The following is a 144,179-nucleotide window of genomic DNA, read 5'->3' on the forward strand; positions in this document are numbered from 1 at the left end:
CATGACCATGGTGACAGGCGCGACCACGGTCACGGGCGCGACCATGACCACGGACGAGACCACGGGCATCATCATCATCATGAGCCCAGTGACACTAGCACTAAACCAGTGATCCAAGGAAACTTGGAGTTTGCTTGCAGCCTGTATAATCAGCTGGTGGCTCAGCCTGACAACCAGGGCAAGAACGTGTTCTTCTCCCCGCTGAGTGTGTCCCTGGCCCTGGCCGCTCTGTCTGTGGGGGCCAAGGGTCAAACCCACCAGCAGCTTTTCACTGTTCTGGGCTTCAACAGTAGCCTACTGATCCAAGAACAGGTGGACCAGGCCTTCCAGACCATCCTCACACAGCTCAACCAGAAAATAGGTGTGAACCTGATGGTAGGAAGTGCACTTTTCGTGCAAAACAACTTTACACCACACCCCGAGTTCCTTGAGGACTTGAAGCGCTTCTACCTTTCTGAGGGTGTCACAGTGGACTTCACCAACATTGCTAAGGCCATCGATACAATCAATACATACGTGGGGGACAAGACTAAAGGCAAGATAGATAAGTTAGTCAAAGATCTGGACCCAACCACTGTCATGTACCTCCTCAGCTACATTTACTTCAAAGGTAAGAGGATATTGCAAACTTTTAGACAAAAAACAATAATACAAACATGAAATAGGGTCCTTGAAATTAAGTAGAGTTCACTTCTTTGATTGATACAGATCTTGTGGAATCAATTCCTTTTTTGTCTCTGGATATTGTTGGTGTTATTGATACCATTGTACCTTTTGGCTGTATCTCTTGCTGGGTCTCCCCCTCAGAAAACCACTTTTGGTCTGGTAACTTTTACTCATCACATGACACACTGAAATGTTTTACGATTTTCTAATTCTCAAGGAAAATGGGAGATTCCATTTAACCCTGCAGACACAAAGGAGGACACATTTCATGTGGATGAAAACACCACTGTTCCGGTCCAGATGATGAGCATGATGAAGAGGTTCTCCGTCTACTACGACCAGGAGATCTCCACCAGTATCCTGCATCTCCGCTACAACGACTCAGTGTCCATGATGTTGGTGCTACCGGAGAAGGGACTCGCTAGTCTGGACGAGGTCATATGCCTCAACCACATCACCAAGTGGCACAGGTGGAAGAAAGCCAGGTATGACCTGTCTTTATCATTAAGCACCACTCTCATAGAACTAATAAACGTTGGGTGGGTAAAATAACTACGTATCACAATCATTGCAAGTAAAACCTTCTTCCTGTCCATGTTTGTCTTTAGGGAATATCATGTATATGTTCCCAAGTTGTCCATCACCACAACATACTCCCTCAAGGACATTCTGAGTGGAATCGGAATGCCGGACATATTCAGTGATCGAGCTGACTTCAGTGGAATATCAGAGGAACTGAAGGTGGCTGTCTCAGAGGTGGGGAACTCATTCACTCTCAGTGATTCATAAAGACATAAATATACAGGGAAACAACAGCAATGCACTAACCTCTCAAGCACAACCATGTAATGACAGCCTTAATGTTGTGGTCATTTTCAATTGGTAGTTTTATCCCTGCTTTTTCAAGGAACCCCTGAAAGCTCTATCTGGCTCCTCAGGGTGTCCTGGGAGAATCACTGCCCTAGAACATATTATATGTGAACCATGTGAGGCCTATGTACTGTACATCAGACTGCATTGTGTGGTTGTTTTCAGGTGGTGCAACAAGCCTCCTTGGACGTGGATGAGGCTGGAGCGACCACAGCAGCTGCCACAGGTGTGGTCCTTATGCCCCTCTCCTCCCGACACACCCATGTCTTGAAGTTCGACCATCCATTCATGGTATTTGTCATGGACCGGGAGACCAAGAATATTCTCTTCATGGGCAAGATCATCAACCCAGCCAACAAATAAAACTGGTGCTATGTAAAACCTGTGCTGCAGAAAACATGTGGTCTATTATCGCAAATTGAAATCTAAGTGCTGCTGTTAGGAAACCAGTAAGCAAACCCATCCAAACTCTTCTGCGTCACTCTAGCCTGGGAACCCAAAGCTAACAAGTGTATAAATCCTCTGTATTCACTTTGCTGGATATTTGTACTACTATTAAATACATATCACCATTTGCTGCCAGTCTTCTTATCTTTTGGTTTTATGCCTAATAAAGCACGTTACAGAATTTGGACACATACATGTTCTTGCAACGTTCCCATGAAACTGATAGAGGACAATATGGTTGAAATGACTAATTATGTATACATTCCAATCAGAAACTGACTAGTCCAAATGCTATAATGTACGGTACATGTGAGTTATCCCTCTTGCTCCCTTTCCCAATTGTATATAATGTAGTCAGGAGTTAGTAACAATAATAGGTCTGTTCCTTAGTTCATTCAGTTGTACAAATCTCCAGGTGGTGGGAACGGGCCATCTCCAAATGGTCGGGAATGTTGATTTATGCTGACTGGCCTTGACTTCGTGCTGATAACGCGGAGGCTTGAAAGTTAGAGGGGCCCTCTGTTTGTGAAACGGAACGTTTGGAAAACGCTGACGTCATTTTCAGTTTATAACCTGTGGAAATGTGTGTAAGCATTCAGTACTCTCTGGAATTAAACACTCTTTACCTGGCTTTTAAGACTGGTCTCGATCTACTTCATGCATAATTAATGAACTTACACCTCATTAATGAATAGAAACGAGTGTGAAATTGGTTTTGGCAATTAAAGCATAGAGTAATTTAGAATTTCTCTATCAGAAACGTGTCTAGAACATTAATATAATATATTTGGAGAACATGGTAACCATGTTCTGTGCATGTTTGGTGGGACGTTCATGGAATATTCTCCTTACCCACAGAAAACTGGACACATTCATTTTCTTGAAATGTTCCCATGAAATGTGTCTAGACCATTAATATCTTAAGTTCTGAGAACATGGTAACTGTGTTCTGGGTAAGTTCTAGCTGACATTAAGGGAATGGTCTCTTGGAAAAATTCCTTGCACGTCACAGGAACATTGCTATGAAAATGTTAGTTAATGACCTAACTAGACTCGTAAGGGAACGTTCTCTAAAGTTCTGAGGAACGTTTGTTGGGATTAAGGATTGGCGTCCCATCAACGGGACTGTTGTAAATCATTCAGCATGTTATGTCAAGATCCCAGATTTTAACAACAAATGTCGGTAGAAGTGTCTTATATCGGCTGAAATCTTAAATTCTTGTTAATATAACTGCACTGTCCAATTTACAGTAGCTGTTACTGCAAAAAAAATGCCATACTATTGTTTGAGGAGAGCTCCTAACACCAAAACCGTTTTTGACGGCGATACGTTTGATAAATTCACCTCTGAAGTTGAAATGTGTACTTACATTCTGAAATCTTGCTCTGATTTATCATCCAAAGGGTCCCAGAGATAACAAGAAGTGTCGTTTTGTTAGCTAAAATCCCTTTTCATGTCTTAAAAAAGTACATATAACATGCACAATCGATTTTGTATTTGCAGTTGTTCAATTTGCAAAGAAATTAAACTGTGAAAATCTCACCCTAAACGTTGTTTTAATGAGTCAAATCACATTCGTATCTATTCCTCAGAGATCCTAGAAGGTAACAAGACTTCACTATTTCATTAGGGGTGTACAGTCGTGGCCAAAAGTTTAGAGAATGACACAAATATTAATTTTCACAAAGTCTGCTGCCTCAGTTTGCATGACGGTAATTTGCATATACTCCAGAATGTTATGAAGAGTGATCAGATGAATTGCAATTAATTGCAAAGTCCCTCTTTGCCATGCAAATTAACTGAATCCCCAAAAAACATTTCCACTACATTTCAGCCCTGCCACAAAAGGACAAACTGACATCATGTCAGTGATTCTCTCGCTAACACAGGTGTACTCACACCTTGACGAGGACAAGGCTGGAGATCACACTGTCATGCTGATTGATTTTGAATAACAGACTGGAAGCTTCAAAAGGAGGGTGGTGCTTGGAATCATTGTTCTTCCTCTATCAACCATGGTTACCTGCAAGGAAACACGTGCCGTTATCATTGCTTTGTACAAAAAAGGGCTTCACAAGCAAGGATATTGCTGCCAGTAAGATTGCACCTAATCAACCATTTATCGGATCATCAATAACTTCATGTGTGGTTCAATTGTTGTGAAGAAGGTTTCAGAGCTGGTCATGGGTGCACCTCAGCCACGCTCAAGGTCCTAAACGATATCATAACTGCCATCGATAAGAGACATTACTGTGCAGCCGTATTCATCAACCTGGCCAAGGCTTTCGACTCTGTCAATCACCACATTCTTATCGGCAGACTCAACAGCCTTGGTTTCTCAAATGACTGCCTCGCCTGGTTCACCAACTACTTCTCTGATAGAGTTCAGTGTGTCAAATCGGAGGGCCTGTTGTCCGGACCTCTGGCAGACTCTATGGGCGTGCCACAGGGTTCAATTCTCGGGCCGACTCTCTTCCCTGTATACATCAATGATGTCGCTCTTGCTGCTGGTGATTCTCTGATCCACCTCTACGCAGACGACACCATTCTGTATACTTCTGGCCCTTCTTTGGACACTGTGTTAACTAACCTCCAGATGAGCTTCAATGCCATACAACTCTCCTTCAGTGGCCTCCAACTGCTCTTAAATGCAAGTAAAACCAAATGCATGCTCTTCAACCGATAGCTGCCCGCACCTGCTCGCCTATCCAGCATCACTACTCTGGACGGTTCTGACTTAGAATATGTGGACAACTACAAATACCTAGGTGTCTGGTTAGACTGTAAACTCTCCTTTCAGACTCACATTAAACATCTCCAATCCAAAATTAAATTTAGAATCGGCTTCCTATTTCGCAACAAAGTATCCTTCACTCATGCTGCTAAACATGCCCTCGTAAAACTGACCATCGTGGCCTCCCGGGTGGCGCAGTGGTCAAGTGCGCTGTACTGCAGCGCCAGCTGTGCCACCAGTGCAGCGCACAGCTGTGCCACTCTGGGTTCGCGCCCAGGCTCTGTCGTATCCGGCCGCGACCGGGAGGTCCGACGCACAATTGGCATAGCGTCGTCCGGGTTAGGGAGGGTTTGGCCGGTAGGGATATCCTTGTTTCATCGCGCACTGTGTTTTGGTTGGGTTGTGTATCGGAGGACGCATGACTTTCAACCTTCGTCTCTCCTGAGCCCGTATGGGAGTTGTAGCGACAAGACAAGATAGTAGCTACTAACAATTGGATACCACGAAATTGGGGAGAAAAAGGGGGTAAAATTCACACAAAAAAAACAACCAAAAACAACTGACCATCCTACCGATCCTCGACTTCAGCGATGTCATCTACAAAATAGCCTCCAACACTCTACTCAACAAATTGGATGCAGTCTATCACAGTGCCATCAGTTTTGTCACCAAAGCCCCATATACTACTAACCACTGCAACCTTTACGTTCTCGCTGGCTGGCCCTCGCTTCCTATTCGTCGCCAAACCCACTGGCTCCAGGTCATCTACAAGTCTTTGCTAGGTAAAGCCCCCCCTTATGTCAGCTCACTGGTCACCATAGCAGCACCCACACGTAGCACGCGCTCCAGCAGGTATATCTCACTGGTCACCTCAAAGCCAATTCCTCCTTTGGCCGCCTTTCCTTCCAGTTCTCTGCTGCCAATGACTGGAACGAACTGCAAAAATCACTGAAGCTAGAGACTCATATCCCCCTCACTAGCTTTAAGCACCAGCTGTCAGAGCAGCTCACAGATCACTGCACCTGTACATAGCCCATCTGTAAACAGCCCATCCAACTATGTCATTCCCATACTGTATTTATTTATTTATCTTGCTCCTTTGCACCCCAGTATCTCTACTTGCATTCATCTTCTGCACACCTATCACTTCAGCATTTAATTGGTATGTTGTAATTACTTCGCCACCATAGCCTATTTATTACTTTACCTTCTGTATTATTGACTGTATGTTTGTTTATTCCATGTGTAACTCTGTGTTGTTGTATGTGTCGAACTGCTTTGCTTTATCTTGGCCAGGTCGCAGTTGTAAATGAGAACTTGTTCTCAACTAGCCTACCTGGTTAAATAAAGGTGGAATAAAAGTAATAATAATACTAATATCCTTGCTTCAGGGCCTGAGCTACAGGCAGTTAGATTTGGGTATGTCATTTAGGCGAAAATTGAAAACAAGGGGGCTATCCCTAAGAAGTTTTAACCAATATACTTTAACTTGCTTGCCAGCCAGATTAAATGTTGATTACTTTTCCTGGCTCACTCCATTGTTCTATTGGATGGGCCTGAGTAGGCTACTACATTCGGACATGGCGGAAGGAAGCAGGAGCAGGCTACTAATGGAGAGCAAGAAGAAGCATTTTTTTTTTATAGAGAAAGGATTAAATGTACAACAGAAGAGTAGACAATACTCGAAAGGCAACACTTTTGGAAAGGGATTGATGCGTTTAGATACTACTGGTACGGACTGCTTCAAAACAGCAGTACTAACGTTATATGTATGGCTGTTAGCGCGCGAGTTAATCCATAACAAAGTCCTTTGACCCAGACTGTGTCTGGCTAGTTTAATTAATGGAGTAATGTCACAGACTACGTTACTGTATTTGATAACGTTTTGTATGAAGTTTTTAGAAAAGAGATGACTAGCTAATGATGATGCATTGCTAGCTAAAATCGATTCCTGTATTTATATTGGGGTCTGTTTTGGCTAATGTTCCTATAGGTACCAAACCGAGGTGAAATGTGTTTTATATTGAATATTCGGTAGATATGTTATAGGTATATTCTAGGCATACTTTCAAGATGCTAAATATTCGTCTCTCCTGCGGTCTGTGTGTCGGGAAACGGGCTCAATGGATTTAGCTTCTTGTGGGGATTTTATGTTGGTTCGCAACAAACGTTAAGGTGCATTACCTCCACCAACTGTACAGGAGCCAGAGACAGGGAAGGTGTAAATTCTAGAAAAATAAATACATAATTAAATACTACATCCCCTGAAGATTTTAGCAGCAGTTAATTTAAGCTTGGCTTTTCAACACCATTACTCCTTAAATCTAATAACAATATCTCCCTTTCCTTCCCATATTACTGGCACTGAAAGAGAACGTGTTCCACTCAATGAGATATATGGTGCATTTAGAAAGTATTCAGACCCCTTAATATTTTCCACATTTTGTTACATTACAGCCTTATTCTAAAATGGATTAAATACATTGTGAAAACAGGTTTTTTAGAAATTCTTGCAAATGTATTAAAAAATAAAAAAATATATTCAGACCCTTTGCTATGAGAGTCGAAATTGAGCTCAGGTGCATCCTTTTTCCATTGATCATCCTTGAGATGTTTTTACAACTGGATTGGAGTCCACATTTGGTGAATGCAATTGTTTGGACATGATTTGGAAAGGCACACACCTGTCTATATAAAGTCCCACAGTTGACAGTGCATGTCAGAGCAAAAACCAAGCCTTGAGGTTGAAGGAATTGTCCGTAGAGCTCCGAGACAGGATTGTGTTGAGGCACAGGTCTGGGGAAGGGTACCAAAAAATGTCTGCAGCATTGAAGGTCCCCAAGAACACTGTGGCCTCCATCATTCTTAAATGGAAGAAGTTTGGAACCACCAAGACTCTTCCTAGAGCTGGCTGCCCGGCCAAAGTGTGCAATCGGGGAAGAAGGGCCTTGGTCAAGGAGGTGACCAAGAACGTGGTGATCGCTCTGAACCTTCCATAAGGACAACCATCTCTGCAGCACTCCACCAATTAGGTCTTTATATTACAGTTGCCTGACGGAAGCCACTCCTCAGTAAAAGGCACATGACAGCCTGCTTGGAGTTTGCCAAAAGGCACCTAAAAGAATCTTGAGCATGAGAAAAAAGATTCTCTGGTCTGATGAAACCAAGATTGAACTTTTAGTCCTGAATGCCAAGCATCATGTCCTGAGTAAACCTGGCACCATCCCTACGGTGAAGCATGGTGGTGGCAGCATCATGCCGAAGGAATGTTTTTCAGCGGCAGGGCCTGGGCGACTAGTCAGGATTGAGGGAAAGCAACGGAGCAAAGTACAGAGATCCTTGATGAAAACCTGCTCCAGAGCACTCAGGACCTCAGACTGGGGCTAAGGTTCACCTTCCAACAGGACAGCGACCCTAAGCACACAGCCAAGACAATGCAGGAGTTGCTTCGGGACAAGTCTCTGAGTGGCCCAGTCAGGGCCCGGACTTGAACCCGATCAAATATCTCTGAAAATAGCTGTGCGGCGACGTTCCCCATTAAACCTGACAGAGCTTGAGAGGATCTGCAGAGAAGAATGGGAGAAATTCTCCAAATACACGTGTGCCAAGCTTTTAGTGTCATACCCAAGAAGACTCAAGGCTGTAATCACTGCCAAAGGTGGTTCAACAAAGTACTGAGTCAATTTGAAAACATTTCTAACCTGTTTTTGCTTTGTTATTGTGGGGCTTTGTGTGTAGATTGGTGGTGGGGGGGACAATTTAATCCATTTTAGAATAACACGGAACCCAAACTGGTTGTGCGCATGTGCTATTGTGCATACATTTATTTTGTCCCCCTACACCAAACGCGATCATGACACGCAGATTAAAATATCAAAACAAACTCTGAACCAATTACATTAATTTGGGGACAGGTCGGAGAGCATTCAACATTTATGGCAATTTAGCTAGTTAGCTTGCGGTGTGGTCAGCCTGTAATAACAATGTGGAAAAAGTCCAGGGGTTTGAATACTTTCCAAATGCACTGTATAGATAGATAAATGCGCACGCACACACAAACAGTTAATTTTTGTCCATCCACCCGATTTTGAATATAGAATTTTCATAGTCGTGGCATGCTTTGTGTAAGAGCTAATGCAAATTGAAAGCAAAAAAATCTATTTTAAACAAAAAAAGAGGTGGATTTGTCTATCCTCCCCCGATTCAGAATATATAATTTTCATAGACATGGAATGCTTTGTTTAAGAGCTATTGAAGATTTGAAATACTATATATTATTACACAAAAAATAAAAAGGTGTGTTTAATTTTTTTTTAAATATATATTTTTCTCTCCATCTGCTCCTGATTCAGAATATACCATATTCATAGTCATGGCATGCTTGGTTCAATAGCTATTGGCGAAAGAACCAAATTTCCCATATAAAACCATTTTTACCTCCTATAGCTGACCACCACCTCTGTTTATCTATTAGCTAGCAGCTAACTAGCACAGAAGCAAAGGAAGTGGAGCTAGCTAGCTCTAGAAAATAACAAAGATAAAAGAGGTTACTAAAACAATATGGGCTAAATTCCTGGCTAACAGAAAGACAAACATTTACATTTCAATACGGTTGCTCATGTTATTTACAAACAAGGTTATGCCTAACCTATACAACCACGTTCACCAAGTAGAAGATGCTTAGAAAAGAAAGTGTTTTGTGGATCTTTGTGTCAAGTCATTTTAAGAAGTCTGCATATTAATTGAGTGTTTTCATAATTCAAAAAGGCTATGAAAAGGCTAGGTTTCTATTTCCCTTATGCTTTTCTGGACTCCCTTTATCCCCATCTCCTGTTCCTCCTGTCCACTTAATCTCAGGATGCATGTTCAGGAACGGGTGAATCGAGTCAGTTCCGGAGTCTTCAGGAGCATCATCAGCTGCCGCTGCCCAGGGTCCTGCCCAACCTGGCCCGTATCCTGCGCAGTGTGGACCACAACCAGGAGGCGCTGCATGCGATCATGCTCGACTGTGTCCACATGTTTGAGAACATGCAGTATGGCGAAGAGCTAAGCTGAAGGGTCAGAAAGGTCACACATGCTTTCTCCTACACCTCAGTTACATTAGACACTAGGCTGCTAACTTTGGTTACATTAGACACTAGGCTACTTCTAGCAATCAAACTACTGAAAGGCAATCATTTTCAATGAAAGGAGGAAATAAGGAGTCATTCAACGATTTAATCACTGGTGACTAGAAGGCAGACAAAGTTGAGAAAATTACAACTATGCAAATTATCAGTGCGACTCAATCGGAGGAGGGAGGGTCTGACTTACTAGCTTTGACCACTGCTGGATAGGCAAAGAACAAGTTAGCTGTTTTGCATGCTGTTCAAAAGATATCAAAGATTCCTTACTACAAGGTAACTTCTGGTGTAACCACCCTGTTAGTCATCCTCTTCCTCGCGGTTGGAGAAGTAGTAGGCTGCATCTAGATGTGCAGTGCAATAAAAACATAGTAGTACAAGTATACTGAAAAATGCAACAATTCCAGTTCATATAAGGAAATCAGTCAATTGAAATAAATTAATTAGGCCCTAATCTATGCATCTGTTGGTCACAGATACCTTAAACAAAATGGGCCTCAGGACCATGTCTGTGCATTCAAAGTGCCATCGATAAAATGCAATTGTGTTCATTCAATGGGGCACTCTGTTCACAACGTTGACATCAGCAAACCGCTTGCCCACACGACGCCATACACCCTATTTGAGGTTGTGAGGCCGGTTAGACGTACTTCCAAATTCTCTAAACGGCTTATGGTAGAGAAATAAGCATTCAATTCTCTGGAAACAGCTCTGGTGGACATTCCTGCAGTCAGCATGCCAATTGCACGGTCCCTCAACTACTTGAGACATCTGTTGCATTGTGTTGTGACAAAACTGCACGTTTTAGAGAGGCCTTTTATTGTCCCCGGCACAAGGTGCAAGTGATCATGCTGTTTTATCAGCTTCTGGATATGTATTATCTTGGCAAAGGAGAAATGCTCACTATCAGGGATGTAAACAAGTTGAGAGAAATAAGCTCTTTCTTGGATCTTTTATTTCAGCTCATGAAACATGGGACCAACACTTTACATGTTGCGTTTTATATTTTTATTCAGTGTAGTTGGAGGTGCTGCAGGTGTTTTTCTATTCTAGTATACCGCACAGCACAAAATTCACAAATTATTGTATTAGTGGAAATTATATTTAGTATAGATCTTAGATTAATTTTCTGCCATGATCCTTTCATCATTGGATGCATTGGAGGAGTTAAAGTGAATCTGTCTTTCTGCCCAAGATGACCTGAGGAAGGTGCGTACGTCCTCCATGTTCGACATAGACAAGCTCAAATCCACCATTAAGCAGTTTGTGCGTGACTGGAGTGAGGTGGGCCAGACTGAGAGACTCCTGCTACCTGCCCTTCATCAAAGAGATCCAGAGACTCTTTCCAAGCAATAAGTGGTGAGCGCACAGTCTTGAAATCTAACTCAGTTGTGCGATTTTGTATTCTGAATTATGTGTATTCTGTCAGTGATGGCATGGTTGTTTCTGTAGTGATGTGTCTAAGGTGAGTGTGCTGGTTCCGGGGGCAGGGCTTGGTCACTTGGCATGGGAAATCGCTCATCTGGGCTACGCCTGCCAAGGGCTACGCCTGCCAAATATAATAACGCATGGAGCTTCTTCATGCTCTTCTCCTCCAACTTTGTCCTCAACAGGTAACACACACCCTCATCCCTCATTTAAGCCTAGCATATAATGCAATAATTCAGTCCTTACATATGTTGCACCATGTGTCATTTAATGATTGAGTTGGGCCAAATCAATTGCCTAGCATATAAAATTAGCCCGATGCAATCCTCTTTGGAAAAAAAGATTTGTTGGTGATAATTTTCTCACACTACTGTTGTTCAGCTTATCTAACTTTCCTCTGTTCTGTCCTTCCTCCTTGAGGTGTGAAAAGGTCAACTCCATGACCCTGTACCTGTGGATCCACCAGTTCAGCAACAACAAGAGGTCATCTGGCGTCAACCCCCAGAGCCTGCCTCCAAACTCTGACTTCTCCATGGTGGCCGGGAACTTCCAGGAGGTCTTCACAGAGCCTAGTGAGTGGTGAGCCCCACACAGGCTGTCTGAAAGATCAACAAGAGCATTAAGTGATCAGGGCCTTTATACACAAAGCATCTCAGAGTTGGAGTGCTGATTTAGGATCAGGTCCCCCGTTTTATTCAGAATCTAAAAGGCTAAACTGAACCTAGATCAGGACTCCTGCTCTTAGACACAGGCCCTGTGAATATGGGCCCTGGCCCTTGTGTCTCTCAGGTTATGTCAATTGTCCACGTATTGGGAGTAGTCAGTGGTGAAAGTGAGCACTCTACACTAGACACATAAATTATTTGTATAACCTGTGTTGGTTTGTATTAACAATGATAGAATGTGGTGAAACGAGTATCATTGTCGTCTTCGCTCTCAGACACTGGGACTGTGTGGCTACCTGCTTCTTCATCAACATGGCGCACAATGTCATCGACTATGTGGAGACCATCTGGAACTTTCTCAAATCTGGAGGCGTATGGATCAATCTTGGTGAGTGACGATTGGTTCAACAGACCACCTTACTGACCAGTGAAAGAGGTTCCCTTTTATTCTACGCATTTTTGGTGCAGTTGCCGTTTTAACTTACTGGTAGTGAGTCGTAGACTGTGTGTATACTTTTACCAAAGCTGAAATTCCTCCCTTTCCTCTAGGCCCGCTGCTGTACCACTTTGATAACATGGCCAACGAGCTCAGCTACGAGGACGTCAGGGTGGCCATTTTAAAATATGGATTCCATTTGGAGGTAAAGCAACAACAAAAAATGTATAACACATGTGTACAGATCGGAGGAATACAATGAACTACGACGTTGTTTTGACAATCCTCCGTGGGCCTAAAACACCTGGGTGTTTCTCAAAATGCATACTACCGTGCTCCGAGCACAGGAGGGTTGGAGTATGAGTCCAAATCAAAGTATACGAAATGGAGAACGGAGAGCAGGGGCCTGTTGCACAAAAGTAGAATTAAGACATCCGGGATAAATGACTCAGCTGAGCTCAATGAAGCCAAAACATGTGCGTCCAGGCTTAATTGGTTGCACAAAGACCAAGCTAGGATGAGCAGACACGGATTCATTAAACCAGGTGAAACCAATCCTGGATAGGTGCGCGCTCACGGCTCACTCAAATAGACCCCGCCACAGATCACAGATTAACTGATTTACCATGGCAACTAGAGCCGCGTACTTTTCCCCGTCGGAAGCACAAATCCTCATGGAGGCATACGAGGAGGTAAAAGATATAATTAAGAAGAAAGGCAACACCGCCACAGTGATAAAGCAAAGAGAAAAAGCGTGGCAAAGTATTGCAGACCGCCTGAATGCGTAAGTAGTGCACAATTACACACTCACCGCTCCGCTGAAACATCACAATTACAATTCAAATATTTAATTCACATCTCCAAAAATGCAGTTGTACTGTAATTATGAAACGGTTAAATTTTTAATTGAAATGCACTGCAGATATGAGTGAAATTGTGTAAAGTAACTCCATCACACTGTATAAAGCTATGATAAATTTTTTGATATTTTTACTGAAAACAAGACAAAAATACCAAGTAATTTTTGCAGTGTGACTCCATTAAATGTGTGTGTGTGTGTGTGTGTGTGTAGATTAAACATGAACGGGCCAAAACGGACATGGCAGCAGGTCAAAATCAAATACAAGAACATTCTGCAGAATGGTATGGTCCCTGACTAATATTTAACAAAGCACAAGCATATATTGTACCCAGAAGGTGCCTGCTCACACATTGTCTGTACTGTTTTAGCAGTGAAAAGAATACCCACAGACAAGGCACGGGTGGTGGGTCACCAAAGGCTGACCTTACCCCAGCAGAGGACATGGCCTTGGAGCTAAATAAAGGCAGGCCCGTCTTAGAGGGGATCCCTGGGGGAAAGAGACGAGCATAGGTTCCTCCCAAGATGCCACCCGCTTCATTCAAGGTATGTCCTTCCATCTCTACATGGGATACAACCACATTCATATTGAATCAATTTGGACTGTCTGACTTTGGTTTACCTATTGCCTTGCAGTGCCTGGCAGCACTGTGTTCCTGTTAGAGCCACCAGCACAAGCACCAGACGATGCTGATCCAGTGAGTACTCCATCAAAGGCATACTGTAGGCCTGGCATGTCTTGTCTACTAGCTTCAATATGAATCCGATTAAATGTGATAGGGTGAAGGCCCCAGTGCAGCAGCAACAGCACATGATGGAGACGATGATGAGGAGGAGACCATCTCTCTGGATTCCAGAAGGCATGAGGTATCATGTTAAGACTGTGAAAGTACTATTTACTCTACAATGGTGAGGAGTCCTCATCAAAATCAAAAAATCTAATTTCTTTTACAGGTGCTATACAGTGGGAAAACCAGCCTGGCAACATAGTGCGTATTAATAAAAGGACACCACATCCTGCCAAATTCCAGCTGCGCTAATTGTATTGTGTTCACAGAGCTCACAAGCTATCAGAAAGTTGTATGGCAACCACCTCCGGCGCCAAATAGAACTGGCAGACATAGACATTCAGTACAAGAAGAAAAAGATGGAAAATCTTGCACTGGAGTCCGAAATAAAAAAGAGGACAATTAGGAAACTGGACCTTGAAATAAAAAAACTTGAGAGGGAGGTGAGATATGCCTTCAATGTACACTGTATGCTAACTGTAACACAAATGTATTAATCATTATTTTTCTTTCCTCCCCCAGCTCCAAGAAGATGACACAGCTCAAAATAAAAATTAGGTATATTCTCGTAAAGTCAAGTGAGCCATGACATATGAGCTCTTATTGTGAGCACACAGGACGGTGGCATCTTTCTAAGGTTTTTTTATTTTCCCAGCAATCAGTACAACCAAGTCATCGTTATAAGGCATCGCCCTCTTTTGCCCACCCCCCCAGCACCAGGTGTGGCCACTAGCCTATATGAAGGCCCAAAATTGTGTGTTCCTTTCTGCTCTGACAATGGCATGCCCATTCGTGCGAGATGTGGTGGATGAAGAAGCACTTGTGCTGAGGAGCGCCTTCAGGCGAGAAAGGGTCTTCAGGGACCGGTTGGACCCACTGGCCTTCCCTGATGACCATCTATATGAAAGATACAGGTTTTCTGCAGATGGCATCAGGTATCTATGCAGACTACTGGGTCCCAGGATTAAGCACCGCACTGCACGGAGCCATGCACTGAGTGTGGCGCAAATGGTTTGTGGCCTTGCGCTTTTTTGCTAGTGGAGCCTTCCTGTACTCAGTGGGGGATGCAGAACAGCTGAACAAGGCCACAATTTGCCGCACAATAAGGAGTGTGTGTCTGGCTATCAAAGCATTAGCAGATGTCTTCATCTCCTTCCCTGGCCACAGAAGACTCTGTGACATCAAAGAGGAGTTCTATAGGATTGCAGGTAAGAGGATCTACAAATTACAGGACAACTGTTAACACATAGTAGGATACTCATTACTTTGTGTGACAGGTTTCCCCAATGTCATTGGTGCAGTGGACTGCACACACATAAGGATAAAAGCCCCCTCAGGTGCCCATGAGGCCGATTTTGTGAATAGGAAATCCTTTCACAGCATTAATGTTCAGGTGAACATAACTTTTTGATATTGTCCATTGACGAACACTCTGCATTGCCAGTGATGTGCATTGATTGGTGTAATATTCCTCATCTTATGATTTCAGATGGTCTGCAATGCTGACTGTGTGATCAGCAATGTTGTGGCAAAATGGCCTGGCTCAGTCCATGACTCCAGAATCTTTCGGGCCTCTGAAATCTATCAGTGCCTATCACAAGGTAAGCCACACAACCCCTATTTATAACCATCATGGCTGTGTCAAGAATATCACTGTGTTTATGAGGTAGTAATGATGAGATTTTGTGTTGACAGGTGAATTCTCTGGTGTGTTGCTGGGAGACAGGGGTATGGCTGCCAGCCTTTTCTCCTGACACCTTTCACAGACCCCCAGGAAGCACAGCAGGCCTACAACCATGCCCATGCCAGGACCAGGGCCAGAGTTGAAATGACCTTTGGCCTCCTGAAGGCACGCTTTCACTGCCTTCACAAATTAAGGGTCAGCCCTGTTAGGGCATGTGATATTACTGTGGCTTGTGCTGTCCTCCACAATGTGGCCTGCCTGAGGAAGGAGAGGGCCCCCAGAGTGCCACCAGCCATGGACTGGGACAATCCGGCAATCTTCCCTGATGACGACAGTGGTCGGCTGCTGAGGGACCAATATGTGTTGAATTATTTTAGTTAGTATGTGTGCTTTCAATTTTGGTTAAATATGTCCTGCGGTGGCAGAGGAATTTGGGTTTTTTGGGTTCGTTTTTGACGAATTTGGCCTCTTATGATGTTTGTGCGGTATACTGTGTGTAATACAAGGCTGCAGGGAGGCTACTGCATCCATTCATTTGTCTGTTCAGTTGATGTGTATGGATTTGTCCTGCATTTATTTTAGTGTGCAGACATGCAGGGTGTGTTATATACAGACCTTTGAATGTGTATGTATCATTTTGTATAATATGCTTGGATTCTGTGCTTTCTATCTTGTAGAGTCACTGTGACTTCAGTTTCGAAAGGAGCTGATGGTTTACCTGCTTTGTTTTGTCCTTATTCAATAAAGGAACATAATGTTACACATTGTGTTTTTATATTCATATGGAATGTGTATTTGTTTATATGACAGAGTACTAGGGCCACACTGAAGAAAAAGGATAAAGTCATAAATTTATGAGGCTGGTTCTTTCTGCAGAAAAGCTACATATTGTTTTGATACTTATGACAATGTGATACTTAATATTCTGGCACATCAGCATGTCTTTGTTTATGAAACCATACTGAAGTACAATTTCACGAAATGCCCCACATCTGTCATTTTAACAACTGTCCTCCTTTAAAACAACTGGTTACAATATTATGACTTGTGTTTTTTTCCCCTCTGTGGCCCTAATATTCTATCATTTTATATATAGCCTTATAGTCTATGGGAAACTGTAAATTATCTAATGATAGCAACATCATCTAAAAATCATTTTTTATCCAAAATCATTGAAATTAATGATCACAAACGTTTAAATAATAACAGTGGGTCTAGTTATATGTGATAACAATGTATAGTGAGCAGTGAAATAACTATTGGTTTCCATTTGTGGTGACTGCTGACTGACATTAGGGATGAGATTAAATAGATCCTGGAATTTAGCCTGGTCTGGAGCAGGCTAGCTCCACAGAATAAATCTCCATGGTAATTTATACCATAACATATCCTCCTGCCCCCTATCCATCTTTAGTGCAACCGGATTACGGATCAATTGAGCCAGGATCACCAAGATATCCTGGCTTAATCCCTTATCCTAGTTTTGTGCAACAGGCCCCTGGACGACGCTGGGCCAATTGTGCGCCACCCAATGGGTATCCCGGTCGTGGCCAGCTGGGACAGAGCCTAGATTCGAACTCAGAATCTCTAGCGGTACAGCCACTGGGATGCAGTGCCTTAGACCACTACCCACTCGGGAGGCCCTGGTTAGCTACATTATTACAATTCACATATAGCTAGCTGATAGTTATGAAGTAAACCGGTTGCATTATGTATATCTTGTTTCGTCTCTATTGCCATTGTCCTGTCTGGAAGGCAGTTCAGTGAATGGGTAAGTCAATAGGGATAACTAGCTAGCCACAAAGAATTGGTAGCTACCCACGAAAAATGTACATCTATCTTGCATAACATTCAGTTTTAGGTCATTTTTGCCTGTTTATCTAGCTGGCTAGCTAGATTATTATGATTAACATATCTAGCTGGCTAGCTAGATTATTATGATTAACATATCCAGCTGGCTAGCTAGATTATTATGATTAACATATCCAGCTGGCTAGCTAGATTATTATGATTAACATATCTAGCTGGCTAGCTAGATTATTATGATTAACATATCCAGCTGGCTAGCTAGATTATTATGATTAACATATCTAGCTGGTTTGCTAGATTATTATGATTAACATATCCAGCTTGCTAGCTAGATTATTATGATTAACATATCTAGCTGGCTAGCTAGATTATTATGATTAACATATCCAGCTGGCTAGCTAGATTATTATGATTAACATATCTAGCTGGCTAGCTAGATTATTATGATTAACATATCCAGCTGGCTAGCTAGATTATTATGATTAACATATCCAGCTGGCTAGCTAGATTATTATGATTAACATATCTAGCTGGCTAGCTAGATTATTATGATTAACATATCCAGCTGGCTAGCTAGATTATTATGATTAACATATCCAGCTGGCTAGCTAGATTATTATGATTAACATATCTAGCTGGCTAGCTAGATTATTATGATTAACATATCCAGCTGATAATTCTGAAATAAAACGTTTGCTTTGTGTATATCTTGTTTTGTCTATTGTTGGCATTGTCCTGGCTGGAAGATGGTTCAGTGAATGGGGAGGTGAGGTAATACAGTCGGGGCGATTGCTTCTCAAATGTAATGTTTTATGAATCCTCCACACTCCTCACAAGAACGTACTCAAGAGGACGTCTTCGGAGAATGCACTCGGAGCATGACAGTGTGAAGCACGGTAGTATGCATATTGAGAAACACTCTTGTCTTTCACTGCAGGTGGAGAGAGTCTGTCCCCACCACCTACACTAAGAATGATCAGTCCATGCTGAAGTACCTGTATGACAGACTGGAAGCGTTGCCACGGCGAGAGAGCTGTGGCAGTCTGACGTGACATTACAGCGCAACAACCGATTGGCTGCGGTCGAGAGCATTTTTTTTTTTAAGTATTTTTTTTTTTAAGAGTAAGAAGACAAACACAAGACAATGGAAAGGTTTGCTTTAAATGTGCTTATTTTCTATATCTCATTGCCGGAACTCCCCGATCACCTTACGTCCAAGCCTTTGAGATTGAGACGGACACCTATAATGGACTGATATGACTAAATAATTCAGCCCTTGGACTGTTTGTCTTCAGTTAGATGTAAGGTCATGTCTCCATGCTGACCTGATGTGGTTGCATGCGTGTTAGACCCGCCTCTACAGCTTCCCAATGTATTTATTTTGTAAAATACAGTGACCAACTCTGGCTATTTATAGTATTTTCTCACTGGGAAAAGTCCGTTGCTGGAGTTGGTAATACTGAGGGTCGGACAAAGTTGTTTTAAACTAATTATATGATTTGAATTTCAGCATTACAAACTGGATCTAGCTACTGCCTCACGTAATAATAAAGGAAAACACAATTTTAAGAAAAAAATGGAATTTACATTTTAGTCTAATTTTGAATGGTATTGTTCATGACGCAATTCAAATTTATTTGACCAAGGAGATCTATTTAGAATGAATCTCCTATATTGCCTCTGTTTGCAGTTACAGACAGAAATAATTTGAAGCATTATGACCAACTATGATCAATGTAATTATTCTACAACAATTCCCCTTTGTCAATTACTGTCTGCAGACTATACAGCCAGGTAGATCGAGAAGTTACAGAAGATAAACATCAGTGGTGAATCCTTTATCATATCAATAAAATATGTACACAGCACATGAAAAGGAGATTCCATAGTCGTATATAATTAACGGGAGATCCAGTCAGTGCACACATTGAATTATTCACTGACAATGATTGTCCCAATGGCCATGTATATGAAGGACTGTCCTAATCAATTGAATGCCCTATTTGGCCATCTCAATAATGCTTTCTCAAGCAACAGGGCCTCTATCAGGTGGTGTGAAAGGAAGGCCCGGAAAATCACCCACTTCATTTGCTTACACACACACTCATACTGACTACACATACAATCATCATATATGCTGCTGCTACTCTGTTTATCATATATCCTGATGCCTACTCACCTTGTCCCTATATATACACCTACCACTCCAGTATCCCTGCACATTGTAAATATGCTATTGGCACTGACCCTGGAACTGATCCTTTGTGTAGCTTATTTACTTTCATGTTCATATTATTTATATTTATTGTGTGTTTTGGTTCTATTTGACTTTTTAAAATAAATATATTCCTACTGATATTTATTAATGCATTGTTGGGAAAGCTCAAGCAAAAAATACATTTCACTGTACTTGTGCACGTGACAAACTTGAAACGGTAGGTGGCGCTATATTTTCTAGCTGGATTCCTTGGGACGTCCTTACCCAATTGAAATGTAAAATGTTTAGGGTAGGGGTATTCAACTGTTACCCTACGAGGTCCGAGTGAAGACAGCTGGTTTTCTGTTCTACCTGATAACTAAATTTCACCCACCTGGCATCCAATGTTTAAACCAGTCCCTGATTCGAGGGGAACAATGAGGGAGAAAAATACAGTGGAACTGGCTCCGAGGTCCAGAGTTGCGTTTGATGGGAGTAGGACACATACTAAAAATAAGGTTTAAGGTATGAACGTCCCAATGATACCAGATAGCACTAACCCTGTTGGTGCGGAGAAGAGCCTTGATAGTGGTGGGCGGGAACAGGATACATCCTCTCATTGGTTTCCACAAGATAAAACAGCCACAAAGTCAAAATTGGCTGTATCGTAACATTTCATGAAAACAAACGTGCGTTTGTGTTAATATACAGTTAGCAGTGTGGTTAAGGTTAGTTTTAAAATCAGATTTTAAATTGTAGATATAGGCGGGGTTTATGACTGTGTTAACAAGTGACAACCACTCTCATTGGCCAGACCGCGTGTGTGTAATTTACACAGTAAGTGGTGCGCGGCTCAGTCAAAACATTGTTACCTGTTGTTAATGCTTGAAAGATTCCACGCTTGTACTCATGACGAAAAGGCGAGCTGAATACGTTTTGTTCCACGACACGCCTGTTAAAAGATCATGTTTTCGTCCATTTGACAAATTTGATACGCAGTTAGAAAGCATGGCTGCAGCCGGGTGCGTGAGTCCGCCATCTCTGCTCGCTTTGTTGGGGAGACGCTGCAAAAAGAGACCGTATTATTTCGAAGATCAGGAGGAACATCAAGAAACACTTAAACCGCGCAAGCTGTCAAATAGTGAACATCGGGTCAGTGCACCACCGAGTGTGCTGGTAAATAATTCTGGAAGTATCCGAGAGAGTGCATCTGCAGACTCTGGTTGCTCAACGGTGACCTCTAAGAAACGTGCACGAGATAACACTGTCACAAGATACGATGCTCCAAGGATTGTAAGTATATATATGTTACTGCTGCCTAGAAAGTGTATACTGGAACAAACTGCACAAGGTTGAAATTGTTGTAATCAACATCCATTGAGCGCAATACTTGAGGTGTCCACAAGATGTTGCACGTTGTATTTTTTCAGTACCCATTCTTCCTTTCAAACCATGTCACTAAGTTCTTAAGTCACCACTACAACAGTTTCTTGTTTATTTTCTGTTAATTATTAAACGCTCTCCCTCTTCCTTTCACCTCTAGGTCACACACAAAGATGATGATGGCAATGACCTATGCACTTTCAACTCATTCCAGTACTGGAGGGTCCCTCTACCCGAGCTGGACATTTCACTCCTTCAGAATGGAAACCTCTCTGGATCAAATGGAGAACCCCCTGCCAAAGAATTATCCTGTGAAGCCATGGAGTCATAAATTTGAATTCATGAAGGTCTGCCCACCATGGAACTCTTATGAGAGGTGGCCACCAGTGGAGGCTGGTGGGAGAAGCTATAGGAGGACTGTCTTTGTCCCATGGCTTGAATAGAATTAATGGAACGGAGTCAAACGTGCTTTACATGCGTCTGATACCATTCCATTTATTATATTCCAGCCATTACAAGGAGCCTGTCCTATAGCTCCTCCAACCAGACACACTGCCCATCAGAGCCATAGCTTTAGATCTATACTGTGTAGACCATGGGGTTCTCAAAGTGGGGTACGTGGACACCTGGCCAGATCTCAAAATATATACTGAATATGACATTTTAACCTTAAATGTTATAAAATTAATATTACAAAAAACATATTAAATTGCTTTTGGCCAAAGGATCTGTGGAATAAGTTTAAAGTGTGTAATACAGTGTGATGTTATTAATCTACAATTGGTGTTCTTAACCCTGGGCAACATGGGCCTGGGAGGCTCACAGGGATATTGGTATCCACAGTACTCTACAAATAATCAATTTGTCAACTCCATACTATTCCCCCAAATTTTTGTTTTCACATGAATGCACTGTAATTTAAGATTTAAAGCCGCAATGTTACCTCTGGCTCATCGCAAAATTGCAGCATATTATCTTTAAAGCTGCAACAACAAAACAGCTCTGCCCCATGACACAATTTGTAGATTTGCAGGAAATTAGCTTTAAAACTGCAACATTTTCGCTCTTTCACCTGGCCTGAGACACTAACTCTGAAATCTGGCTACATGGTTATTGTACCTGCTTTGAACACAAGGATAAAGCTGTATGTACAGTGCATTCGGAAGGTATTCAGACCCCTTGGTTTTTTCCAAATTTTGTTATGTTACAGCCTTATTCTAAAATGGATTAAATAACCCACCCCCCCCTTTTCAATCGTCACACAATACCCATAATAACAAAGCAAAAACTTTTTTTTAGTAAATTTATGAAAAATAAACTGAAATCACGTTTACATAAGTATTTAGACCCTTTACTCAGTACTTTCTTGAAGCACCTTTGCCCGTGGCTAGAGCCTTGAGTATGCCACTACAAGCATGGCACCCCTGTATTTGGGGAGTTTTATCCCATTCTTCTCTGCAGATCCTCTTAAGCTCTGTCAGGGTGGATGGGGAGTGTCACAGCAGCTATTTCAAGTCCGGGTTCAAGTCCGGGCTCTAGCTGGGCCACTCAAGAACATTCAGAGACCTGTCCCGAGGCCATTCCTGCGTTGTCTTGGTTGTGCACTTAGGGTCATTGTCCTGTTGGAAGGTGAACCTTCACCCCAGTCAGGTCCTGAGCACTCTGGAGCAGGTTTTCATCAAGGATCTTTGTACTTTGCTCTGTTAATCTTTCCCTCGATCCTGACTAGTCTCCCTGTCAATGAAAAATATCCCCACAGCATGATGCTGCCACCACCATGCTTCACTGTAGAGATGATGCCAAGTTTCCTCCAGATGTGAGGCTTGGCATTCAGGACAAAGAGTTCAATATTGGTTTCATCAGAGCAGAGATTCTTGTTTCTCATGGTTTGAGAGTCCTTTAGGTGCCTTTTTGAATACACCAAGCGGGCTGTTGTGCCTTTTACTGAAGAGTGGCTTCTGTTGGGCCACTCTACCATAAAGGCCTGATTGGTGGAGTGCTGCTGACTGATATGGTTGTCCTTCTGGAAGGTTCTCCGATCTCGACAGAGGAGCTCTGTCCGAGTGACCATCGGGTCATTTTTTTGGTACTGTCCCCAGATCTGTGCCTCGACATAATCCTGTCTAAGAGCTCTACGGACAATTCATTTGACCTCATGGCTTGGTTTTTGCTCTGACGTGCACTGTCAACTGTGGGACCAACAGGTGTGCCTTTCCAAATCATGTCCAATCAATTGAATTTACCACAGGTAGACTCCAGTCAAGTTGTAGAAACATCTCAAGGATTATCAATGAAATAGGATGCACCCGAGCTTAATTTCGAGTCTCATAGCAAAGCGTCTGAATACTTATGTAAATAAGGTTTTTCTGTTAGACTTTTAATACATTTGCAAGAATTTCTTAACCTGTTTTCGCTTTGTCATTATGAGGTATTGTGTTAATTTTAGAATAAGGCTGTAACGTAACAAAATGGGAAAAGTAAAGGGGTCTGAATACTTTCCGAATGCACTATACATACCAGGGCTACAGTGTCATTACCATGGAAATACAACTATATCTATATGGCTTACAGCATGAAACCAGAGTAAAATTATTTCCACCAGTTGGGACCGGCAGGGGCGAACTGGCTATTTGGCATTTGAGTCAAATGCCAGATGGGCTGGTCCATTTTTGATCCACTGGGCCTGTCTAACTAGTTACTTTTTTTTGTTTGCAAAATTATCATTACTTGGCTTATAATGGGGGCCTCAAGGAAAAAATGGGCTGGTGGGGGGGCCTTGGATAATAGGCAGATGTGTCAGAAATGCCAGTCCGCCCCTGGGGACCGGTATTTGTAAGAGCTTTTATACACTGAACACTAATTGTTTTATTACTTTTAGGAGATAAATCATTGACATAGCGTCATTAAACGGCATTCAGTGCTCCTTTTTTATCTTCATGTAGCCTACAGTATATTGTATTGGGATGAAATGTGTGTTGTATGCAGCTAGTTGTTGGTACATTAACTCACCCTGGCTACTTTGATGGTTTTTCAAAGTGAATGGACTATTTTATTTGAACTAAACCTAAACTATGCTTTTCCTCTAGCTGGGCTTGCTGTTGGTCATAGCTAGCTGTTGGATTCTTACTTTAAATTGCATTCCAAATAGATGGATTTATTGATGAAAGAATTGATGTATTAATCAATGAATGTCTATGTTAAGGCAAACATGCGGAAGTCGTTACTCTGTTTACAAGTCTGCTCTTCAGTCTGTAAACTGCCGCTCAACATGTTGTATACAGTACCAGTACATTCTTTGTGAGGTATTTTTTCACTTTGTCATTGCAGAGTATTTTGTGTAGAGGTGAGGGGGATTTTTCTTCTTTTTATCCATTTTGAATTTAGGATGCAACACAATTTGTTTTTGTTAAGTCAAGTGGTATGCATCCTTTCTGAAGGCACTGTAGGTAACACAAGGCAAGTTTGAGGTCTGTGTTGGTCTATACAGTTATCGCTTTGTACAATAAAACTATTATTATGTATACTGTTTATTGTTGAAATGACCAATGGGTGGGTGCTGCACTCCCTTAAAGAATGGAGTGCAGCAGACCACAACTCATTCCATGGGTGTTGGGTGAAGTGTGATCGATGGCACACATGTTTACTACACTCTGACAGCCATGTTCTTTGACCAAACAGGGTTGCCCTGGGCTTTTCTAGAGGTCATAACATTGTCCCAAAGTGCACTTTCACACCCCCCCATTAGGGATTTAAAAGCATTTGATTGGTGGTTATGATGAGCACTAGCCGTATGCAGCACCACCAACTCTTAGTGAAGTGGTAAATGGAGAACAGGAGTTCCAAATCTTAGCCTTTTTTCAATTGCGAAATCTACCGCGAAGAGTTTTGAAATCTGCCACATCCCCTTTGAATCAGCCATTATTTTTTTTATGTAGAATAGCATGCCCACATTTAGAAACGATACGCAACTTATCCTTTTATATATAAAATATGTAGCATAACTAGCTACATTTCTTTTGACCACTACACACATGTATTTTGGGGATCTTCCTCTGTAATTGTAACTTTCCCGATGACATGCTAGTGGGACAGGAGAGTCATTTCATACAAGCACATATGTTTTCTCTACTCCACTAACTTTGACCTTTTCCAAAAGGAGGCGATGAGAGGACGCAAGGAATAGAGCAAACCAATTGAGATTCTCCCAGTGTGTTTATGGTGGAGGAAAGCATGAGATCTTCAAAGCCTTTGTGAAGGAATGACTGACCCTTGGACCAAGGCCTGGTTAAAGCCTGTCTCTAACAATGATCAGCCAATGAGAGAGCAGGGGAGCTGAATGACCCATGAGTTTAATTACTGTATCGGATACCTGTGTCAAGTATACGTATGGACCTATGTTATGATCATTTGTGTGCCTATATGAATGCAGCTTCTACAATGGTAAGTTTGGATAAGTTGTCTTTATATTATCTATATGGCTTCTCATACTGAAGGCAGTTCATTAGCAAGTTTCTATGAGTATTAGTGGTATGAAATTGCAAAATTGTAGCCTAACTGAAATGACTGATTGCAAGATATTAAACTTTTTTTAGTCATTTGAAAAAAGTCTTCAAATGATTCGAAATCTGTCTCACTTCATTATATAATAATACAAGTGCTTCTTATATAAACTTAAAATAAAGTCAAATCGGCGTGAACTAAGGCTAAGTGAATTTATAGTGGGCATCTCATATCTATTGTGACACAGTTGTGATTCAAATCTGTTCTATTTTTGCCGTTGTCACCATGTGTTTCTAGAAAACAATGTTCTCGCTTCCTTGCTATTCTTGTCAATGTGGTGTCCAAACGTTGCATTTGTTTGTACAGTGCACAGATCCCGAGACGAATTTGGTATTTGTTTCATTAATCCACTGTTTATACAGTCCTAAAATGTGTTGTATGTCAGCAATCAAGTTTTCAAGATAGTCCCAGAAGATAGATTTTGAGTGCATTTTTTTTTTAATTGAAAAACCTGAAATCAAAGTTTACATATGAGAACATTTGTCACTAACCCAAAAATGTGGGGTGTGCAAAACAAAAGCCTAAAGCTTGTTTGGTGTGTAAATTACGAGCTTGTTGAGATGACCAGGATGAATTTATATAATTTTGGGTGGCGGCAGGTAGCCTAGTGGTTAGAGTGTTGGGCCAGTAACCGAAATGTTGCTAGATCGAATCCCCGAGCTGACAAGGTAAAAATCTGTCGTTCTGCCCCTGAACAAGCCAGTTAACCCACTGTTCCTAGGCCGTCATTGTAAACTGACTTGCCTAGTTTAAATGAAGGTAAATCTCTCTCTTTCACACACACACACACACACACACCAGTGGCGGTCCACTGACCATTTAAGATGAGGCAGGACGTTACATTTTTTTTAATGAGCATGGCCTTATTTCTATTACAGAATATTGGATGACTGTCATCATTCACCCAGCTCAAAGTAACATCAATAGGTTTAGGCTGCTACATGATACTCTAATTTTCTCTATACCCATCATGAGGTTGCTACAACCTAGCCTATGAATGAAAGCTTACAACGTAGGTGCACGGCTCAATATACTTTTTTTTGTAATCAAGGTGAGACAGAGTGACACATTCAATACAGCCTTCACACCTGCCTGCATCTAGGCATCTAGCTGATCTAGGGTGTAATCAGTCCAATCATTGTAAAACGAGAGTTTCTACGGGACGAATTCAGGTATGTTTAACTGAATTTATTCGGTGGAATGAATACACCCCTGATCAGACACATACTAACAGCATGATCACTTTGCTAGTTGTATAATTCCTTCTCGCATCTATGCGCTCTCCTTTCACATTTGTCCGTCGCTTGTGCACAACACATCAGCTTTCCAAGCCAAACCTTCATATCATATCTGCTAATCTCTACACACAGCATACGTTGTTGTCACCATATTAGCTAACGTCATAGTCAACATAGCTAATAGAAAGGGTTAGTAAACCCGCTACAATCATGCAATACAGTGCACAGTCAGAAAGCAGTTTAGCAGTTAACCTGGCGGGCTCCGGTGGCAATAAATTAATAAAACCAAAAGCTTACCTTGGAATAGTTCCAGTGTTGGATAGCCAGCTAGCTAACATAGGATCCCTCTCTGAGCCAGGTGTTTGAGTAGGCTAAACTATCTAGATGTATTCGCTAAATAAGTGAAAGTGAAAAAAATACAAGGACATATAGCTCTCTCATTTGCTTCTCCTTCATTTTTAAATAAATGTGTTTGAAAACTATTCAATTGTCTTTCTCTATGAGTCAACTATTCACCACATGTTATGCACTGCAGTGCCAGCTAGGTATAGCTTATGCTTTCAGTACTATATTCACTCTCTGATCCTTTGATTGGGTGGACATGTCAGTTCATGCTGCAAGAGCTGTGATAGATTGGAGAATGTCCTCTGGAAGTTGTCAGAATTACTGTGTAAATCTATGGGGGTGAGAACCATGAGCCTCCTAGGTTTAGCATTGAAGTCAATGTACACAGAGGAGGACGGAAAATACTCATGCACACAATACGCAACAACACTCAAGGTCTGAATCATGTTAGATAATCACAGGAAAGGGATGTGTGTATGTTTCTATTTTGAGCTGGGCCAATGTTGAGCAAGAGCCTTTCAGGAAATACATGACTGAGGCTCTGACGAATGTGTAGTAACATGACGAAGGCTCACTGTGATGTTGAGTGGTGGAGAGAGCAGGACTACAGTCCAATGACATTGGTCTCGGTTTTCTCTCAGTCTCCAGAAATGAACAGACTGTTATGTTCGATTTGTTTTTATCGGATACAGCATTAGGTAGCTTCTGTTAGCCTGATAGCACAGCATTGATGTCTCTCACAAGTTCTTCTCAAAACGTTAGTTAGACATTTTAATAGTATCACGGCTGTCATGGTTTTTCTCCCTCAGAAAGCATTGTGTTCATTTGTTGTGTGTTGTGTTCCAGTCACGGAGATCTTGGATTGAAGATGCCTTCTGCAAGAGAGCATGTGGTAAATTCATCCCAGCATGTCGAGACCTACACAGGTGAGCTGGAATTGGTATTTGCTGAGCAGTGTCAAAATCTCATGATAATGGACAGTAGTGCTGGAATTATGATATTTACAGTGTTAGGCAGAAATGCAAACTTTTGGTAATGCTAACTTTTCTAGTAAAAGCGGTTATGTTGCTGATGTATCATTTCCTGTTTGTTCCAGATGTTTTCCAATGTGTCAAGTATGCCAAAACCTAATAAGGTATGACTTTGCTGTGTGTGTGTGTGTGCTTTTAGAGTGAGATTGTCCATTTTAGTGTAGAAGTACACTTACAGAAAGTAATTCCATATACACTGAGTACGACAGACTGACCAGGTGAAGGCTATGATCCCTTATTGATGTCACTTGTTAATTATTGTAGATCAAGGGGAGGACAGGTTAACAAAATAATTTAAAGCTTTGAGACAATTGAGACATGGATTTTTGTATGTGTGCCATTCAGAGGGTGAATTATTTTTAATTGAACTGGGTATGGTAGTAGGTGCCAAGCGTACCGGTTTGTGTCAAGAACTGAAACGCTGTTGGGTTTTTCACGCTCAACAGTTTCTCGTGTGTATCAACAATGGTCCACCACCAAAAGGACATCCAGCTAACTTGACACAACTGTGGGAAGCATTGGAGACCACACGGGCCAGCATCCTTGTGGAATACTTTCGACACCTTGTACAGTCCATGCCCCGAAAAATTGAGGAAGGGTGCAACTCAATCTTAGGAAGGTGTTCTTAATGTTTGGTATACTCAGTGTATACTATGACGACATTTATAGGAACTACAATGCATTTTTGTGCCAATGTTTAACAACCAGAAAGGTTTGAGTTTTGCCTCTCTACCCCTAACCCCCAGATGCTGCTGTGGACGTCTGGTAGGGGAGCACACCTTGCTGGAGACTGGCCCTTCCATGTTCAGCTGGCCTGGGCCTGGGACAGGGCAGCAAGAGGAGTGGTCAGTGGAGTGCCACACACAAACCAGTGCCACTGATGCCTACGGAACCATTGACTTCCAGGACAGTGCTGGACGTAACTGCCATGCCAAGGTCTGTAGCTATTGCTGCATTCATGTGCTAGTCGGAACTCAGAAATATCCAACTGGGAAACAAGGGGTGCAATGATGCTACCTGAGTTTCCCACTTGTATTTACCATTTAGAAGCTTGTTAGGAACGGTTTTGGACGTCTGAAACTCAGAGTAACAAAAACGTGGTGTTTGTGTGTCAAACTGTGTGAATGGGCAATATGCCAACTTCAGTGTAATGCCAAATAGGATGCCAACTAGGACAAGCTGTTATCTCATATTAATGTGTTTGACCTGACCATGCTTTATGTGTTGACCGTTCAGTATGTTCGTGTTGCGGTCGATTCCAAGGCTGAGGCTCTGCTGCAGCTGATGCGGAGTGAATGGCAGATGGAACGGCCTAAACTACTGCTGACGGTTCATGGGGGGACAGAGAACTTCCCCCTCCCTCTCAAGGTTAGACAGGCCTTCAGCAAAGGCCTGATCACAGCAGCCCAGAGCACTGGAGCCTGGATACTCACAGACGGCATCAACACAGGTATGTGTGTGAAATAATGCTGATGAATTTGCAATTGGCTTTTAATTAAGACAGTAAGCAAGTGTGGATGTCAGCATATGTGTTTGATTTTGGGCTCATTTTACATGTATTATACTGTGTGTGTGGTGTGTATTACATGTACTTGTTTATATGTGTTGTAGATCAGTTTATATGTGTTTGTATGTATATACAGGGGCTTTGGAAAGTATTCAGCACCGATACTGATTATTGGAGGACCAAAAAAAGCCGATACCGATTAATCGGCCGGGGGGAAAAAAAAAAAAAAAAATGTATTTGTAATAATGACAATGTTTTCGCTTTGGGGCGGCAGGGTAGCCTAGTGGTTAGAGCGTTGGACTAGTAACCGGAAGGTTGCAAGTTCAAACCCCCGAGCTGACAAGGTACAAATCTGTCGTTCTGCCCCTGAACAGGCAGTTAACCCACTGTTCCTAGGCCGTCATTGAAAATAAGAATTTGTTCTTAACTGACTTGCCTAGTTAAATAAAGGTAAAATAAACAACAATACTGAAGGAACACTTATTTTAACTTAATATAATACATCAATAAAATAAATTTAGCCTCAAATAAAATGAAACATGTTAAGTTAATATTGCCTGCTAACCTGGATTTCTTTTAGCAAAATATGCAGATTTAAAAATATCTACTTCTGTGTATTGATTTTAAGAAAGGCATTAATGTTTATGGTTAGGTACAGTTGTGCAACGATTGTGCTTTTTTCGCAAATGCGCTTTTGTTAAATCATTCCCCGTTTGGCGAAGAAAGTCCAAACAGAGTTCCCAATGAGCCAGGTTAGCAGGCAATATTAACTAAATATGCAGGTTTAAAAATATATACTTGTGTATTGATTTTAAGAAAAGCATTGATGTTTATGGTTAGGTACACATTGGAGCAACGACAGTCCTTTTTCGCGAATACGCACCGCATCGATTATATGCAACGCAGGACACGCTAGGTAAACTAGTAATATCATCAACCATGTTTAGTTAACTAGTGATTATGATTGATTGATTGTTTTTTATAAAATAAGTTTAATGCTAGCTAGCAACTTACCTTGGCTTCTTACTGCATTCGCGTAACAGGCAGTCTCCTCGTGGAGTGCAATGTAATCAGGTGGTTAGAGCGTTGGACTTGTTAACTGTAAGGTTGCAAGATTGAATCCCCGAGCTGACAAGGTAAAAATCTGTCGTTCTGCCCCTGAACAAGGCAGTTAACCCACCGTTCCGAGGCCGTCATTGAAAATAAGAACATGTTCTTAACTGACTTGCCAAGTTAAATAAAAGATAAATAAATAAATAAAGGATTTTCGATTGTTATGAAAACTTGAAATCGGCCCTAATTAATCGGCCATTCCGATTAATCGGTCGACCTCTAATTCAGACGCCTTGCCTTGTTCCACATTTTGTAATGTTACAGCCTTATTCTAAAATGGATTAAATAAAAAAAACAATACACACAATACCCCATAATGACAAAGCGAAAACATTTCTGTGAAAATAAAAAAATATATAAATATATATATTCACGTAAGTGTTCAGATGCTTTGCTATGAGACTCGAAATTGAGGTCAGGTGCATCCTGTTTCCATTGATCATCCTTGAGATGTTTTCAACTGGATTGGAGTCCACCTGTGGTAAATTCAATTGATTGGACGTGATTGGAAAGGCTCACATCTGTCCATATAAGGTCCCACATTTGACAGTGCATGTCAGAGCAAAAATCAAGCCTTGAGGTCGAAGGAATTGTCCGTAGAATTCCGAGACAGGATTGTGTCGAGGCACAGGTCTGGGGAAGGGTACCAAAACATTTCTGCAGCATTGAAGGTCCCCAAGAACACAGTGGCCTCCATCATTCTTAAATGGAAGAAGTTTGGAACCACCAAGACTCTTTCTAGACCTGGCCGCCTGGCCAAACTGAGCAATCGGGGGAGAAGGGCCTTGGTCAAAGAGGTGACCAAGAACCCAATGGTCACTCTGACAGAGCTCTTCTGTGGAGATGGGAGAAACTTCCATAAGGACAACCTTCTCTGCAGCACTCCACCAATCAGGCCTTTATGGTAGAGTGGCCAGAAAGAAGCCACTCCTCAGTAAAAGGCATATGACAGTTCGCTTGGAGTTTGCCAAAAGGCACCTAAAGACTCTCAGACCATGAGAAACAAGATTCTCTGGTCTGATGAAACCAAGATTGAACTCTTGGCCGTGAAGCATGATGGTGGCAGCATCATGCTGTGGGGATCTTTCAGCGGCAGGGACTGGGAGACTAGTCAAGATTGAGGCAAAGATGAACGGAGAAAAGTACAGAGAGATCCTAGATGAAAACCTGCTCTAGAGCGCTCAGGTCCTCAGACCAAGCGTCAAAGGTTCACCTTCCAACAGGACCATGACCCTAAGCACACAGCCAAGACATCAGATGGGGGCCTTCGGGATAAGTCTCTGAATGACCTTGAGTGGCCCAGCCAGAGCCCGGACTTGAATCTGATCAAACATCTCTGGAGAGACCTGAAAATAACTGAGCAGTAACGCTTCCCATCCAACCTGACAGAGCTTAAGAGGATCTGCAGAGAATAATGGGAGGAACTCCCCAAATACATGTGTTTCAAGCTTGTAGCGTCATACCCAAGAATAATCAATGCCGCAATCACTGCCAAAGGTGCTTCAACAAAGTACTGAGTAAAGGGTCTGAATACTTATGTAAATGTGATATTTAAGTTTTTTTTTTTAATATAAATTAGCAAAAAAAATCTGAAAACCTTCTTTTGCTTAGTGATTATGGGGTATTTTATGTAGATTGATGAGGGAAAAAAATTATTTAATCAATTTTAGAATAAGGCTGTAACGTAACAAAATGTGGAAAAAGTCAAGGGTTCTGAATACTTTCCAAAGGCACTGTTAGTGGACTGAGAATCTGCCCCTCCTAGGTGTGTCCCGGTACGTAGGGGAGGCTGTGAAAACATATGGCACCCATGACCTCAGGAAGAGGAACGCTGTAGGGGTCACGCCCTGGGGTGTAATTGACAATCACAGTGACCTTATAGGGAGAGATGTGAGTGTTGTTCTCTGTAAAGATATCATTGCTTTTAAGGAAAGTTTCTAATTAAATCACGCTGTCACATTATAATAAGGTTTGCAGGATTTTTTGCACAGAACTGTACTAATTTGCGCCATGAAAATGTCACCTTTTATCTTTCTTGAGCTGTCATGTGCTCTCACTTTCCCGCTTGGCCTATCTCATATCCTCTTCTGCTTTCTCTCTGGCCTGCTCTCTGACCTGTGTTCTGATACCTGACCCAGGTGCTCAGGCCCTACCAGCCTCTGGGAAACCCCTTGAGTAAGAGGGTTTGTCTGAACGGCCTGCACTCCCACTTCCTGTTAGTGGACGATGGAACTCTGGGAAAACATGGCTGCCAGCTGGGACTGAGGAGGAAGCTGGAGAGGCACATTCAACTGCAGAAGATCCACCCTCGTGAGTGTGTGTGTGTGTGACTGTGTGTGTGTGTGAAAGAGAGAGTGTGTGTATGTGAATGGGTGTGAGAAAGAGAGAGAGAGATTGCATCGCAGTGTGTGTGTGAGAGAGAGTATTGTAATACACGTGTGTAACAATATGTCTGTGTGTGATGTTTCCCTTTCTGGTAGGGTTTAACCAGGGTGTGCCAGTGGTGTGTGTGGTGGTGGAGGGCGGCCCTGACATTGTGTCCATGGTGCTGGAGTACGTGAGCAGTGTGCCCCCGTGCCTGTGTTTGTCTTCGAGGGATCAGGTCGGGCAGCTGACCTGCTGGCATTCTTACACAAACAGACTGCCATTGACAGGTGTGGAGTGCCGCTGTAGTCATCCATATAATGGCTTTTACGCCTTTAAGACTTTGGTGTTCATTTCTGGTAGAGCAGGGATGGGCAACTTTTACGGAGGTGGGGGCCACAAAAAAACGTAACTCATCAAGAGGGGCCGCAGTGGCTTCTGGGTCTTTGTACCCACATCCATACCCCCCCCCCCCCTCCCCCGAGCAAAACATTTTAGCGGCCCCCCTCGTGATAGCGAGTGTATGTACACTTGAAGTCAGGAGTTTACATACACTTTGGTTGGAGTCATTAAAACTCGATTTTCAACCACTCCACAAATTCTTTTGTGAACAAAATATAGTTTTGGCAAGTTGGTTAGGACATCTACTTTGTGCATGACACAAGTAATTTTTCCAACAATTGTTTACACACAGATTATTTCACTTATAATTCACTGTATCACAATTTCAGTGGGTCAGACGTTTACGTACACTAAGTTGACTGTGCCTTTAAACAGCTTGGAAATTTCCAGAAAATTATGTCATGGCTTTAGAAGCTTCTGATTGGCTAATTGACATAATTTGAGTCAATTGGAGGTGTACCTGTACCTGTGTACCTGTGGATGTATTTCAAAACATGCTTGACATTGTGGGAAAATAAAAAAAAATCAGCCAAGACCTCAGAAATAAAATTCTAGACCTCCACAAGTCTGGTTCATCCTTGGGAGCAATTTCCAAACGCCTGTAGGTACCACATTTATCTGTACAAACAATAGTACGCAAGTATAAACACCATGGGACCACGCAGCCGTCATACCGCTAACTTACTTTGGTGAGAAAAGTGCAAATCAATCCCAGAACAACAGCAAAGGACCTTGTGAAGATGCTGGAGGAAACAGGTACTAAAGTATCTACAGTGGGGCAAAAAAGTATTTAGTCAGCCACCAATTGTGCAAGTTCTCCCACTTATAAATATGAGAGAGGCCTGTAATTTTCATCATGGGTACACTTCAACTATGACAGACAAAATGAAAAATTATATGATTTTTAATGAATTTATTTGCAAATTATGGTGGAAAATAAGTATTTGGTCACCTACAAACAAGCAAGATATCTGACTCTCACAGACCTGTAACTTCTTCTTCAAGAGGCTCATCTGTCCTCCACTCGTTACCTGTATTAATGGCACCTGTTTGAACTTGTTATCAGTGTAAAAAACACCTGTCCACAACCTCAAACAGTCACACTCCAAACTCCACTATGGCCAAGACCAAAGATCTGTCAAAGGACACCAGAAACAAAATTGTAGACCTGCACCAGGCTGGGAAGACTGAATCTGCAATAGGTAAGCAGCTTGGTTTGAAGAAATCAACTGTGGGAGCAATGATTAGGAAATGGAAGACATACAAGACCACTGATAATCTCCCTCAATCTGGGGCTCCACGCAAGATCTCACCCCGTGGGGTCAAAATGATCACAAGAACGGTGAGCAAAAATCCCAGAACCACACGGGGGGACCTAGTGAATGACCTGCAGAGAGCTGGGACCAAAGTAACAAAGCCTACCATCAGTAACACACTACGCCGCCAGGGACTCAAATCCTGCAGTGCCTGACGTGTCCTCCTGCTTAAGCCAGTACATGTCCAGGCCCGTCTGAAGTTTGCTAGAGAGCATTTGGATGATCCAGAAGAAGATTGGGAGAATGTAATATGGTCAGATGAAACCAAAATATAACTTTTTGGTAAAAACTCAACTCGTCGTGTTTGGAGGACAAAGAATGCTGAGTTGCATCCAAAGAACACCATACCTACTGTGAAGCATGAGGGTGGAAACATCATGCTTTGGGGCTGTTTTTCTGCAAAGGGACCAGGACGACTGATCCGTGTAAAGGACAGAATGAATGGGGCCATGTATCGTGAGATTTTGAGTGAAAACCTCCTTCCATCAGCAAGGGCATTGAAGATGAAACGTGGCTGGGTCTTTCAGCATGACAATGATCCCAAACACACCGCCCGGGCAACGAAGGAGTGGTTTCGTAAGAAGCATTTCAAGGTCCTGGAGTTGCTTAGCCAGTCTCCAGATCTCAACCCCATAGAAAATCTTTGGAGGGAGTTGAAAGTCTGTGTTGCCCAGCAACAGCCCCAAAACATCACTGCTCTAGAGGAGATCTGCATGGAGGAATGGGCGAAAATACCAGCAACAGTGTGTGAAAACCGTGTGAAGACTTACAGAAAACGTTTGACCTCTGTCATTCCCAACAATGGGTATATAACAAAGTATTGAGATAAACTTTTGTAGGTGACCAAATACTTATTTTCCACCACAATTTGCAAATAAATTCATAAAAAATCCTACAATGTGATTTTCTGGATTTTTTAAAATCATTTTGTCTGTCATAGTTGAAGTGTATCTATGATGAAAATTACAGGCCTCTCTCATCTTTTTAATTGGGAGAACATGCACAATTGGTGGCTGACTAAATACTTTTTTGCCCCACTGTATATCCACAGTAAAACAAGTTCTATATCGGCATAACCTAAAAGGCCGCTCAGCAAGGAAGAAGCCACTGCTCCAAAACCGACATAAAAAAGCCAGACTACGGTTTGCAACTGCATATGGGGACTAAGATCGTACTTTTTGGAGAAATGTCCTCTGGTCTGATGAAACAAAATATAACTGTTTGGCCATAATGATCATCATTATGTTTGGTGGAAAAAGAGGGAGGCTTGCAAGCCGAAGAACACCATCCCATCTGTGAAGCACGTGGGTGGCAGCATCATGTTGTGGGGGTGCTTTGCTGCAGGAGGGACTGGTGCACTTCACAAAATAGCTGGCATCATGCGGGAGGAAAATTATGTGGATATATTGAAGCAACATCTCAAGACATCAGCCAGGAAGTTAAAGCATGGTCGCAAATGGGTCTTCCAAATGGACAATGACCCTAAGCATACTTCCAATGTTGTGGCAAAATGGCTTAAGGACAACAAAGTCAAGTTATTGGAGTGGCCATCACAAAGACCTGACCTCTATCCTATAGATATTTGTGGGCAGAACTGCAAAAGCGTGTGCGAGCAAGAAGGCCTACAAACCTGACTCAGTTACACCAGCTCAGTCAGAAGGAATGAGCCAAAATTCACCCAACTTATTGTGGGAAGCTTGTGGAAGGCTACCTGATACGTTGGTACCCAAGTTAAACAATGTAAAGGCAATGCTACCAAATACTAATTGAGTGTATGTGAACTTCTAACCGGGAATGTGATGAAAGAAATTAAATATGAAATAAATCATTCTCTCTACTATTAATCTGACATTTCACATTCTTAAAATAAAGTGGTGATCCTAACTGACCTAAGACAGGGCAGTTTTACTAGGTTTAAATGTCAGGAATTGTGAAAAACTGAGTTTAAATGTCTTTGGCTAACGTGTATGTACACTCCCGACTTCAACTGTATATATTTTTTGTTTTAAAGTTAATTTCCTGCAATTCTGCACATTTTGCCATGGGGCGTAGAGAAAATGTTGCTGTTTTAAATCAAGTTTGCTGAGCCCTCACCCAGTGGGAGGCTCAGAGTTTTCCCTGGTCAGAAAAATGGGCTGAGGTATACTGTTGGTGTCCAGAGGCATAACACAGGCCGTATTTTGGGGCCAAAACATGCCAATTGAGAAATGAGAGTGGAGGCAGGTGTATGAGGCAGCTTGCTAACCAGAGCTCAGATCTTAGCATGTGGTTGAGCCAAAAGGACCCAGGTGGTTGTTAGCCCATGTCTTACTTTACTGGTGTACCAGTATATGTTGACTGTGTTGGTACTGTTTACAGGCAGCTGGACACAGACATCCAGGAGGACTTCCTGCTGAGGATAGGGGGCATGTTTGGTCTGGAGAGAGCAGACGCCAGCCAGCTCTACAACCTTCTGATGGAGTGTATGGACTACAGACAGTCTGTGAGTAACGTGACTGTGGACCGGGTTCCCGGGCATTGACTAAAATGTACTCTCAATTGAGATTCTCATTTGAGAATGATTTTTAATCCAGGACTAGGCTTTAACCTGGGAAAACCATCCCATCCTCGCCCATTTCTATCTTTATAAAACACAGATCACAATCTTTGACTCGGAATCTGAGGATCAACAGGAGGCAGACTGTGCCATTTTGACGGCCACACTGAAAGGTACCGCTCCTCCTGGCCTTTATGCCTGTGTCAGTCACTGGAATGACCCAGTCCTGTCTGTTCTATGTGTTCTCTGGGCTGAATCCTAACTTGAAATCAGAGTTTTCACACAAATGACCTATAGATCTATGCATGATCTACAAAAGTTATGCAGGGCTGATGTCTGGTTAAGATTGGACCCACAGATGCTGTGATGATTGACAGGCACCAAGGCGTCTCCTGGGGAACAGCTCAGTACAGCTCTGGCATGGGACCGAGCAGACATAGCTAAAAAACACATCCTTGTGTATGGCCAGCACTGGCAGGTAAAAACCCCAAACAACTCACACCCTACCGTTGTACTTACCTTTAAAAAAAATGCCCTTTCTTGCTAGCACTGACTTTGCTGATAGCTACTTTATTGAGGAAAATGTTACTAGGACATGTTTATTTAACTTGAGATGTGGTTGGCATTGCTAGCCACCGTCAGATGAATGCATTAACTGTAAGTCTCTCTGGAGCGTCTGCTAAATGACTCAAACGTGAATGTAAGACATGAATGTAAGACAGACCCAGGGGGCAGGCAGAGCAAGGCTTGCTTAAGCCTGCTACACACTACAAAAACGTAGCGATTGAGCGTCGTATACGGTAGGTTCCAAAAGTACGTAGAACTACATAGAACTCTCAGCAAACTACGCTCCGTTTGTGTAGTCCTTGTTTAAAAAATAAATTAAAAAACAATATATTTTTTGGTGGGGGGAGTAAACTGAAATTGCTGTGCATTTTTTAAAATATGTTTGTGTTTGATGGTATGGCAGTCAGGCTTTATGGTGGGCTTGTGGTGGTTGTCTGTCTAGGTAGGCTCGTTGGAGCAGGCCATGCTGGATGCTCTGGTTATGGACCGGGTCGGCTTTGTCAAACTGCTGATCGACAACGGTATGACCATGAACCGCTTCCTGACCGTGTCACGCCTGGAAGAACTATATAACACGGTAATGACTTGATCACTTTCTCTCTCTTGTTCTTTTTAGCTCTGTATTTATTTATGAGTTACATAAATACACGAAACAATTCTGTTTTCCTATTGTAACGACCCTGGGTTTATAAGCGCGGAAATTGACTCTGCCGCACGAGCATGCTTTTGCGGCACCGTCGATAGCGCGCCGGACCTCGGACTAGAAGGTCGAGGGTTCGAGACCTGCTCCCTGCCTGTTTCATTACACTATTGACAGTACAATGGCCATTAGCTAACTCATATACCAAAATTACCATAGCAGTGGCAATTGTGGTAATTGCAATCACAGTAATACAGTGTAAGTACAGTGTTGGTTGTTTGGTTTTCCCACAGTTTGAAGATGTTTTGTAGATCACAGAGCTCTTTGAAACGAGTCCAGCTGTGGATGGTTGTTCGAGTTATAAACGATATTCAATAATTAATAACTTTGTAAATTATTTAACACCATATATTATCATATACAATTGTGGAAGTTTGTTTTCTAAAAGTTGAAAGGATAACTTTTCATCTGGTCTACCACTTCATTCCATAGGAACAAATGTTGTATTGTAATCCAGATAACTAGCCACTGAAGTCTGGTTTGTGTTTGATGGTTTCTGATTGTGGATAATGAAGACATGACATGCCATTATTTTTTATAGCAGCAGGGACCAACAGACAATTTTCTCCATATTCTCGTGGAAGATGTGAAACAGGTGATTATTGTGAAACTACATTTTGTGTGTGGTTATGTCTACACTATTTTGCGTGTGGAAATATTGAGTTTCAATTACTCAGGTGTGTGTGTGTTTTTGTGTAGACCCATATACCTAAAGGATACAGAGTCTCCCTCATAGATGTGGGGCAGGTAATCGAGTATCTGATAGGAGGAGCCTATCGGAGCACATACACACGGAAACACTTCAGGGCCCACTATAACCTCCTATATGCCCATTGCAAGGTAAGAGACCATGGTCACGTTTCAGGATGACTATTTTGCAGTTGCCTGCTAAATCTCACTGCGCCTGGGTAGGTGTTTAACATATTGTAGGCCTATCAGCTGACCGCATCATATGATATAGCAATATGAAGCTTGACTACATAGTCAATGACATGGCACGCAGCCATTGGATGATACCTGGACCACGACTGCAAAGTTGTCTGAAACGCAGCCCATGTGAGATTTCTGTATACAGTCAGAGCAAGATATCACCTTTGGGCCCTCAAGCATTTCTGTCAAACTGTTACCATTAATATAGCACTTTTTCTCTTTTGAGTTGTAGTCTTGTTTTTGTTTAGACATTTTACCTTGTTAAATACGCCTTTGTGTACTCTGCACTGATTTAAGTGACCATCATTTCCAGGAGACTGGACGGGATAGTTCAGGACCCCTTAACAAAAAGAGGAGGGCAGACTGCACCCTTCACCCGCACCAAAGCCCAAACAGTAGTCCATCAAGGCCACCCTTCTTCCGCACTGCTCAGCCCTATAAACGCAAGGTCTGTGAAAGATATGGGACCAGCCAAAACAAATCTGTGACAGAACTAACATGTCTTACAAATGAGAGGTTTTTTAAAGACACTTGTCTCCACTTACACACTGAAACACAAACACACAGGCTTTTGATAGCTAGTACTGTATATTCTGTGGCTACAAATACCCCCTGTACATTAGTGTTCTAATTGGCTGGCTGCTTCTCCTCTCTCTCCTCTATCTCTACAGGAAAGATCCATGGTGCTCAGGGACCTGAAGGTGGCCCAGCAGCAGAGCTCCGAGCTGGGTGACTCTCCACTGTTTGTTTACAACTTCAATGACCTGTTTGTGTGGGCTGTGCTGCAGAGGCGGCAGCAGATGGCGCTGTTCCTGTGGCAGCACGGGGAGGAGGCCATGGCCCGGGCTACAGTGGCCTGTAAACTGTACCGTGCCATGGCCTACGAGTTTCGGCAGAGCAACATGGATGAGACCACGGGGGAGCAGCTCAAAACCTACTCTATGTCAGTGTTTCCTCGTAAACATCAAACGTGTTGTGTAGTAGTAGTGTCGAGAGTTTGGGACTATAATCTTCTATCTACAAAAAGATTCTGAGATAATTGGCTTTAATGTTCTGAAGACTCATTGATTTGAATGGTGGAAGGGATTTTTTAATCTTGTATATTTTTGATCTTAACAACATGAATTGGAGTATTTAGATTACTGTATAGGTAGAGAACATTGAACAGAACAAGGCTATGTCAATATATAAATAAATATATATATATATATATATATATATTTAATGCAGATCGAACCTTATAGTCCCAAACTCTCTGTGTGCCTCTGGGATTTTGTGTATGTTGTTTCAGCAGAGTGAACTTTTGTGGTTGTGTGTGTATATTACTATGTTTTTGAGTGTATGTTTTCCGGTGGGTGTTTCTCAATGTTGGTGTGTTGTGGTATGGATGGCTGTAGGGACTTTGGTCAGCTGGCGGTGGACGTGCTGGATCGTGCCTTCAGACAGAACGAGCGCATGGCCATGAAACTGCTGACTTCGGAGATGGAGGCCTGGAGCCACTTCACCTGTCTGCAGATGGCTGTGTCCTCCCGGCTCCGCCCCTTCGTCTCCCACTCCTGCACCCAGATGCTGCTCACCGACCTGTGGACCGGCCGCCTCAACATGAGGAAGAACTCCTGGTTTAAGGTCAGGCTCTCAAAGTCCTTTTGCCTCAGGGGGAAAATTGTCTTCACAGAGATCCGGAGAGCAACCCTGTATTGCCTTTCCGTCTAAATCTGTGTGCCACACTTACTAAGACAACTTACTTCTAAGACAACTTACCAAGACAACGTACTAAGACAACTTACTTCTAAGACAACTTACTTCTAAGACAACTTACTTCTAAGACAACTTACTAAGACAACTTACTTCTAAGACAACTTACTTCTAAGACAATTTACCAAGACAACTTACTTCTAAGACAACTTACCAAGACAACTTACTAAGACAACTTACCAAGACAACTTACTAAGACAACTTACCAAGACAACGTACAAAGGCAACTTACTAAGACGACTTACTTCCAAGACAATTTCTTTCTAAGACAACTTACTTCTAAGGCGACTTACTTCTAAGATAACTTACTTCTAAGACAACTTACCAAGACAATTTACTAAGACAACTTACTAAGACAACTTACCAAGGTGACTTATTTCTAAGATAACTTACTAAGACAACTTACTTCTAAGACAACTTACTTCTAAGACAACTTACCTCTAAGACAACTTACTTCTAAGACGACTTACTAAGGTGACTTACTTCTAAGATAACTTACTAAGGCGACTTACTTCTAAGACAACTTACCTCTAAGACAACTTACTTCTAAGACTACTTACTTCTAAGATGACTTACTAAGACGACTTACCAAGACGACTTACCAAGACAACGTACTAAGGCAACTTACTAAGACGACTTACTTCCAAGACAATTTCTTTCTAAGACAACTTACTTCTAAGGCGACTTACTTCTAAGATAACTTACTTCTAAGACAACTTACTTCTAAGACAACTTACTTCTAAGACAACTTACCTCTAAGACAACTTACTTCTAAGACGACTTACTAAGGCGACTTACTTCTAAGATAACTTACTAAGGCGACTTACTTCTAAGACAACTTACCTCTAAGACAACTTACTTCTAAGACTACTTACTTCTAAGATGACTTACTAAGACGACTTACCAAGACGACTTACCAAGACGACTTACCAAGACGACTTACCAAGACGACTTACCAAGACGGCTTACCAAGACGACTTACTAAGACGACTTACTAAGACGACTTACTAAGGCGACTTACTAAGGCATCTTACTACTAAGACAACTTACCAAGGCGACTTACTAAGGTGACTTACTAAGACGACTTACTAAGGCGAATTATTAAGGTGACTTACTAAGACAACTTACTAAGGCTACTTACTAAGACGACTTACTAAGGCTACTTACTACTCAGACAACTTACTAAGGCGACTTACTAAGACAACTTACTTCCAAGACAACTTACTAAGACAACTTACTAAGACAACCGCGGATCGCATTAAAACATGGGCTGTATCAGTTTGAGTGTTTAAAGATTCTGAAAAGCAGAGCCAGTGCACCTGAGTGTTTTTCCATGCTAAGATTGATTGACAGCATGAATAACCAGTAGTTGATGTGAATTTTTAGTCTATAAATGTCAGCCGATGTTATGCTGTTCCAGCAGTTACCCCTCAGATTAGACTTGTGTTTATGTGTCTGAATCTTATTTCCTGGGTGTGTGTTAGATCATCCTGAGCATCCTCATGCCCCCTGCCATCCTGCTATTGGAGTTTAAGAGCCAGGCAGAGATGTCCCATGTCCCCCAGTCCCAGGAGGCTTTGCAGTTTGGTTGGGACACAGGAAGACCAGAGGCAGCCCAGGAGGGGGGGCATACGGTAGTTAAGGTTCCAAAATGTACACCATACACCAGTCTCCCAGAATGTCAGTCCTTTCTGTTCCTGTCTGTCATGGTCGTTCTAATCTCAGTTTGATGCTAATGTTGATACCAGGGTCGTATTTATTAGGAACCAAATAGTAGAAAATGGACTGAAACATGGAGGGACTTTGCTCATTATTGATTTCCGTTGCAAAGCTTTTTCTGTTGGGTGCTCTAATGAACATGACCCTGATGTCTTGGCTCTCTGAAGGATGGCCACGATGCGGAGAAGGGATCAGCGTGGTGGGAGAGTTGCTCAGCCCCCGAAGCTGACACAATCACACCTGTTACCACCCAGTGTTTCTTCTGGACCACGAGGCTGTACGATTTCTACACCGCCCCTGTCGTCAAGTTCTGGTTCCACACGGTGAGCTAGCAGCATGCACTCATAATACTCTTCTAAGCCTCAGGACATGCATATTATATAAAGAGGGACCTTCTTTGTTGAAAATATTTCTCAGTCTGAAACGATTGACTGGGATTAGACTAGATCCCTTCTTAATTGTTCTCACTCTTGTCCATGTGTCTGATGCTGTTTCACTGTGTGTGGTCTAGATGTCCTACCTGGCCTTTCTCATGCTGTTCTCCTACACTGTTTTGGTAAAGATGGAGGACCGGCCCAGCACTCAGGAGTGGCTGGTCATTGCGTATATTATATCCACTGCTGTGGAGAAAACAAGAGAGGTGAGTGTTGTTATGAATGTAGTTTAATTGTTAGCACACAGTTAGGCAACACACTCCCAGGATACACTTCCACGCTCCATTCGCAGGTGGCAGCACCAACAGGGTCAAGGGCAGGTGCTATGCTAAGCCTTATTAACCCCACGGGTGGAAGAATCCAGAGATGATTAGTGTGCAAGCTTGCAGAGCCGGTGGCCATGTGGCTTTTGGTTTTGGGTTGAGTCCTTCATTTTGGACATGTCCTTTTTTATAATGTGTGTATACAGTGCCTTGCGAAAGTATTCGGCGCCCTTGAACTTTGCGACCTTTTGCCACATTTCAGGCTTCAAACATAAAGATATAAAACTGTATTTTTTGGTGAACAATCAACGACAAGTGGGACACAATCATGATGTGGAACGACATTTATTGGATATTTCAAACTTTTTTAACAAATCAAAAACTGAAAAATTGGGCGTGCAAAATTATTCAGCCCCCTTAAGTTAATTCAGAGACCAAACCTTCAATAATGGGTCGGCCGAAGGCATAATGATAATGAAGTGCCCGAAGTCCATGTTCTTTTTATTGGTTGTGTGTTGCATTGGCACAGAAACCTGTTGGTGAAAAATGTGTTGTGTATATTTTCAAAAATTATAAATATGGAATCAATATTTACATTTAACATTACATTTAAGTCATTTAGCAGACGCTCTTATCCAGAGCGACTTACAAATTGGTGCATTCACCTTATGACATCCAGTGGAGCAGCCACTTTACAATAGTGCATCTAAATCTTTTAAGGGGGGGTGAGAAGGATTACTTTATCCTATCCTAGGTATTCCTTAAAGAGGTGGGGTTTCAGGTGTCTCCGGAAGGTGGTGATTGACTCCGCTGTCCTGGCGTCGTGAGGGAGTTTGTTCCACCATTGGGGGGCCAGAGCAGCGAACAGTTTTGACTGGGCTGAGCGGGAACTGTACTTCCTCAGTGGTAGGGAGGCGAGCAGGCCAGAGGTGGATGAACGCAGTGCCCTTGTTTGGGTGTAGGGCCTGATCAGAGCCTGGAGGTACTGAGGTGCCGTTCCCCTCACATCTCCGTAGGCAAGCACCATGGTCTTGTAGCGGATGCGAGCTTCAACTGGAAGCCAGTGGAGAGAGCGGAGGAGCGGGGTGACGTGAGAGAACTTGGGAAGGTTGAACACCAGACGGGCTGCGGCGTTCTGGATGAGTTGTAGGGGTTTAATGGCACAGGCAGGGAGCCCAGCCAACAGCGAGTTGCAGTAATCCAGACGGGAGATGACAAGTGCCTGGATTAGGACCTGCGCCGCTTCCTGTGTGAGGCAGGGTCGTACTCTGAGGATGTTGTAGAGCATGAACCTACAGGAACGGGCCACCGCCTTGACGTTAGTTGAGAACGACAGGGTGTTGTCCAGGATCACGCCAAGGTTCTTAGCGCTCTGGGAGGAGGACACAGTGGAGTTGTCAACCGTGATGGCGAGATCATGGAACGGGCAGTCCTTCCCGGGAGGAAGAGCAGCTCCGTCTTGCCGAGGTTCAGCTTGAGGTGGTGATCCGTCATCCACACTGATATGTCTGCCAGACATGCAGAGATGCGTTTCGCCACCTGGTCATCAGAAGGGGGAAAGGAGAAGATTAATTGTGTGTCGTCTGCATAGCAATGATAGGAGAGACCATGTGAGGTTATGACAGAGCCAAGTGACTTGGTGTATAGCGAGAATAGGAGAGGGCCTAGAACAGAGCCCTGGGGGACACCAGTGGTGAGCGCACGTGGTGAGGAGACGGATTCTCGCCACGCCACCTGGTAGGAGCGACCTGTCAGGTAGGACGCAATCCAAGCGTGGGCCGCGCCGGAGATGCCCAACTCGGAGAGGGTGGAGAGGAGGATCTGATGGTTCATAGTATCGAAGGCAGACGATAGGTCTAGAAGGATGAGAGCAGAGGAGAGAGAGTTAGCTTTAGCAGTGCGGAGCGCCTCCGTGATACAGAGAAGAGCAGTCTCAGTTGAATGACTAGTCTTGAAACCTGACTGATTTGGATCAAGAAGGTCATTCTGAGAGAGATAGCGGGAGAGCTGGCCAAGGACGGCACGTTCAAGGGTTTTGGAGAGAAAAGAAAGAAGGGATACTGGTCTGTAGTTGTTGACATCGGAGGGATCGAGTGTAGGTTTTTTCAGAAGGGGTGCAACTCTCGCTCTCTTGAAGACGGAAGGGACGTAGCCAGCGGTCAGGGATGAGTTGATGAGCGAGGTGAGGTAAGGAGAAGGTCTCCGGAAATGGTCTGGAGAAGAGAGGAGGGGATAGGGTCAAGCGGGCAGGTTGTTGGGCGGCCGGCCGTCACAAGACGCGAGATTTCATCTGGAGAGAGAGGGGAGAAAGAGGTCAGAGCACAGGGTAGGGCAGTGTGAGCAGAACCAGCGGTGTCGTTTGACTTAGCAAACGAGGATCGGATGTCGTCGACCTTCTTTTCAAAATGGTTGACGAAGTCATCTGCAGAGAGGGAGGAGGGTTGGAGGGGAGGGGATTCAGGAGGGAGGAGAAGGTGGCAAAGAGCTTCCTAGGGTTAGAGGCAGATGCTTGGAATTTAGAGTGGTAGAAAGTGGCTTTAGCAGCAGCGACAGAAGAGGAAAATGTAGAGAGGAGGGAGTGAAAGGATGCCAGGTCCGCAGGGGAGGCGAGTTTTTCCTCCATTTCCGCTCGGCTGCCCGGAGCCCTGTTCTGTGAGCTCGCAATGAGTCGTCGAGCCACGGAGCGGGAGGGGAGGACCGAGCCGGCCTGGAGGATAGGGGACATAGAGAGTCAAAGGATGCAGAAAGGGAGGAGAGGTGGGTTGAGGAGGCAGAATCAGGAGATAGGTTGGAGAAGGTTTGAGCAGAGGGAAGAGATGATAGGATGGAAGAGGAGAGAGTAGCGGGGGAGAGAGAGCGAAGGTTGGGACGGCGCGATACCATCCAGTAGGGGCAGTGTGGGAAGTGTTGGATGAGAGCGAGAGGGAAAAGGATACAAGGTAGTGGTCGGAGACTTGGAGGGGAGTTGCAATGAGGTTAGTGGAAGAACAGCATCTAGTAAAGATGAGGTCGAGCGTATTGCCTGCCTTGTGAGTAGGGGGGAAGGTGAGAGGGAGAGGTCAAAAGAGGAGAGGAGTGGAAAGAAGGAGGCAGAGAGGAATGAGTCAAAGGTAGACGTGGGGAGGTTAAAGTCGCCCAGAACTGTGAGAGGTGAGCCGTCCTCAGGAAAGGAGCTTATCAAGGCATCAAGCTCATTGATGAACTCTCCGAGGGAACCTGGAGGGCGATAAATGATAAGGATGTTAAGCTTGAAAGGGCTGGTAACTGTGACAGCATGGAATTCAAAGGAGGCGATAGACAGATGGGTAAGGGGAGAAAGAGAGAATGACCACTTGGGAGAGATGAGGATCCCGGTGCCACCACCCCGCTGACCAGAAGCTCGGGGTGTGCGAGAACACGTGGGCGGACGAAGAGAGAGCAGTAGGAGTAGCAGTGTTATCTGTGGTGATCCATGTTTCCGTCAGTGCCAAGAAGTCGAGGGACTGGAGGGAGGCATAGGCTGAGATGAACTCTGCCTTGTTGGCCGCAGATCGGCAGTTCCAGAGGCTACCGGAGACCTGGAACTCCACGTGGGTCGTGCGCGCTGGGACAACCAGATTAGGGTGGCCGCGGCCACGCGGTGTGGAGCGTTTGTATGGTCTGTGCAGAGAGGAGAGAACAGGGATAGACAGACACATAGTTGACAGGCTACAGAAGAGGCTACGCTAATGCAAAGGAGATTGGAATGACAAGTGGACTACACGTCTCGAATGTTCAGAAAGTTAAGCTTACGTAGCAAGAATCTTATTGACTAAAATGATTAAAAATGATACAGTACTGCTGAAGTAGGCTAGGTGGCAGTGGCTGCGTTGTTGACTTTGTAGGCTAGCTGGCAGTGGCTGCGTTGTTGATTACGTTGCGTTAAAAGAACGACAATAGCTGGCTAGGTAACCTAGAAAATCGCTCTAGACTACACAATTATCTTTGATACAGAGACGGCTATGTAGCTAGCTATGTAGCTAGCTACGATCAAACAAATCAAACCGTTGTACTGTAATGAAATGAAATGAAAATGTGATACTACCTGTGGAGCGAGGCGGAATGCGACCGGGTTGTTGAGTTCTAATCGGTAGACGTTGGCTAGCTGTTAGCTAGCTAGCAGTGTCTCCTACGTTAAGGACGACAAATAGCTGGCTGCGTTGTTGATTCAGGGGCTAGCTGGCTAGCTAGCTAGCAGTGTTGATTACGTTACGTTGCGTTAAAAGAACGACAATAGCTGGCTAGGTAACCTAGAAAATCGCTCTAGACTACACAATTATCTACACAATTATCTTTGATACAGAGACGGCTATGTAGCTAGCTATGTAGACGGTGGGCGTTAGCTAGCTGGCTAGCTGCTGGGCAGATACGTTAGGACGACGAAATACGATAATTACGCAATTATCTTTGATACAAAGACGGCTATGTAGCTAGCTAAGAAGAAATTGCTAAGATTAGACAAATCAAACCGTTGTACTATATGTTGAAATCCGATTCCCCTAGCTGATCATTGTCTGCAACCACCTCTGATCATGAAGTAATATAACAGGCATGGAGAGTGAGCTCGTCTGTGGTGGTCGGTGAACCAGCAACCTTCTGGCCTGTAGCCTTGCGTGGTGTCAGTTATTGTTATTTGTGGTCTTAAACATTATTTTGAGTTAACTCTATGAGAGGGATGTTGTTCAGGGTCATGTGAAAGTATTTTTAAAATTGGGGAGGTAGGTGCATTTTCTTTTCTGACACCTTGAGTTGGACCAGCTCCCCCAGATAGCAGTAGGAGATCACAATTTCTCTTTGCCGCTATTTTTAATTTTTAAATTTTTTTCCAGGTTAGCAGGCAATATTAACTTAACATGTTTCATTTTATTTGAGGCTAAATTTATTTTATTGATGTATTATATTAAGTTAAAATAAGTGTTCCTTCAGTATTGTTGTTTATTTTACCTTTATTTAACTAGACAAGTCAGTTAAGAACAAATTCTTATTTTCAATGACGGCCTAGAAACAGTGGGTTAACTGCCTGTTCAGGGGCAGAACGACAGATTTGTACCTTGTCAGCTCGGGGATTTGAACTTGCAACCTTTCAGTTACTAGTCCAACGCTCTAACCACTAGGCTACCCTGCTGCCCCAATGACCATCATTTGTACCCTTTCCATGCATACTAAATGTTTGCACTTTGTGAATTGACCTACAACGCATATTTGATGAAAATCACCATAGCGCATGATTTATGGATTTTATGGAGGGGTGCTGGGATCGAGTTTTCCAAAAAGACAAGGACTGTGGCTTTCAAACGATATTTCACTTTCTATTGGGGGTGGTACAGGGTCCACAACAACCACTCAGAGTTGAACAGGATGACAGGAGCTTCACAAAAAAATCTCCATATCGTCTTGCTCACTGCTCTTCTAGAAAAATAACAACCATTCTGCACGTCACTACCCATAAATATACTGTACGTTCACTGAATAACAGTGGTCATTATCTCACCATCTTACCATAAAGTAATCATATTATACTTCAACTTACCATCAAGCATGTGATAATCACAATAATAACCAATCACACTGCCAGTCATTATTCATACCATAGAGATCATATACAATTACTTAGTTAATTAATGTTCTAATTCCTAATTCTATGATTTATACAGTATGTTTTATGGCATTACATGATGCTAGAGGTTGCCATGGGAGACACCCTGTAGGCAACTCACAAACATGTCCACAGTAGCCTAATTTTACTGAAATACTTTGATCATCATAGCTGTCTCTGACACGACATACAGCTATACTACATGGAGATCGACATAATATTGTTACTGTCTTGTGCAAAATAGCCAGCAATCAGGCTATCATCTGTTAATACAGTAATAGGCTAGTAACAAACACTAACAACAGTGCTTTCTTCACCAATGGCACTGAATGAAACTAAATGTATGTATACTGGCTGTATATGTATATTTTAAATGGTTAACTCATTTAAATAATAGTGAGGTGTGGGTTGTGACTACTTATTAGGTGTTCATGTCAGTGCCGAGGAAACCCAGTCAAAAGCTGAAGGTGTGGTTTGGAGAGTACTGGAATGTGACTGACTTCCTGGCCATCGTCCTCTTCCTGGTGGGGCTGGGGCTACGCTGGGACAGCGGGTCCTACCGGACGGCAGGGCGGATCACCTACTGCCTGGACATCATCTTCTGGTATGTTCGGGTGCTGGACCTGCTGGCCGTCAACCAGCATGCCGGGGCCTACCTCACCATGATCACCAAGATGGTGAGTAAAGCCATGTGCCTTTCCTTCCTTGGGCTAACACCTAGAGTGAGTATGACATGGCATGCTATGGGCCCTGGTCAAAAGTGATGCACATTTTGATAAGTTGATTCAGGTTTGTTAGTGCTGGGTTGGAGCAAAAATGTGCACCATTGTGTGCCCCCTAGTGCTGGGATAGAACACTGACTGACCATACAGCACATATCTTAAGTTATACAAACAAAATGGAGTCATATTTTTATTTTCTGTGTTCTCTACCCATCTGCTCAGACTAGTAACATGTTCTACATTGTGGTGATGATGGCGATTGTGCTGCTGAGTTTCGGCGTGTCCAGGAAGGCCATCTTGTCTCCAGACGAAGCTCTGTCATGGAGCCTGCTCAGAGATGTAGTCAACCAGCCGTACTGGATGATGTTTGGAGAAGTGTACGCAGGCGAAATAGACAGTGAGTAACCAGTGACCAGTCACAGTAGTGGCTCAATTGGTTGGCACTCCTTGCAACACCAGAGCTGTGTAGGTAGACTCCTGCATGGGCAACAGTCTATGGGAATAGGGTGTTATTTGAGACATCTCTTGTGTGTTTGTGGCAGCCTGTGCAGGTGACACGCCGTGTGTCCCCGGTGCCTTCCTCACCCCCTTCCTCCAGGCCGTCTACCTCTTCTTCCAGTACATCATCATGGTCAACATCCTCATTGCCTTCTTCAAGTAGGAATTCTCTATCAATCTGCATGATTGTGTCTTTATGTTTTATGCTTAATGTACAAATGGGTTTTGCAGCTTCTCTGAGTGCTGTACTGTTTCTTATGGATCCTTTTTGACAGCAATGTCTACTTTGACATGAAGTCCATATCCAATAAGCTGTGGAAGTACAACCGCTACCGTTATATCATGACCTATCAGGAGAAGCCGTGGCTGCCCCCGCCCCTCATCATCCTGAGTCACATGACCCTGTGTGTGACTGCCATTTACCAGAAACACAGAGGCTTGTCCGAGCAGGAGACGGACTCCTGTGGGCTTAGTGAGTGTGGGCGTGGGTGTGGATGCGTTTATTTCTTGATGAAACACCATTAAAAGTATGATTTAGCTTTAGCCTACTACACTGTGTTTCTATGACAGTATTGATTCACAGCATTTCAATGTGGTGGAAAAATGCTACAGTAGATTGTGTGTTGGAAAAATGTAATCTCTTTCTCCTTCTGTCAGAGCTTTACCTGGGCCAAGAGGAGCTGAAGAGGCTGCATGAGTTTGAGGAGAGGTGTTTGGTGTCGTATTTCCACGAGAAAAACCAAGATGTTCTCTGCAGCCAGATAAACAGGGTACGAGCCACTGCAGAAAGGTGAGACTGGGACTTAGAAAGAGTGTCACAATAGCCATTGAGACTTTTTCTTTGTGATTCACCTGAATATCTGTCTATGTCCTTTACCTGACAGGGCTGAGGAGATGGGTGTGGTTATGCGCGAGGTGTCGGACAGGGTCCACTTCATCCAGGATACCCTGCAGGTGTTGGACAGCCAGCTGGGTCAGCTGCAGGACCTGTCCGCCCTGGCCGTGGACACTCTCACCCTCCTATCGGCCTCCGATAGCCTGCAGCAGGAGGAGGCCCGCCTAGGCCACTGCCGGCCAATAACCCCCTCCCGTCACCATGTCCCCCACAGCTGGACCCTCCCCCACGGAGGTGGAGGCAGTGTTGACATCATGCCCTGCCACACCCCTAGGGCCTACCGCAGCACACCACCCTCCCTGCTGTGGGGCCACACCCCCTCCCGCAGCCAACGCCCGTCACTGGAGTGGCACAGTGAGGCCTGGGGGGGCGGCGACCATGGAGGGCAGGGGGCTGGTGAGTCGTGTGTGCCTTCCCGCTGTGGCTCTCCTCCGTACCCTTCGGCCTTGGCTATAGACAGTTCTCTGGAACGCCCCCACAGCAAACCCAGGGTCTGCTGTGACCCTGAGATGTCCATGGAAAAGGAAGGGGAGGAGTTTGGGAAGTCCTTTGATGTGAATATGTCCAGGGCCTCTAGTCATGCCTTCCTGTTGTCGGACACCCAGGATGAGAGAGGCTGTGGGGCCAGGGGTTTGGTGAACCCCGCCTTCTGTAAGGACGACGACCCTGGGGCAGTTCACTCCAGACGGGGCCAGTGGGGCAGGAAGCGTCCTCACCGGTGGGCGGGTCTGTCCAGGGACCGGCCCTACAGTCACAGCCGCTCTCTCTCCTCTAGCATGGAGAACATGGCTCTCTCTGGTGTCCCCCTGAGCCATCTACAAGCCTCCTTCCCCACCCTCGATTGCCTGTCGGAGGGGGGAAGATTCACAGCTGACATACCCCTTGGCTGCAGTAAAAGCAGAGGTACTCTACCACCGTCTTATGCCATGTTCTCTAAAAATGTTTTGGCCCTGAGCAAATTTCATGTCTGCTGAGCACTGAAAATGTTGTGCAACTTCCGCGTGCGTTTACTGTGAACACTGATGCTGTACCCGCTTTAAGTTACACTTTCAGACTACAGTGACTATTTGATCATAATGTAGGCCTACCAGAGTGGCCTACCATCAAAAACAATAGAGAAAATGCATCCCATAACATTTAAACATGGAAATAGCTGTTCTATCGTTCAGCCAACAGTTGCAGCAAATGTGTGCTCAGTGTAGGCCGACATTGCATTAGACATTAGAAAAAAAACATGCAGGGCTTGACATTAACCTGTTTATCCACTTGTCCTTCAGACAAGGTGGTGACTGAAAATGTTGTGTTGTTTGATGCAAGAAACCACTTTACAAAAAAATATATTTACAGTTGTAGTAGGAAGTTTACATACAACTTAGCCAAATATATTTAAACTCAGTTTTTCACAATTCCTGACATTTAATCCTGGTAAAAACTTCCTGTCTTAGGTCAGTTAGGATCACCACTTTATTTTAAGAATGTGAAATGTCAGAATAATACTAGAGAATGATTTATTTCAGCTTTTATTTCCTTCATCACATTCCCAGTGGGTCAGATGTTTACATACACTCAATTAGTATTTGGCAGCATTGCTTTTAAATTCTTTAACTTGGGTCAAACGTTTCGGGTAGCCTTCTACAAGCTTCCCACAATAAGTTGGGTGAATTTTGGCCCATTCCTCCTGACAGAGCTGGTGTAACTGAGTCAGGTTTGTAGGCCTCCTTTCTCACACACACTTTTTCAGTTCTGCCCACAAATCTTCTATAGGATTGAGGTCAGGGCTTTGTGATGGCCTCTCCAATACATTGACTTTGTTGTCCTTAAGCTATTTTGCCACAACTTTAGAAGTATGCTTGGGGTCATTGTCCATTTGGAAGACCCATTTGCGACCAAGCTTTAACTGATGTCTTGAGATATTGCTTCAATATATCCACATAATTTTCCTGCCTCATGATGCCATCTATTTTGTGAAGTACACCCGTCCCTCCTGCAGCAAAGCACCCCCACAACATGATGTTACCACTCCCGTGCTTCACGGTTGGGATGGTGTTCTTCAGCTTGCAAGACTCCCCCTTTTTCCTCCAATCATAACAATGGTAATTAAAGCCAAACAGTTCTATTTTTGTTTCATCAGACCAGAGGACATTTCTCCAAAAAGTATGATCTTTGTCCCCATGTGCAGTTGCAAACCGTAGTCTGGCTTTTGTATGGCGGTTCTGGAGCAGTGGCTTCTTCTTTGCTGAGCGGTCTTTCAGGTTATGTTGATAAAGGACTTGTTTTACTGTGGATATAGATACTTTTGTACCTGCTTCATCCAGCATTTTCACAAGGTCCTTTTGCTGTTGTTCTGGGATTGATTTTCACTTTTCGCACCAAAGTGCATTCATCTCTAGGAGACAGAACGCATCTCCTTCCTGAGCGGTATGACGGCTGCGTGTTTATACTTGATACTTGATTTTTTATTTTCCTATGATGTCAAGCAAAGAGGCACTGAGTTTGAAGGTAGGCCTTGAAATACATCCACAGGTACACCGCCAATTTACTCAAACGATGTCAATTGGCCTGTCAGAAGCTCCTAAAGCCATGATACAATTTTCTGGAATTTTTCAAGCTGTTTAAATGCACAGTCAACTTAGTGTATGTGAACTTCTGACCCACTGGAATTGTGATACAGTGAAATACTGGCATAATCTATCTGAAAACAATTGCTGGCAAAATGACTTGTGTCATGCACGAAGTAGATGTCCTAACCGACTTGCCAAAACTATAGTTTGTTAACAAGACATTTGTGGATTGGTTGAAAAACAAGTTTTAATGACTCGAACCTAAGTGTATGTAAACTTCCGACTTCAACTGTATCTATATTAATTATTATTCCCATACCATTATTACAGAGAATCAGACAAATTATGCTACCCTCTGCCTATTAGCTACTTAGCTTATTCAAGCCTGTCTCAAAATATAACACTGCTCCTTTAAGACAAAACAACTCCTTACCTGACTCGCTTTTCAAAGATGTCTCGAACTGAACACGTTTTGTGCTCTTGTAGGAAGAAATCACTCCCTTATTGCTGACTACAATTGATCTATAACAGGAATAATAACTCACTAATGAGCAAAGGATATGAACAAATGTGCACACATGGCTACATGCAGCTCTCGCTTTGATCTAAAAAAAATTGCATCTATTCACGACCGCTCATGCTGTAAATACAGTCCAGTTCAAAGTGGATTACATAAATCCATGTATGGCAATGGTCTAGTTGCATATAATTGCATATAGGCCTACTTCAGCTCTGATTAGTTATGCCACACTGTGTGGAGTGTAGAGTATGGTCTGAGTCGTGCTGAGTCATGCCTGTCAATACAATAGAATCTTACACTGATGCGTTTTACCTATGACAAAATCTCTTGCATAGTTAGTTTTGCATACTAAGTCTTGCATATTAAGTTTTGTATTTTGCATTGAAAGTGGCTAATATTGCTTTGATTAGGTCACAATTCCCACAGTAAAGGGAAACGTTAGTAGCGTTAATAAATGGGAAAAGGAGGCAACGTTGACATCATTCCCTGCCACACCCCCAAGGCCTACCGCAGCATCCCACCCTCCTTGCTGTGGGGCCACACCTCCTCCTGTAGCCAACCCCGTCACTGGAGTGGGAAAACGTTGATAGTGTAAAGTAAGGGGGAAAACTCTAAAAAGTTTAATGGAGTTCAATCTTGTGCTTCTATGCGTGGGCTGAGATGAATTCTGCACGTCAATCCCGGGGGCACAGTTTAGAGGGAACATTGCTCTTATGCTTGGTTAGCATTAGCAACAACATACATACAAGGCTCAGTTATATTTTTTTCGTCCTCACATTTGTATTATATATCATATATCCATGTACGAGTACAAATACCAATAAGGTAAAACATTCCATGACACTAATCAGTTTCCCAATGTATCTCAAGGGATTCTACCTGTCCTGGTTGTGTTTTGCAGAGTGGTCCAACTGGTTTGATCTGGCAGTGACCTCAGGGAGCAGAGAGAGGTGTCAGGGCAGGAAGACAGTCAAGATCCTGGAGGAGAGTTCTTCAGACGCTGTAAGACAGACAGTAGACACACAGATAGACCGACACTAGACAGACAGACCCCTGAACACTGTTCAAACGGTATCTGCCATTTACTACGAGGTCCTGCATGGTGCCACAGTCTAACAGAGCTGTAGCTATTTACAACAGTACACGTAAAGCTGTGTATAGTCTGTGTATATCGATTGATTTGAGATTACCCTTCATTGACCACTCTGCTCTCAGGGGAAAGAGGTGGACTCATACCTCTCCGACGTGTGCAGAAAGAGGAGGCGCAGGGGAGGAGAGCCTGTGTGCTGGTCTGCCTCTGCCAGCCCCAACCCACTCAGTATGTACGCATAGAGACAGAAAGAGGGCAGACCTCCTATCTTTGCCATTGATCAATTCTGTTCACCATCTCACCTTCTCGTGTCGATATTGTTTCAGATTCTGAACCCATGGATTCATTGCAGAAAGTAGCTTTTTCACATCAGGTAAGATTTTATATTGTGTTGTATGTATAAGTAGTTATGTTTTGTCAATATAAAGATGTTAAGTAAAAATAAGAGGAAAAGGTACCAGAACCATATATAAAGATGTGTGGAGATTTATACTGTATATAGAGATCTCTCTAGAAATAGTCCGTGGGCCAGCGAAAAAATGTGTCCACTCTGGGGTGGCAAAGGTTTAAGAGTCTTATCTTTGTCTCCCCATTCCTATGAACACATTGACATGATACCCACTCCAAAAGATTAGCTTTGTACAGTTGTCCAAAGGTTTAAGAGTCTTGTCTTTGTCTCCCCATTCCTATGAACACATTGACATGATGCCCACTACAAAAGAGTAGCTTTGTACAGTTGTCCAAAGGTTTAAGTCTTGTTTTTGTCTCCCCATTCCTATGAACACATTGATATGATGCCCACTCCAAAAGAGTAGCTTTGTACAGTTGTCCAAAGGTTTAAGAGTCTTGTCTTTGTCTCCCCATTCCTATGAACACATTGACATGATGCCCACTACAAAAGAGTAGCTTTGTACAGTTGTCCAAAGGTTTAAGAGTCTTGTCTTTGTCTCCCCATTCCTATGAACACATTGACACGATGCCCACTACAAAAGAGTAGCTTTGTACAGATGTCCAAAGGTTTAAGAGTCTTGTCTTTGTCTCCCCATTCCTATGAACACATTGATATGATGCCCACTCCAAAAGAGTAGCTTTGTACAGTTGAAAGTTTACATACACTTAGGTTAAAACTCGTTTTTCAACCACTCTACAAATTCCTTGTTAAACAAGCTATAGTTTTGGCAAGTCGGTTAGGACATCTACTTTGTGCATGACACAAGTAATTTTTCCAACAATCGTTTAAAGACAGATTATTTCACTGTATCACAATTCCAGTGGGTCAGAAGTTTACATACACTAAGTTGACTGTGCCTTTAAAAGCTTGGAAAATTCCCGAAAATTATGTCATGGCTTTAGAAGCTTCTTATAGGCTAATTGACATCATTTGAGTCCATTGGAGGTGTACCTGTGAATGTATTTCAAGGCCTACCTTCAAACTCAAAAGTATCTATATCAACAGTAAAACAAGTCCTATATCGACATAACCTGAAAGGCTGCTCAGTAAGGAAGAAGCCACTGCTTCAAAACCGCCATAAAAAAGCCAGACTACGGTTTGCAACTGCACATGGGGACAAAGATCTTACTTTTTGGAGAAATGTCCTCTGGTCTGATGAAACAAAAATAGAACTGTTTGGCCATAATTACCATTGTTATGTTTGGAGGAAAAAGGGGGAGTCTTGCAAGCTGAAGAATACCATCCCAACCGTGAAGCATGGGGGTGGCAGCATCATGTTGCGGGGGTGCTTTGCTGCAGGAGGGACTGGTGCACTTCACAAAATAGATGGCATCATTTGTGAGGAAAATTATGTGGATATATTGAAGCAACATCTCAAGACATTATTCAGGAAGTTAAAGCTTGGTCGCAAATGGGTCTTCCAAATGGACTATGACCCCAAGCATACTTCCAAAGTTGTTTCAAAATGGTTTAAGGACAACAAAGTCAATGTATTGGAGTGGCCATCACACATCCATGACTCTCTGAGGTCATTAAAGATCCCATGGAATTTATCGTAAGAGTAGGGGTGTTAACCCCGGTGTCCTGGCTAAATTCCCGATCTGGCCCTCAAACCATCACGGTCACCTAATAATCCCGTTTTGGTCCTCCCATCCTTCTCGCTTCTCCTCCTCAGAAGAGGAGGACGAGGTTCGTAACACTTAAGTTACAGATGCAACACGATATACAATCTCTTGATTCTGATGGGTAAGGTTTTCATTTTTAAAACTCAGAAAACAAATGTTAGTATTGGATTATTTAAAAAATAACAGTCAAACACTATTATACACTAGTAGGATTGATTGCAAAAGAAAGCGGGAGATTTTACTGCTAAGTGGGACAAAATAACACTTCAAGGGATGGGCCTGATTTCATAGACTACGGAAAGGTGCTCCGAATCTCCAGTCATATAACAATTCAAATAGTATTATTTTTGTAGTTCTATTTTCAAATCTTCTTGTTTATGTTCTTTTATAGTTTAGTTATAGTTTATAGTTTATAGATTCCAACCACCCAAGTCAGACTGTTCTCTCTGCTTTCACACGACAAGCGGTACCGGTTTATCAAGTCTGACACCAACAGGCTCTTGAACAGCTTCTATACCCAAGCAATAAGACTGATAAATAGCTAACAAAATAGCTTCACAGGCTGTATGAGTTATCCTTGTATCCTTATTGACCTTATATTTTTAGTTTTGCACTGTCTCTATGCACACTCACTGGGCCCTACACACTCACTGGGCCCTACACACTCACTGGGCCCTACACACTCGCTGGGCCCTACACACTCGCTGGGCCCTACACACTCACAGGGCCCTACACACTCGCTGGGCCCTACACACTCACAGGGCCCTACACACTCGCTGGGCCCTACACACTCGCTGGGCCCTACACACTCGCTGGGCCCTACACACTCACACACTCACTCCATCATCTGCTCACTCACACATAATATGCACATACATTTATACTGACTCCACACATACACACGCACACTCACTCACATACAAGCTGCTGCTACTCTGTTTATCTTCTGTTCTGTTGCCTAGTCCCCTTTCCCCTATACATATCTACCTCCATCGCTCCAGCATCCCTGTCACCTTACCTCTATACATATCTACCTCCATCACACTAGTATCCCTACACATGCAAATATGGTGTTGGAACTGACCCTGTATATAATATGCTTTCTTCTCTAAATTGCTGTTTTTCATATTTTTTCTCATGTTTTTTTCTAATATTACATTGCTATTAATTATTGCATTGTTGGGTTTTGAGTTTGCAAGAAAGGCATTTCACTGTACTTGTGCATATGACATTAAAACTTCAACTTGAAACAGACTGACCAGGTGAATCCAGATGAAAGCAATGATCCCCTATTGATGTCACTTGTTAAATCCACTTCAATCAGTGTCGATTTTTAAGCCTTGAGACAATTGAGAAATGGATTGTGTGCCGTTCAGAGGGTGAATTGGCAAGACAAAAGATTGAAGTGCCTTTGAACAGGGTATGGTAGTAGGTGCCAGGTGCACCGATGTGATTGTGTCAAGAACTGCAACGCTGCTGGATTTTTCACGCTCAACAGTTCCCTGTGTGTCTCGAGAATGGTCCACCGCCCAAAGGACATCCAGCCGACTTGACACAACTATGGGAAGCATTGGAGTCAACATGGGCCAGCATCCCTGTGGAACGCTTTCGACACCTTGTAGAGACCATGTCCTGACAAATTCAGAGGGTAAATGGGGGTACAACTCAATATTAGGAAGGTGGTCCTAATGTTTTGTACTCTGTGTACATGCCTAAAATAAAGACGGCTTGGGGAGGAATCCAAACAGCCATAACGATAACCGATGAGAATTCTCTTGGGATGTAGTGGAGTCGGCATTTAATCGACAGTTATTCCAGATCGAGTGAACAAAATTTCGAAAGAGTATCTACATTACGACAGTTGAGAGTTGTTGATCATGAAGCATAGCCCACCTTCTTTGTTCTACAAACACTATTCTGGTATATTTAGCTAAATACATACAGTATATCTGACGTACTTGGACCATCAGTTTGTGTTGTCCTCGTTAAAACACACATTTTAAGCCATTATTGGTCTTATTACACCAAATATTTATTCAGTTATGGCCATGCAAAATCAATGCAGTTCCTCCTCATTGAAATTAATGGTGGCCATCTTAAAAATAGGCCACTTCCTGCTGGGACTAATTCTAGACAAAATATATGATGACTTTGTATACCATAGGTATAAAACTTTTCCAATGTTTTTTTTTTTGTTGTTCTTTGTGAAATTTGGTGGAGTTATCATCGGGTACCATGTGATAATAGAGTTATGTATGACCTTTGCCCCCCAAAGGTGGGCCTATAGGGATGTCATTACCATTCCTATTGTTCCATATTAATGTGTTGTACTATGAAGTTAATAACATATGAAATTGCCTTAGTTTCAGAAGATTCTTCCCAGATAATACAAAATTACATTTCATACCCTCAATCCTGTTGGCCCAACTAACCAGATAGGGGTCATAGCATTTAATGTAGCTACCTCCAAACTGTGGGTATATCAAAATGAAAATCATCATTAGAATTTGCCACCCCAAAGTGGACAAATATGTGAAATTTGGCCTGCTGACCCATGGAGTAATAATAGGTTAAAGAGTGTTTAAAGATGCTCAGCTAAGACTATGGATATGTTCCAGGCCGACTACATTGCTGTTGCCTGCCAAAACTCAGTCTGGATAGATGTTTACCATATCAGCTCACCACATCGTATGACATATCAATCTGATGCTCCACTGTGTAGTCGATGACATGGCAAACAACCATTTATTGATGCAATGCAATAACTGTTATGTAATTCCTGCTCTTGTCCAGCAGGACTCCAGTCAGTCCGTGTGGACCAGCTGGGCCTGCTCTGTCAGCTGCAGGTCCTCGTAAGTCTGCATGGGACGGTACCTGGAGATCACATTTACCCTTTTTACATGTGCTGAACCGAACCAAACTCTGCTGGCTCGGATGTTTCCTTTTCATATGATCCTTTTCAGCATGGTTCCAGCTACTAGGGTGGATGCGTACAGTAACTATGCCATCTCCATGCAACTCAGTTTGTCCTGGCCGGGTTCTGCTTAGTAGTGTAAAAAGCCCAAATGGAGTCAGACCTGAGTTGAAATAATTTTATTGAACTTTAAAATACTTTGAGCGTTTGATTCAGCCTACCTGGAGTGCCGGATTGGCGGAATTAACATTTTTTGGGACCATCCCTTTGGTTCCATTGCGCCAGGCAAGCTCAATCAACCGCTGCTAGTGATTGGCTAGCAGCTAGTATTTGAAAGAAAACATGGTTACACTTTATTTTGATATAGTTGCATATAGATGATCTACAGATGGTCATGCTATCAACAAACTATCCGTGGATAAGCAACTGCTTGATAAGGTTACAGTTAGGGCTAATGTTAGGTTTAGAATAAAGGTTTGGGTTAGGGCTAAGGTTAGGTTTAGAATAAAGGTTTGGGTTAGGGCTAATGTTAGGTTTAGAATAAAGGTTTGGGTTAGGGCTAATGTTAGGTTTAGAATAAAGGTTTGGGTTAGGGCTAATGTTAGGTTTAGAATAAAGGTTTGGGTTAGGGCTAATGTTAGGTTTAGAATAAAGGTTTGGGTTAGGGCTAAGGTTAGGTTTAGAATAAAGGTTTGGGTTAGGGCTAAGGTTAGGTTTAGAATAAAGGTTTGGGTTAGGGCTAAGGTTAGGTTTAGAATAAAGGTTTGGGTTAGGGCTAAGGTTAGGTTTAGAATAAAGGTTTGGGTTAGGGCTAAGGTTAGGTTTAGAATAAAGGTTTGGGTTAGGGCTAAGGTTAGGGTAAGGGTTAAGTTTAGGGTTAATGTTAGGGCTAGAGTTAGGGTTAGATAGAGTTGTGGAGAAAGTGGTCACTGTGGAAGTACTGAAGTTGTGTATAGTTGTGTGGGATAGTTGTGTGACTTCTGTATGTTCTTCTGTTATAGAGGGCGAAGTGGGATCGCACGTGAAGGTAGGCAACCTGATTCATTGTCTGTATTAATGGCTTGTATTTTTTTTTAAGGAAAAAAAGAAAATAAATCACACCTATTAGTTTTCCTTGTCTTTATTTTTCTTAGCTTCCCCTTCCGCTAGAATATTTACCTTCCTAAGCAAAAGAGGAATTGTTAACTATAATCGTTCATGTTCTGGTCTGTCGTGGTTGTTTTCGCCGTGTTTGTTTGTCTGTTAGTAAAATCCTCTACATTTCAATCCACAGAAGACCTGGACCCACACTACTCAGGTGCTCCCCAACAATCACATAAATCATACACAAAAAAAGTAGATCTGATAGCTAAATTATAGGACCTGTTTTTGTCTGGTTATGTTGCGTTACATCGTATTACTCTGTGTTGTGCCTTTCGTGAACTTACACCCCAACTTAACCCCCCTCCCTTACTAACTCTGACTTTGCTGATAGCTACTTTATTGAGATAAAATGTACTTACTATGACAGTGATATGTGGATGCCGCACCTAGCTATTTTAAGATGAATGCACAAACTGTAAGAAGATAGATAAGAGCGCCTGCTAAATGACTCAAATGTAAATGTTAATTGTATGTTGTGTTGTAAATGCGTGGTGGTCGTTTTAGCCATGGAAAGGAACAACCTGATGAGGCTTGCTCACACCATACCTTTCACACCTGTCTCCATAATGGGTAAGTCATTAGGCAATCATGTTAAAGGGATAGTTCTTGACGTTTCAATTATTTTAGACTCCCCTAGGGTGTGGTTGTTTCTCCAAACAGTTCTTAAATTTGTTAGCTGGTTTTTAAGCCATTTCTAGAATGATCTCACTAGCATTTGTAAAGAATGTAGCAATGCAGGGCGCTGTACTGCAGCGCCAGCTGTGCCATCACAGTCCCTGGGTTCGCGCCCAGGCTCTGTCGTAACCGGCCGCGACCGGGAGGTCCGTGGGGCGACGCACAATTGGCCTAGCGTCGCCCGGGTTAGGGAGGGCTTGGTCGGTAGGGGTGTCCTTGTCTCATCGCGCACCAGCGACTCCTGTGGCGGGCTGGGTGCAGTGTGCGCTAGCCAAGGTGGCCAGGTGCATGGTGTTTCCTCCGGTGCATTGGTGCTGCTGGCTTCCGGGGTTGGATGCGCACTGTGTTAAGAAGCAGCCCTTGGTTGGGTTGTGTATCGGAGGACGCATGACTTTCAACCTTCGTCTCTCCCGAGCCTGTACGGGAGTTGTAGCGATGAGACAAGATAGTAGCTACTACAACAATTGGATACTACGAAATTGGGGAGAAAAAGGGTTAAAATAAAAAATAAATAAAAAATGTAGCAATGCTAGTGGAAATTGATTGTTTCTGTTTTGGGTGCATTCAAAAGCATGACATTGCCTCCCTAATACCCATCTTCCCCGTGGTTGCATGGTCCCTGGCAGCGGGAGAGGAGGTGAGTGTCTACACCCTGGAGGAGGTGGAGGCTGCAGGCCCGGAGTCCTCCATATCCTACTGGTCATCCAAGGGGCTGTCTGCGATGCTGCAGCCGCTGTCCAGCGAGGGCTGTCCAGATGGGGGGCTGCGCAGGGCCAAGCTCGTACTTTGCACCTGGGCCGAGAGGGATGTCCTGAGGGTGGGCTGCGTATATGTGGTCAAAGCAATCCAGCCCGATGTGGTCTGCACCTGGCAGAGGGTCTTCCACAGCGACACCACCCTCCAACTCTGTCTGCGGGTATAAACTTCATATATATGTACATACAGTATATAACATCATAGTTTGTTTTTAGGGTCAGAAGTTTCTGACCACAAGACCCGTTAAACATAAACTCTGGGCCCTGGTTATTGTAAGACAAGCATTTCGCTACACTCGCATTAACATCTGCTAACCATGAGTATGTGACCAATAAGATTTGATTTGAGATCTTTTCCTGGTCAGGTCATACACTCTGGGACCTGGTTATTGTAAGACAGATCTTTTCATGGTCAGGTCATACACTCTGGGCCCTGGTTATTGTAAGACAGATATTTTCCTGGTCAGGTCATACACTCTGGGCCCTGGTTATTGTAAGACAGATCTTTTCCTGGTCAGGTCATACACTCTGGGCCCTGGTTATTGTAAGACAGATCTTTTCCTGGTCAGGTCATACACTCTGGGCCCTGGTTATTGTAAGACAGATCTTTTCCTGGTCAGGTCATACACTCTGGGCCCTGGTTATTGTAAGACAGATATTTTCCTGGTCAGGTCATACACTCTGGGCCCTGGTTATTGTAAGACAGATCTTTTCCTGGTCAGGTCATACACTCTGGGCCCTGGTTATTGTAAGACAGATCTTTTCCTGGTCAGGTCATACACTCTGGGCCCTGGTTATTGTAAGACAGATCTTTTCCTGGTCAGGTCATACACTCTGGGCCCTGGTTATTGTAAGACAGATCTTTTCCTGGTCAGGTCATACACTCTGGGCCCTACTTATATACATCCATTTTCCACAACAAGGCAGAACATCACCTTGTTTTTGTTATGCGCTCTCCTCTTTTTTACCCTCATGTTTTACTTGGCATTTGTTACATCCCTTAATAGCATCATTCTGGCCTTCTGTTTTTGTCCTTACAGGAGATACAGCAACAGAGAGCTGCTCAGAAACTCATGCATGTGTTCAACCAAGTAAAACCAGAAAACATGCCTCATTCTCCAAGGTTGGTACTCAACTCAGTACTAGTACACGTGTGTGTGTGTGTGTGTGTGTGTGGTGTGTGTGTGTGCACATGTAATAATAATAATAGTGGATTGGATTATATAGTGTCTTTCTACCAACTGAGATACTCAAAGTGCTTAACATAGTAAGGGGTAAACTCACCTCGTTTCCCCCTTACTCTGTTAACTTGGTGACAGGGGGCAGTATTTTCACATCCGGATGAAATGCATGCCCAAACTCAACTGCCTGCTACTCATCCCCAGAAGATAAGATATGCATATTATTAGTAGGTTTGGATAGAAGACACTCTGAAGTTTCTAAAACTGTTTGAATCATGTCTGTGAGTATAACAGAACCTATTTAGCAGGCGAAACCCCGACGACCATTCAGATATTTTGTTTTTGAGGTCACTCTCTTTTCAATGGGTTTTCATTGGGAATCCAGATTTCTAAGGGACCTTCTTGCAGTTCCTATCGCTTCTACTGGATGTCAACAGTCTTTAGAAATTGGTTGAGGTTATTCCTTTGTGTAATGAAGCTGTACGGCCATCTTGAACGAGGGTCACTTGAAGTGTACTGTTAAATAGAGGCGCGTGACCAGAAAACTAGCTACAGTTTTTCTTCCTGTATTGAACACAGATCATCCCGTCTTCAATGTTAGCGATTATTTAGGTTAAAAAATACCTAAAGGGGCCTCCCGGGTGGCGCAGTGGTTAAGGGCGCTGTACTGCAGCGCCGGCTGTGCCATCAGAGACCCTGGGTTCGCGCCCAGGCTCTGTCGTAACCGGCCGCGACCGGGAGGTCCGTGGGGCAACACACAATTGGCCTAGCGTCGTCCGGGTTAGGGAGGGCTTGTCCTGTGGCGGGCCGGGCGCAGTGCGCGCTAACCAAGGTTGCCAGGTGCACGGTGTTTCCTCCGACACATTGGTGCGGCTGGCTTCCGGGTTGGATGAGCGCTGTGTTAAGAAGCAGTGCGGCTTGGTTGGGTTCTGTAACGGAGGACGCATGGCTTTCAACCTTCGTCTCTCCCGAGCCCGTACGGGAGTTGTAGCGATGAGACAAGATAGTAGCTACTAAAACAATTGGATACCACGAAATTGGGGAGAAAAATGGGTAAAATAAAAAAAAATACCTAAAGTTGTATTACAAAAGTAGTTTGAAATGTTTTGGCAAAGTTTACAGTTAACTTTTGAGATATTTTGTAGTCACGTTGCGCAAGTTGGAACCAGTGTTTTTCTGGATCAAACGCGCCGAATAAATGGACATTTTGGATATATATTGCCGGAATTAATCAACCAAAAGGACCATTTGTGATGTTTATGGGACATATTGGAGTGCCAACAAAAGAAGCTCGTCAAAGGTAAGGCATGTTTTATATTTTATTTCTGCATTTTGTGACATGCCTGCAGGGTTTAAATATGGTTTCTCTCTTTATTTACGGAGGTGCTATCCTCAGATCATTTGCTTTTGCCGAAAAGCCTTTTTGAAATCTGACATGTTGGCTGGATTCACAACAAGTGTAGCTTTAATTTTCTATCTTACCTGTGTGATTTAATGAAAGTTTGATTTTTATAGTAATTTATTTGAATTTGGCACTCTGCATTTTCCCTGGCTTTTGGCCAGGTGGGACGCGTCCCACATATCCCAGAGAGGTTAAGCACATATGATATGTGTATATCTATGGAATTACAATATGTGTGCGTGTTACATGTGTTATGAATGTACGTCTCCCTCCTAGGTTCCTGGACATGTCTCTTCTTCACTGGCACTCAGACGGCCAGTGGTTGACCATCGAGAGGAACATGACGGGAGATTTCAGGAAGTACAATAATAACACAGGAGAGGAGATCGCCCCCTGCTGTGGGATGGAGGAAACGCTCCTGGCCTTCTCCCACTGGACCTACCAATACTCCTGCAGGGAACTGCTGGTGTTGGACTTACAGGGTCTGTCTGTCCATCCCATTCTTTTGAGCTGTCTGTCTGACTATGGATAGATTTATTTTGCAACGACATCACTTCACAGGGTTTGTCCTGTAAACTACTACATTGAACTGAAATCTCTCTTTCCCCTCCTAAATCTTTCACAGGAGTGGGATCGGAGCTTACAGACCCATCGGTCATCCGAGCAGAAGACAAAAGGTACTCGCCTCGTACAGTGGAGGTTCAGTGTGTAACACTGACACTTATTGTCATCTTGACATTCTTTTGAGGTCTAAAGACATGTGAAATATGTTTATTTTGTCCTTCCCTCTTTTGTCCCTTGCCTTGTAGCTCGAGTGATGACATGGTGTTTGGTCCTTCTAACCTGGGAGACGCTGCCATCCACAGCTTTGTCATCAAGCACACCTGCAACTCCTGCTGCGAGAACCTCGGACTCCCAGGTGAGAGAAAGGAACCCTTCAGACCGCCACTTTTATAGGGGGACTATAGAGGATTGTGGGTGTGTGTATGCTAGCCTGCAAATGTGTGAGAATGTGTGGTCTGTTAGGCATGTGTAGTCGGAGAGTGGACTTCTTACGTGTGTGTGTCACCTTTATGTCGTCACTCGGGAGGTTCGCTGGCCTGAGATTAAGCCCAGAACTTCAAATGAAGATAGAACCGGCTAATTAGGCCAAGGGAAGCATTTATTTAAATGACAACAGAGCATTGGAGGCAGGGGGAGGGACTTGCTTTGTGCGGTGTGCTGAGCTCTCTTTGATTACATATTAAACAGGGCTTTGTGCTGTGGAGAAATTAGCTTTGATTAGATATTAATTGCAATCGCTGAGTAGACACGAGACGCATGATACCAGCATCTAGAGGGAGCATCGCCTCGGAAATTCACTCAAAAACAAACAAGCAAGCAAACAAACATGCAAACATTCAGCCATTCTTGTTTTGATCTTTTCAAAGGTGGTTTGTTTTTTTCTTCTTGTTTTTTCTTCTTCTTGTGTCCTCTCCAAGATTCCCATCAAATCAAAACAAATTATTCATGAAAAATCCATGGACTTCCTCTCTGGCCTGATCAAATCCTCTTTTTAGTGGTAATGACTGTATAAACTGCCATGTAGCTGATTGATGTTTGTGTTGTCAGATTTGAGGAGGAGCACGGACATCCACGGGAAAACAGAACACAGGCCTTTTGAAAAGGACAGTGGATTGATCATGACTAGGATGTAACCTCTGATCCGGAAGCAGAAGTACGCCATCCTAACCTCTGGTTCAGGTGGGATGAAGTTGCCCTTAAAGCATAGACACTGATTTAATGTCACTTTTGTGTTTTCCTCCCCAAATGGTTATGGTTAGGATCTGGAGAAGCTAAGCGGATCCAGAGGTGTACAAGGGTAACTTCTACCAGGAAGGAAAGCACTCACTTGGTTGGTTTGAATGGATAGTGTACATTGTGTAGCTTTATGTGGACTAAATCTTGTGTTAGATGTCTGGTAGGGCTTTTGTTGTAACAGCGGTTTACATTGCAGAAGTCTCAGCAGCAAGCCAGATGCTGTAGTCTTGCATTCATTCAGCCTATGGAGTGCATAGTGGAGGGAGGCCGCAGTGCCTGGTTAATTTTGAAATGAGCACCACTTTTATGATCTTTTCATATCATCTGAGGAATGTTTATACCAGATGTCATGTTTTTATCTGTTTGCATAACCGTTTTTATGGTGAAATACCAGCTATTATGGCAGCCATTTTGAATGTTCACAATAACTCACCTTCCTAGTTAAGTTTCAAACGGGCAGATCTTCTGGGATGTTTTCAGATCCCCTGAGGAAATGTCTGTCTGTCTGTCTGTCCATCCCATTCTGAAATGTCATGCTTATATCTGCTTCAAAATGTTTTTAATTTAAAAAAAAAATTTAAGGTCCCAGACTATTAGGGTATTTCAAGTGTTATACTCTTGACATCATTTTCTTACCAAACACAGTCTGGTTTATTTAATCTTATACACATTCACAGCTAAAAGCTGAACGACAAGCGTAGCAAGGAAAAGCTGTATTTAAGTGAAATGTTGAAACCCTTGAAAGGAAACCTTTCACATGGACCATGTTCTTCAGGCTGGGCTCAAAACTAAATGTTAAACAAAACTTTATTGAGAACAAATTATTCATCAGAGTCAAAACTACAATCTGGGATTTGTTTTTCAGCAAAACATCCCCTCTCAATTTCATCAAATATATATTTTCCTGTTTTCAAACACTGTGAAATCATATTTTTGTATTTAGCAATACTCAAATATATTGTTATGCTGATTATGTTACAAGTGATTACAAAACTAGAATTAAGCATCGACACAGCTGGACTGAAGCATGGCTTATGTTATGGCTTAAATTCAGAATGAGAAGCTAATAGAAGAATAACTAAATCTGGTCTCTTGGTGGTTGGAATTCACACTGCTCAGACTCAGAATTCACACTGCTCAGACTCAGAATTCACACTGCTCAGACTCAGAATTCACACTGCTCAGACTCAGAATTCACACTGCTCAGACTCAGAATTCACACTGCTCAGACTCAGATTATTCACACTGCTCAGAGTCAGATTATTCACACTGCTCAGACTCAGAATTCACACTGCTCAGACTCAGAATTCACACTGCTCAGACTCAGATTATTCACACTGCTCAGAGTCAGATTATTCACACTGCTCAGACTCAGATTTCACACTGCTCAGACTCAGATTATTCACACTGCTCAGACTCAGATTATTCACACTGCTCAGACTCAGATTATTCACACTGCTCAGACTCAGAATTCACACTGCTCAGACTCAGATTATTCACACTGCTCAGACTCAGATTATTCACACTGCTCAGACTCAGATTATTCACACTGCTCAGACTCAGATTATTCACACTGCTCAGAATCAGATTATTCACACTGCTCAGACTCAGATTATTCACACTGCTCAGACTCAGATTATTCACACTGCTCAGACTCAGATTATTCACACTGCTCAGACTCAGATTATTCAAATCATCACAATGGATCTTTGTTGTTGTTGTTGCTATAGTCCTTCACCTAAAGAGCAGTTCTGAAGAGTATCTAACCCTTAAAATGCCAGTTTGTTTGTCCACAAAAACTCTACATAAATGCACGTGTGTGTGTGTGCGTGCGTGTGTGTGCGTGCATGCGTGCGTGCGTGCGCAGTACAATGGAAAAAGAACGAGCCAGAAATACATCCATAAAATTTCCTTTATTTTTCTTCCCACAAAGAAATGTCTACAAAAGCGATAAAATATAGAATTTAACAAAACTCACTTCAGACCTTGACTTGTTTATTTACATCTCGAAGGAGGAGACACTGAGATACCTCAGGACAACTCAGAACTTTGACACAACTGGATCATCAAAGCTCTTAATTTATGACGCACACACACACACACACACACACACACACACAGGTCTACATGTGAGGTTCGGGGACATAAAGCTGTGTCAAAGTTCTGATGTTCGATCCGACTCACGAAGTGAAAAATGCAAACAAACAAACAATTCAATGTAATCAAATACACACTTGCCTCAAAATTCCCCTTTTTGATTGGTTCTCAAGTAAACTCACACAGTAAAGAAACTATTTCCCATTTCACTAATCCAGCAACCTCCTCTCTAACTATGGCACTTGAAAAAACATTAATTTTTTTTGTTTTAGTTAGTCCGTTTAAAAAAGTGTTTGTACCCCAAGTACCTTTTTTAAGGGTTTTGGTCACAGTTGCTGCACTTACTGTACTTTACTTTCTCATCATGGGACGCAAGGACATTCTAATGAATAAATAAAACATGTTTAACACTACTCCAGTTGCACGCATGTATAATGCATTAAGAAAGTTTACAAAGCGCAATAGAGTAAAGAACCTGCTCTTTGTTCATTCACTCTCTTTCAGCCTCTCACTCCGCACGCACACACACACACACACACACAGGTTCTCCAAGGAAGTGTTTTTGACTAAGTATATGAAATGTTTTTGACCAAGTCTATAAAATGTCAGTGCACTTTGTGGTCTCGTTAGGGTAAGGACCACCTTTTGCCTGTGCTCTGTGGTGTCTCTGTTGATGGAGTAAAAGGTGCATGATGCATTCAGTCCCTCACGCTGAACACAATACTCCATAACATTCAGAATAAAAAATATCCCCGACCCCTGACTCACAGCATCGCATGAGAAAACCTAAAAGCCCCAATGTTTCATTGCCATGAAACAGCATGCAAAGATAACAGAACAACAATAGACTAATAGTATTATAGTAGTAATAATAGCAATAACAACAATAATAATAATAGTAATAAAATGAAAAGAATTGTACAATGCAAACATGACAGTAGTAAATGCTTTCCAGTTATTATTGCTACAGTACCTTACAGTGTTTATTTGTCACTCAGATTACCAACCCCACCTTAAACCCCTGATTCACAGTCTTGCATGGGAAAATAAAAACGAAGTTGGGTTGAATTCACTGTCCTAAAGGCATGGAATGGGTGGACGCCAGCTTAGTTATGATCTTCCTTCATTGTAAAACAACCAGTACATCTTGAACCGGGGTGGGTTTATGATTGCAGGAACATGATTTTCTGGGACTTTTGTAGAATAGGCTCTCCCCATTATATGGACTCAAAATGCATCCGGACAGTGAATTTATCCCCACACACAGATCCATTCACACGCAGGCACACGCACACATCCCCCCCAAAGCCTTGTCTGGGTAGCTTCCTTCGCTGGGAGCCACCAGCGTATTTATATATCCAAAAAACGCTTACATTTTCAAAAATATTCAAACTCTTTTTATGCAAAGATAGAAAAAGAGTTGCTCCCTGAGAGAGATGCTGTGTAGTGCATCGAGACACGAGTGATTGTCTTTAACAAGCCACTGACCTCTAACTTCACACTCCTTTTTTGGCGGAGGGGTGGGCAGGGTATGGTATGGGGGGGCACTATGACTAGGATAAGCTCATCCTCTGTGTATATGGAGGATGATAGTGTTCACAGCATATGGGAAGGGTTTGGGAAAGAGATAAAAGGAAGTCAAGGAAAACGTTACATGTTATGCTGTTCTGGCACTGGCTAGCATCTAATCTCCACTAAAGGGATTGGGCCACAGTGCGAAACACGGAAACGTGTCCATTATAACGTGTAAGGGAATCCTTGAAGATCTTCAACATTTAAATGGAAGTGATTGTCTATCATAGTTTAGTATTAAGATTGTTCAATGTATTGCAACTTTAAGTTGCAAATGTTTCAGTGAAAAATATATATTGCCCTGTTTTTTTAGGATCTGGAAAAGTGTTCTATAATAAGCAATGCAAGAACTACAGTCCCAGAGAGAACTCTGTAATGTGGAATAGGTATCAAGTGTCAATTTTAATCTGAAAGATGAAACGTCTGAATAATGTCAGTAGAGTGGCGCAGCAGTCTAAGGCACTGCATCTCAGTGCCTTACAGACCCTACAATACTCAAAAGATTTTACAGCTGCACCATCGAGAGCATCCCGATGGGTTGCATCACTGCCTGGTATGGCAACTGCTCGGCTTCCGTCCGCAAGGCACTACAGAGGGTAGTGCGTACGGCCCAGTACATCACCGGGGCCAAGCTTCCTGCCATCCAGGACCTCTATACCAGGCAGTGTCAGAGGAAGGCCCTAAAAATGGTCAAAGACTCCAGCCACCCTAGCCATAGATTGTTCTCTCTGCTACCGCACGGCAAGTGGTATCAGAGCGCCAAGTCTAGGGCCAAGCGGCTTCTAAACAGCTTCTACCCCCAAGCCATAAGACTCATGAACAGCTAATCAAATGGCTACGCAGACTATTTATTACCTATGCATAGCCACTTTAACAACCCTACCTGCATGTACATAATTATCTCAATTACCTCGACACCGGTGCCCCCACACATTGACTCTGTACCGGTACCCCCTGTATATAGCCTCCACATTGACTCTGTACCGGTACCCCCTGTATATAGCCTCCACATTGACTCTGTACCGGTACCCCCTGTATATAGCCTCCACATTGACTCTGTACCGGTACCCCCTGTATATAGCCTCCCATTGACTCTGTACCGGTACCCCCTGTATATAGCCTCCACATTGACTTTGTACCGGTACCCCTGTATATAGCCTCCACATTGACTCTGTACCGGTACCCCCTGTATATAGCCTCCACATTGACTCTGTACCGATACCCCCTGTATATAGCCTCCACATTGACTCTGTACCGGTACCCCCTGTATATAGCCTCCACATTGACTCTGTACCGGTACCCCCTGTATATAGCCTCCACATTGACTCTGTACCGGTACCCCCTGTATATAGCCTCCACATTGACTCTGTACCGGTACCCCCTTTATATAGCCTCCACATTGACTCTGTACCGGTATCCCCTGTATATAGCCTCCACATTGACTCTGTACCGGTACCCCCCGTATATAGCCTCCACATTGACTCTGTACCGGTACCCCCTGTATATAGCCTCCACATTGACTCTGTACCGGTACCCCCTGTATATAGCCTCCACATTGACTCTGTACCGGTACCCCCTTTATATAGCCTCCACATTGACTCTGTACCGGTACCCCCTGTATATAGCCTCCACATTGACTCTGTACCGGTACCCCCTTTATATAGCCCCACTATTGTTATTCTCTGCTGGTCTTTAATTATTAGTTTTTCTTATCTCTTACTTTTTTCTTAATGACATTTTTTGGGTATTTTCTTAAAACTGCATTGTTGGTTAAGGGCTTGTAAGTAAGCATTTCACTGTAAGGTTGGGGGTACCTGTTGTATTCGGCGCATGTGACAAATACAATTTGATTTAATTTGGTTCGATTCCAGGCTGTATCACAACCGGCCGTGATTGGGAGTCCCATATTGCGGCGCACAATTGGCCCAGCATCGTCCGGGTTATATTGTATGCCCTCATGAAAAAAGCCCTCATGAAAAAACACTAAGACCAACACACTAGTTTTAGTTAGGTGGGTGGTGTGGTAAGAGGTGAGGGTGGTAGTGTGGTAAGAGGTGGGGGTGGGTGGTGGGGTAAGAGATGGGGGTGGGTGGTGTGGTAAGAGGTGGGGGTGGGTGGTGTGGTAAGAGGTGGGGTGGGTGGTGTGGTAAGAGGTGGGGGTGGTAGTGTGGTAAGAGGTGAGGGTGGTAGTGTGGTAAGAGGTGGGGGTGGGTGGTGGGGTAAGAGATGGGGGTGGGTGGTGTGGTAAGAGGTGGGGGTGGGTGGTGTGGTAAGAGGTGGGGTGGGTGGTGTGGTAAGAGGTGGGGGTGGTAGTGTGGTAAGAGGTGGGGGTGGTAGTGTGGTAAGAGGTGGGGTGGGTGGTGTGGTAAGAGGTGGTGGTGTGTGGTGTGGTAAGAGGTGGTGGTGGTAGTGTGGTAAGAGGTGGGGGTGGTAGTGTGGTAAGAGGTGGGGGTGGTAGTGTGGTAAGAGGTGGGGGTGGTGGTGGTAGTGTGTGTGGTAAGAGGTGGGGTGGTAGTGTGGTAAGAGGTGGGGGTGGTAGTGTGGTAAGAGGTGGGGGTGGTAGTGTGGTAAGAGGTGGTGGTGGGTTTAGGGGGGCTGGGGGGGAGAGGTACTCCTAATAATCTGTCATTTGATCTGATTATTCAATAGCAGTCCAACTTCGATGGACAGAGTTATTGCAGCGACAAAAAATGATTGACAGGATGGCAGTCTGACAAAATATTTTTTTTCACGCAAAATATAATATTTATATACATATCTTCACCTTGAAAAGTAGCATAATTGTTTAAATCCTTCTTTTACAGTTTGATAGTTCCGAACTGAAAGATGCAAAACCCTCTTCACGTATCAACAGAGCCCAGACAAGGCTTTCTCCACATACCAAAATTACCTCCCAGGTTTACCCCAATATTCTTTAACAAGTCTCTTTTTAACTTTACAAATTTTGTACACAATGAAAATATTAAATAACAAAACAGACAAGATATCAGCCACATAGGGCTGCTACAGTTTTAAATGAAGACTAAAATATTAACAGAAGATGTAATACTGGAATCTGTTCTTCACTACATAATATCTACAATACCTTTTCTGAATCACACGAATCCCTCCCCCATCTTCAATATCACAATTTCATGTAAAAAAAACAACTAAAATAAACAAATGAACTTACCCAGTTAAAAGACAGCTTAAATTAGCTAGTTAAAGTCTGTACATTTCTGGTCAGTTTTGAAGAGCCCCGTGGTCATGGGTGCGTTATATACATTCTTTAGACTGTATCGGTGAATAGGGTTGGATAAGTGCTGGACATTCCTAGTGTTTGCGGCTGTAAGTGTATGGATGGTTCGGGCCTGGGGTCCGGGCTGCTTTGCCGTTGCGTTAATGATGCGTCCGCGGTCACGTTGTGGTCCACTCTCTGAGGTTGGACCATAGGAAATCACTTGGGCATGGTGATCGCTGCATTGGGGTCGGGATTGAACAGCTCCTTGTAGAGCGGGGGGAAGAGCACGTTCACCGTCTCAGGGTGAAGCTGCTGGAAGGCCTGCAGCTCCTCGGTGTGGAGAGTACACACGGCCGACAGCATGGGTATCCGACCAATCAGCTACAGAGGACACAGAGGGGTCAGAGGTCAAGGGTGATGGGTCAATAAATCCAGATCATAACCTAACTAAAGTCTCAGTCTGTACATGAAAACTGCAGCTAAAGTGAAAAAGGTTGTTTGAAACACACTGCCATCGAACAGTGCCTAGGTGTGAACCCCTTTGATGCCAATGTGAAGCCCCACAACTGCTGTACTGTATGAGGCGGTGTGATGCGCCCTACCTTAGCCAGCGCGTCCTCGTCCATGTGGTTCTTCTGCATGATGTGCTGCAGCGCAAAGTAGATCTTCTCCTGGAGCTTTTGCACCTTCCTGGGTTCCATCAGCCATGGACGGTCTGACAGAGGAACACACACCAACATCACGTCAGTCACTGTGTCTGTCTTACTTATAATAAAGACAGCTTCACGAATGCAGAACATGTCAATCACTGTGTTGACAGCAGCATTCTCCATCCAGGCAGTGCCTCAGTAAGGTCTGCCTGTAGGTGGCAGCAGAAGGTAACTGTGGCTGTGAGTAGTCTGTACTAACCTGTGGAGATGAGCACTGCTGCAGAGAACAGAGCGATCTCCTCCTCAGTGAGCTGCAGAGAGCACAGACTCTTGGCAAAGTCAAACACAGCGCTGACCAGGTCGTCACAGCCTGTGAGAGTTAATAACGAGGCGGTCAATATAGAATAACATGCTGTAGTCTCATAGTTATGCTGTAGTCTCATAGTTATACTGTAGTTTCATAGTTATGCTGTAGCCTCATAGTTATGATGTAGTCTCATAGTTATGCTGTAGTCTCATAGTTATGCTGTAGTCTCATAGTTATACTGTAGTCTCATAGTTATACTGTAGTCTCATAGTTAAAGTGGGGCAAAAAAGTATTTAGTCAGCCACCAATTGTGCAAGTTCTCCTACTTAAAAAGATGAGAGAGCCCTGTAATTCATCATAGGTACACTTCAACTATGACAGACAAAATGAGAAGAAAAAATGAGAAGAAAATGACATTGTAGGATTTTTAATGAATTTATTTGCAAATTATGGTGGAAAATAAGTATTTGGTCACCTACAAACAAGCAAGATTTCTGGCTCTCACAGACCTGTAACTTCTTCTTTAAGAGGCTCCTCTGTCCTCCACTCGTTACCTGTATTAATGGCACCTGTTTGAACTTGTTATCAGTATAAAAGACACCTGTCCATAACCTCAAACAGTCACACTCCAAACTTCACTATGGCCAAGACCAAAGAGCTGTCAAAGGACACCAGAAACAAAATTGTAGACCTGCACCAGGCTAGGAAGACTGAATCTGCAATAGGTAAGCAGCTTGGTTTGAAGAAATCAACTGTGGGAGCAATTATTAGGAAATGGAAGACATATAAGACCACTGATAATCTCCCTCAATCTGGGGCTCCACGCAAGATCTCACCCGTGGGGTCAAAATGATCACAAGAACGGTGAGCAAAAATCCCAGAACCACACGGGGGACTTAGTGAATGACCTGCAGAGAGCTGGGACCAAAGTAACAAAGTCTACCATCAGTAACACACTACGCCGCCAGGGACTCAAATCTTGCAGTGCCAGACGTGTCCCCCTGCTTAAGTCAGTACATGTCCAGGCCCGTCTGAAGTTTGCTAGAGAGCATTTGGATGATCCAGAAGAAGATTGGGAGAATGTCATATGGTCAGATGAAACCAAAATATAACTTTTTGGTAAAAACTCAACTCGTCGTGTTTGGAGGACAAAGAATGCTGAGTTGCATCCAAAGAACACCATACCTACTGTGAAGCATGGGGGTGGAAACATCATGCTTTGGGGCTGTCTTTCTGCAAAGGGACCAGGACGACTGAGCCGTGTAAAGGAAATAATGAATGGGGCCATGTATCGTGAGATTTTGAGTGAAAACCTCCTTCCATCAGCAAGGGCATTGAAGATGAAACATGGCTGGGTCTTTCAGCATGACAATGATCCCAAACACACCGTTCGGGCAACGAAGGAGTGGCTTCGTAAGAAGCATTTCAAGGTCCTGGAGTGGCCTAGCCAGTCTCCAGATCTCAACCCCATAGAAAATCTTTGGAGGGAGTTGAAAGTCTGTGTTGCCCAGCAACAGCCCCAAACATCACTGCTCTAGAGGAGATCTGCGTGGAGATATGGGCCAAAATACCAGCAACAGTGTGTGAAAACCTTGTGAAGACTTACAGAACACGTTTGACCTCTGTCATTGCCAACAAAGGGTATATAACAAAGTATTGAGATAAACTTTTGTTATTGACCAAATACTTATTTTCCACCATAATTTGCAAATAAATGCATTAAAAATCCTACAATGTGATTTTCTTGAATTTTTATTCTAATTTTGTCTGTCATAGATGAAGTGTACCTATGATGAACATGCAGGCCTCTCTCATCTTTTTAAGTGGGAGAACATGCACAATTTGTGGCTGACTAAATACTTTTTTGCCCCACTGTATGTTGTAGTCTCATAGTTATACTGTAGTCTCATAGTTATACTGTAGTCTCATAGTTATGTTGTAGTCTCATAGTTATACTGTAGTCTCATAGTTATGTTGTAGTCTCATAGTTATACTGTAGTCTCATAGTTATGTTGTAGTCTCATAGTTATACTGTAGTCTCATAGTTATGCTGTAGTCTCATAGTTATGTTGTAGTCTCATAGTTATACTGTCATATCATAGTTATGTTGTAGTCTCATAGCTATGTTGTAGTCTCATAGTTATACTGTAGTCTCATAGTTATGTTGTAGTCTCATAGTTATACTGTAGTCTCATAGTTATACTGTAGTCTCATAGTTATACTGTAGTCTCATAGTTATACTGTAGTCTCATAGTTATGTTGTAGTCTCATAGTTATGCTGTAGTCTCATAGTTATGCTGTAGTCTCATAGTTATACTGTAGTCTCATAGTTATGTTGTAGTATCATAGTTATGTTGTAGTCTCATAGTTATGCTGTAGTCTCATAGCTATATTGTAGTCTCATAGTTATACTGTAGTCTCATAGTTATGCTGTATATTCTCATAGTTATGTTGTAGTCTCATAGTTATACTGTAGTCTCATAGTTATACTGTAGTCTCATAGTTATGTTGTAGTCTCATAGTTATACTGTAGTCTCATAGTTATGTTGTAGTCTCATAGTTATGCTGTAGTCTCATAGTTATACTGTAGTCTCATAGTTATGCTGTAGTCTCATAGTTATGCTGTATATTCTCATAGTTATGCTGTATATTTTCATAGTTATGCTGTAGTCTCATAGTTATGCTGTAGTCTCATAGTTATACTGTAGTCTCATAGTTATACTGTAGTCTCATAGTTATGCTGTAGTCTCATAGTTATACTGTAGTCTCATAGTTATACTGTAGTCTCATAGTTATGTTGTAGTCTTATAGTTATGCTGTAGTCTCATAGTTATTTTGTAGTCTCATAGTTATACTGTAGTCTCATAGTTATGTTGTAGTCTCATAGTTATACTGTAGTCTCATAGTTATACTGTAGTCTCATAGTTATACTGTAGTCTCATAGTTATGTTGTAGTCTCATAGTTATACTGTAGTCTCATAGTTATACTGTAGTCGTATAGTTATGCTGTAGTCTTATAGTTATACTGTATTCGTATAGTTATGCTGTAGTCGCATAGTTATTAATACAGTGAACAGAGAAACACTCATACAAACCCGATGCCTACTGCACTTTTCACTGAAGTGTTTTCCCATCCTACTACAGTTGTGTATGCAATTCTGTTACTTCTATGAATGTAATATGTAACAAACCAGAGTTCAGGGTCAGGTCAGAGACTACCCAATATCTTGTCCAGAGCATTATGAGTACTGTAGTACATCATGCTACATAGATGGCCGTAGATGGAGGCAGTACAGTATCACTAGCATCAGTGCCTTACCTAGTGCTTTGAACATCTGCATGCCCCCGTACTTCCCCTCAAACAGCACTGTGTTGTTGAGTGGGTTAAACGCCCGACACATTCTAACCAGGACCACCTCCAGACAACCTAGAGAGAGACAAAAAAAGATGTTAGTCTTTTTGCAAATCTAATACCTTTTCCCACATTGATACAATATTGTCTTGTCACCATTTGTTGTATGTTTTTGTTGAAAGGAGGTGGAAACAACGCTGTTTCAACCAGGAGACTTGTTTCCAATGGGCAAGCAGGGTGAGGTCACCTGACTTGAGCAGGAGGATCTGGTCGTTCTGGCAAAGCTCCATGAAGCCTGAGATGCGCTTGGCAAACTCCACCACATACTGGATGGAATGGGTGATCTGGATGGCACACTGCTGCCACAGCACGTCTCGTGTCTGCAAAGAAACACACACTTTGGTATGTTTTTATTTTTATTTCCCCTTTATTTAACCAGGTAGGCCAGTTGAGAACAAGTTCTCATTTACAACTGCGACCTGGCCAAGATAAAGCAAAGCAGTGCGACAAAAACAACGACACAGAGTTACACATGGAATAAACAAACATACAGTCAATAACACAATAGAAAAATATGTATACAGTGTGCAAATGAAGTAAGGAGGTAGGGACATCTCCACAGACAAATCAATATGTGTGTTATGACAGCTGTGTACATATCAAAAACACAACTTTGAAACACTACTATAGCACTTGTGTAAATACAAACAGTATTTCACCCACATGTTTATGCCACAGGACTGTGCACACAACAAGACATGCAGAAGAGTTGTATTTGGGTAATTTGGGTCACCCCTTTGTGCTGTTCAATGAAGTACACTACAAAGACAGGAATTTTTATCAAATGAATACTCCATCGCTACTCGGAATATCCAAAGTACAATATCAGCAAGTTCTTTTTGTGTTCTATAGTTTCTAGCTGTAGGATGAATCTCCATGGAGAATATTTTAAAGGGTTCTTCTGTAATGACCCATAATCCATTAGACACAGAGGAATGAGAGAGGTCACAGTGGTAAAGGACCTACTGCTCTGTTACATAGACACACACACACAGGCAGAGAGGAGGAGCGAGAGAGAGAGAAGGAGAAACGAGCAGAGAAAGAAAAGAGAGAAAAAGTGGGAGGTGAGATACTAAAAAAAAGATATTTAAATAGTGATAATAGGGGAGGAAAAATACATTTGAATAGTGAATATAGGGGAGGAAAGAGACATTTAAATAGTGAATATAGGAGAGGAAAGAGACATTTAAATAGTGAATATAGGGGAGGGAAAAGTAATTTAAATAGTGAATATAGGAGAGGAAAGAGACATTTAAATAGTGAATATAGGAGAGGAAAAATACATTTAAATAGTGAATATAGGGGAGGGAAACGTCATTTAAATAGTGAATATAGGGGAGGGAAAAGTCATTTAAATAGTGAATTTAGGGGAGGAAAGAGACATTTAAATAGTGAATATAGGGGAGGAAAGAGACATTTAAATAGTGAATATAGGAGAGGAAAGAGACATTTAAATAGTGAATATAGGAGAGGAAAAATACATTTTAATAGTGAATATAGGGGAGGGAAACGTCATTTAAATAGTGAATATAGGGGAGGGAAAAGTCATTTAAATAGTGAATATAGGGGAGGAAAAAGACATTTAAATAGTGAATATAGGGGAGGGAAAATTCATTTAAATAGTGAATATAGGGGAGGGAAAAGACATTTAAATAGTGAATATAGGAGAGGAAAGAGACATTTAAATAGTGAATATAGGAGAGGAAAAATACATTTTAATAGTGAATATAGGAGAGGAAAAATACATTTTAATAGTGAATATAGGGGAGGGAAACGTCATTTAAATAGTGAATATAGGGGAGGGAAAAGTCATTTAAATAGTGAATATAGGGGAGGAAAAAGACATTTAAATAGTGAATATAGGACAGGAAAGAGACATTTAAATAGTGAATATAGGGGAGGAAAGAGACATTTAAATAGTGAATATAGGAGAGGAAAAATACATTTTAATAGTGAATATAGGGGAGGGAAACGTCATTTAAATAGTGAATATAGGGGAGGGAAACGTCATTTAAATAGTGAATAAAGGGGAGGAAAGTGTCATTTAAATAGTGGATATAGGGGAGGAAAGAGATTTAAATAAGGAATATAGGGGAGGAAAGAGACATTTAAATAGTGAATATATGAGAGGAAAAATACATTTAAATAGTGAATATAGGAGAGGAAAGACATTTAAATAGTGAATAAAGGGGAGGAAAGAGACATTTAAATAGTGAATAAAGGGGAGGAAAGAGACATTTAAATAGTGAAATTAGGGGAGGAAAGACATTTAAATAGTGAATAAAGGGGAGGAAAGAGACGTTTAAATAGTGAATAAAGGGGAGGAAAGAGACATTGTGCTGCCATCCTGTTAGAAGGTAACAGATTATTTTATTACAATGGTTAAATTGGATTTTCATTGTGTTCAATGGTGTTATTTGCCCCCTAGTGGCGCTTTCTGGTACTTAGAAAGACGACGCAAACAGGAAGTACAGAATTTGTTTTGCACGCATAGAAGCAGCTACAAACAACGCTACGGTGCAGGTCTTTCAATGTAGTTATTTCTTGTCACGCTTCAGCCTTGGAAAAATATTTGTTTGTAAGTTCGATTCAAGCATTTAGCTAATGATGATAATCTTGTTATTGATAGAGTTGCTTACATATCAATGTTGGTTGCATTTACTCACAAATTGCAATGCCTTTAGAATGTATGTCGTTAGCTGTATTACTTTGCTCATGCGTCATGCAAACGAATTGTAAAATATACAATACTGTAGTTTTGTTACTGTTTCTAGTGTAATATGCTTTGTTATTCTACGTAGATGGTTATACATTATTAGAGTAATGAAAGGAGCCAATTACCATATGGTTAACAATTAGCTATATGGTTTAGCATCATGCCAGATGCATGGTACCTTAGCGCGTGCTTTGTATTTATGCAACTTCAAATGTTTAATGCACAGCTACAGTATGTCGGTGTGAATTGAACACTAAAGTATATTCTTTTCTGTATTTGCAGTTTCACAACATAAACGTTTACAATATATTCATTCAAGAAAAGTCACGCCTTGGGAGTTTTATTGAAGACTTAGTTGTTAGCTATCTGTCTAGTTTTGCATGGGAACGCAACTCAAGGGAGGAAAGAGACATTTAAATAGTGAATATAGGGGAGGAAAGAGACATTTAAATAGTGAATAAAGGGGAGGAAAAACATTTAAATAGTGAATAAAGGGGAGGAAAGAGACATTTAAATAGTGAATAAAGGGAAGGAAAGACATTTAAATAGTGAATAAAGGGGAGGAAAGAGACATTTAAATAGTGAATAAAGGGGAGGAAAAACATTTAAATAGTGAATATAGGGGAGGAAAGAGACATTTAAATTGTGAATATAGGGGAGGAAAGACATTTAAATAGTGAATAAAGGGGAGGAAAGAGACATTTAAATAGTGAATAAAGGGGAGGAAAGAGACATTTAAATAGTGAATAAAGGGGAGGAAAGAGACATTTAAATAGTGAATAAAGGGGAGGAAAGAGACATTTAAATAGTGAATAAAGGGGAGGAAAGAGGCATTTAAATAGTGAATAAAGGGAAGGAAAGACATTTAAATAGTGAATAAAGGGGAGGAAAGAGGCATTTAAATAGTGAATAAAGGGGAGGAAAGAGACATTTAAATAGTGAATAAAGGGGAGGAAAGAGACATTTAAATAGTGAATAAAGGGGAGGAAAGATACATTTAAATAGTGAATAAAGGGAAGGAAAGAGACATTTAAATAGTGAATAAAGGGGAGGAAAGAGACATTTAAATAGTGAATAAAGGGGAGGAAAGAGACATTTAAATAGTGAATAAAGGGGAGGAAAAACATTTAAATAGTGAATATAGGGGAGGAAAGACATTTAAATAGTGAATAAAGGGGAGGAAAGAGACATTTAAATAGTGAATAAAGGGGAGGAAAGAGACATTTAAATAGTGAATAAAGGGGAGGAAAGAGACATTTAAATAGTGAATAAAGGGGAGGAAAGAGACATTTAAATAGTGAATAAAGGGGAGGAAAGAGGCATTTAAATAGTGAATAAAGGGAAGGAAAGAGACATTTAAATAGTGAATAAAGGGGAGGAAAGAGACATTTAAATAGTGAATAAAGGGGAGGAAAGATACATTTAAATAGTGAATAAAGGGAAGGAAAGAGACATTTAAATAGTGAATAAAGGGGAGGAAAGAGACATTTAAATAGTGAATAAAGGGGAGGAAAGAGACATTTAAATAGTGAATAAAGGGGAGGAAAGATACATTTAAATAGTGAATATAGGGAAGGAAAGAGACATTTAAATAGTGAATAAAGGGGAGGAAAGATACATTTAAATAGTGAATATAGGGAAGGAAAGAGACATTTAAATAGTGAATAAAGGGAGGAAAGATACATTTAAATAGTGAATATAGGGAAGGAAAGAGACATTTAAATAGTGAATAAAGGGGAGGAAAGAGACATTGGATGAAATGTTTTTTTGTTTTTTTTGCAGACACTCTAATCCAAATGACTTACAGTAAAAAGTGCATACATTTAATATATATATATATATATATATATATATATATATATATATATATATTTATACTAGAGTTGGGGGGGTGTATAGGGGAGGAAAGAGACATTGGATGACAATGGAGTTGGAGGGTGTATAGCTGAGAAAAGAGGCATTGGATGACAATGGAGTTGGGTGGGGGGGGGGGTGCTCAGAGGTTGTAGGTAATTGAGCAGTGCAAAGTCAGCTGGTCACAAGGAACACACAGACACACACTGGTCACACACTCACTTTGCTCTGGTACATCTTGATGTCATCGTAGGAGTGTGTTTGCCAGGCCAACTGCTGCAGCTCATCTGCTGTGTATTGACAGGTCTCCAGGTGAGACTTTATAATGTTCTGGGCGATACGATCTATGGAGAGAGAGGACAGAGAAGAGACATTCACACACAAATTTGAGCAAAATGGTAGCTTATCATTCATTGTCTATGGGAGCGTGAAACTGATGAACCGATCATAAGTTTAGTGAAAATTATCGCACCTTTATTTAGCTGTGTTCAACCTCCCAAAGTTTCAGTCTTCACGCAACTTTGTATGTGGTCTCGTCCACCAGGCTTTGAGACGAGGTTACTTTTTATGTAGCATCATTTTAATCTGTATTGTAGAAATGTTAATTTTTGTTTGTTTGAATGTTGGCGTGAATTGAAACGGGGTATAGAAAACAGCAGAACCGATGTTTACAAGAATCAGGGAATGTATTGTATACCTCCATCCGAGTAGATGTGTGACAACTCAAATATGGGATGCACTAGTAAAACTGTGTTCCACTAAATTGACATTACAGCCTTAGTAAGGCAGGCCACACATTAAGGCAGGCCACACTCTCAATGGGGGTTTCTTGCATTGATGGGCTAAGCTTAAATATGACGCATGGACAGCTCTCTCTTGCTCTCTTTCTCTCTCTCTCTCTCTCTCTCTCTCTCTCTCTCTCTCTCTCTCTCTCTCTCTCTCTCTCTCTCTCTCTCTCTCTCTCTCTCTCTCTCTCTCTCTCTCTCTCTCTCTCTCTCTCTCTCTCTCTCTCTCTCTCTCTCTCTCTCTCTCTCTCTCTCTCTCTCTCTCTCTCTCTCTCTCTCTCTCTCTCTCTCTCTCTCTCTCTCTCCCTCCCTAAGCCTGTTTGATCTCCTGTCCCACACACAGCTTATCACACTGACTCACACTCCTTTAGCCTCACCATGACACCCTCCTATTCAAATCATCAATTAAGGCCTGGTATCTTCCTGCACTATGCAACACTCACTCAGAGACGGCATCATGCATGTTTTCGAGGGGGCACTGACGGCCAAATTTGATATCTTTGAATGAACTTAACCGTAACCCTTAGTTACCTAGCTCTCCCATGCTGACATTGCTGTGCGCCAGCTGACTGTCCTGGTAGGTGCTATAGTTGAACAGGTTAGCTACAGGGGTCAGGTCGTACACCGGCTCCTGCTTGATGTGCTTAATGCCCGCCAAGTCCAGGCCTGACTGGTCCGGGGAGGGCTGGGTGGAGTCCATACCATGGTAGTAGCCACCCGTGGCACCACCGTTCACCTGGCCCTTGGGGAGCTCGATGACGTGGCCGTTGGCGTAGGTGCCTCCGATCTCGTGGTTGAGGGTGCTGAGGCCGTTGGTCAGGCTGGAGGAGTAGACGCGCGCCAGGGCCTCTGCCTCACACGTCTGCTGCTGCCGCTCATTCAGGATCCGCTGCTGGTGCTTCTGTACCTCGGCGTACAGGCTGTCACGCTGCTTCTTGGACATGCGGCCAAACTTCACCGCTACGCAGAGGGAGGGAGGGAGGGAGGGAGGGAGAGAGAGGTTGTTTATTAGTCACATTGTGTTTATTTTCTCTCAGCTTCACCTGGGCTTTAGACATTGTGTTGGTGACAAACTTTTTTTTACCCCTTTTTCGCCCCTTTTTGGTATCCAATTGGTAGTTACAGTCTTGTCTCATCGCTGCAACTCCCATACGGACTCAGGAAGGTCGAGAGCCGTGCGTCCTCCGAAACACACCCCAACCAAGCTGCACTGCTTCTTGACACAATGCCCACTTAACCCGGAAGCCAGCCGCACCAATGTGTCAGATGAAACACCCTACACCTGGCGACGGTGTCAGTGTGCACTGCGCCCGGCCTGCAACAGGAGTCGCTAGAGTGCGATGGGACAAGGACATCCCTGCCGGCCAAACCCTCCCCTAACCCGGATGACGCTGGGCCAATAGTGCACTGCCCCATGGGTCTCCCGGTCGTGGCCGGCTGCGACAGAGCCTGGACTCGAACCCAGAATCTCTAGTGGCACAGCTAGCACTGCCTTAGACCACCGCACCACTCGGGAGTAGGTGACAATCTTAAGTAGGTAAGAGTCTACGTGTGTGTGTGCAGTCTCACCATCTCTGGACATTCCGAGTGCAAGACACTTCTGTAAACGGCAGTGCTGGCAGCGGTTTCGGTTGGTCCTGTCGATCAGACAGTTCCTCTGGCGAGGGCATGAGTATGCAGCGTTGTTCTGCTGACTTCGTCTGAAGAACCCCTACAGGACAACCACAACAGTCAGTTAACGGTCAGTCTATGATTTGGAAAAGAATAGAATAGAAAAGAGTTGACAGAGAGTAGAACGCAGATGCTGGAATAGAAATGAAGATATGAAACAGGAATGACAGGAGAATGATGGGGATAGAGTCAAACAGAGAGAACAACAGAGCTGTGTGGGGAACTCACTTTGCAGCCCTCACACGTGATGACTCCATAGTGGATTCCTGATGATTTGTCTCCACAGATTTTGCACGGTATAACTTCGATTTGGGCTGTGGACAAAGAGATGGGAGGGGAAAACACACACACACCAGGATTACATAACCGTTTCATTGTGTCACACACACTTGCCTGTACTGTACCAGTATTAATGGCCACTCAACGTTCCCCCGACTGTCAGGGGGCTCATTAGGGTGTGTGCGTGGTTGTGTGTGTTTCTATCACATGACCCAGTGAGAGGGAACAGTGCTCCCAATCAGAAGGAACCTCTCCAGTTAACAGGACTCTGTGACATCCTGTTCATTTTAGCAGTGTTTTATGGTGTGGTAATGACAGGTGACAGGCATTTTGTCATGAGGATGAGCAGGGGTCCTTAGATCTGGTCCCTGGATTGTAGTGGGGTTACATCACCAAAGTATCTTCATTTACTCACTCACTCACTCACTCACTCACTCACTCACTCGTAGTGTAGATGTAGTGTACTATAGGACTGAACTGTGTACTGTAGGTCTGAAATCGGCACACACAGAAACCTTTAGGAGCATCCTGTGACCACAGTAACCAGTGTGGCCACGTAGTTTGAGACGGAGAAGGATAGTGACAGATAGAGAGATAGCTAGAGAGAAATGATAGATATATATATATACATAGAGAGAGAGAGAGATAGATGGCACATATCTGCTGAGAATGCACACTCACTATAAGGAGATTAGACACGCAATCTAATCCTATATTATTTCCTTCCTCACACGCTGTTTCCCTGCTCTGCACACTGGCTGGCTAATCCAAAGCAGTAGGACCCTAATAACCTCTCTGCACCTGCAACTGCACTATTCTCCCAGAAATCAGGTAAAATGGCTACAAACACACTAGACAAAATAATCATCCTATTTTCAGTTTGTGAAATAGTAATATTCCACAAATCTACAATAAGTAATTCTTCAGATTTTGCCAGAAACATAGAAAACAGAAATAACACATAGCACATAACACAATAACACCCTGAGTATAGTCCCCCCAACAACAAAAAAAGGGACCGAAAACTGAGTTATGTTCATAAGGAACCAAACGGACTGAAAAGGGGAGGGACTACCTGGATTTGTCCAATAAGGAACATACGTTTTTGTTTTACATGTGCCCTATGAACACGACCAAGGATCCATTCCCGAGCTGTAGAGCAATAACAGAAAAGCTGCAAAGTACACGATAAATGACTGTAAGGGTTAATCTTCTAACGTTCTAACCTAAGCTTCTGATATTAATGTAGTAATTTAGGGTTAAAGGCAATGTCCAAAAGTATGTCTTACCTACGACATCCGTTTTCATTTTCGGTGGAGACAAGCACGCATAAACAGATGTACACACACCGTTCTGTGTTGCAGCTGCAATAGGATGACAGGTGTTTCAATGTGTGTGCTAATGAATGTGTCCATAGGTATGTCTTATGTGTCTGATTGGTTTACGGCTAGGACTTAATTGGTCTGATCAGCAGTGTTTATGAAGTGTGTGTGTATGTGGTTTGTATGTGATCTGTGTGTGCAGTGTCATAATGGGATTAGCGCAGAAAGATGATGACTACTCGGGAGTTGCGTCTGCTGTCTAAGCTGTATGGGGCTGTCTTGTACCTCTTTACCCAGGAAGGTATGTCCCACTCCCCCCTCAAAGCCTGAGTCAGAGAGGGTCTAACTGGGGGTCTTAATGACCATGACCTCTGTGACCCCTGAGCCCCAGACCATGTGCTGACTTAAGGTCAGTTTGATCCTGACCCCACCCAACCCAGGACACTATACTAGACAGATGGACGGACGTACTGACTGACTCCCAATCAGCCAGACAGACAGAAATGTAAAGAATGTAAGAATGTCCGAGTTCAAATCAAATGTTATTTGCTACATGCGCCAAATACAACAGTGAAATGCTTACTTACAAGCCCTTAACCAACAATGCAGTTATAAGAAAATCCCTAAAAAGTAAGAGATAAGAATAACAAATCATTAAAGAGCAGCAGTGAATAACAATAGCGGGCTATATACAGGGGGTACCGGATACAGAGTCAATGTGGATGCTATATACAGGGGGTACCGGATACAGAGTCAATGTAGGCTATATACAGGGGGTACCGGTACAGAGTCAATGTGGAGGCTATATACAGGGGGTACCGGATACAGAGTCAATGTGGAGGCTATATACAGGGGGTACCGGATACAGAGTCAATGTGAAGGCTATATACAGGGGGTACCGGATACAGAGTCAATGTGGAGGCTATATACAGGGGGTACCGGATACAGAGTCAATGTGGAGGCTATATACAGGGGGTACCGGTACAGAGTCAATGTAGGCTATATACAGGGGGTACCGGTACATGGTCAATGTGGAGGCTATATACAGGGGGTACCGGTACATGGTCAATGTGGAGGCTATATACAGGGGGTACCGGTACAGAGTCAATGTAGGCTATATACAGGGGGTACCGGTACATGGTCAATGTGGAGGCTATATACAGGGGGTACCGGTACAGAGTCAATGTAGGCTATATACAGGGGGTACCGGTACATGGTCAATGTGGAGGCTATATACAGGGGGTACCGGTACAGAGTCAATGTAGGCTATATACAGGGGTACCGGTACAGAGTCAATGTAGGCTATATACAGGGGGTACCGGTACATGGTCAATGTGGAGGCTATATACAGGGGTACCGGTACAGAGTCAATGTGGAGGCTATATACAGGGGGTACCGGATACAGAGTCAATGTGGAGGCTATATACAGGGGTACCAGTACAGAGTCAATGTGGAGGCTATATACAGGGGGTACCGGATACAGAGTCAATGTGGAGGCTATATACAGGGGTACCGGATACAGAGTCAATGTGGAGGCTATATACAGGGGGTACCGGATACAGAGTCAATGTGGAGGCTATATACAGGGGTACCGGATACAGAGTCAATGTGGAGGCTATATACAGGGGTACCGGATACAGAGTCAATGTGGAGGCTATATACAGGGGTACCGGATACAGAGTCAATGTGGAGGCTATATACAGGGGGTACCGGATACAGAGTCAATGTGGAGGCTATATACAGGGGTACCGGATACAGAGTCAGTGTGGAGGTTATATACAGGGGGTACCGGATACAGAGTCAATGTGGAGGCTATATACAGGGGTACCGGATACAGAGTCAATGTGGAGGCTATATACAGGGGGTACCGGATACAGAGTCAATGTGGAGGCTATATACAGGGGTACCGGATACAGAGTCAATGTGGAGGCTATATACAGGGGGTACCGGATACAGAGTCAATGTGGAGGCTATATACAGGGGGTACCGGATACAGAGTCAATGTGAAGGCTATATACAGGGGGTACCGGATACAGAGTCAATGTGAAGGCTATATACAGGGGGTACCGGATACAGAGTCAATGTGGAGGCTATATACAGGGGGTACCGGATACAGAGTCAATGTGGAGGCTATATACAGGGGGTACCGGTACAGAGTCAATGTAGGCTATATACAGGGGGTACCGGTACATGGTCAATGTGGAGGCTATATACAGGGGGTACCGGTACATGGTCAATGTGGAGGCTATATACAGGGGGTACCGGTACAGAGTCAATGTAGGCTATATACAGGGGGTACCGGTACATGGTCAATGTGGAGGCTATATACAGGGGGTACCGGTACAGAGTCAATGTAGGCTATATACAGGGGGTACCGGTACATGGTCAATGTGGAGGCTATATACAGGGGGTACCGGTACAGAGTCAATGTAGGCTATATACAGGGGGTACCGGTACAGAGTCAATGTAGGCTATATACAGGGGGTACCGGTACATGGTCAATGTGGAGGCTATATACAGGGGGTACCGGTACATGGTCAATGTGGAGGCTATATACAGGGGGTACCGGTACAGAGTCAATGTAGGCTATATACAGGGGGTACCGGTACATGGTCAATGTGGAGGCTATATACAGGGGTACCGGTACAGAGTCAATGTAGGCTATATACAGGGGGTACCGGTACATGGTCAATGTGGAGGCTATATACAGGGGTACCGGTACAGAGTCAATGTAGGCTATATACAGGGGTACCGGTACAGAGTCAATGTAGGCTATATACAGGGGTACCGGTACATGGTCAATGTGGAGGCTATATACAGGGGGTACCGGTACAGAGTCAATGTGGAGGCTATATACAGGGGGTACCGGATACAGAGTCAATGTGGAGGCTATATACAGGGGGTACCAGTACAGAGTCAATGTGGAGGCTATATACAGGGGGTACCGGATACAGAGTCAATGTGGAGGCTATATACAGGGGGTACCGGATACAGAGTCAATGTGGAGGCTATATACAGGGGGTACCGGATACAGAGTCAATGTGGAGGCTATATACAGGGGTACCGGATACAGAGTCAATGTGGAGGCTATATACAGGGGGTACCGGATACAGAGTCAATGTGGAGGCTATATACAGGGGGTACCGGATACAGAGTCAATGTGGAGGCTATATACAGGGGGTACCGGATACAGAGTCAATGTGGAGGCTATATACAGGGGGTACCGGATACAGAGTCAGTGTGGAGGTTATATACAGGGGGTACCGGATACAGAGTCAATGTGGAGGCTATATACAGGGGGTACGGATACAGAGTCAATGTGGAGGCTATATACAGGGGTACCGGATACAGAGTCAATGTGGAGGCTATATACAGGGGGTACCGGATACAGAGTCAATGTGGAGGCTATATACAGGGGTACCGGATACAGAGTCAATGTGGAGGCTATATACAGGGGTACCGGATACAGAGTCAATGTGAAGGCTATATACAGGGGGTACCGGATACAGAGTCAATGTGAAGGCTATATACAGGGGGTACCGGATACAGAGTCAATGTGGAGGCTATATACAGGGGGTACCGGATACAGAGTCAATGTGGAGGCTATATACAGGGGGTACCGGTACAGAGTCAATGTAGGCTATATACAGGGGGTACCGGTACATGGTCAATGTGGAGGCTATATACAGGGGTACCGGTACATGGTCAATGTGGAGGCTATATACAGGGGGTACCGGTACAGAGTCAATGTAGGCTATATACAGGGGTACCGGTACATGGTCAATGTGGAGGCTATATACAGGGGTACCGGTACAGAGTCAATGTAGGCTATATACAGGGGTACGGTACATGGTCAATGTGGAGGCTATATACAGGGGTACCGGTACAGAGTCAATGTAGGCTATATACAGGGGGTACCGGTACAGAGTCAATGTAGGCTATATACAGGGGGTACCGGTACATGGTCAATGTGGAGGCTATATACAGGGGGTACCGGTACATGGTCAATGTGGAGGCTATATACAGGGGGTACCGGTACAGAGTCAATGTAGGCTATATACAGGGGGTACCGGTACATGGTCAATGTGGAGGCTATATACAGGGGGTACCGGTACAGAGTCAATGTAGGCTATATACAGGGGGTACCGGTACATGGTCAATGTGGAGGCTATATACAGGGGGTACCGGTACAGAGTCAATGTAGGCTATATACAGGGGGTACCGGTACAGAGTCAATGTGGAGGCTATATACAGGGGGTACCGGATACAGAGTCAATGTGGAGGCTATATACAGGGGGTACCGGATACAGAGTCAATGTGGAGGCTATATACAGGGGGTACCGGATACAGAGTCAATGTGGAGGCTATATACAGGGGGTACCGGATACAGAGTCAATGTAGGCTATATACAGGGGGTACCGGTACATGGTCAATGTGGAGGCTATATACAGGGGGTACCGGTACAGAGTCAATGTAGGCTATATACAGGGGGTACCGGTACATGGTCAATGTGGAGGCTATATACAGGGGGTACCGGATACAGAGTCAATGTGGAGGCTATATACAGGGGTACCGGATACAGAGTCAATGTGGAGGCTATATACAGGGGGTACCGGATACAGAGTCAATGTGGAGGCTATATACAGGGGTACCGGATACAGAGTCAATGTGGAGGCTATATACAGGGGTACCGGATACAGAGTCAATGTGGAGGCTATATACAGGGGGTACCGGATACAGAGTCAGTGTGGAGTTATATACAGGGGTACCGGATACAGAGTCAATGTGGAGGCTATATACAGGGGGTACCGGATACAGAGTCAATGTGGAGGCTATATACAGGGGGTACCGGATACAGAGTCAATGTGGAGGCTATATACAGGGGGTACCGGATACAGAGTCAATGTGGAGGCTATATACAGGGGGTACCGGATACAGAGTCAATGTGGAGGCTATATACAGGGGTACCGGATACAGAGTCAATGTGAAGGCTATATACAGGGGTACCGGATACAGAGTCAATGTGAAGGCTATATACAGGGGGTACCGGATACAGAGTCAATGTGGAGGCTATATACAGGGGGTACCGGATACAGAGTCAATGTGGAGGCTATATACAGGGGGTACCGGTACAGAGTCAATGTAGGCTATATACAGGGGGTACCGGTACATGGTCAATGTGGAGGCTATATACAGGGGTACCGGTACATGGTCAATGTGGAGGCTATATACAGGGGTACCGGTACAGAGTCAATGTAGGCTATATACAGGGGTACCGGTACATGGTCAATGTGGAGGCTATATACAGGGGTACCGGTACAGAGTCAATGTGGAGGCTATATACAGGGGGTACCGGTACATGGTCAATGTGGAGGCTATATACAGGGGTACCGGTACAGAGTCAATGTAGGCTATATACAGGGTACCGGTACAGAGTCAATGTAGGCTATATACAGGGGTACCGGTACATGGTCAATGTGGAGGCTATATACAGGGGGTACCGGTACATGGTCAATGTGGAGGCTATATACAGGGGGTACCGGTACAGAGTCAATGTAGGCTATATACAGGGGGTACCGGTACATGGTCAATGTGGAGGCTATATACAGGGGGTACCGGTACAGAGTCAATGTAGGCTATATACAGGGGGTACCGGTACATGGTCAATGTGGAGGCTATATACAGGGGGTACCGGTACAGAGTCAATGTAGGCTATATACAGGGGGTACCGGTACAGAGTCAATGTAGGCTATATACAGGGGGTACCGGTACATGGTCAATGTGGAGGCTATATACAGGGGGTACCGGTACAGAGTCAATGTGGAGGCTATATACAGGGGGTACCGGATACAGAGTCAATGTGGAGGCTATATACAGGGGGTACCAGTACAGAGTCAATGTGGAGGCTATATACAGGGGGTACCGGATACAGAGTCAATGTGGAGGCTATATACAGGGGGTACCGGATACAGAGTCAATGTGGAGGCTATATACAGGGGGTACCGGATACAGAGTCAATGTGGAGGCTATATACAGGGGGTACCGGATACAGAGTCAATGTGGAGGCTATATACAGGGGGTACCGGATACAGAGTCAATGTGGAGGCTATATACAGGGGTACCGGATACAGAGTCAATGTGGAGGCTATATACAGGGGTACCGGATACAGAGTCAATGTGGAGGCTATATACAGGGGGTACCGGATACAGAGTCAGTGTGGAGGTTATATACAGGGGTACCGGATACAGAGTCAATGTGGAGGCTATATACAGGGGGTACCGGATACAGAGTCAATGTGGAGGCTATATACAGGGGTACCGGATACAGAGTCAATGTGGAGGCTATATACAGGGGTACCGGATACAGAGTCAATGTGGAGGCTATATACAGGGGTACCGGATACAGAGTCAATGTGGAGGCTATATACAGGGGTACCGGATACAGAGTCAATGTGGAGGCTATATACAGGGGGTACCGGATACAGAGTCAATGTGGAGGCTATATACAGGGGTACCGGATACAGAGTCAATGTGGAGGCTATATACAGGGGGTACCGGATACAGAGTCAATGTGGAGGCTATATACAGGGGTACCGGATACAGAGTCAATGTGGAGGCTATATACAGGGGTACCGGATACAGAGTCAATGTGGAGGCTATATACAGGGGTACCGGTACAGAGTCAATGTGGAGGCTATATACAGGGGTACCGGATACAGAGTCAATGTGGAGGCTATATACAGGGGGTACCGGATACAGAGTCAATGTGGAAGCTATATACAGGGGGTACCGGATACAGAGTCAATGTAGGCTATATACAGGGGGTACCGGATACAGAGTCAATGTGGAGGCTATATACAGGGGGTACCGGATACAGAGTCAATGTGGAGGCTATATACAGGGGGTACCGGATACAGAGTCAATGTGGAGGCTATATACAGGGGGTACCGGATACAGAGTCAATGTGGAGGCTATATACAGGGGGTACCGGATACAGAGTCAATGTAGGCTATATACAGGGGGTACCGGATACAGAGTCAATGTGTCAATGTGCGGGGGGCACCGGTGTCGAGGTAATTGAGGTAATTATCTACATGCAGGTAGAGTTATTAAAGTGGCTAAGCATAGATAATAACATAGAGTATGCTAGAATAGAAGTTATTTAGCTCATCTGGTAGGCTCATGTCACTGAGCAGCTCTCGGCTGTGCTTCCCTTTGTAGTCCGTAATAGTTTGCAAGCCCTGCCACATCCGACGAGCATCGTAGCCGGTGTAGTATGACTTGGTCTTAGTCCTGTATTGACGCTTTGCCTGTTTGACAGTTCGTCGGAGGGCATAGCAGAATTTCTTATAAGCTTCCGGGTTAGAGCCCCGTTCCTTGAAAGCGGTAGCACTACCCTTTAGCTCAGAGCAAATTTTGCCTGTAATCCATGACTTCTGGTTGTGGTATGGATGTACAGTCACTTCTGGGACGACGTCCTCAATGCACTTATTGATAAAGCCAGTGACTGATGTGGTGTACTCCTCAATGCCATCGGAAGAATCGCAGAACATTTTCCAGTCTGTGATAGAAAAACAGTCCCATAGTTTAGCATCTGCTTTATCTGACCACTTTTTTATAGACTGAGTCACTGGTGGTTCCTGCATTAATTTGAGCTTGTAAGCAGGAATCAGAAGGATATAGTTACGGTCAGATTTTCCAAATGGAGAGCTTTGTACGCGTCTTTGTGTGTGGAGTAAAGATGGTCTAGAATTTTGCACATTTAACATGCTGATAGAAATAAAACTGATTTAAGTTTCCTTGCATTAAAGTCCACGGCCACTAGGAGTGCCACCTCTGGATGAACGCTTTCCTGTTTGCTTATGGCGGAATATAGCTAATTGAGTGCGGTTTTAGTGCCAGCCACGGTCTGTGGTGGTATGTAAACAGCTATGAAAAATACAGATGAAAACTCTAGGTAGATAGTGTGATCTACAGCTTATCATGAGATACTCTACCTCAGGCAAGCAAAACCCTGAGACTTCCTTAGATATCGTGCACCAGCTATTGTGTACAAATATGCATAGGCCCCCGATCCGTGTCTTACCAGAGGCTGCTGTTCTATCCTGCAGATAGTGTATATCCCGCCAGCTGTATGTTCTTAATGTCGTCGTTCAGCTCGGTGAAACATAAGATATTACAGTTTTTAATGTCCCGTTGGTAGGATATACATGCTTTCAGTTCATCCCATTTGTTTTCCAACGATTGAACGTTAGCTAGCAGAACGGAAGGGGTTAATACTAAAAAATGTAATTAAATAAAGACTGATAAGGGGTACGAGAAGGTCGTCTTCGAGAACTGAAAACCCTTAGCAGTCAGAACAGACAGGACAGATTGTACTTACTGACCCTCTTCAAACCCCCATTCATATCCTCTTCTACCTATTATTTTCTCTAATGGATCTACAAGCACTACATACCCATGGTGAATGAGAATTATCAATTTAGAGCACTAGTTGACAAAGTTAGCTGCTAAATTGCCCATACCCCACCCCATAGAAAACCACCACAAGCATCTCTTTCAGGCTCAACATTAATGAACAGATAGCACATTAATGAACGAAAGCACAACCAACAATTATTGAGCATGATCTCTCTGTGTGTGTGCGTGTGTTAAGTTCCAATGTATATGTTTGATAGCTGCTGTGTGTGGACTGGGACTGTGAGTGTAATGAAGTTAGTAGTTAGTCTCTGGATTGGTTCTACAGGTGACCCAGTTCCTGGCCAGCACCAAACTGGGTCAGAGCAGCACAGTGCAGCGGGATGGACTGGGCCGGACTGGGGAGGAAAACACACACTGAGTGCTACAGTGAAGATGTCAATGGAAGCGGTGTTTAACAGTATATTTATAGTGAAAACAGGTCAGTTGTGCTGCAGGACATAAAGGTAATAAACAGAGACACACAGAACAAAACTCTCTGTGTGTGTGTGTGTTTGTTTATATGTGTGTGTATTCCACCACTCTCATTTAGTGCCATGTACAACCTTGTTCTGCTATACATCCCAGAATGTCTCTTTGTAGATCCTTTAAGAACAACTTCTACTTGGACTTCAAGGATGAACATGTTCAAAAGGGATTTATCAACTGACCAGTCTAAAGTTTATAAAAACGGCTTGAGGGGTGTGTGGACCGACAAAGATTATAATCTGACTGTTTTGTTTGTGTTTCTGTGTTCGTCTGTATGTGTGTGTGTAGACGTGTGTGTGTTTGAGAGTGTCTGTGTGTGTTTCAGAATGTGTGTGCATGTGTTAGAGAGAGTGTGTTTCAGATTGTGTGTGTGTGATTCAGTGGGTGTGATAGTGTGTTTCAGAATGTGTTTGTGTGGGTGTGTTTCAAAGTGTGTGTGCATAGCCACCGGGCCTGTCAGGTGGAATAAGGAGTTATGACAGTTTGGCTGTTGCTAAGGCGACCACTCACTCGTTCCTGTCGTCTGGCTGTCAGAGCAATGATTCGCTGAGCAGTCACACACATGCCTACAGGAAGTGATATCACCAAACTCTGGAGATTGTCTTGCTTACTATCACATTCTAAGTAGGATCCTTCTTACTGCCTCCTCTCACTTGGTGTTGGTGCCAACACTGGTCATACTTTACACCAAGTGGCTCTAGAACTGTCTATTTACATAGTAGTCACACAGACAGGTACATTGTGAATACAGTTCAGTTACGACTGTATATAGAACACCTGTGCTTCAGGAGATTATTCATAATTCTGCAAAGTTTAGATAGATAGCATATAGATAGCAGATAGAGAGCTGCAGATAGAAGTGTGGTGTATAGAACTACATTAATGATTCCTAGGCCCTCTAACTGGCTGGCTGTGTGGGTATGGCTGCCCTCTGACTGGCTGGCTGTGTGGGTGTGGCTGCCCTCTGACTTGCTGGCTGAGTGGGTGAGAGCTAGGCCCTGACTGGCAGTCCTGATTTATCCTGAAGTTATGTAAGAGCCGTAGTGCAGCGCTGGCGATTCCATGGCCAAGATGAGCTCAGCCCCACAATCTCCTCAGAGAGAGAGAGAGAGATACAGAGAGAGACAGACACACATACAGACAGACAGATGTGTTACAGTCATCTAACGGAAAGAGTTTTGTGAGGTGGACTGTGGGTGTCTGGTTTGTACAGTGAGTGATGTGTGGTGAACTGGCACGTGGAGTGTGTTAATTGATTTTTAATGAAGTGAGGAACTCCACTCAGTCTCATGGGCTCCCCACTCTCTAAATAGAGCCTTAATTAGCTTCATTTGAGGAGATGGGAGCATCCACACATGAGCACTGGCTTACCATAACTCAATTTGTAGTGAACAAACACACGCACACACACACACACAAAGGGATATGGGCACAAAGCAACAAGACAACATCAATACTAAGCGCAATGTTCAACCAGCAGTCGTCCTTACCTCGGGCACCTCTCAAACTGTGTGGTGATGTTTGTTACCACTAGGTGTTGCTGTATTTCAACAGCCGTAAGGGCTATTTGTTATGTAAGTGTGAACAGAAGGGGCAGACTGGACATGCATGTTTCATCCATTAGCTAAAGGGGGCTAGTTACAAAAACACACCCAGGGCTATACTGTGTTCAGCATGCTGTTGCCATGAAATAGCAGCAATAGGAGTTGTTACTTTTGTTGCTGCTCACACACACATGCACACACCACACACACACACACACAGCCTGACCCTCACACCTGTGTTTTCACTAGGGTCACCAATGCCTACATTGACTCACTTGGATGGCTCTGGCATCGTGGCAGCAGCCGGGTATTATGGGTAATTACTCAGACCTGATTGTATGGTTGGCACTGTCTCCATGGGGTCCGTCCAGACTCTGGGTAATAACGCAGGGCAGGCAGGGGCCCATCCCCCTCCCTTCTTCCCTCCCCTCCCGCCTGCCTGTGTGTTGTGGGGCAAACATGTCTTTGTCCAGTAGCCATGTTGAACAGTAGCCATGATGCATCATGGATGTTAATTATTGCTCCCCGTCCCCCTCCTTCATATGTCAGAGGGAACAGGCTCATCCAGTTTTCCGCGAGGTGCAGTGCACTCTGGGTAATTGCTCATGGGGCAGCAGGTCTGGGATCAGCTGCATTGGGCTCATGGAATCCAGCTCTGTGTTCTGATTGGACACGTCAGAGAGGGTACAGAAGGGGACCACTGGCTGACGTCCAACGCATCGATACACACTCACATGCGCACGCAGACACATACAGAAAAGTGTACATATGTATGCACACGTACAAATCACATCGTGAAATGCAGAAATGTACTGTACACTCAAACACAGCGGTAGGTAATACATAGGATTTAGAAATGCTATGGCAACACTATAAAGTCAGTGGTTCCCAAACTGAGTGTTCGGCAGGGTCCCCCCCCCCAATTTTTTTTTGCAAATTATAAAACAATATATATATATATATACAGTACCAGTCAAAAGTTTGGACACACCTACTCATACCAGGGTTTTTATTTATTTGGACTATTTTCTAATAGTGAAGACTTAAAAACCATCAAGCGCTATGATGAAACTGGCTCTCATGAGGACCGCCACAGGAAAGGAAGACCCAGAGTTACCTCTGCTGCAGAGGGTAAGTTCATTAGAGTTACCAGCCTCAGAAATTGCAGCTGAAATAAATGCTTCACAGAGCTCAAGTAACAGACACATTTCAACATCAACTATTCAGAGGAGACTGCGTGAAACAGCCTTCATGGTCGAATTGCTGCAAAGAAATCACTACTAAAGGACACCAATGCTTGGGCCAAGAAACACGAGCAATGGACATTAGACCGGTGGAAATCTGTCCATTGGTCTGATGTGTCCAAATTGGAGATTTTTGGTTCCAACCGCCGTGTCTTTGAGAGACGCAGAGTAGGTGAACGGATGATCACCGCATGTGTGTTCCCACCGTGAAGCATGGAGGAGGAGCTGTGATGGTTTGGGGGTGCTTTGCTGATGATACTCTCTGTGATTTATTTAGAATTCAAGGCACATTAACCAGCATGGCTACCACAGCATTCTGCAGTAATACACCATCCCATCTGGTTTGTGCTTAGTGGTACTATCATTTGTTTTTCAACAGGACAATGACCCAACACACCTCCAGGCTGTGTAAAGGTTATTTGAAGGAGAGTGATGGAGTGCTGCATCAGATGACCTGGCCTCCACAATCACCCGACCTCAACCCATTTGGGATGAATTGGGCCGCGGAGTGAAGAAAAACAGCCAACAAGTGCTCAGCATATGTGGGAAGTCCTTCGAGACTGTTGGAAAAGCATTCCAGGTGAAGCTGGTTGAGAGAATGCCAAGAGTGTGCTAAGCTGTCATCAAGGCAAAGGGTGGCTACTTTAAAGAATCTAAAATATAACATATATTTTGATTTGTTTAACACTTTTTGGTTACTACATGATTCCATATGTGTTACTTCATAGTTTTGATGTCTTCACTATTATTCTACAATGTAGAAAATAGTACAAATAAAGAAAAACCCTGGAATGAGTAGGTGTGTCCAAACTTTTGACTGGTACTGTATTTTGAAATTATTATATATATATATTTTTTTAAGGATCTCAGTCCGGCTTTAAACTTGCTCTTGAAAGTTGTAATAGTGGAAGGTGCATTTTCAAAATTGGGTAGTGCATCATCAGTTTTCCTTTGTCATGTTAGTCATTTGATAACATAGAGAGCTATTTATAACTTGCCAAAAATGTCCAGATTAACTAGCCCATGTCAGCTAATGTTTTTATATTCTGTATAGTTTTTCTAGGCCATAGATATTTTTGTAATTTTTTTGCCAGTCAAATATCACGAATACACATTAGACATGGCAAAATGAACAGTTTGTGTCATGAACAGTGCTTGTACCCATAGAAATAGACATGGTGTGGGGGCGGGATGTTCCCCAATGCTAGAAGGGGGCCCCGAGTGAAACATTTTGGGAACCTCTGCTATAATTGAAGCCCATACAACACTGTGGGGTTCATGGTAAGTGGCCCTGAAATGGGGAGGTATGCAAGGGAGGCTTGGGAAATACTCCACAGGGTAGACTCGATCCCAATGCCCCTTTCCCTCCCCAAACACCCTCCCCCATCTCGTCCCTCCCACCCTTCTGTCCCCTCAGGTCCTTCCCAACACCCTCCTCTGTGATCCCCCCTCAGGCTTGACCTCTGAACTTTCCTTCGAGAGAGACAGAGAGGAACAAGTCCAAGGGTGATGTGACCACAGCATCTGGTCTACCCCTTCTGAGAGCAGGGGTAGGCTACACACTGTGTTGCAGAGCTACTGATGATAATGATCCAAATAATGTATTTGTAAGTAAATGCCTGGAGCACCGCTCCCTAACCCTCGCTTAAGCAAACCCACTCTGATCTTCCTATGATTTTGGTCTTGGTCCTAATTGTAGATGATGTGTGTGTGCTTGTGTACATGTGTTTGTGTGTGCGTGCATGCATGTGTAAGAAGGGAAGGGTATAGGGGACTAATTGCTTACAACTTAATTTAGAAACATGCATATTCCAGCTCATTTTGGAGGACACTAGCTAATCACATGGATCCAAAGGTACCAAACTACAACAATTGCCTTGGAGAGAGAGAGAGTGTGTGTGTGTGTGTGTCAGGGATGGACGCTAATAGCTCGCCTTAGGCCACAATTTAACTGTCTAACAAGGTTATCCCCAATGTGGCCCCAGGGGCATCTTTCTCAAAGACAATCAAAGAGCTCTCTTCACATACAATATGAGTATTTCATCAAACTTTAATATGAAGACACTGTTTAAAACAAAAAGGCTGTTATGATTCTAGAAAATATATGAACACTATACATGGAATACTGAGGCTAGATCAGACCTGGGTTCAAATACTATTTGAAATCTTTCAAATACTTTGGGCTTTTGCTTTAGCCCATCTGGAGCACTAGATTGGCGGGGTTTACAATATCATGACTTTATTTGTTCCATTGCAACCAGCAATCTCAATCAAGCACAGAAATAATATTTGAACCCAGCAGCTCTGGTACTGTGTTTCAAGATGTGTAAGTGCAGCAAACAAGAGAGAAATAGAACTGATAAAGCCCTGGAGACTCTCCTCAGTGAGATTAGGCACTGACGCTAATACAGGCTAATCTTTGCCACTCACAAAACATGCCACACTGACGCTAACCCCTACCTGTAGCTCATCCTTATAGTCAACACAGTAAGTGCTACAGGTATGCCACCACAAACAACCTTCTATGGCATACCACCTTCCGGAGACACCTGAAACCCCACCTCTTTCAGGAATACCTAGGATAGGATAAAGTAATCCTTCTCACCCCCCTTAAAAGATTTAGATGCACTATTGTAAAGTGGCTGTTCCACTGGATGTCTTAAGGTGAACGCACCAATTTGTAAGTCGCTCTGGATAAGAGCGTCTGCTAAATGACTTAAATGTAAATGTAATACCATGGTGGGCAATGCCTTTTTAAAGCATCTAATTGTGTTGTGGAATATGCTAAATGCATAATTAGTCTTCAGGAAATAGCTTTAGGTAATTACAAATCTGTTACTTCCATGGTAGCTATGGTCACCTCCTGTAGCAAGCATATACATGCACTATATAATGACAGAAATGCCACCTATTTTCCTCCTAGTACATAGTAAAGTGTGGAATGTAACAGGACAACTCAACACTCAGCTGTGGGTGCAGTAATGGAGCTCTGGTGGTGGAGGTTACAATAGAAGCTAAGTGCCAGAAAGTACCACAAAGGGTTCTGCCTGCCTACACACCGTCCAAGAAATATGCACAAGGTTACAAGTTTAGTAGCTGTCATTGTTCTATTGGTAACGTACATGCGCACACACGCACACAAACACACCCATCTGGTGAATTGTACACATACAGAAACCCAAATCAACCCGCTCACAAGATTATCATTTCACCATTGCATAACTCTTTATCTCTGTCCCCCATCTCTCTCTCTCTGCATCTTTCTCCCTCTGCCCTCTCTTTTTCTCCTTTGCCCGTTACTTGTTCTCTGTGATTCACATCATGATGACCGCCACCCACAATCTCTAAAGCGTACACTTGGGATATAGCCAGGTGCTACTGAACAAAAGTAAGCTGATGAGGTCAAAGTTCAATCCCATATTGCACCACATCACACTACACCGCACTACCAGAGTGCGTCTGCTACCATCACTACCAGCCAGTGTATTAGACTAGATGAAGAATCCTGCCCGGATACGCTGCATCTATTAAGAGATACTGCCCGTGTGTTTAACTAGGACTTTCTAAAGAGAGGAAGCTTGTTTATTTAACTCAGAGTCAGGCAGCACTGGGGTGCTAGGGATCTCTTATCCCTCACAGCTGAGATAAAGTAGAAGAAATGTATTGTGCTGCAATGTAATGCAAGTCACACACACACACATCACACTGACTGAACATATTCCATTGCTCTCAGCGGGGTATTGCCTAGACTCCCCTCAAAAGCTGACGAAATAAAATCAACACGGAGCAGTCCCTAAGCAAACACACTTGGATTCCACTGGGAACCACACTGATACAGACACGTTCTACAGGCTACAGTATCTAAAATACACTGATAAATCAAACATGCACACACACACACACACCACCTCTCCTCATTTGAGTTGAAAGCAGGAGTGAAAGAAGAGCAGACAGGTGGAGTGAGGAGAGACAGTGATACAGGGTTAGAGAGAGGATTGAGGAACACAGTTAGAGATAGATAGAGACTATATATACATAGTCATATGTGGATGTGTGTGTGTGTTGTGGTGCAACGCCTCAGTGTGGAGGATTAGCTCTCCTGGCCCGGGCTTTGAGTAATCTTTCCCCCAGTTACATAACACTGGGCCATTAGTCAGCAACACACACACAATGAAAACATTTTCCTCTCTTTTATTCTGGTCATTCTTCAGGTACATGGACAAACATTCCACCACCACCAATAAAGGTTTGTAGGGATGCTTCTTCACCACAATGAATGATACTCAATGAAAGTAAGTTTGATGTTCCTAACTAAGACAATAATACACTGAACAAAAATATAAACACAACATGCAACAATTTCAAAGAGTTACAGTTCAAATGACAAAATCAGTCAATTGAAATAAATACATTTATATAGGTCCTAATCTATGGATTTCACATGATATTCATCTGTTGGTCACAGAGAACTTTTAAAAAATGGGCCTCGGGTTCTCGTCTTGGTATTTCTTTGCATTCAAATTTCCAGCAATAAAATGCAACTGTGTTCGTTGTCCGTAGTTTATGCCTGCCCATACCATAACCCCACTGCCACCATGGGGCACTCTTTTCACAGCAAACCGCTCACCCACACGATGCTATACACGTGGTCTGCGGTTGTGAGGCCAGTTGGATGTTCTGTTAACGATGTTGGGGGCGGCTCATGGTAGAGAAATGAACATACAATTCTGGCAACGGCTCTGGTTTACATTCCTGCAGTCAGCATGCCAACTGCACGCTCCCTCAAAACTTGAGACATCTGTGGCATTGTGTTGTGTGACAAAACTGCACATTTTAGAGTGGCCTTTTATTGTCACCAGCACAATGTGCACCTGTGTAATGATCATGATGTTGTATCAGCTTCTTGACATGCCACACCAGGCAGATAGATGGATTATCTTGGCAAAGGAGAAATGCTCACTAACAAGGATGTTAACAAATGTGTGCACAACATTTTGAGAGAAATTAGCTTTTTGTGCGTCTGGAACATTTCTGGGATATTTTTTTTTAGCTCATGAAACATGAGACCAACACTTTACATGTTGCCTTTATATTGTTGTTCAGTGTATAAAGAATGCTGATCATGCTTTGGGAAATGTTGATGAAATGATGAGATGGATCATGTAATGTGATATAAATTATGTGTAGATTATGTCATATAGACTATGCATTACAGTATAGATTATGAAAATGATTAGACTATGCATTACAGTATATATTATGAAAATGATTAGACTGTATTACAGTATAGATTATGTAAATGATTAGACTATGTATTACAGTATAGATTATGTAAATGATTAGACTATGCGTTACAGTATAGATTATGTAAATGATTAGACTATGCGTTACAGTATAGATTATGAAAATGATTAGACTATGCGTTACAGTATAGATTATGAAAATGATTAGACTATGCGTTACAGTATAGATTATGTAAATGATTAGACTATGCATTACAGTATAGATTATGTAAAGGATTAGACTATGCGTTACAGTATAGATGATGTAAATGATTAGACTATGCGTTACAGTATAGATTATGTAAATGATTAAACTATGCATTACAGTATAGATTATGAAAATGATTAGACTATGCATTACAGTATAGATTACGAAAATGATTAGACTATGCATTACAGTATAGATTACGAAAATGATTAGACTATGCATTACAGTATAGATGATATAAATGATTCAACTATGCACAACAGTATATATTCTTTAAATGATTATATGATGCATTACAGTATAGATTATGTAAATGATTAAACTATTCATTACCGCATAGATTATGTAAATGATTAAACTGCACTACAACATAGATTATGCTGGGGATTGCTTCCGTAGAGCTTCAGGAGGCATCGATCCCCTGATCACGCTAGGATTGACTGATCAATGCAGATGCAGGATGTCTCATTCTATTGGCATTGGGACCTCATGCATGACATTCTGGCTATGCACTGTGTGTGTGTGTGTGTGTGTGTGTGTGCGTGTGCGTGTGCTTTTGGCATGAGTGTGAAACAGAGAGCGAAAAAAGCGATGTGAAAGGAAGTAGAGAGGGGGGAGGAGAGGGAGGAGAGAGACTGTGTGCTTGTTTGAGTGGAAAGGCTGAAGCAACCAACTGCAGACAAAAGTCGAGGAGTGAAGTCAGAGGAGGTGCATCTGCTACAGCTGAAATCCGGACACTGATGTGGTTTTCCAACAGCAAGGCTTAGTGCAACATGGCAGTGTTTGTTTGACCTGACCAAAATCCATTTTGGATGAAAACGTTGTCAATAAACCAGTGAATTGGGAGCTTTAACACTGTGCGCAGGCTTACTTGTTCTTTACTAACATGGCAGTGTTGCCATTGTTTATGAAGTTTTTCTTTGTAACATGTCTCCAACCCCCATATCACACACTCACAAACTGTAAATATATGTGTGTACATTGTATTATCAATTGGGGAGAGAAAGCCTCAAATATCACATTAATTTCTATGGGTGTAAAGTACTTAAGTACAAATACTTTAAAGTACTACTTAAGTAGTTTTTGAAGGTATCTAACCTTAACTTTACTATTTATATTTTATACTTTTACTTCACTACATTCCTAAAGAAAATAATGTACTTTTTACTTCATACATTTTCCCAGACACCCAAAAGTACTCTTTACATTTTGACAGGAAAATCGTCCAATTCACACACTTATCAAGAGAACATCCCTGGTCATCCCTACTGCCTCTGATCTAGCGGACTCACTAAACACAAATGCTTCGTTTGTAAATGATGTCTGAGTGTTGGAGTGTGCCCCTGGCTATCCGTCAATTAAAAAAAAAAATTGTGCCATCTGGTTTGCCTAATATAAGGAATTTGAAATGATTTATACTTTTACTCTTGATACTTATGTACATTTTAGCAATTCCATTTACTTTTGATACTTAAATATACTTTTACTCAAGTAGTATTTTCCTGGGTGACTTTTACTTGAGTCATTTTCTATTAAGGTATCTTTACTTTTACTCAAGTATGACAATTGAGTACTTTTTCCACCACTGTTAATTTGTACATATCCACTGTATACATATGAAACGCGACAAAGTTGCTTGCTGTTTAGTCACGTCTTTGGTCCCGTTCATGTTGGTCAAACAAAGACACTGTAATGATTGGATGACAAATAGTGCCTCCCACAATGCATGCGATGACTACAAGTTGCAGCTGGTGAAGAGCAACTGCAGAAAATTGAAGTTGACCGCAGTCGAAAAGTCATGACCTTTGATCACATGGTTGTTGTTCATGCAGTCAACATGTAAACATACGTCTAACAATTTTTATCCCCATAATGCAACACACTTTGAAATGCTGGTCACCGACTAGAAAAAAGTGATCCGCTCAAATGCGCCAACAGAGAGAGAAGAAGATAGTGAAAGGGGGGACTAGGGTTGCAAAGCTACTTGTAATATACCAAATTACTGGAATCTATGGCATCTTTGGTCATTTATACCTTAATGACTTGTATGTCTGTGTCCATATTGTCCATGAGTGTTTAATGGATAGACCATATGGTTGTTAATGGGATCGGGGTGTGAACTAAGGTGTTGATGGAAAGGCTTTGTTAACTAGTCCTACAGGCAGAAATTAGCAGTTTGGGAATATAGCTATAGGATTACTAGTAGGGATGCACTGATATGACATTTTTGGCTGATACCGATATCTGATATTTTCCTTGCCAAAAAAACTATACCGATAACCGATATTTAAAAATGTTGCGGCCTTTTAAACATTCTAGTACAGTTAAATAGTTAACATATATACACACATGGACGCAGCGGTCTAAGGCACTGCATCTCAGTGCAAGAGGCGTCACTACAGTCCCTGGTTCAAATCCAGGCTGTATCACATCCGGCCGTGATTGGGAGTCCCATAGGGCGGCGCACAATTGGCCCAGCGTTGTCCGGGTATGGCTGGGGTAGGCCGTCATTGTAAATAAGAATTTATTCTTAACTGATTTGCCTAGTTAAATAAAGGTTACACACACTGACCAAAAAGTTATTTTGTTGGCATTTAGGCATGTCCCCATTACCAGTAAAACATAATCAAGACCCATTTCTTTCACTTACTTGCTGTGCTGTTTTGTTGTTCATTTGTTCAGTCGTTTCATTCTCAAACAGGATTTTATCATACACGTCAAGCAGTGACGTTTCAGTTCTGTCTGTCCGTGGTCTCTCTTCCTCGGTGCGAACTGTCACTGAGTCCGTTTCGATCTTGTCCAGCTGTGTATGTAACATTTCACGTAAAACCTGTTTCTTGTCTGCATCGAAGTAACGGTCCTTGTACCTATCCTTGTACCTTGTACCTATCCGGTCCTTGTACCTAGCATTGAGCATGGCGGCGACACAGTACAGAGGCTCAGAGAATTCCACCGAATCACTTGTTCACAGCCTCAAGTACTTTTGTAAGTTTTAACCCCACAGTCTGTCTGCAGTATTGTTGAGCAGGCGTTTCAATACCATGACAGAGGGTGTCACGTCTGCTGCAGACACAGTTGATGAGCTTATTTCTCCAGTCAGTTGTTCAAATGGCGCTAGGAGTGTGTTCAAGTTTCAAACATGTTCTCAAATGCCATTGAAATGGCAGCAGCGGTATGAGAACCAGCACATTCATGAACGTGCAATACGACTTTCCTCAGTAGGAAATCCTCATTGATCCACTGTGCTGTCTGAATCAGCATGCTCATGGGGCTGACATCGCTGGTCCAAATGTCAGTCATGAAGCTAATAGCAGTGACGCCCATAGCAAGTAGCTCATAGATGTACATTTCAACAATACTGTGTAACTCCATTAGGGCAACATCTGAAAAATAGTGTGTACTTTGGGCTCGACCAGTCGGTGAAAGCCAACATCATCCATGACAGAGGACGGTTGATTGTCAAGGGCAATGAATTCCATTATCTTGGCAATAATGGATTTTACCTTTGAGTTGTCTCGCTGAAATGTTCTTACTCTTTCAAATGATTGCTCGACTTGAACTTGTTACGTTGTTGGAAGTGTGCGCTTAGTATTTTTCTGCTTTTGTTCTGTGTAGCGCTGTATTTTTCGTGGCATCATTACGTCATCTACTTACGTTATATAGGTATGCACGTCATCTACCTACGTTATATAGGTATGCACGTCATCTACCTACGTTATATAGGTATGCACGTCATCTACCTACGTTATATAGGTATGCACGTCATCTACCTACGTTATATAGGTATGCACGTCATCTACCTACGTTATATAGGTATGCACATCATCTACCTACGTTATATAGATATGCACATCATCTACCTACGTTATATATAGGTATGCACATCATCTACCTACGTTATATATAGGTATGCACATCATCTACCTACGTTATATAGGTATGCACGTCATCTACCTACGTTATATAGGTATGCACGTCATCTACCTACGTTATATAGGTATGCACGTCATCTACCTACATTATATAGGTATGCACGTCATCTACCTACGTTATATAGGTATGCACGTCATCTACCTACGTTATATAGGTATGCACATCATCTACCTACGTTATATAGGTATGCACATCTACCTACGTTATATAGGTATGCACGTCATCTACCTACGTTATATAGGTATGCACGTCAGCTTTGACATCGGTTTTGCACACTGGCGTTGAACTAGACATCGGGCTGATGCCGATTTTGGCATTTTTAGCTAATATCGGCCGATTTCGATATGCTGACCGATATATCATGCATCCCCAATTACTAGACTGAGATTTCTGTGCATAGAATGACCAGATTAAATGAATGTAATGACGTTCACTTCAATACCTTCTGGAGGACAACAATGTTTATCTTTGCTCTCAAAGTGATACCTACAGAATCACCACTAGTTATACTGCACGGCTTTGTGTTATGTTGATAATAAACACCATAGAAGAAGTGGCATCATACCTTTAGATTTAATATCTCCGATCCCCCCCTCCTCTTTTTCTTTCTTTCTTTCTTTCTTTCTCTCCTTTCTTTCTTTCTTTCTTTCTTTCTCTCTTTCTCTCTCTCTCGCAATCTTCCTCTCTCACATTTCCACCACACCTCAGGTGAAGTGAAATAATAGTTGAGGGTTAATTAAGGTTGTTATAACAGAAAAAACCTTGACGTTAAGTTTAGGCATTCATTCTGACTGGTTGTCAGGGTTAAGGTTTGGGATAAGGTTAAAACAGGAAATAAATAAAAACAAGTGTCTAGCACTGAGTTAAATAAAGGTTAAATATATATATATATTTTAAAGCACTGGGATTGAACCCGCAATCCTCAGAGCCGAAGCGCACAGTTTAACACAATGCCCTCGTAAGCTGCGAGCCTACTAGATGGTAATACATGCTCACGTTGCCCCTAGTGGACGGTATTGAAGGCATCTCCTGACGTCCCGGGGACCTGGACAAATGTCGAATACTGAAGTCTATCGGGTGTGATCTCGCTGCAAATAGCCCACCTCTGACCCATGATCCATCCTCCTTCTGCCCTGGACTAAACTCAGTGACCTATACCGTCTATGGGAGGGTTAGCCTGGGTAATACTGGCTTCAGCAGCATAATCTGATCAATAATACAAAGCACAAGACTCGGTCTATCTCACTGAACACACACACACAAACACACACACACACACAGGAATAAATCGTATGAGGTAAACAAAATTGGATTGCATTGCAGTAGATTGTCATTGCCTGTGTGTGTATGTGTGTGTGTTTATTTGTTGGTATGCATTCGTGCATGTAGCCTACACACATGTATACACATATATTATTAATTGAAGTGTGTTTGGCCATGTTTATTAGGCCTATGTATGTATTCCCATATCTGTGAGAATGTATGTATGTGATCATGTGCACTTGCATGTGATGTGCGCATGCATGGAGGCATCATTGTGTTTATTATAATGAAGGTATGTTTTGGGGGGTTCACTGTGTTTGTGTGTGTAGGTGGGAGTGTACAGTAAAGTGCAGGTGCAATGCAAAGGTGCACGTGTTTCCTGAAGCCCCCTGACTAAACATAGGCCTAATCAAACCAAAAAAAAAAAATCCATCTGCACCAATATGATTCTAGAATGTGAATTGATTTGAGGTATCAAACCTTAGAAAAATATGCAGAAAATAAACCAAACATTTAATTTGAAAGGACAATGTTGGTTAATTAAAGAAGTAGGCTGTTTGATTATTAGAATGATTGAAAAATAAAGTTCAGTGATTAGAGAACTTGTATAAACCAATTATTAGTGATAGCCTGGTCAACAAGATCAAAATGGGCTTGAAGTTATTTAATTGGCAGTAAAAAAGAAATCAGGAGAAGGTTCACTTGGGAAACGAAATGCTCGGGCCCCAAACATTCAAATCTAAGAATGAGTTAATGGAATCAAATCAGGGAAATAAAAATAACAGCTATTAACAAGAGCACATAAAAAAACATTTTACTTGAGCACGTTCTTATTTAAAAAAAAATGTTTTAGGGCAGTTCAGGTTGGGCTTTAGGCCAGATGTGTCAAACTCATTCCACAGAGGGCCGAGTGTCTGCGGGTTTTCGCTCCACCCTTGTACTTGATTGATGCATTAAGGTCACTAATTAGTACGAAGCTTCCCTCACCTGGTTGTCTAGGTCTTAATTGAAAGAAGAAAAAACGAACACGCTTGGTTCATGTGGAATGAGTTTGACACCACTGTTATATGCTAATTGTTTCAGAGGGTTTCCAACATGCTTGACATTGAATAACGTTTATTTAGCCTAACAGTAGGACAATGATAATTATTTGATAATCAACTTCTCTTTTTCACCAAACAACGTTTTCTTTCTCCCTTGTTTGGTTGTGATTATTAGTCTAGCATATGCTACATCATCGTCCGTCAGTCAGTCGGGACAGGAATTTTGGCAATTGCTAAATGATAATTAAACAAGACATATTGTGGGGCCCTCTATTTTTTTATAACCTCGTGGATGGGAGTGCATTTCTCTCTGAGCAGCATAGACTCCACAGGCCGCAAAGGTTGGGAGAGGGGCCGCCCGGCGCACACTGATTTAATCATATCCGACAAAAACCCTTTGGGCGTGCAGAGAGAGAGAGAGAGAGAGAGAGAGAGGAAGACTGGGAGGGAGAGAGAGCCTCTTTTACCCACCACGGCTATAAAATAAAAGGTTAATGCAAGGAAGCGCTTGACTTTCAAAGCCAAATAGCATTAGCTAGCAAGGGACACCATAAGTCACGAAAAAAATACTGTTAATATCACAAAAGTGTTGTGGCCTAAATTAATTATGTTGAATAGGCTAAATATTGACTAAAATATCTAGAACTTCAACAATTGCCAAAAATTAACAGGGGAATAATGTAATAATAATAATAATAATTTGAATGCTATTATTACAACAGCAATTTCTGTATGCACCATCCCATGTTTTCTCTTTAATGATGACAAACTCAAATTAAGATACCCGTTGATAATCGATGATTAACGGTAAATTGCCTATAATTCAGAAGTCTAGAGTTTAGTTAAACCTCACTTCATTATTAACATAATGATGTTTTATTATTATTTGTGATTATAGATATACAACGTAGAATGAGTATGTTGCCTGAACAACAGAGGTAATAGCCTACCTCCCAGTGAGGCTATCACCTGTCTTTCATTTAAAAAAACACATTATAGGCTACTTTTATGTAGTGATAATAATTCCTGTAGGCTTAGTTTCTTCATGGGTTATATTTTTAGTGATTGTATTTATTTTACAATTAATAAGTTATAGGCTATAGTGATCTGCTTAATAACACTACCTATGTAATTTGCTCACAATTAGTAATCATGGATACGTTAATTTGTTCAATTATTGGGCAGAACTGCATTGCCACTGTTTTGCCATTCTGGCATAATTTGTAGGAGATGTAAAATAGGCCTGCTATTCAGCATTTAAAGCTGATCTAAAGCACATGATTGGGACCGGGAGAGCTGTGGAGTGAACTTCCGTCTGGAAGACTGGGGTCAGTTCTTTATCGCCCACTCTCTCTGGTGTGTGTGTGTGTGTGTGTGCGCGCGTGTGTGTATGTGTTGGACCTGGGGGGCACTGCATTTCGATGCTTTCGGCGCGGTGCGGCGCTTGACTGACGGAAATGGGTTAGTAGAGCGCATAACACGTTGGAACACAGAACCTCCGCGCTTGGCCCTAGCACCATGGAGGTCTGGTACACACAGCCTATACCTGCTGCTCTCTGAGAAAATAGTTGTTTCTTTAATTCATCACTGGCAATAGTTAATGGAAATGGCAATAGAGGTCTTCACGTGCGTCCATTTGTTTGTAGTGAGTAGAAGTTAACTCAAACACTGTAACTCACTTAATGCAAGGTGTTTGATGGACCACACACACACACACACACACACACACACGAATATCCGAATAGGCTACAACAATGACAATAAATGGCCATGTTATCCTCACACTTGGGCTAATAGTTTGTTTGACTGAGGCTGTATGAGCAAGTTAGGCTGAAAAAACTTCCCGAGTAAGTTTACACAGCCCACACACAACATAACTACAGTCCCGAATGGATTTGTGGAATACCAGTGTGATGTGAGTGAGTGGATATAGCGGCCGGGCGCCACACGCGCTCCATGGCCAGCTATTTAAATGAGCTGTCAAAAGCAGTTGGATTCTCCTTACCTCGCATAGTGGTTGTGGTGCGATTCGCTTCCGAATGCAGCAGTCATGAAGAAACAAACATAAAGACTTAAAAAAGCAATATCCTCGGGGGAAAAAAACAATGTTAATATTCGGCGTCGTCCACGTTCATTCAATGAGTGTTTTTTATGTGCAAAAGCATTCCAGTCCAGAACGGGCTCGAGCTTGGTGACGCACTGGGCAGAGCGCGGGCGGTGGAGTCTGGAGCAGTAGTCGGACGGTTTGAGTCGTGCGCGCAGCGAGCATGCGAGTTTTCACATGACATCTGCGTCTGCACATCAACCCGAGGTTTTCACTGTTTCCCCCCGGCGGAGGGGAGAGCGCTAGAGGCTTACAGGAGCAGGGATTGGACTAGCACTTTCTGCTCCTCCCACTCTCGAACGTCCCCAATGAGTGTGAGTGTAGTAGCCCATGTTAGACAGTATCCGTCTGCGCGTGAGGGCACTGTCAACTGTGAGGATAAGATACATCATCCTCCCACATAAATTGTGTTTACAAACAGTTAGTTAGACTACAATAACACATAACCTAACTATCTAACGGCCATATGTAGAACCTACTGAATTGTAGTCAAAAGATGGAGCGTTTGGTTTAAGTCTGTCTACATGAATACGTTTCTAAGTTCACAGACAGTTTGCAGTCAAATCAATAGGTTACATAAATGCCTTTTCAATTTATAGGCCTATACATATCTTACAATCAGGTATAATAGCCTAGGCTACACCAGTTAGATGAGCAAATCTTTAAATCTTTCAGAATTGGGATTTGATAAATGGTTGTATCTAAATAGTTTATTGATACACAGTTCAACACTCTCTGGTAAATATTTAAAATATTCCTTGGATGTTAAACACTGTAATGGCTGTGAATTAAATAGTAGAATAGAGCCGTGGAATAATATATATATATTTAAATAGGCTATTCAATTGGTAATCAGTAAAATTTTGCTGTTCAAATGCTTATTTAAGTGTCACTGAGAGGATGACATTAGGCTACATGTCTAATGTTTCTTCTGCAAGTGGTGTATGTGCTTACCTATTTTTTTTACCTGCTAACTAATAATCTATTTGGTGATTGGTCAATACATTGCTTGTAATAGCTTTATTGAAAACAGGAACTGACAGACATTTTTATTTGTGGCCCTCAGTGGTTGTGGCTGATGGTGACCATCCTGTCCTTGCTCCTACAGAAAGTCCTCCATCCACCTGTACTCTGACTCTCAACTTACATTACCAATAACCATATTCAGTTAGAGTAAAGAAACATGCATTGTTTTATGCAGAGCATCACAGAGATGAACAAACAATTCACCTCTTCAATAATGAGGAATTACCGGTAAGTAACACACCATTCAAATGACGCCTATATTCTATATACAGTGGGGCAAAAATGTATTTAGTCAGCCACCAATTGTGCAAGTTCTCCCACTTAAAAAGATGAGAGAGGCCTGTAATTTTCATCGTAGGTACACTTCAACTATGACAGACAAAATGAGATGACAATTACAGGCCTCTCTCATCTTTTTAAGTGGGAGAACTTGCACAATTGGTGGCTGACTAAATACTTTTTTGCCCCACTGTATGCCCCTGTGTAGTGAAGAGTAATTAAAGGTCATGTGTGGTGATGATCATGGAGTTGTCCCATTGTGCCATCACTAGCAAATAGAGGCATGCTGCCTATATATATATACACTTGTAATCACTGACCATTTTAATAAATGGAACACTAGTCACTTTAATAATGTTTAAATATCTTGCATTACTCATCTCATATGTATATACTGTATTCTATTCTACTGTATCTTAGTCTATGCCGCTCTGACATTGCTCGTCCATATATCTACTGTATATATTCTTAATTCCATTCCTTACTTAGATTTGTGTGTATTGGGTATATTTTGGGAAATTGTTAGATATTACTTGTTAGATATTATTGCACAGTCGGAGCTAGAAACACAAGCATTTCACTACACCCGCAATAACATCTGCTAAACACTTGTATGTGAGCAATAAAATTTGATTTGATTTAGAGACGTTATTATGCCATTCTTACCCCAGCCTGACCAGCTCTGACCCCTGACTGACCCCGCATTACATTACTTCCTATTATGTCTGACTTCACTGTACCTCAGTGTACCTACAGTTTCACTCTATCGCAATCTGAACTGTTATGTCATAAGCATGCATTGCAGTGTCTCTTCCTCGTCACTTATGGGATCATTACTGCCTTACTGAGATTTTAGCAACACATGTTGTTTTTTCATTCTGAGTAGCCCAGCTACAGTTCTATCCCAATTGTATTTCATGGAGATTATTAGGCTTATGATGGACATAATGATGGATGTAAGCACCTTTACATGCAAGAGTATATGTTGGTTTGCAGTCTATAGCGCCCTGTCCCATAGCCCCTGTAGTTGTGGCGTCAGAGTGTTGGACCTGGAAAGGCAAGGAAAGAGAGAGAGACAGAAAGAGGGGGAGAGAGAGAAACAGCCCCGAGCACATCTCCACTGACCTACATTTCATCCCTTGCTTTTTTTCATCCATTATATTTTCATCTCATTTCTCTTGTACCAACAGCTCCGTAATTGTGATGTAATGACCAAAGCAAGTATGACAAAAGGCTAGACTGGTCAAAAAAGATGGCCCTGAAGAGAGACAGACATCCAGAGGGAGAGAGGGAGAAAGGGAGAGGGAGAGAGGGAGAGAGGGAGAAGGGGAGAGAGGGAGAGAGAGAGAGAGAGGGGGAGAGAGGGAGAGAGAGAGAGAGAGGGGGGAGAGAGAGAGAGAGAGGGAGAAGGGAGAGAGGGGGAGAGAGAAGAGGGGGAGAGAGGGAGAGAGGGAGAAGGGAAGAAAGGAAGGAGTGGGCTGTGTCAAAATACAAAAAGCTTTTTCTTTTTGTTCAGGCAATACAACCTGTCCTCATGTGCTCTTTGTGTGCTTCAGTGATCTTAATGGCATATAGCATAGTAAGCAGGAGCCATCTGAGCTCTAAGGATCCATTAAGCAGGATTACCTCTCATACGGATGCCTTATCAACTGAGAGAAAACCTATTGATGACATGGAACTGAAATTATGTGACACTACATTATTCCTTGAGAAGGAAAAAAATAGAGGATAACATTCTTGTGTTGGTGGAGGTTCCTTTAGCTAGGAAACGGAAGATAGACCTCCATAGAAAAAAATATAAAATAATATTCATTCTACTATAGGCTTATGAAATATCCTCCTTGTAAGTACAACTACTGGTATACTAAGTGTGTAATTCTGAATTGAAGAAGTCTGCTGCCATATGGTGTCTAAGCAGAGTGAGAAAGGAAGTGACTGGGCCATGCCCAAGGGCTTAGCTTGGGGAATGCATTGAAAAGCACTCAGACCAGAGACAGGATCTAAGGACTCTCTCTCTCTCTCTCAGTCTGTCTTTCTATCTGATTCAGCACTACTGCTTCACTTCACCTCCTTGGTTTAGTTCTCTTCCTGATTCTTCCAGTTGCATCCTCTCATAAATCTTTTCCTATGTGGTCTTTCTACATTTGACCTGCTTGTTTCACCCCAGCCATATGTCTAAAACTGTTATGAAATGATTTCTCTGTATCACTTTCTCTCTCATTGTATCTCTCTCTGTATCTCTCTCTGTATCTCTCGCTCTCTCTCTCTCGCTCCCAATTTCAATTAAATTCAGTTTCAATGTAAGTTCTTTATTGCCATGGGAAACATATGTTAACATTGCCAACGCAAGTGAAGTAGAAAATAAACAAAAGTGAAATAAACAATAACAATTAACAGCAAACATTACACTCACAAAAGTTCCAAAATAATAAAGACATTTCAAATGTCATATTATGTGCAAATAGTTAAAAGTACAATAGTAAACATAAACTCCTCTCACTCTCAACTGCGTTTATTTTCAGAAAACTTCAGCAAACTTTTTATGAACATAACAAGATTCAACAACTGAGATATAAACTGAACACGTTCCACAGACATGTGACTAACATAAATGGAATAATGTGTCCCTGAACAAAGGGGGGGTTAAATTCAAAAGTAACAGTCAGTATCTGGTGTGGCCACCAGCTGCATTCAGTACTGCAGTGCATCTCCTCCTCATGGACTGCAATAGATTTGCCTATTCTTGCTGTGAGATGTTACCCCACTCTTCCACCAAGGCACCTGCAAGTTCCCGGACATTTCTGGGGGGAATGGCCCTAGCCCTCACCCTCCGATCCAACAGGTCCCAGATGTGCTCAATGGGATTGAGATCCGGGCTTTTCGCTGGCCATGGCAGAACACTGAACACTGTCTTGCAGGAAATCACGCACAGAATGAGCAGTATGGCTGGTGGCATTGTCATGCTGGAGAGTCATGTCAGGATGAGCCTGCATTGTGTCCCACCCACCACCCACCAACCCCTCTTTTATGCTACTGCTACTCTCTGTTCATCATATATGTATCGTCACTTTAATCATATCTACATGTACATACTACCTCAATCAGCCTGACTAACCGGTGTCTGTATGTAGCTTCGCTACTTTTATAGCCTCACTACTGTATACAGCCTGTCTTTTTATTGTTGTTTTATTTCTTTACCTACCTATTGTTCACCTAATACCTTTTTTTGCACTATTGGTCAGAGCCTGTAAGTAAGCATTTCACTGTAAGGTGTTGTATTCAGCGCACGTGACAAATAAACTTTGATTTGATTTGTGTACATGGATTTTATAATGTCGTATATTTTTGCCCCAACACCGCTTTCCATCAATTTTTATAGCAAACCCTCATGCCAAATGGAGTCAATTTGTAGTTCATTCAATGTAACTGGAGCATCCAGTGGGTTCTGGTAGTCTTTAATAGTTGATTCTAAGATTTGTATTTGATCATGTATATATTTTTTCTGTTTGTTCTTTGTTATATGGACAAAAAGATTGGATAACTGGTTTACCCATACATCTCTGTTTTGGATAGATAACTCTTTGTGTTGTTGTTCGTTTAGTGTTTTCCAACTTTTCCAGAAGTGGTTAGAGTCTATGGAATCTTCAATTATATTGATCTGGTTTCTGATGTGCTGTTCCTTCTTCTTTTTGTAGTGCATTTCTGTATTGTTTTAGTGATTCATCATATTGAAGGCATAGGCTCAGGTTTTCTGGGTCCCTATGTTTTTGGTTGGGTAGGTTTCTCAATTTCTTTCTTAGGTTTTTGCATTCTTCATCAAACCTTTTGTCATTGTTGTTCATTTTCATTTTTAGATTTGATAGGGAAGCTGAGAGGTCAAATTTACTGTTTAGGTTTTCTACTGCCAAGTTTACACCTTCACTATTACAGTGAAACCTTTTGTCCAGGAAGTTGTCTAAAAGGGATTGAATGAATTGTTGCCTAATTGCTTTTTGGTAGGTTTCCACACTACTTTCCTTCCATCTATAGTATTTCTTAATATTATTCAGTTCCTTTGGATTTGATGCCTCATGATTGAGTATTGCTCTGTTCAAGTAGACTGTGATTTTGCTCTGATCTTAGAGGGGTGTCAGTGGGCTGACTGTGAACGCTCTGAGAGACTCTGGGTTGAGGTCAGTGATAAAGTAGTCTACTGTACTACTGCCAAGAGATGAGCTACATGTGTACCTACTGTAGGAGTCCCCTTGAAGACTACTATCTCTCTCTCTCTCTCTCTCTCTCTCTCTCTCTCTCTCTCTCTCTCTTGCGATCAGTCGGTCTGTGTGTGTGTGTGTGTGTAGAAATGTGTTGCACATGTCATTTTGATTACAGCTCACACATACAGACTTGCATGCACATGTGCACATACACACAACACACACACACCCAAGCACTTTGTGCGTACAACACAGAATTAAAGAGGATAATATTAGGGCTATTGTGTGTGAGCAGGAACAGGAGACAAGAAGAGATGGAATAGTGTGCTGATAGTCCTGTTTTTTGAGGATTTAACTCATTCATACCACTCTGTCCCGCCCTTGAGTCGACCATCAGGAAGTTAACTTACATATAATTAGATCGTTTTCCTCCTGAAAATAAAAAATTAGGCCAATGGTCTCTAAGGATTCCCCCTCTCGTCTCAAACGACATGTACAACATTGCCTTTTATTTTCTCCTGAAACAAGCAGGTGATTTTCACTGTGTGTGTGTGTGTGTGTGTGTGTGTGTGTGTGTGTGTGTGTGTGTGTGTGTGTGGGTCTATGTGTGTCTGTAGATCTATGCGAGGGAACATTTCTGTCTTTGTGCATAAATAAGTGTCGGTGGGATATCATCCACCTTGAACTTTCTGAAGTGTCAAAGTAGAGTGAGCGAGAACGAGAGAGAGATTGAAAATACACTTGAGAAATGTGCAGAAAGATACCACAAGTGACATAGGCAATTTCTGGAGAAAAATGACTTCATCATAATTTCAATCCCAAAAAGAATTGAAAGGCAAGCCCTGAAGGAGGAAGGAGGCCGTGTCACCTTGAGAAGCATTAGAGAAAATGTCACACACACACACACACACACACACACACACACACACACACACACACACAGAGCGTCTGCTAAATGACTTAAATGTAAATGTAAATGTAAAGAAAAGTACAAATAAGATTGAAAATAAACAATTAAGCACATGTATGCCCTTCATTATGTTTGTAAGATGTGTAAAATCATATCAATATTATTGAATAATGAAAATGGCTGTAGGATTTGGTTCTGTGCTTAGCCACGGAACAGTTCTTGCTTAACAGTGTTGCACTCCAGTTAAAGTAAAAGGCTGTGGTAACCAGTGTCATCTCATCAAAGCTTTAAATAGTCAGTCACTTAGACAAAACAGGCCTATTTTCCACACTATACCTCACAGTACCAATCATCTGATTTTAATTGGATTTCTGTTTTATCCCTGTTCTTTCCACACAAAGCCATTAAGATATTAAATCTAGTTTTCATGTCCTTATTTTGGTACGCATTAGAATATGCCTGTATGGCCTGAGGCACACTTTGAAAATTATTTAGCCGTTGATTTCGTTCGGAGCGCTTAATATAGTAAACGTTGACGTTAAAATTGTGAGAAATAGCAATCAGAGAGTCAGAAGCGTTCATGTTCAGGATCTGTTGTTTGATATGTTCTGGATGGATCTAGCAAGGGAGACCAATCCCAATCCATACTCCTCTCAGATCAGTTTCTAAAGGTTGAACAATTCATCGTACTTTAATAATCACTGTTCCCCCCCCCTCATTAGCCTTTATTTCAAAATATCCTCTATAGCAGCTCTGAGTGACTTAAAGCAACAAGAAGACTGGCTCCAGTATTACTGTTACTGACGATTCAGTCTCCAATAGTAATGTTGGCTATGACAGCTTGACTGTAATTAAAAGGTCAACAAGTTTTTCTTTACATTTACATTTGTACATCTTTCAGTAACAGCAGGTATTTCCACTCTCTATCCATCTTATTTCCTAACCCCCTAGAGTTGATGTCCACGTCCCCCTGAAATCTAATTAGCGTAATACAACAATCCCCATCAAAATCCGTCTGTTTAAGCTAGATATATTTTTAAATGGGCTCCGTCTCAAGACTCGTCTGAAGGTAACCCAGTACCAGTTAAAAAAATGAATGGAAGTATATATATGGAAGTACTGTAGTGCCAAAAAAGGGATTAAATATGGCAAAAATAAATGTACAAATATATACACTATATATACAAAAGTATGTGGACACCCCTTCAAATTAGTGGATTTGACTATTTCAGCCACAAGTCAGTTTGTAAAATGTCTTCCCTTCTAGAGGTGCCCCGGTCAACTGTAAGTGCTGTTATTGTGAAGTGGAAAGGTGTAGGAGCAACAACGGCTCAGCCGCGAGTGATAGGCCACACAAGCTCACAGAAGGGGACCGCCGAGTGCAGAGGCGCGTAAGCACGTAAAAATCATCTGTCCTCACTACCGAGTTCCAAACTGCCTCTGGAAGCAATGTCAGCACAATAACTGTCCATCTGGAGCTTCATGAAATGCTCACTAACAGGGATGTTAACAAATTTGAGAAATTAGCTTTTTGTGCATCTGGAACTTTTCTGGGTAATTTTATTTCAGCTCATGAAACATGGGACCAACACTTTACATGTTGTGTTTATATTTTTGTTTAGAATATATAAAACTCCCTGGAATGATAAATCGCTATTCTCTGATTGATAACACACCACACAGGCCCCTATCTTCATTAAGTCCTGCCCACCTCTAACCCTTACCTTTTGACCTCCACCCTATCAGAGGGATGCTTGACCAGAGGCTTTTACAGGAGACTAATAACAAATCCCTGGGGTACGCCCCAAAATCCTCTTACTGTCTGTTTCACAGGGGCAGCACTAAGCACTTTAATCTGGAGATAGCGACTATATGGATGTGGGTGGTGGGCATGGGTAGAAGAGCGGGGGCTCATGTTTTTAACCCCTCGCTCGCCCTCTTTAATCCCAAGTCTAGCATGGGGATTAGAGGGCAGTGTCCCTCACCACTGTTTGCCATAAAGCAGTGTTTCTTATGGCACATCTATAAGATTACGTCTATAAGCAGTTTACCCTTTCCGCACTGTGAGAATATTACAGTCAGCACATGGCTAAGGCTAATGACTTTATATGCAATCAGAACATCCCTCCATACAGCCACCATGCAGCATCAGGGCCTGGTATGTCTATAGAAGTGTGTGTGTGTGTATATATGTGTGTGTTTGTGTCAACAACAGGTGTGCCCATCAATGTGGCCCTGTCACTCACTCAGTAGACTAGAGAATCTGGTTTCTCCCTTTTCATTCTCCCCGGCTCACTGGTAACTCCCCCCCTCCCCTCCCAACACATACACCCACCCCACCATGCAAATACGAACCACACCGTTAACTGCTGGGGGATGATTTGACATCTCTCTTGGTTTGGGCTGATGTAAATTTAGTCTGTTAGTCTATTAATCTGTTAGGATTAAGAAGTAACAACAATCTCCCATGGAGTGTGTGTGTGTGTGTGTGTGTGTGTGTGTGTGTGTGTGTGTGTGTGTGTGTGTGTGTGTGTGTGTGTGTGTGTGTGTGTGTGTGTGTGTGTGTGTGTGAATTTAATGACATTAGCAGATTTTTGTAGAAAAAAAAACTAACTTGACATGATAAAATACATTTAGGTAATATATATAGTAAGAATAAAGCCAGTCCCAGTATCATCAGCTCTCAGTCTTGACATGAGATCTGATGTTAAGATTTGACCTCACACAACTCTTGATGTTGTTTCATTTACAGTATGTTGATCATCTGACCACACGGAGGACAAGTTCCCAAGTAAGACACAGTAGTAATGGTTTTGGTATTGCTAATGTGAGTTTAAAATGAGAAGGGGACGCATCAGGGATTACATGATTGTTCTCTAATATTACATACGCTTTGATGAGCATCTACTTAAGTCCTGCCTTATGTGCTGCTGTCACACACACACACACACACACACACACACACACACACACACACACACACACACACACACACACACACACACAAAAAGTACCCTGTTTCATTCACACATTCAAACACCATTAGTACAGTCCAGCTGATACTCTCATTACACAGAAGAAAGGAGAAGAAACATGTCAAGTCTTTGTCTTCCTCTGTCTGGCTCATTCATTGTCTCGCTTATAGGAGGAAGGATGGGAAAGAAAAAGTGGACAGATTCATTCATTGAAGTTTATGGTTTTAAGTGGTAAACACTTTACTTTACATTGGCTATACTGAGCCGTTTCATCAACAAATACACACCACTACTCCACCTCAAGTATACTAGACGTACACAAATAAACTTTTGTTATCATATTAATTTTGTTGTGCTGAAACACAATTACCATTGTATCAAATACAGCTGCTCATCATGTAAGTAACATGTATACTGTATTATAGACTTTCAACCCCTTTTGGAATAATAGGATATTATGGTTTTCTAGATACCATTACAAAATACTTGTTTAAACTGTAGTTTCTCTATGAAGAATGTGGTAACACTTTACATCAAGTGTGAAGTATGTGGAGGTCTCACTCTAAACTGATTATAAACATTATTAAACACAGATTCACTTCCGGTTTAAACGTTTTTTTTCTCTCTCTACACAGCTTGACGCGAGCACAATTGCAAGCTTGATTGGCTTCTAACACTGCAAGACAGTTGAGTGAGTTTTAATATCAAGTCATAATTATTTCACTTATGAGGGGCAGTCTGAGATTCTGGGGATGTTCCAGAAAAGTTGCCATCTTCAAGAGACTATTTGTATTGAGCGATAGTTTTGGGATGCGGTGCTTCGATAATTCACAAAACTTGTGCCACGAAGGCTCAACGTAATGCTCAATGCAATGCTCAACGCAATGCTCAATGCAATGCTCAACGCAATGCTCAACGTAATGCTCAATGCTCAACGTAATGCTCAACGCAATGCTCAACGCAATGCTCAAAACTTGTGCCACGAAGGCTCAACGTAATGCTCAATGCAATGCTCAACGCAATGCTCAATGCAATGCTCAACGCAATGCTCAACGCAATGCTCAATGCAATGCTCAACGCAATGCTCAACGCAATGCTCAACGCAATGCTCAACGCAATGCTCAATGCAATGCTCAATGCAATGCTCAACGCAATGCTTGTTCATTGGAATTGCAAGGGAAATCGGTTGGAGCGAGCAGTCGCATCCGCACTTCGGTCTGCAGGTAGTATAACTTTTCATTACATTTCATTATAGTACAACGGTTTGATTTGTCTAATCTTAGCAATTTCTTCTTAGCTAGCTACATAGTCGTCTTTGTATCAAAGATAATTGCGTAATTATCGTATTTCGTCGTCCTAATGTATCTGCCCAGCAGCTAGCCAGCTAGCTAACGCCCACCGTCTACATAGCTAGCTACATAGCCGTCTCTGTATCAAAGATAATTGTGTAGATAATTGTGTAGTCTAGAGCGATTTTCTAGGTTACCTAGCCAGCTATTGTCGTTCTTTTAACACAACGTAACGTAATCAACACTGCTAGCTAGCTAGCCAGCTAGCCCCTGAATCAACAACGCAGCCAGCTATTTGTCGTCCTTAACGTAGGAGACACTGCTAGCTAGCTAACAGCTAGCCAACGTCTACCGATTAGAACTCAACAACCCGGTCGCATTCCGCCTCGCTCCACAGGTAGTATCACATTTTCATTTCATTTCATTACAGTACAACGGTTTGATTTGTTTGATCGTAGCTAGCTACATAGCTAGCTACATAGCCGTCTCTGTATCAAAGATAATTGTGTAGTCTAGAGCGATTTTCTAGGTTACCTAGCCAGCTATTGTCGTTCTTTTAACGCAACGTAACGTAATCAACAACGCAGCCACTGCCAGCTAGCCTACAAAGTCAACAACGCAGCCACTGCCACCTAGCCTACTTCAGCAGTACTGTATCATTTTTAATCATTTTAGTCAATAAGATTCTTGCTACGTAAGCTCAACTTTCTGAACATTCGAGACGTGTAGTCCACTTGTCATTCCAATCTCCTTTGCATTAGCGTAGCCTCTTCTGTAGCCTGTCAACTATGTGTCTGTCTATCCCTGTTCTCTCCTCTCTGCACAGACCATACAAACGCTCCACACCGCGTGGCCGCGGCCACCCTAATCTGGTGGTCCCAGCGCACGACCCACGTGGAGTTCCAGGTCTCCGGTAGCCTCTGGAACTGCCGATCTGCGGCCAACAAGGCAGAGTTCATCTCAGCCTATGCCTCCCTCCAGTCCCTCGACTTCTTGGCACTGACGGAAACATGGATCACCACAGATAACACTGCTACTCCTACTGCTCTCTCTTCGTCCGCCCACGTGTTCTCGCACACCCCGAGAGCTTCTGGTCAGCGGGGTGGTGGCACCGGGATCCTCATCTCTCCCAAGTGGTCATTCTCTCTTTCTCCCCTTACCCATCTGTCTATCGCCTCCTTTGAATTCCATGCTGTCACAGTTACCAGCCCTTTCAAGCTTAACATCCTTATCATTTATCGCCCTCCAGGTTCCCTCGGAGAGTTCATCAATGAGCTTGATGCCTTGATAAGCTCCTTTCCTGAGGACGGCTCACCTCTCACAGTTCTGGGCGACTTTAACCTCCCCACGTCTACCTTTGACTCATTCCTCTCTGCCTCCTTCTTTCCACTCCTCTCCTCTTTTGACCTCTCCCTCTCACCTTCCCCCTACTCACAAGGCAGGCAATACGCTCGACCTCATCTTTACTAGATGCTGTTCTTCCACTAACCTCATTGCAACTCCCCTCCAAGTCTCCGACCACTACCTTGTATCCTTTTCCCTCTCGCTCTCATCCAACACTTCCCACACTGCCCCTACTCGGATGGTATCGCGCCGTCCCAACCTTCGCTCTCTCTCCCCCGCTACTCTCTCCTCTTCCATCCTATCATCTCTTCCCTCTGCTCAAACCTTCTCCAACCTATCTCCTGATTCTGCCTCCTCAACCCTCCTCTCCTCCCTTTCTGCATCCTTTGACTCTCTATGTCCCCTATCCTCCAGGCCGGCTCGGTCCTCCCCTCCCGCTCCGTGGCTCGACGACTCATTGCGAGCTCACAGAACAGGGCTCCGGGCAGCCGAGCGGAAATGGAGGAAAACTCGCCTCCCTGCGGACCTGGCATCCTTTCACTCCCTCCTCTCTACATTTTCCTCTTCTGTCGCTGCTGCTAAAGCCACTTTCTACCACTCTAAATTCCAAGCATCTGCCTCTAACCCTAGGAAGCTCTTTGCCACCTTCTCCTCCCTCCTGAATCCCCCTCCCCCTCCTCCCTCTCTGCAGATGACTTCGTCAACCATTTTGAAAAGAAGGTCGACGACATCCGATCCTCGTTTGCTAAGTCAAACGACACCGCTGGTTCTGCTCACACTGCCCTACCCTGTGCTCTGACCTCTTTCTCCCCTCTCTCTCCAGATGAAATCTCGCGTCTTGTGACGGCCGGCCGCCCAACAACCTGCCCGCTTGACCCTATCCCCTCCTCTCTTCTCCAGACCATTTCCGGAGACCTTCTCCCTTACCTCACCTCGCTCATCAACTCATCCCTGACCGCTGGCTACGTCCCTTCCGTCTTCAAGAGAGCGAGAGTTGCACCCCTTCTGAAAAAACCTACACTCGATCCCTCCGATGTCAACAACTACAGACCAGTATCCCTTCTTTCTTTTCTCTCCAAAACCCTTGAACGTGCCGTCCTTGGCCAGCTCTCCCGCTATCTCTCTCAGAATGACCTTCTTGATCCAAATCAGTCAGGTTTCAAGACTAGTCATTCAACTGAGACTGCTCTTCTCTGTATCACGGAGGCGCTCCGCACTGCTAAAGCTAACTCTCTCTCCTCTGCTCTCATCCTTCTAGACCTATCGTCTGCCTTCGATACTGTGAACCATCAGATCCTCCTCTCCACCCTCTCCGAGTTGGGCATCTCCGGCGCGGCCCATGCTTGGATTGCGTCCTACCTGACAGGTCGCTCCTACCAGGTGGCGTGGCGAGAATCCGTCTCCTCACCACGTGCTCTCACCACTGGTGTCCCCCAGGGCTCTGTTCTAGGCCCTCTCCTATTCTCGCTATACACCAAGTCACTTGGCTCTGTCATAACCTCACATGGTCTCTCCTATCATTGCTATGCAGACGACACACAATTAATCTTCTCCTTTCCCCTTCTGATGACCAGGTGGCGAATCGCATCTCTGCATGTCTGGCAGACATATCAGTGTGGATGACGGATCACCACCTCAAGCTGAACCTCGGCAAGACGGAGCTGCTCTTCCTCCCTGGGAAGGACTGCCCGTTCCATGATCTCGCCATCACGGTTGACAACTCCACTGTGTCCTCCTCCCAGAGCGCTAAGAACCTTGGCGTGATCCTGGACAACACCCTGTCGTTCTCAACTAACATCAAGGCGGTGGCCCGTTCCTGTAGGTTCATGCTCTACAACATCCGCAGAGTACGACCCTGCCTCACACAGGAAGCGGCGCAGGTCCTAATCCAGGCACTTGTCATCTCCCGTCTGGATTACTGCAACTCGCTGTTGGCTGGGCTCCCTGCCTGTGCCATTAAACCCCTACAACTCATCCAGAACGCCGCAGCCCGTCTGGTGTTCAACCTTCCCAAGTTCTCTCACGTCACCCCGCTCCTCCGCTCTCTCCACTGGCTTCCAGTTGAAGCTCGCATCCGCTACAAGACCATGGTGCTTGCCTACGGAGCTGTGAGGGGAACGGCACCTCAGTACCTCCAGGCTCTGATCAGGCCCTACACCCAAACAAGGGCACTGCGTTCATCCACCTCTGGCCTGCTCGCCTCCCTACCACTGAGGAAGTACAGTTCCCGCTCAGCCCAGTCAAAACTGTTCGCTGCTCTGGCCCCCCAATGGTGGAACAAACTCCCTCACGACGCCAGGACAGCGGAGTCAATCACCACCTTCCGGAGACACCTGAAACCCCACCTCTTTAAGGAATACCTAGGATAGGATAAAGTAATCCTTCTCACCCCCCCCCTTAAAAGATTTAGATGCACTATTGTAAAGTGGCTGCTCCACTGGATGTCATAAGGTGAATGCACCAATTTGTAAGTCGCTCTGGATAAGAGCGTCTGCTAAATGACTTAAATGTAAATGTAAATGTAATACCATCCAGGTAATATTATTTATCTCCCAGCCTCTGTTAATTTCAATGGCAAAACCAGTGTGGCTCCATGAACGCAGTCGAAGTTCACAAAAAGCACATGCTAGGCTTTGTATAGAAGGGCAAGAATCTAGTTAATATATTGGCAATATATTTTAGGCTGGCATGAATCCAAACATTTATGGTATGTTTTGTTTAGTCCATATGTGTAAATTATTTACGATTATATAGGCCCAAATGTATTCACAAAATATTAATGAATGCATGAAGGAATACTATGTAATGATTTACTAACAGTTTAGGAATATTAGGTCATTTAATACTGGCATATTCCACAGGCACACCATCAAACTAAGTGTTACCAAAGATGCAAATTGCAAAGGTTTGACATACTGTATATTAACCATTTAGGTATTTTCTATATAAATGTATTCATATGTTACAAAATATCTATAAAGTATCTATTCTTGCTTTTCAATAGTAACTACTGAACTGCTTACACCCTATTAAACCTTGATTGATACTTTAACAAGTGTTACCAAGGGGATTAACACAGGCATTCCTTTGAGTTGGGCTTCAGAATATTTTGTTACGCTGTTCAGTGACATAATGCTATACGCACTCTAATCTGTCTTCTCCTGGGGTGTTTTTTCTTCTTCTGGGTTTTGTTCCACATATTTAACAATTTTTGTCATTTTGCCTCAGTGACTTCCATCTCTCCCCATGCCCTGCTATCCCCCTTTGGACCTCGTTCTGAATTATCCATACCGATCTCTCTTCACTTCTTCACCCCCCTCTTTCCTGTCCTCATGCCTGCATGTCTACAGTACACCTCTCTCCCTCTCAGCCTCACATCCCCCATCTCACTTTACTCTCTCCTCCTCTCTCTGATCTCTCTCCAGTCGCTTTCCATTTCCAACACTCTATCACAGCCCTTCCTCTCGTCTCTCTCTCCCTTCCTCTCTCTGTCTCTCTCTCCCGTCCTCTCTGTCTCGCACTTCCTTCCTCTTTCTGTCTCTCTCTATCCCTTCATATCTCTCTCTACCTTCCTTCCTCCCTCTCTCTCTCTCCCTTCCTCTCTCTCTCTGTCTCCCTTCCTCTCTCTGTCTCTCTGTCTCCCTTCCTCTCTCTGTCTCTCTCTCTCTCCCTGTCTATCTCTGTCTCTCTCTCTGTGTCTCTCAGTCTCGATCCCTCTCTCTCTCTATCTGACTCTGACTCTCTCTCTCTCTGTGCGGGTGTGCAGTGTAACTGTAGGATATAGGTCAGCAGGGTGACTTGGCTGGCTCGTGTCTAGACTCAACCTCAGTCTTGGGGGCATGCAGTCCCACAGTGAAGCACATTGACCAGCACAATCAGCAAAGCACAGAGCTGCTCCAATGCACACTCCACTGTGTGTGTGTGTCTGACAAGCATGAAACCTCACTTCCCTAAACAGAAACAGGAGGGAGTACGAGACACGAGTGCCCAAAACATCTGCACAAACATCTGCACAAACACATACACACTCAGGCATCTAACACACACACACACACACACACACACACACACACACACACACACACACACACACACACACACACACACACACACACACACACACACACACACACACAGGGCAATTGGGCTTGTTAGGAAGCCTCACAGCACACTGAGCATTACCAAAAACATTCACACCGTCTACGAGGACATAAATGTACCCAGTCAAATGTCAGTCAAATGCCATTAGTTGATATTTACATCAGGGCTAACTACAGGCAGTCTTTAAAGTGATATGAAATTCAAAGAATGCATCCATGCAAATATACATATTCATTAATACAAAGTGTACATGTAAGCACAGTGTTTTCCATTTTGTTTGAATGGCAATAGAAATAGAACCTAGCTATTTAAAATAAAACATTGAAATCTGCATGTCTGCAGAACTCATAGTATAATGTAAGATAATAGTATTGTAGGTGTGTGTGTGGAGGCATGGGGGGGAAGCTATATGGCAGTGGGTGCTGCAGGGTGTAGGATGATGTGGGGAAGGGTAGAGGGGGGCAATGAGGGTGGGGGGCATGATTCATTAATGTGAATCTAGCCATATAACCCCATCCACTTTTCTTCCCTCCCCCCTCCAAGTCTGTAAGTCCAGATGTGATCCCGTGTGTGTGTGTGTGTGTGTGTGTGTGTGTGTGTGTGTGTGTGTGTGTGTGTGTGTGTATTTTCTTTTGATATTGCCATTTATAAATTGTTCCCCATTTAATGTTATTTTTTTAACATTTTGACTACAATCAGGGTGACGACAGGAGAAAATAAGTGATTCTGCCTAGCAACAGCAGTTTCCCCTTAATGTCATGCTGAAATATTGATAGGTGAATTATGAATGGAGTAGAGTGGAGGTGAGGGTGAAATGTGAGTGTGTGTGAAGGAGTGACGTTTTGCATGTATACTGGAGAAAGAGAAGTTACTGTATGTTGGTTGTAAGTACAGTATTATCCACTATACCACCACCACCACCACTACTCCCCCCAACACCACTACTACCAACACCCCCCCCACCCCCCAACACCACTACTACTACTACCAACACCCCCCACAACAACAACACCACCACATACATGCAACAACTCACTCCTTCACTGTATTATGATGACAAGATCAATGATATAAAATCTTTAAATTAAATTGTGGGTAGAAAGATACATTCAAGTTCATGTTTCATCGAATCAGATGGCTTATTCATCACAACACAATTTGATGTTGCCAATTATTTTTATGATTACTTCATTGGTAAAGTGGGCAAACTTAAGCAGGAAATGCCAACAGCACACAGTGAGCCATCCTATTCATGCTTAAAAAAATGAATAATGAAAGAAAAATTTACATTTTGTAAAGTTAGTGTAGGACAGGTGGGAAAATTATTGTTATTGATCAATAATGACAAACCTCTTGGCATTGACAACTTAGATTGATATGGTAACTGACTCTATGCTCACTCCTATCTGTCATATCTTTAATCTGAGAGTAGAGGAAGGTGTTTGTCCTCAGGCTTGGAGGGAAGCCAAAGTCATTCCGCTACCCAAGAGTGGTAAAGCAGCCTTTATTGGTTCTAACAGCAGACCAATCAGTTTGCTGCCAGCTCTTGACAAAAGATGTTCAGCATGCTTATAGAGAAAAGTACTGCAACGCCACAAATGACTGATGACTGATTGAAAGTAATTGATAAGAAGACGATTGTGGGAGCTGTACTGTTAGATTTCTGTGCAGCTTTTGATATTATTGACCATAAGCTGTTGTTGAGAAAACTTATGTTTTATTGCTTTTCAAGCTTTACCATATCGTGGATTAATAGAACTCAGAGGTTTTCTTTAATGGAAGCTTCTCTAATGTCAAACATGTAGGGTGTGGTATACCGCAGGGCAGTTCTCTAGGCCCTCTACTTTTTATATTTTTACCAATGACATGCCACTGGCATGAAAAATATCCTGTGTTTCCATTGATGCTGATGATTCAACCATATATGTGTGAGCAACCACAGCTAATGAAGTCACTGAAACCCTTATCAAGGAGTTGCAGTCCGTTTTGGAATGGGTGGCCAGTAATAAACTGGTCCTGAACATCTCTAAAACTAAGAGACTAAGCATTTGGTGCAAAACATTCCCTAAGTTCTAGACCTCAGCTGAATCTGGTGTTGAATGGTGTGGCTGTTGTACAAGTTGAGGAGACTACATTACTTGGTTTTACTTTAGATTGTAAACTGTTATGGTCAAACCATATAGATTCAATGGTTGTAAAGATGTGGTGCGAGGTCTGTCCATAATAAAGAGATGTTCCGCTTTCTTGACTCCACACTCCACAAAGCACGTCCTGCAGGCTATAATTTTGTTTTATCTTGATTATTGTCCAGCTATGTGGTCAAGTGCTGTTAAAAACAACCTAGTTAAGCCCAAAACAGAGCAGCACTTCTTTCTCTTCATTGTAATCAGAGGGCTAATATAAATACTATGTATGCTAGTCCCTCTTGGTCCCTCTTGGCTGTGTCGTGACTTGACTTTAACATTAATTTAAAATTGATCTAATCAACTAACAATGGTATTAAACAATTAAATGGGAACACAGGATAAACATACACACACAACATACACACATACATACATACGTTAAAAAAGGTCCCTAGTGGACTGACAAAAATATGGCTGCTTGTTACAAAAGAGATGGAGAGGGCGAGAAAGAGAGGGACAGAGACACTTAACGTTGGTACATTTAGAAACCACTCTCACTTACAGGAACCATATACTTTGCAAACGAACCGCCATGGTTTTTCAACCACTCACCAAATTTCTTGTTAACAAACTATAGTTTTGGCAAGTTGGTTAGGACATCTACTTTGTGCATGACACAAATAATTTTTTCAACAATTGTTTACAGACAGATTATTTCACGTATAATTCACTGTATCACAATTCCAGTGGGTCAAAGGTTTACATACACTAAGTTGACTGTGCCTTTAAAAAGCAGAAGCTTCTGACTGGCTAATTGACATCATTTGAGTCAATTGGAGGTGTACCTGTGGATGTATTTCAAGGCCTACCTTCAAACTCAGTGCCTCTTTGCTTGACATCATGGGGAAATCAAAAGAAATCAGCCAAGACATCATAAAAAAATTGCAGACCTCAAGTCTGATTCATCCTTGGGAGCAATTTCCAAACGCCTGAATGTACCACGTTCATCTGTACAAACAATAGTATGCAAGTATAAACACCATGGGACCCCGCAGCTGTCATACCGCTCAGGAAGGAGACACGATCTGTCTCCTAGAGATGAATGCACGTTGGTACGAAAACTGCAAATCAATACCAGAACAACCGCAAAGGACCTTGTGAAGATGCTGGAGGAAACAGGTACAAAAGTATCTATATCCACAGTAAAACGAGTCCTATATCAACATAACCTGAAAGGCCGCTCAGCAAGGAAGAAGCCACTGCTCCAAAACCGCCATTAAAAAGCCAGACTTTGGTTTGCAACTGCACATGGGGACAAAGATTGTACTTTTTGGAGAAATGTCCTCTGGTCTGATGAAAAAAAATAGAACTGTTTGGCCATAATGCCCATCGTTATGTTTGGAGGAAAAAGGGGGAGGCTTGCAAGCCGAAGAACACCATCCTAACCGTGTAGCACAGGGGTGGCAGCATCATGTTGTGGGGGTGCTTTGCTGCAGGAGGGACTGGTGCACTTCACAAAATAAATTGCATCATGTGGAGGTAAAATGATGTGGATATATTGAAGCAACATCTCAAGACTTCAGTCAGGAAGTTAAAGCTTGGTCGCAAATGGGTCTTCCAAATGGACAATGACCCCAAGTATACTTCTAATGTTGTGGCAAAATGGCTTAGGGACAACAAAGTCAAGGTATTGGAGTGGCCATCACAAAGCCCTGACCTCAATCCTATAGAAAATGTGTGGGCAGAACTGAAAAAGCGTGTGCGAGCAAGGAGGCCTACAAACTTGACTCAGTTACAGCAGCTCTGTCAGGTGCAATGGGCCAAAATTCACCCAACTTATTGTTAGAAGCTTGTGGAAGGCTACCCGAAACGTTTGATCCAAGTTTAAAGAATTGAAAAGCAATGCTACCAAATACTAATTGAGTGAATGTAAACTTCTGACCCACTGGGAATGTGATGAAATAAATATCCTAACTGACCTAAGACAGGGAATTTTTACCAAGATTAAATGTCAGGAATTGTGATAAACTGTGTTTAAATGTATTTGGTTAAGGTGTATATACATTTCCGACTTCAACTGTATTTATGTGAAATGCCTTAGTTTGCTGGATCTCTCTCGGTGGACAGTGCCGGGAGTTGGGCCTTTTCGCAACACTCATGTAAGACTCTGATTGTCCAAAAGGGTTCCAAGAAGTCTTCTACTGTTGTTCTTCTCTGTAGTTGTCCAGTATCTGGTGACTTGTCGTGTAGTGCTGAACAGAACTACAGAGTTTATTTTCCTTCCCTTAGCTCTTTGAAGATGTCGATGGTTCCCAGTGGGGTGATGAGAGTAGCGTAATACAATGGTTTGAGCGGAGTAGTAGAATGGTCCCACTTAAATTTGCTTTAGAAGATACTTTACTTGGTACAGCTAATCAGCCGTACCAGTGATTGTCCTGGAGGTGAGTTTATGGTTTCTTCGTCGTGTTAAGATTCATAGTTCAGACCACTTTAAACGTGTGGCTGCAGCTTGACACTTTTCTGGTCTGCTGTGTTAATTTCTTGACTCATCATTTATACAGTTTGTTTGAAAGGGGCGGCTTCGTCAGGTTGACACGCTCTCCGACCTCACTCAGGGGATGGTGGCTACTGACTGTGCACAGTTATAAAAAAACGATATATCTTATATTTTCAAATCACATCCCTCTCTTAACAAAAACACTTTCCTTCAATTGTTCATATTACGTGCACAACGCATAGTATGGAAACTTTGTACATGTAGTGTGTATACTTTCCAAGTTACAGTATTTTCTTCATAACATTTTTAATGACATAACAAAATGACATTGGTGTTCTATAGATTGCCTCTGACCATTCCCCACGTTCTATGTTAGAAATATTGTTCCAGTATTTGCTTTTGAACTTGTTAGAGTTTCATCTGGAAAAGTCTCTTGAAACAAAGCACATTCCTTTGGTGAATATTGGAGAGGGAGACATGGATCTTCTCTCCTTGATTTACGTTTAGGACGTGAGTTGTTAATCCCATCTAGTTATTTTCTCACCCCTCTGCGGGTGAGAGGGGGTCTGAGTGAAGTTATTCATTGCAAACCTGATCTGATCTATTTGGATTCTTGTGGACAGTCATGACTGCGGCATCACTTTTCTTTTTAGAAGAAACATTAATGTGTTGAAAATTCCAAATTGTCCGGGTTCAATCCCAGGCTGTGTCACAACCGGCCGTGACCCGGAGTCCCATAGGGGCGGCGCACAATTGGCCCATGGCCGTCCAGGTTAGGGGAGGGTTTGGCCGGGGGCCTTTACTCTAGCGAGTCCTTGTGGCGGGCCGGGCGCCTGCAGTCTGACCTCGATTGTCAGTTGAATGGTGTGTCCTCCAAAACAGGCGGGGGTTTAAGAAGCGGGGTTTTGCGGGTCATGTTTTGGAGGACGCATGACGACCTTCGCCTATCCTGAGCCCTTTGGGGAGTTGCAGCGATGAGACAAGGTCGTAATTGGATATCAAAAAATTGGGGAGAAAAAGGAGGTAAAACAAAAATGAAATAAAAAAAGAAAACTCCAAATTGTTTGCATAGTCAACTCATGAACAGCTCTGACACACACACACTTACCCCACCAGAAGTGCCAACAGGGGCCTGTTCATAATCCCCCAAATCCAGAACAAATTCAAGAAAACATTCAGTATTATATAGAGCCATCATTGCAAGGAACTCTCTTCTATCTTATATAGCTCAAATGAACAGAAAACCTGGTTTCAAAAAACAGGTAAAGCAACACCTCATGGCACAAAGCAAATCCAAGATGGCGTAGCAGTGCAGACGTGGTTTGTTGTCCTCTCGTTTACTTTTTGTATTTTCGTCTATTTTGTATATATTCCAATCTCTTTTTCCATTTTTAAATTAAATATACCTTCCGGTAACCCGCCTCACTCAATGTGACACGGATCCGCTATTTTTTTAGACCCTATAGCTAAAACTTTCATCAGAAGGAAGCCAGCTAATTAGCTAAGTTACTAGCTATTTAGTCATTGTTAGCCACTGCTACCCTCTGCTCAGGCACCAGCTGTTTTTTTAGCCTGGATAATACCTGCTAGCCTCGGACTGTTTTTCTCCACTACAACGCCAGATTCCTGCCGTAAACCCTGGACCATTGATCATCACAGCTAGCTAGCTGCCACTGAGTGACCCAGCCCCAAAGCTAGCCCTGAGCCAGGCGCATCTCCCGGCAAGCAAACAAAATTTCCAAAACTACAATATGTCTTTCGCCATCTGGCCCGGTCCCTTCGTCGACACGGCGCCCGCCGTACCACCACGACTGGTCCGCAGACGTAATTCCATCAGCAGTGCCTTCAATCGGCCTTTGCCGGACTGTACCCCCACCCCACCATACCCCTGTCTGCACATTATGCCCTGAATCTATTCTACCACGCCCAGAAATCTGCTCCTTTTATTCTCTGTCCCCAACGCACTAGACGATGTGGAGGCTAACCCAGGCCCTGCGTGTCCCCAAACACTCTCATTTGTTGACTTCTGTAATCAAAAAAGCCTTGGTTTCATGCATGTTAACATCAGAAGCCTCCTCCCTAAGTTTGTTTTACTCACTGCTTTAGCACACTCCGCCAACCCTGATGTCCTTGCCGTGTCTGAATTCTGGCTTAGGAAGGCAACCAAGAATTCTGAGATTTCCATACCCAACCATAACATTTTCCGTCAAGATAGAACTGCCAAAGGGGGAGGAGTTGCAATCTACTGCAGAGATAGCTCGCAAAGTTCTGTCATACTTTCCAGGTCTATGCCCAAACTGTTCGAGCTTCTAATTTTAAAAATGAATCTCTCCAGAAATAAGTCTCTCACTGTTGCCGCCTGTTATAGAACCCCTTCAGCTCCCAGCTGTGCCCTGGACACCATATGTGAATTGATTGCCCCCATCTATCTTCAGAGTTCGTTATGTTAGGTAACTTAAACTGGGATATGCTTAACACCCCAGCAGTCCTACAATCTAAGATAGATGCCCTCAATCTCACACAAATCATCAAGGAAACCACCAGGTACAACCCTAAATCCATAAACATGGGCACACTCGTAGATATTATCCTGACCAACTTGCCCTCCAAATACACCTCTGCTGTTTTTGATCATGATCTCAGCGATCACTGCCTCTTTGCCTGCGTTCGCTATGGGGCCGTGGTCAAACGACCACCCCTCATCACTGTCAAACGCTCCCTAAAACACTTCTGCGAGCAGGCCTTTCTAATCGACCTGGCCCAGGTATCCTGGAAGGATATTGACCTCATCCCGTCAGTCGAGGATGCCTGGTCGTTCTTTAAAAGTGCTTTCCTCACCATCTTAAATAAGCATGCCCCTTTCCAAAAATGTAGAACTAAGAACAGATATAGCCCTTGGTTCACTCCAGGCCTGACTGCCCTTGACCAACACAAAAACATCATGTGGCGGACTGCAATAGCATCGAATAGTCCCCGCGATATGCAACTGTTCAGGGAAGTCAGGAACCAATACACACAAGTCAGTCAGGAAAGCAAAGGCTAGCTTTTTCAAACAGAAATTTGCATCCTGTAGCTCTAACTCCAAAAAGTTTTGGGACACTGTAAAGTCCATGGAGAACAAGAGCACCTCCTCCCAGCTGCCTACTGTACCTTCTCCGCTGTGCAATCCGGTTTCTGAGCTGGTCACAGTTGCCCTCAGCCACGCTCAAGGTACTAAACGATATCATAACCGCCATCGATAAAAGACAGTACTGTGCAGCCGTCTTCATCGACCTGGCCAAGGCTTTCGACTCTGTCAATCACTGTATTCTTATCGGCAGACTCAATAGCCAAGGTTTCTCAAATGACTGCCTCGCCTGGTTCACCAACTACTTCTCAGACAGAGTTCAGCGTGTAAAATCGGAGGGCCTGTTGTCCGGACCTCTGCAAGTCTCTATGGGGGTACAACAAGGTTCAATTCTCAGGCCTACTCTTTTCTCTGTATATATCAACGATGTCACTTTGCTGCGGATGATTCCCTGATCCACCTCTACGCAGACAACACCATGCTGTACACATCTGGCCCTTCTTTGGACACTGTGTTAACTAACCTCCAAACTAGCTTCAATGCCATACAACACTCCTTCTGTGGCCTCCAACTGCTCTTAAACACTAGCAAAACCAAACGCATACTTTTCAACTGTTTACTGCCCGCACCCGCCCGCCCGACTAGCATCACTACTCTGGACAGTTCTGACCTAGAATACGTGGACTACAAATACCTAGGTGTCTGGCTAGACTGTAAACTCTCCTTCCAGACTTATATCAAACATCTCCAATCCAAAATCAAATCTAGAATCAGCTTTCTATTCCTCAACAAAGCCTCCTTCACTCACACCGCCAAACTTACCCTAGTTAAACTGACTATCCTACCGATTTTCGACTTCGGCGATGTCATCTACAAAATAGCTTCCAATACCCTACTCAGCAAATTGGATGTAGTCTATCACAGTGCCATCCGTTTTGTTACCAAAGCGCCTTTTACCACCCACCACTGCAACCTGTATGCTCTAGTCGGCTGGCCCTCGCTACATATTCGTTGCCAGACCCACTGGCTCCAGGTCATCTATAAGTCTATGCTCGGTAAAGCGCCGCCTTATCTCAGCTCACTGGTCACGATAACAACACCCGTCCGTAGCACGCACTTGATAAGGGAATTTATATGCTTAAAGGTAATAACTAAACAATTCCACCCTGAAACGTAATTATGACATTATATAACAGATATAATGAATAATTAGACAAATGTAACTATTAGTAATCAATCGATTCAGTAACATCTATAATGAATTAGAATGGTAAACTTCAGTGTGACTAAGAAGAGACCGAGAACCATTAAACTATGTATGACCTGACCTGGCTAGAACTCTGAGAAACTTATGATAGGACAGGGAGTCCTTTCAAGGTTCCTCTAATCTCGGGGGAATGGAACTGCCGGCTTGGTAGTGATAAACAGTAGATACAACTCACCTACTGTTCTTGTGTATTTATGTGCGTAGGATATCTACTGTTTGTACGGAGGTATGTGCGTAAGCCATAAAATGGGTGTCTTTGTATTATGGACTTCAGAATGTTCTCGTGAATAAACTGCACAAACCTTTTGCAGAAACTTTGAGAGAGAGTCTTTGCTTAATTATTATTAAACCCAGGGTCTTACAAACCTCGGTGATTGGTCAAAGCTTATTGATTGTTAGTTATTATCATTGGGATTTAAAATTCTCGTGACAGCGCACCAGCAGGTATATCTCACGGGTCATCCCCAAAGCCAACACCTCCTTTGGCCGCCTTTCCTTCCAGTTCTCTGCTGCCAGTGACTGGAACGAACTATAAAAATCGCTGAAGCTGGAGACTTGCATTTCCCTCACTAACTTTAAACATCAGCTATCTGAGCAGCTGTACATAGTCCATCTGTAAATAGCCCACCCAATCTACCTACCTCATCCCCATATTGTTTTTATTTACTTTGCTGCTCTTTTGCACACCAGTATCACAACTTACACACCATCATCTGCTCATCTATCACTCCAGTGTTAATCTGCTAAATTGTAATTACTTTGCTACTATTGCCTATTTATTGCCTTACCTCCTCATGCCATTTGCACACACTGTATATAGTATTTTTTTTCTATTGTATTATTGACTGTACATTTGTTTATTCCATGTGTAACTCTGTGTTGTTGTTTCTGTCGCACTGCTTTGTTTTATCTTGGTCAGGTCGCAGTTGTAAATGAGAACTTGTTCTCAACTAGCTTACCTGGTTAAATAAAGGTGAAATATATATATATATTTTTAAATGCCTCTCCCCTATTTGACCTAGATATTTTGTGTGTATGTATTGTGATGTAGGCTATGTGTGCCAGTACTTCTGTCCTTGAGCTGTTCTGTATTATGTCATGTTTCATGTTCTGTGTAGACCCCAGGAAGAGTAGCTGCTGCTTTCGCAACAGCTAATGGTGATCCTAATAAAATACTAAATAACCCCAACACCACCACCACCAACACCACCACTAACACCACCCAACAACACCACCACCACCAACATCACTAAAACCTTCCATCAACACCCCCACCACCACCCACCAACATCACCACCACCTCTACCAACACCACTACCTCCACCACCACCCACCACCACCAAAACCTCCTCCTCCACCACCACAACCACCACCAACACCACCAACAGCTTCACCACCATCAACACCTCCACCACACCACCACCTCCACCTCCACCAACACCTCAACCACCACCACCACCTCTACCAACACTGTCAACACCACCACCTCTACCACCTCTACCACCAACACCTCTACCTCTACCAACACCGCTACCTCTACCAACACCAACACCACTACCTCCACCAACACCAACACCACTACTTCCACCAACACCACTATCTCCACCTTCACTACCTCCACCAACACCACATCCACACAAGCTCTCTTGTTATGTCTGCTTTACTGTAGACTCCCTTCAAATTGTGGCCTAAGGCAAGCTATTAGCATCCATCCCTGAGAGACACGCACACACATTTTCTCTCTCTCTCTCTCTCTCTCTCTCTCTGTCTCTCTCTCTGTCTCTGTCTCTGTCTCCCTCTCTCTCTGTCTCTCTCGCCCTCTCTCTCTGTCTCTCTCTCTCTCTCTCTCTTTCTCTCTCTCTCTCTCTCTGTCTCTCTCTCTCTCTCTCTCTCTCTCTCTCTCTCTCTCTCTCTTTCTCTCTTTCTCCCTCTTATTTATATTTTATTTATGGAACACAAAGAATTTGTTCTGTGCTAATGGAATAAACCTGCCCTGAACTCTGACTTCCCTCTACAATGGGCAACACAATAGTAAAATACCCATCAACCCACCTCAATGTAGAGACTCTCATACCCATCAACCCACCTCAATGTACACACACACACACACACACACACACACACACACACACACACACACACACACACACACACACACACACACACACACACACACACACACGGATCCTGTAGAAATTGGATTGTGTGTTAGAGGATAACCTCAGTTCATTTCCCTATTTAGCATAAGATAATTCGCTTTTTCATTAAAAATGCTCTTGGTTAAATGTTTATCTGTCCATTATGTCCACTTGTCAATCAGATCTCTGGACCTCAGACAGCCCTCTTAGCTTATACATGCTCAGATGACTGAACATCTCTTTATGGGGCATTAAAACACAGAGGGACATTTGGATTACTCTGCAACAGTGGATTATCTCTCAAATCTATCAACCGTGACACAAGAGGACATTGTGTTAAAATCAAATCAAAGTTTATTTGTCACATGCGCCGAATACAACAGATACGTACAGTGAAATGCTTACTTACAGGCTCTAACCAATAGTGCAAAAAAGGTATTAGGTGAACAATAGGTAAGTAAAGAAATAAAAACAACAGTACAAAGACAGTGAAAAACAGTAGCGAGGCTATATTGTGTTGTCTTGTGCACAGTGCAATCAACAATACAGTATACGTGAATAATTTTCCTACTCTTAAAGTATGGACATCTTGGCATTCAGTACACAATATCAGACTGGCCTCTAGTGTGTTTGTGTGTGTTTGGTATCAAATGATCAAGGCATACTATATATACATTCCTTCCAACAGGGAAGTTTAATGAAAGAGAAGCAAAGAAAAAAACAATAACAGCACAATATGTTAAACAATAAAAATGTATCTGCAATGTTGAATAAAATCAAATAAACTCAAAGAATAAGACACAACCAAACTCTGTTGCAATGCAGGTAGCACAGTATGGAACAAAATGTAAAAAAGTTACTATTTTCCCATGTCTGTAAATTCAAAATACCCATGATAAAGGTAGTCATGTATATCTTGTGTGTTGTGTTATTATGACAAAAAAAACGACAAATACGAAAATGTATGCACTCACTACTCTACCTCGCTCTCGATAAGAGGGACTTCTAAATGAGCAAAATGTCAATGTAAATGTTACAGTCTGGGATCTGGTTCAGGAGGGGCCAGTTTGATCCACAAACGGTCCCAGAAGGCAGACTGCAGAGCCGGTTCCTGAGGCCAGTCCAGGTAGGTCCTGGTCTTGACCAGCCTGGCCAGGCGGTGGTGGGCACACAGCTGGCGAGGAGGGATGTCCTCCAAGAAGACCAGGATAAGGATGTCCCTGTGCTCCACCAACAGACGCAGGGTGGCCAGTCGTAGCTCCAGGGAGCACCAGTTACTGCGCAGGTAGTGACGACTCACCACACACAGGGTGTGGCGGCTGCTGTAGAGGCTGTCTGTGATGTTGTCCACAATGTCCTTCCCCAGCTGGAAGTCCCTACTATGCAGACAGAGACGCAGGTAGGGAGGCCCCCTCTGCTCCAAGCCCGGCAGCAGCTGCTCCACCACCCAGCGCTCGTCTCTACCGCTGTACGACACAAACACATCATAGCAGTGGCGCCCTCTGGGGTTGGGCCTCCGCACGGCCTCCTCCAGCCAGCCACGGAGGATGTGGCAGAAGGCCAGCAGGTAGTCCCCAGCCAGCTGATACAGCACCGTCACCAGCATGAAGAGGAGTAGGCCCAATGAGGTGCAGAAGAACAGGACAAAGCCCACGTCCAGGGAACAGTTGCCCTCTGAGTACCTGGCAAAGTTTTGGATACCAGTCTCATCTTTACAGGTCAGATCAGCCTCATTGGGATGCCAGATGATTACCTGGATATGCCTCTGACCCCTGGCCCAGTTGTCGAGCCAGGTGTTGTCACAGCTACAGTGCAGACGAGGTCTGTAGAACAACAGGTAACTCAGGCTGGTCAGGGGCTCTGGGAAGGTCTCTAACATACTGAACTCCTCTTCGACTTTGATTGACAGCTGCACGAGGGAGTGCAGGTCTCTGCTCAGCTCCTCCTCCAGAGTGAGGATCCTACAGGAGATGAGGTTCAGGCTCTCCAGTTTGGTCAGATTGCGGAACATGATGGCCAGCCCTGGTTGCAGGATAAGGTCAACTCTCATCAGCTTAAGATACCTCAGCTGCACAAGTGTGTTCAGGTCAGTCATATCTACAAACTCTGTATAGAGCATAGACTGGAAGTCAAAATACTCCAGGGAGGGGAGGTACTTTGCAGCAAAATGAGATCCACACAGGAGCTGCTCCGTCATAGCTGTGAGGCTGACGACGGACTTGAAGAACGGCCTCCAGCAGTCCTGGAAAGACACATTTTGGGCACGGACCTGAAGGGCCAAGCCTAGTTTAGGGGTGCTGTTGCTGCCGATGATGATGTTGATACAACTGAAAAAGGAGGTAATGTTCATGTACATCAATCCCGGAGGGAAGACCCCAAATATGTGCGTCAGATTTAAAGTCACAAGCTTCTCCCACTGGCTGGCTGGCTGGTGAATGTCCCCTAAATCTACATTCTTCAGTGAAGTGAGGTGAATGAATGCAAAAGCTTCAATGTGTACAAGTGGGTTTAGTTCCAGTGTTAGGGTCTCTAAATTGTGCAGGCCAAATAAACTGTTCTTTGTAATCTGAGAGATATTGTTATCCCTTAAATTTAGGATCCTCAATTTACCAAGTCCGTTAAAGGTAAAGTCCGAAATATTGTTAATGTTGCTGGATTCTAGATCCAGATGTTCCAGATTTTTCAAGCAGCTGAACTGCTCTGAGGTGATACTTGGCATGTGTAGGGTCAAGGAAAGTTTCTTCAGCCATGTGATTGGGCCCTGAGTGCGAGTGTCACAAAGCTCAATGCACTCAGGTTTAAAGTCCCAGTCTCTTGACACTGACACATCAGTGAGATTCTTCAAATAATGGATCAAGTTGACTCTAACATTATCACTATGACAGATGCTGAGTCTGAGCACCTCGATCCCCTGACAATTTCTTATTGCAGACTCTGTGTAGTTCTCAGTTTTATGGTCACTTATATGAACTTGTCTGATTGATAGTTTGAATACAGTCTCACAAACCGATTCAAAAGAAATGTTATTGTTGAACACAAAACGACGCAGCCTGCTGATACCAGACTGCAGAAGCTGTGTCTGTAGCGCATCATTGTCAGGCAAAAAAAGAGAGGAAATGTTTTCAAAGCATTTTAATGCTCTTTTTTCTAAACGGTGGGCATTAGGGAAGTTAAGAAACACCTCTTGAAGATGGTAGAAATAAGGAAGCTCAAGAACAGCTCCGTTGGTGTCAGAACAGTTTGGGTGCCTTAAAATGACTATGCCATCTGAAGTGAAGTCCAGGGCTGTCAATGACTGTGACATATTGACTATCCTACATAGCAAATCAGAGAGCTCTTCTGTACAACTATCGACTGTGAGTTTCTTCAGAAGAGGTATCCCTCCTAATGCGTCCGGTGCCATCACAGAAAGCCTGTAGTTCACAATGGACAATTCCTCAAGATTAGTCAGGTCACTGAATGTGTTAGGTAGAAGTGAGGAATTGTAACACTGTTCCATACACAGCAGATAGAGTTTCTTCACATGGGACAGCCCCTTGAAGGTTCCAGGGAGAATCGTGGACAGACATCCGCGTATGTGAATGGTCTCAAGGACGGAGAATCGAGATAAAGCCCCAGACTGCATCACAGACCCACTCCTGATCTCGAGACAGAGAGCCTGGTAGTTTGACGGAACAATGGAAAGGTTGAGTTTGAGATCAGATAAATCCCAGCAAACGGCAGTTAGGTTGCTGTGAGGGCAGGAACTGGAGTGAATGGATAGCCAGTAATTAGATTTCTTGTCATAGAGGACGCA

The 144,179-nt window shown here is 43.1% G+C and overlaps 5 protein-coding genes and 1 pseudogene across 6 annotated transcripts in view; 4 read left to right on the top strand and 2 right to left on the bottom strand.

Moving 5' to 3' along the window:
• Positions 1 to 2,614, top strand: part of LOC115111366 (alpha-1-antitrypsin-like protein CM55-ST) — a 6,122-nt gene extending 3,508 nt beyond the window's left edge. The window contains exons 2-5 of the mRNA XM_029637347.2: positions 1 to 610; positions 884 to 1,151; positions 1,275 to 1,422; positions 1,702 to 2,614. The exon at positions 1 to 610 is cut by the window's left edge and continues 224 nt beyond it. Coding sequence (XP_029493207.1) covers positions 1 to 610; positions 884 to 1,151; positions 1,275 to 1,422; positions 1,702 to 1,899 — 1,224 coding nt within the window. The 3' untranslated portion in view covers positions 1,900 to 2,614. The remainder of the gene's footprint in view (positions 611 to 883; positions 1,152 to 1,274; positions 1,423 to 1,701) is intronic.
• A 7,081-nt stretch (positions 2,615 to 9,695) lies between these two features.
• On the top strand, positions 9,696 to 16,147 carry LOC115111173 (carnosine N-methyltransferase-like; annotated as a pseudogene).
• A 4,242-nt stretch (positions 16,148 to 20,389) lies between these two features.
• On the top strand, positions 20,390 to 24,611 carry wu:fa19b12 (uncharacterized protein LOC560551 homolog). The gene is made up of 2 exons (XM_065011461.1): positions 20,390 to 21,000; positions 21,251 to 24,611. Exons 1-2 carry the CDS (start codon positions 20,617 to 20,619, stop codon positions 21,419 to 21,421), a joined length of 555 nt encoding a protein of 184 aa, XP_064867533.1. The 5' UTR covers positions 20,390 to 20,616; the 3' UTR covers positions 21,422 to 24,611.
• A 104-nt stretch (positions 24,612 to 24,715) lies between these two features.
• On the top strand, positions 24,716 to 70,226 carry trpm6 (transient receptor potential cation channel, subfamily M, member 6). Its single transcript, XM_029637350.2, is given in 40 exon segments — positions 24,716 to 25,530; positions 28,080 to 28,159; positions 28,330 to 28,368; positions 29,011 to 29,200; positions 29,501 to 29,714; positions 32,650 to 32,774; positions 33,023 to 33,194; positions 33,365 to 33,457; positions 33,460 to 33,538; positions 37,325 to 37,448; positions 37,603 to 37,675; positions 37,880 to 37,980; positions 38,512 to 38,646; positions 39,311 to 39,364; positions 39,469 to 39,609; positions 40,013 to 40,147; positions 40,371 to 40,642; positions 41,097 to 41,325; positions 42,939 to 43,088; positions 43,341 to 43,496; positions 43,685 to 43,813; positions 49,910 to 50,161; positions 50,429 to 50,603; positions 50,749 to 50,863; positions 50,980 to 51,176; positions 51,362 to 51,494; positions 51,589 to 52,502; positions 55,582 to 55,682; positions 55,896 to 55,998; positions 56,097 to 56,143; positions 60,643 to 60,698; positions 61,762 to 61,787; positions 62,034 to 62,057; positions 62,408 to 62,473; positions 63,205 to 63,494; positions 64,374 to 64,456; positions 66,193 to 66,398; positions 66,542 to 66,593; positions 66,726 to 66,835; positions 67,528 to 70,226. Coding segments are annotated over 40 exon segments (5,781 nt in total). The 5' UTR covers positions 24,716 to 25,476; the 3' UTR covers positions 67,614 to 70,226.
• Positions 70,227 to 73,882: 3,656 nt separating this feature from the next.
• LOC115111368 (nuclear receptor ROR-beta-like) lies at positions 73,883 to 113,347 on the bottom strand. 2 transcript variants are annotated; one of them, XM_029637355.2, is made up of 10 exons: positions 113,070 to 113,347; positions 86,229 to 86,314; positions 85,899 to 86,040; positions 84,861 to 85,289; positions 83,767 to 83,888; positions 79,162 to 79,294; positions 78,882 to 78,989; positions 75,515 to 75,625; positions 75,208 to 75,320; positions 73,883 to 74,986 (listed from the first exon to the last, which is right to left on the bottom strand). In XM_029637355.2, the coding sequence occupies exons 1-10, from the start codon at positions 113,074 to 113,076 to the stop codon at positions 74,822 to 74,824; spliced, it is 1,416 nt and encodes a 471-aa protein (XP_029493215.2). In that variant the 5' UTR covers positions 113,077 to 113,347; the 3' UTR covers positions 73,883 to 74,821. The 2 variants fall into 2 exon arrangements, with proteins under 2 accessions (XP_029493215.2, XP_064867532.1); XM_065011460.1 differs by lacking the exon at positions 113,070 to 113,347 and adding an exon at positions 87,569 to 87,748.
• A 27,332-nt stretch (positions 113,348 to 140,679) lies between these two features.
• Positions 140,680 to 144,179, bottom strand: part of LOC115110991 (toll-like receptor 13) — a 3,829-nt gene continuing 329 nt past the window's right edge. The window contains exon 1 of the mRNA XM_029636875.2: positions 140,680 to 144,179. This exon is cut by the window's right edge and continues 329 nt beyond it. Within this exon, the coding sequence (XP_029492735.2) occupies positions 141,417 to 144,179 (2,763 nt within the window). The 3' untranslated portion in view covers positions 140,680 to 141,416.

The sequence above is a fragment of the Oncorhynchus nerka genome, linkage group LG27, assembly GCF_034236695.1.
Source record: "Oncorhynchus nerka isolate Pitt River linkage group LG27, Oner_Uvic_2.0, whole genome shotgun sequence".
Taxonomy (NCBI): Eukaryota; Metazoa; Chordata; class Actinopteri; order Salmoniformes; family Salmonidae; genus Oncorhynchus; species Oncorhynchus nerka.

Coding starts and splice junctions, on each gene's coding strand:
- wu:fa19b12 (XM_065011461.1), top strand. CDS start 20,617: ATGACGAAAAGGCGAGCTGAATACGTTTTGTTCCACGACACGCCTGTT. Junction 21,001..21,250: donor GATACGATGCTCCAAGGATT/GTAAGTATATAT, acceptor TTTCACCTCTAG/GTCACACACAAAGATGATGA.
- LOC115111368 (XM_065011460.1), bottom strand. Junction 78,990..79,161: donor GATCCTCCTGCTCAAGTCAG/GTGACCTCACCC, acceptor GTCTCTCTCTAG/GTTGTCTGGAGGTGGTCCTG. Junction 74,987..75,207: donor ACGAGGACGCGCTGGCTAAG/GTAGGGCGCATC, acceptor TGTCCTCTGTAG/CTGATTGGTCGGATACCCAT.